Genomic DNA, 142,500 nt, shown 5'->3' with positions numbered 1-142,500 from the left:
TAGAAAATGTTGGATAAACTGAACATATGACATTAAGAAATTGACACTCTGTCTCAGGAATATTTAAAGTAGCATTGGTTGAAGGTTTCATGATATTTAAACACACTTTTCAAGTCAAGCTTTTCAAAGCAAAACTTCTGCCATGTGATAGTTTACTTTCATTTTTACCTTTATGTTTTGATGTCTATGGAAGCAAGCACTTTCTCTACTTCTTTTTCAAAAGTTCCACTCTAGAGCTGACATGAGCACAAAGACCTTGTGCTCTGTGTTGGGAAATATTTTGTGTCTTAAGAATAAAAACTTTCATTAGCGGTTAGTCAATGCATCATGTATATTACCCTCTCTGACAACAGGAACACAAAAGCACAGCGCTGTGCTGGGATATGGTTCTCCATGGAAAAATAAAGCTTTACAAAATGTTAGTCATTGCTATGGTGGATGTTTCTTTAAGTCATTTTTACAACCTGCTTTGATGGATTCTAAGAATCTGTGCTACATTATTTTTTCTATAGCTTACTGTTAAAATCATATTCATAATGTTAACTATCAGACATTGTGTACTGCATATAAACACCATGAACCAGAAAGTAATTTATATTTAACACTCAAAACAATTCTGTAAAGAACAAATTATTAGCCCATATTGGAGAGGAAATACACACTTGGAAAGGTTTTAAATTGCTGGCATCACAAAGTTAATAAGTGGTGAGACCAGAATGCAAATCAACGAGATCCTCATCACCACAAAGTTAGGGATGTTTCCTTTGCTAGTTAGCTTATAAACTTTTCCGTCTTCAGGAGGAAGGCATTGAACTTCACATTAAAAAATACCTGTAAGAAAGGCCATAAAACATGCGGATATGGCTTGAGAATGTGGTCACAACTAAAAAATATATGTTTTACTTTAGTGCTTTGCAAAGAAGACAACCCAGTGACCCAGTCTCATGGACACAGTGGGTTTGTCCAACTTTTAGTAAATGTTCTGATTTGCATATGTTTTTTTTGATAATTGAGGTTGTATACTGGTGGTGAAGTTTTTCTTGCAATATGTAACTCTGAATGGTAGAAAGTCTTCAAGCAAAGCTGTAAGATGCTAGTTAGTAAGCACAGATGATATCTTTACATAGTGGCCCAATATCCATCCAACCTCTGATGACAATTCTTCATGGGAAGTTACTGAACCATCACAACTCCATGATGGATATATGATCATTGTCCCTATTTTATTGAAGTTACATTGAAAAGACTAAAACGCAGACAAGTCAAATACATAACTCAAGTTCACATTGCTAGGGAGGAGTCTGAGCTCATGCAGGTGTTCTGTCCTGCTGTCTGTATCTTGACCCAGTGTTTCAGCATGCTGTGTGCACCCTCTGTATGATTTACCACCTGCCCTTCTCTTTGCTTTATGTCGCCTATCTAGGAAACCTGGATCTCTTCTTAAATATCTCTTTGTTTTTATTTTTATTTTATTTTCAAAAGACTTTTCTCGACTGCAGAATTAACTGTTCTTTGTTCTCTCTTTTCTCCTTATCACACTAAAACAATAGTTATACCAAAGTTAAAGAAAGTCTGGCTTCGCTTCAGAAAGATTTCCCAGAGTTCCAAAGGTGAGTTGAGGAATATCATCTCCCATTTACAAGAATCAGCAATGGTCTTGATTTATTGAAGAATAAGTGTAATATAGATTTCTTGTGCCATGATCTGAGTCCGCTGATCTTCTAGATTCTCAAGTACCCAGAACAGTTGTATTGAATCAGACACAATCTGCTTCAAGATATTTACGTGAGGTCTGAAACCTGAATTAAAAATGAAGAGAGTTCTTAAGATTTGAATTCATATTCCTTTTTTTTTCCTGGAAGGATATGATGATTAAGTTGATTGCCAGTAAGTGGCTTAGGTATTAGGGAGAATAATCCTTATGATAATAGCTAATATTTCCTGGCATAGACAAGTCTCTGAGTTTTCTCTTAAGAGGAGAGAATTAATTATCTCATTAATTATTATGACAACCCGAAAAAGCAGTTGCCTACTCTTTTCTGGTTTTACTAAAGGTGACAGGGGCAAGACAAGAGCTGATTGAGGGGATATAACTGCTCTGGCTTCATATCTATAACTAGCTACACGTCCTCCTGTAACCATGGTTACCTTAAACCCCAAGAGCATACCAAAGAGACAAAATAGAAGCAACAATCTCTCAGAAGTAACCTGTTTACTTTATAATGTAATATAAAGTACAATAATACCCAAAAGCACATGAATGAATGAAGGGAAGAGAAAGTCAACCAAGTACCTTGTATGTCTTCATTTCATTTTCTAAAGACTTTGTAAATAGTACTGTCTTCAAGTTTTGTGGTATTAGTCAGTTATAACTTTGTTAATACTCCAGAATTATCAAATATGTATTATATGGATAGGCATTACAATCTATTTTAAATTACAATGAAGAGAAGGTATTAGAAATAGGAAAGTTCACATCTTCTTGTTGTTCCTATTTGAAATGTTAGCAGTGACGGTCAACATAAAATATGTATGTTGACACCAACTTTATTTTCTACTTAAATCATTTATTTCTGTCTGCATAAATCAGGCAGTAATGTGTTGATCAAATTGCTTGAAATACCATAGTTAAGATTTTTCTTATAAAAATCGGCCTTATTTCTTTAATAATATTCACCTGGAGTACCTTATAGCACAAGCATATCATGACTTCGATTTGATCTACTCTATCGTCTTGTATTTCTACCTGTCCCCACTGAGTGAGAGAGGACAACTTAAACAGAATGAGAGCACATATGAAAGCAGCTTACAGACACAACTTGAGGCTTATAAGTCTGTGGGGTCTAGAGTAGCTTGTGGACTTCTTGTTACAGGGTATGTAACTATGAAGAAATAGAGGGTAGTTTTGCCCTTGGGCTTAGCTCTGGATAACCCATCAGACATAAATAAATATTCAAATGTTTTCTGACAAGTAGCACACCAGCAGGAGTGGCAGAATTTCTTGGTGTTTTTTTAGGGGCAGGAAGAGTGGTTTCAAAGTATCTGTCTTATTTTGGTTTGATGTCTGTGATAAAAGCCATGACCATAAGCAACTTGAGAGACAAGTTTATTTCAGCTTAAAATTATGATACATCATGTATGAAAGGAAGTTATGGCAGGAACATAAGGCGGGAATCTGGAAGTAGAAACTGGAGCAGTGACCATGGAGAAATGCTGCTTATTGGCTTGTTCTTCAGTCTGATGCGCCTGATTTCTTACAGATCCTGTGACTACAAGCTCAGGGGTGGCAGCATCACAGTAGGATAGGCCCTCTCATGTCAGTCATTAATCAAGAAAATGCCCCACAGATTTGCCTTTGGGTTAAACTGGAGTTGGCATTTTTCTCAGTTAAGGTTCCTTCCTCCCAGACAGCTGTCACTTGTCTTAAGATGACCAAAGAAAATGGAAAGGAAGAAGAATAAAAACTTAACTAGCACAACCTACAATGACTAACCTCTGTCAAGGTCAATGAGGATTACAAAGACCTAAGGCAATGTACTTTCACATGTCTACAGTCATTTAGATTTAACATATTAATGATGTACAAAGACCCACAGTCTCTTTGAGTACCCACTAGGTATGCTAAGTGCCAGGGTAGACCAAGCACATCGGTGTGAACTCTTTCCTACAACATTTATTTCATACCTCTGAGCTGAGTGCTTGTTTCAAACAAATGAAGTCCAGAGGGCAAATTCAGACATGGCATACATTTTTTACATGTCTAGGACAGGCAGCTTTTCAATGTACAGACAAATGTGAACCTGGATGTGAGGGAATGAGTTTCCTACTAATTTCATGAGCAAACATTCATGATCAACTCAGAGATATGTGTTAATCCTGCCATCTTTTATAGTAATAATGCAAAATTATTATTGGGTAAATTTTTGGTGTATTTCAATATGAAATTTGTGGAATGAAATTCTGGTTCTTATTGAACAAAATACTGACTATGGAGGATGATCCAGTGGTGTCTGAGTTTTGATGACCTCATGGTAAGGAGAACTTTAATGAGGGCACTTATTTTGCTTCAGGAACCATTCCCATTCCCTATGCCAATCAATTCTTCCACAGCTGATGGGATAATGTGAGGGCAAGTAACAGGTGACTCGTCTCAGACCTGGATTTACATGGCCTGTGAGTTGGGGGGGTTAGGTTTTGATCCCTGTCATTTAGGACAGTGTCTGTTCCTGTGAAGGCTGCAGATGGAGCCTTGCTACAGAGGGTTGCACACAATCAGAGAATGCATCCTACCCAACATCAACCTGAGTCCTATTTTAGGAGTTGGTAGTACAATAATCTGAAAAGTACAAAAAGCCCCAGGGAAAAGAGAAAAAAATTCCCAAATAGGCTTATGTGGCTTCCAGATGAATGTGTGTGCAGATTCTAAGCATAGGCAGAGATGGTGTGAGCAGAAATGAGTTTAAATTAAGGAGACACAAAGGGGGGCTGAGCATCTCCTGTCTGCTGCAGAGGCTTCCTGTCATTTGTTAGTGCAGTAAAACTTTGTAAGGCTGCTCTGAGTGTCTTTGAAATTTATTTATAACAATGAGACTAGATACTTTACCATCTGGTATGCATGTTTCCTAGGAGATTTACTTACTCAGATTTCCTACTTTCTGTAGTTTATTTCCATTCTAGGACTGTTCATCTTTAGAAATAATTTCAACATTCCAATCAGTTTAATTTGTATTGTTCTGAGGGAACATTAGCTCTATGACAAGTCTAACAATTTAATCTACCAGGGCTTGTGTGGTATGTCTTAATATATAACTTAGGGAGTAAAATAAAAACTGATTCTAGTTATTAGATTAAAAAAGAAACGGGTGACATCTCAATAGCTATCTTGGTATTGTGGAGTTTAGCAACAAGCACATCAACACATTCAGCAGCCAGAGAGGAAAGAATTGTTCACTTATTCCTTCACATGGTGAGAGAAGGACAAATACTTCCTCCTATAATGAACAAGTGGATGAGTAAGCAGGTGAGTGTGTGAGTGAGTGAGTGTGTGTGATTGAGTGTATGTGTGTGAGTGATTGTGTCAATGAATAAGTGAATGTATAAGTAATGAGTGAGTGAGTGAATAAATGAATTAGTGAGCAAGCAAATGAGAGACTGAGGGGAGAGAGTAAATGAATGAATGAGTAAATGAGTAAGTGAATAAATGGATAAGTAAATGAGTGAGTGAATAAGTGGAAGAGTGGATGAGCGAGTAAATGAATGAGTGAGTGAATACATGAGAGTGAATAAGTGAATGAGTGAATAGATGTATGAAGGAGTGAGTGAGCAAGCAAATGAGTGAATGTAAAAGTGAATGAGTACCCGAATGAGTGAATAACAGAGAGTAAATGAGTGAGAGTAAGTGAGTGAGTGAATGAGTGAGTGAGTGAGTGAATTAATGAAGGACTACCTGTGTGTATACACTAGACACCCACAGCGGGAAATCTGCTCATAACTCATTCTACCCCTTTAAGCAGGGTCCATTTACTGCCCAGTTTGTTAAGCTCCCCTTTCAGCCTCCACTGAAGGCTGAATTCTTGTGAAGAGCTTCACCGCCACAGAAGACCACACTTCTGATGGACACTTGTGTAAGTTAGTTGTGATAGTAATACTGGCAACTATAGGTGTCCAGCTCATTCTAACACGCTGTATGTGAGCTTTAATTTGTATCAATTACAACTCAGAAGAGTTTTTTTAAGAAAAACATAAAACAAAAACCGACAGCAACAACAACAAATACACCAGCAAAGCCCTGAACACTAGCACAGAAGACAATAGTAACACATACTGGTTAAAATGCAGGTACTTCATGCAGGACAAGGCCTTCGTGCAGCAATTGTTCTGTGGATGGATGCACTTGGGAAAGGAATGGATGCTTTCCTGGACTGTTTATTCATGTTACCAACAGTTTGTGTCAGGCATGGAAGCAATCATCCACAGTTACCCTCAGCACACATACGTGTGTACGTCCTATAGAAACATACTGAATAAAAGCAAGCCAGGTGATTATACAGCTGTTAGAGTTCACTGGCACTGTGCCACCCCTGTGACCAGTGTCCATAACTACACCACTGGTTATATCTGCACGTCAGGGTCATAAAACCCTGATCAGTGGTTATGAAAAATCTGAAGAAGAAAAGGAAATAAAGGTCATATTTTGTTGCGAGTTAACTCTAATAAACTGTTCCCTACAGATGGCCCCCGAGCATTCATGGCTCCAGAAGAACACTGACATTGCACCTTCATTATTTTTGCTTCCTGGCATAACAGGCATGAACTCTCTTCCTCCCATTAAGTGGCTTCCCTCACACAGCTGAACCTAGACCCCTCTACTTCTTCCTGCCTCTTTGATGCCTGAAGCAGCAGCGAAGGATGGCGGGAAGTTCTCAAGGAAGGCACAGTTCCACTTGAGTTTATGTAATATAAGTTATAACAAGGTCAGACCTGAAGAAAGTGCTCAATTCCGTTGCTTTTTTTCATATTCTCTGTTGAGTGCTACTTCAGAAATAACACATTTCTGTAAGCCACTAATCTCAAGTAGAGAGATTTTGCTCCTCAGCTTGGTTTTGATATTAGCTAATGGCTTTTTATCACTATTTTCTTTAAGACCACATATGTTGTGTTTTTTCTTGATCCTGCTCAATTATTGGCAAAAATGCACTCTTTTCTCTTTTAAATTTTTGGAATAGAAGGACAAGATAAACTTGTTTTCTTAAAGTTTGTGAGAGTAAAATTCATTTGGGATCAAAAGTAAGTTTGAACAGCATCTAGCCAGTGGCAATTCATTCCCTCCAATTTTTAAGCTAAAATAAAGATGCACAGCACTTCTAGGGTCCCAGTTGCTGTTAGAAATACAAGAAACAGGGGAAAAGCCCCAAGGCATATGTAATGTGAGTGCCTCTGGCTGTGGCTGTGCTGTTACACTAAGGACCTATGTTCAGTCCGGGAATATGAGTCATTAGGGGACTCTGATTCACATCCCAAAGCAAGAGTGGATTCCAATGGATACTGTGACCTTTCCATCAACAGCAATAATCATAAATGTATTATTGTTCTAAAATAAGGGACATACCCAGGTATGAAATATGGAGACGTTCCTTAGTGCAAGGGCTTTCTAATCAGAGCTCTGTAGGAATGGCTTCCAACTACCCTGCACACTTATGTGCCTGATGGATCACACTGAGTGTTTTTCTCTTCCTCCATTGTTGCCAAAGAAAGAGAAAGCCTAATGATATTAAGCACGGGTAGGAAAACACAGTGCACATACAAAAGCTTAAAAATTGATAAATAAGTTTATAGGTAGACACATGCATTTATAGATGATATAGAAGAGATGACAAATATAAATTACAGAGTGATGGAAAATTAATATATGGCAGATTACAGATGATATAGATAGACTGCTTAATGATTAAATCACTTCTGAATAGATAATATGAAAATATATATAATTAGAATAAGTCTATGGTTGAAACCCCAGTTCTATCAGAAATATCGAGTTACAATCACTACTGAAGATTGCTTAGATTTCTAAATTTCTAGTGATAAAAGTCGTATTTCTCAAAGGTTAGCTTTCAAGTATTCTTTTTCTCCCCCATTTCTGTGGCCTATGTTATTGGTTATAGATCAACAACACTGTGAGGCAACTATACAAACACATACTAGGTAGTAGTACTAATTGAGACTCATGTTAGAGACCAGAGACTACAATTTTAATTCTGGCTTCTGATGGTTCATACCCCAAGGGCTGTACAGCATCCTTTAACATGACCTACCACCACCAAGTTCCTGGTGCACTCTGTCACTAGCATGTAGTTGGTAAAGCATAATAACCATAACTCCACAAACAGAGCTCCCTGTTTCCTTATATGTATGAAAATAACAACACAAGATATCTGCCTCTTGGCGAGCAGAAACCTGACATGGCTCACCCTGTCATGGATTGGTGAGAGAATGGTAGAGCCAAGAGCAAGGGAATCACACAGATATGCTAAATTCCAACAGGGGGAATATTGACAACTTTAAATGTGGAGTAGCTATACTCGGGTCCATTGACAACATCCTGTATTTCTTGATTTTCCTTTCTGCATTCTTGGTTCTTTCCATTATACCATTATTTTATTTTCATAACACTTAGCAGCCAGTTACACTTGAGCAATGTGCTGAACTTGCTACACACATGAAGAAATTCAGGGATCTAGTTAAAACTGCTCATTTCTTTGGCACAAATTAATAATATTTTACATAATTATCATGGTTTGTATGACCAATGTCCCCATAGGCTCCTGTGTTAGATTTTTTATTGCTGTGAAAAGACACCATGACCACAGCAACTCTTATAAAGAAAAACATTTAATTGGGTGGCTTGCTTACAGTTTCAGAGGTTCAGTCCATTATCATCATGGTGGAGAGCATGGTGGAATGCAGGCAGACATAGCTCAGAGTCCTATATCATTCAACTAACAGGAAGTTGACTGAGGTACTGGGAGGTACCCTGGCTATAGAAAACCTCAAAGTCTGTCCCCACAGTGATACACTTCCTTCAGCAAGTCCAGACCCCTCAATAAAGCCACGTGTAATAATGCCACTCCCTGAAATTAGGGGGGCCAATTACATTCAATCTAATACAGCTCATATATTTGAACCCTTGGTGCCCAGTTGGTGGTGCTGTTTGGGGAAGTTATGGGACCTTTAGGAGGTGGAGCTTTGCTAGAGGAATTATATAACTAGGCCATTTTATTGGGAATCCTACAGATGCACCAACTGGGAGAACACTGCCATCTTTAAGTGGAAAGCTAGCTCTACTCAGGTCCACTGATAATACCTCTGTTACTCTGTACCTATGCTGTCTGTCTGCTTTCTGTGCGTGCATGGATAAGGATGTAATCAGACAACTTCTTGCCATTATGCGTTCCCTGCCTTTTGCTACGCCTTTCCACCTGGATGCAATCTACCCTCTGGAGCTATAAGCCAAAAGACATCCTTTCTTCCTTAAGTTGCTTTTTGTTTGGCTATTCTCTCACATCATGAGAAAATTAGCTAATACAATAGCCAGTGATCTTTAACATCATATTGGTTTCGCTCTGCTAAATAAAAGCCAAGAGACCACATATTTCATAAAGATCTTCTCTACCTTGGTGCTATGGACAGTCTCCCTGAGCTATTCTGGGTAGTTGACTACGTCTTCTTGTAGGACTTTCTGTCACTCAATCTTTATGAAGCTCAGTCAAATAATTTACAAATACATATTTGCCTTCTTCTTTGAACAGTAGTTTGCTGGCAGTGATTTTGATTAATCTTGGATTGAAAGCCATCTTTTAGTTTCCCCATCATTTGCCATGTGGGATGTCTCAGTATGCATAAAATCACTGGGTTCCTTATTTGGAAGTTACTTCATTTTCCTATACAAGGCCAGCACATGCAAGTTGGCAATAGGATGAATATTTTGTAATGTACAAAGTATGTCCATCAAAATTATTTCAGGGGCTTCAATGTGCCTTCTACAGTTTACATGTTACACTGTTACACTCAGTTCTGAAGGCAACAATTGGGAGATGGTGCTAAAGAAAAGGGTGTCTTTCTCTGATGACTCTTTCTGTTCCTATTCATTCCAAGAGCTGTGGTGTAAGGTGTAAGGATTTTCTCCTCTTCCCAAGTGTGAGTGCATTCTTCTTAAATGACATGCCATTCTGACTGGTCAGGCTACTCGTCTTATGCCACACTGGCTTTACCAACTTGCTCATTGTGTTTTTTGACTAATGAGATAAAGCAGGAGATCATTTTCTACTTCCTGGAGCTGTAGGATTCAATGCAACATCCCTGTTTCTTGGTGCACATCAACAAGCTAAAGCTTATCCAACTGTGTCCCTTCTATTTTCCCACACTTAGAAAAAGTCAGTTACCATACACATTCCTCAGAATATGTCTGTATAAATTAGAAATCCTTGAGAGAGTCACGTGCTTCCTCTTGAATTTCGATTTGTATCTCACTATTAGGGGACTGCTATGACCTCGGTTAGAGTGCAGGTTAATATTGTCAACTTGACAGCATCAAGGATCACTTAGGACATAACCTCTGAAAGTTTCCTTGAAGAACTTCTAGATCAGGTTAATTGAGGTGGAGAGCTCACTGTGTGATTTCAGAAATAGTTATAATAATAAATACATTTTTCAAAAGGAGAAAGCAAACTGAGATCTACCACCTCCTTTATCTGACAATGGACACTATGTGACCAACTGCCTCATACCCTTCTCTCTCAAGGCCTTCCTAGATACACTGGAGTGTGCTGTCCTACTGTGAGATAAAATTGACCCTTCAGTCCACAAGTTTCTCTCATTGAGTATTTTATCACAGCAATAAGAAATGTGACTACCTTATATTAAAAAAAGTTCTCCTTGTACTTTTTCATTTTAAGGCAAGGTTTCTTTAAGTTACCCAGATCTTCCTTATACTCATGATCCTCACATCTCAGCCTTCTGAGTGCCAGGTGTCATTACTCTACACTGTCATACACAGCCTGCTACACACACACACACACACCACCACCACCACCACCAACAACAACAACAACAAAAACAACAACTGGGATTTCTTTCAAATCACATGTTAGTGAGCAGATGGTTGTTCATATTTTTTGTATTTTCAATATATGTTATTTATTTATTAATGTAACAATAAACATCCTTAATACATTATGAACAAAAAACACATTAATGTCAATTACCAAACCCATAAAAATTAACAACCAAACATAAAATATTAAAAATGTTATTTCTAAATTGTTCATGATATTCTCCTAAGCATAAGTATATTTAAGGGTGACTGTATATTTGCAGATAGATCTGGCAGTAATCAAAATGAGTCAATCTTATCAGAAAATATAAAGATGGCTTTTCTATCACAAATAATATTGTTACTTCCACACAATGAAAAACATAACACACTAGAACCAAAATATGAAAAAAACATGATTGTGTATTTCACTTATTTAAAAAGGGCAATAAAAGAGATACTTGTAGAATTTCAATAAAAAGAAAGAAAAATTAAGCAAATATTTGCATTTTCAAGTATCTGACATTGTATCACTATTCTCCCAGAAGTGCATCTCAAGAAAACCTTTTTTATGACAGTTAATAATGGAAAAATTTTGATCTCCCTTCTCTGGAGAAAAAGTGAGAAATGGCATATTCAAAAATTTACATTGATCTCTCATCCAAATATATTGTGACTGATAAAATTGATTTCCTTCTCTCTATAAACGCAGTATTCAGCTGAATGAGATTTGCTGGCAAGTTAATAGTGAATTTCTTCAGCTTGACTGAATTATGCAAACATCAGTTTGTTATTAGCAAACATCACATGTATTTTTGTATTTTCTTTTGATAAATAGCCCAGTAATTTTGGTGCAGTTTAAATAGGAAATAAAGGTGTCTCCTCTATGCTCCATTGTGAAAACAGGAATTACTCTTACAGATGGGAGTGGTAGTCTAGAGTTTGTGGTGTTAAAGCTGTACACATATGTCTTATTAGTCGGACCTCCTTTCCAACCAAAAATATGTGGAATCCTATTCACTAGTATATTATTTGCTTTCCTGGTGCTGTTATAAACCACCATGACCAAAGGAATGCATAGAAGGAAGGGTGCATTTATCTGTGGCTCCAGATGGAACATCCACAGTGGTAAGGATGGCATGGCAGCTGGCTGGGGCAGGGCTGAAGCTGACTGATAGCATTTTGTAGGCACTCTGGGAAACAGAATGACACAGAAGTGGGTCAAGCTATAAACTCTCAAGCTGCATTCCCTGTTACATACTTTCTCCAGCAAGCTTCTACCTCTTTTAAAAGTTCAGTAACTTCTCCAGAAGAGCCACTCATTGTGGACCAAGTGAGCAAACACCTGAACATATGGGGCATGTATTAGGACCACCACAGCCAATTAACATGTAATCGATAGTGGCTATACACACACTATTTGCTCATGAACTTGGACAGGTGCTTCTGAACCATATCATTTGACTTAGTAGTTGATGTTGATAAGCAAGGTTCTATTGGTGGGTATCCATTTAATAAAAATTCTTTATAGAATCTGCTAATGAAATCAAGTCTGGCCAAGTGACTGGATAGAAATGGAAAACACCTTAGGGACAGGTTTCCTGGACAATGCATAAAATTCAGGCAGGACTGCCCTTAGACAAAATGACTTCTGTGAAAGGGACACCTGGAGGTTTCAGGTGACACATACCAAGGGATGTAGAGACAGGACTTGTGGCCTGGAAACACCCAGAAATTCTACAAAACCTCCTTTGATTCAGGGTGATAAAAGCATTCTAAAGAAGAGACAGCTCTCTGTGTCCCCTCCCTTCTAGAGTGCTGTACTTCCACCGGGTGAGGAGAATGCCAGATCCTCCAGACTTCAGGCAGTTTGTCAGCCATGTCTTCTCAGTTGTACCTTCTGAGGGGCTTCTTCAGAGCCTCCTCCATACGCTCTACCAAGTGTCACATCTGTTGATCGGATCTTAACAATTTTCTAAAACATCTGTCTATTGTGCCACTTCATTCTCACAAGACATCACAGCTTTGATGACCTATGGATTGTGAACTTGCTAGCATGAACTACTTCACACAGCAATCTGTCATGCCCACTTCCCTGTACTTCCCATAATCCTCAATGGCCTTCTCTCTCTGACTTGATAATGGTAAGTATTTGACATATTCTAGAAAGCTAACATTTCAGTTAGTCATTCAGTTTCTTAGACATCCTCACTGTACATGTGACAAAGACATTTTCAACCTCTGTTATTGGGGAGCTGAGTCTTCAACATGCATTTATATCCCAATTTCCTATGTCTTGCTTCTCTTCAGAATGCAGTGAATATCCTGTTTTTGTCTCCTAATACTTCAATGAACCAAAGCTCTGTCAGAGCTGTGTCTATGGTGTTCACATCTTCTTTTACCAGATATTACCGGAGCATAAACACACTGCAAATGTAGTTAACATGTAAATCTCAATGTGCATATGAAGTTTCGCAAGGAGGATATGAAGGAAGATGGGAAGGTATCACATATCACTGGAACTGACAGAGCAGAGATGATTGTTCAGACAAAACATTAAGGTTAGGAAACACTTCAGTTAAATTAGGGAAACGGAGTTTAATAGAGCAATATAGAAGAATCTATAAAAGGAAGGTGACTTTTCATATCTAAATAAACCTTGAGCAAACATCAACCAAGAGGATGTGCGTGAACACCTAGGAGAGCTAGCAGCAGCCCATGTCAGATGGGTAAAAGACTGGCAGATATTCAGAGGTAGCAACAGGAAAGACTATACCAGTGAGTACAAAGAGTCTTGGATTTCATGCCTGGGGAAATATTGGGACATTTGCAGGCCAAAGCCATTGAGCTTGTACAGGGATAGGGGAAAATGGCATTAAGATTGCAGAGAGAAGGAAAGAGTAGCAAGAAATGGAAAATAAGAAAGGTGGTGATAGGGAGACACCCAATTCAAGGTCATGGACTGATGTAGGATCAAATGACTTGGATAACTGGTGGATCTGGGCTTCTGAAGGAGAGTTCATTGGAAGCATCTAAAGGAAAAACTGTCATCCACCCACATTTTCTTGTGGTTGGCTCTTCATATGTATAATCTCTATACTATAACCAAAGAAGAAGGGTGAAATAAATGGTCTCTGTAGGCAAGGAAAGACATTCTAGATTTAAGGGAAACAACATCTGAACAGCTAAAAGAATGCATTTCCAAGACATCAACAGGGAAAACAAAAGAGAGAAGAGGGTTGCCAAAATGTAATGACTATTAAATAATAGTAGAAATAGTATGAAATCTTGTAGCTCTTAGCTTCAGAATGTCCAAAAGATATTATAAGAATGGATCATGGACTCTCACCCCAAGTGTAATACCCACATTTTCAAACACATGATCAGCAATGATAAGATGCTACATGGGATTACAAAGGTACTTTAAAACAACTTTCATTCCCATATGAGGCAAGTGGATATTATTGTCACTCACTGTGTGTCTAAGACATGATACCTGAAGCTGTGTAACTGTGAAGACAGACTCACCACTCTTATATTTGGAGAGTGCACAGTCCATGCTCCTGCATCATTTTAAAAAACTCTCACTGAGAAGCAGCTTGGTTGAGAATGGAGACTGCGGTATGCTGAAGTGGCTACCCACAGGGCATATTCACTAGGGAATATGACCTTCTCAAGCACAATACACCCATTTCAAACTTCTGAAGTGGAGGCCCTCTGGCCCAAATACCATGCATCAGGTCCTATATTCTGGTACTTCTAATAGTTCAATATTGTTCCAGTGGCAACCAAGCTTGAAGCTCATGAACCACTGTGGGGAGCTAATATTGAATGTTACTTAATTGGATCTGGAATCAACTAAGACAGCCGCTAGGGATAGGACTGTGAAGGTATTTCCAGGAAGCTGTGAATGGGGAGGTAAGATTTTCCTCCAGAGCTGGTGGCACTTTCTGGCCGCAGCACATATGGAAAGAGGTCAGAGGGGAAAGAATACTGCTTCCTCTTAACTTCTAATTGGTGAGTAAAACTGTCCTGGCACTGGTGTCACCCTTTGCTGACATCTGAAATCAGAACCCAGCTACTTTGACCTTCCACTGGGGACTCATGCCTAGTGACTGTCCTGGAATCACCTGGGCCCTTGGCAGTAGACTGAGACTATACCCGCTTTACGGGCTGAGCGCTACAGCGTTCTCAGCCCCTCCAGTGTAGAGACAACCATTTGGACTCTGTAAATGCTGTCCTGTAAAGGGATTAAAAGCTCCCTTTTGTAATGTACATTCATTATATTGTTCCAGTCCTCTAGAGAAACCCGGCATCTAAATAGCAGTTCCAAATGAGGAAAATCTGTCAAGGCATCAAAAGATGGATGTGACCTTGTTTTCCTTGTTATTAAATGGAGATCTATGACAAAATGCTGGGGGTGGGGAATACCACTGAATCTGAGCCTATGGTGTCTTGTAGAGAGAATGCAAGCAGAGTTTGAGACTAATAGCTAGTGAGGACAGTAAATACTGTTGATGGGAGCAGGACTAAGGAACATATCCAGCCTCATGACAGCAATACAAGAAAACTCCAAAGGACAGGGCAAGTGTCGTAATACGAGAAGTGGAGTACTTCCCAAGGAGGGAAAACTATTTTTTTCTCAAGTAAATGACTGCAACAAATTTAGTGTCTTAACATGCTGCCTTTTATATTTACCTACCATTCTTGACCCATTCCCGGGACGCTGACATTTGATGTGACTAGGCATGCTGAAAAAAAAATACACAGTGTCATTTATGCCCACAACTTGGGGATCATTCTCCTTGAAAAACAACTTCTGTTCTGACAATCAGCTTTGGGTTTTTGTCGGTTGGGAGCGCATTATCACATTAAAAACCAAAGGTCAGACATCTGTGAAACATTGTGTTAAAAGCCAAGAAGCTGAGGCAGAAAAAATTCTTTCTGCTTCAACTCAATATAAATTGCAGATCAAACAGAGATCCAGACTGACAATAGCTGTCCAGTCTGAACAGAATTGTATTCCATTTAACATCTAAAATGTCATACTGGGTGTTGCATGGAGCTTTAATTTTCAACTGCCCAGTCTTGTTCCTGATATTTGTTCCTTCCAAATGTGCATTCTGACCTTCAGATAGGATTTTTTCCAGGATAAACAAGTAAAATCTTTGTTACATTTGCTATAATACAACATTACTTCTTTACAGAGTCATTTATTTTTTTAGCATATATTTCCTTTGTACATAAACAATAAAACATAATTATACAGGAATATCTTAACAGATGGCAGAATATAAACTAATTTTTATATTCTGTACAATAAAATGTTTGAATATTGGTATTTTTGAAAAAGACATTTTGCACTAGGGACATGACTCAGGTGGTAAAGCATTTGCCTTGAAAGCATCAGGACCTGAGTTCAAGTATAGCGAACAAGTGAAAACACTAGGTGTAGTGACATATGCTTGTACTATCAGGGTTGGAGCTTTGCAGGCAGATGTATTCCTAGAGCTTTCTGGTCAACCTGCAGGGTCTCCTTGATGAGATTCAGGCCAATTAGAGACTTTGTAAACACTACTGAGGGAAGGTACTAGAGGATATGTTTTGGTCTTACCATGCATGTGCACACATAACTTATGTAACCTGTACAAACAAATGAACCTACATACATGTTCATGCACACACATCAAAGTAAACAAAAACAGACACATATTCTCAGTAGATACAAAAAGTCACAGCTATTACTAAGCATAGTAGTATATGCTTTAAGTTTACTCTGTGATGTATAGCTCATAGTGAAGATAGCTAAGCATCATAAGCAGTTTTAAGAGTTGCTCTCAGATTTTTTGTTCTCTGCAAAATGCAGGTTTCTTTGATGAATATTTTTAAAGGGCTGTACCCAGTAAAGAGAAAGCATGGTCAAATGAGTCAGCAGCATTACAAAAACAAGGATGAAATGTGGAGGCCATTAATGTGAAATCATGTTTGGCAAATTACCATGTTTTGATAACTTGGGAAGTCACTTTGATCTGTTCTGGTTTCCTCAACTACAAGATGGGTTTGATGATGTTTACTTCAAGGAAGATTTCTAAGAACTTTATCTCATTCCTAAAAGTATATGATACAACAAATAACATTTTTTTAAAAATGAGACACATGCTTGCTATGTAACACAGGTTAACTCAAAGTTATGATCCTCCTGCCTCAGCTTCTTGAGTGCTTAAAGTACAAGTGATGTCACTCTGTTGGTGAGAAATTAAAAATAAGATATAGTTATTTTCAATGTGAATCTCATTATTACCATACCAGGCAATTACATATATTTCATGGGTATATTTACAGACTGGATAACCTTCAACTGTTTAATACGTGAACTAATCAGTAAGAACCAGTTTGCACTGTAATTCTGGAGAACTCTAAGCAGGCCCTGAATCAAGAATCATTAAAGACTGAATAAAACGTCCAGAGTACCACAGAGATGGTCTATATATGGCTGGGAAAATGAAGAACTCTTCACCCAGCATGGAAAAATCCGAGAGAGAGAGAGAGAGAGAGAGAGAGGGGGGGGGGGAGATGCTATAATTCAAAATCCAGCTGCATACCATCCTGCCTTCAGGGCTCTAAAATCAGCCCTTTTTGTGGGCCTTTTAGGAAGCCTAAGATTATATTACTAATGGCGGGTTCACTGAGTGTGGCTCATAAAATACCTGCAGGAGCCGCTTCTCTGACAATCACCCTCACCTCTGTCTTGCCTGCTTTGCCTCTGGCTCCTTCATCTTTGAACAAGTGAAAAGGGAAAACCAAGTATGAAATGGGCCTGAGGGACTCTGGCTTCACATCATTTTCCTACAACTACATTATGTACTTTGACCGTATTCATTCCTTCTTTTGCCCTGCCTCTCTGTCATTCCCATTCATCCCCTTAGTCTCTCTTCTAAATACATGTCGTGTGTACACACGTGATTTTATGTTTCTAACATTTAGAAAACACAAATGAGAGAAAACCTATCACATTTGTTTCTCTCAGTCTGGCTTTTTTCTTTAAAGTGATAAGACTCCAATTGAAGCCTCTTCTGGAAAGGGCATTTCACTTGTCTTTTGTGGCTGAATAACACTCCACTGTGTACACAGACCTCGTTTTCGTTATTTAATTAATCTGTTGATAGCTACATAGGTACATTCTATACCTGAGCTTGTCATTCATTAGGTCGTCCCCATGCCCTCTCAATGGACAAGTTGACTAGCACTTAGCTTCCCCCCTCAGGTCCTGTATCATATCCCCTCAAACCTCCTCTATTTGGAGGCATGATGTCCTCGAGACCCTGACCTGAGAAGGAGTAACATTGACCTTAACTCCATCCTGAGGTCAGTCTGAAGAATTCTTTGTGTCTAGTCCTAAACTGTAGATGGTGTTCTTGCTGGTCTTTGAAGGCACAGGGCTTCCCTTCCAAGCCCCCCACTAGAAGCAGCTCCTGTCAATCCAGGACCTTTGATTTTCAAGGGAGAGTTTAACACCAGCCTGTCAGTGCCACAAACTCCAGAAGACACATGTTAAACTTCCAGTCAATGCTCCTGATGACTATCTCTTAGCTGGAGACAACCATCTTTTTAATTCTGTCCAGCTCCCCTTGCTTCAAGGATGCAAGAATGCGTGCTATTTCCTATTTTTAATTCCTTTGCAAGTACTCATTGCAAAGCCAGACACTCTTTAGACCACATGAGCATGCTTTTAGCTTTGGGCTCTAAACAAAACAAAAATCCAAATGGGAGAAAATTCCAGTTACTGTTATATTTTTTGAATCAAAAACAGTTTTCTCTTTTCCCCTTGGCTACAAGAAAATCACTCTCCTCAAATTTCCACTCACACACTATCATACCTGACACAGCTGAACTAGTGAGTCTACATTCCAGGAAGCAAATTAGATCCCAGTGGTCTTAGACAACCTTTTATTTTTGTGGTGATTAGAGGCAAAATAGCTGGCTGAAGCACCAGGTTTTGGGAAGCTAGTTGTTTAGGAAGCTATTCATTTGCGTCTTTCAAATTTCCATCATTCTAGCTGTTTAGAGTGCTGCTCTGACCTCCCCTCGTATTCTCTGCTTTCACCTCTTCTGTAAGGAAATCATCCTGGCAGGTCACAAACAACAGTGTTGGGGCAGGACTGAGGATGTCCCTCTTGGCAGAGTGCTAGCCCACCATGCAAGGAGCTTGAGATTTGACCCCAGCACCATGGAAAACAAGAGGTAGAAAATGGTGAATGCTGGTACTCCTTCTTCTCCAGCAGTTACAGTGGGTTTTCCCCACCTCGACTAGACTAACAGAAAATTCCTCTATCTAGGAACTATATATCAACAAGTTGATTCTAGATCTTAACTGAATCCTTTGGACAACTCTTACTCCAATGACAGCCACTTCTGAAAGTAGCCTCTCTTGAACCTTCTCATGGCCTTCACCATGTGGAAAACAGTAGTAAGATCTCATAGCTGGCCCAGCCACAGCTATGCCCAGAGATCTTTAATGGTCATATTCTTTAGGCATGCATCTGGAGCAGGACCCATGTTTGGGTTTTATGTTATTTGACCATCATATTTACATACAAGATCCACACATATCTAGAATCTAGTCTGTGCTTACTAAAACACTGTTGAATACTTGATGAGTGTTTTTCTACCCTTTTATTGTCATGTTAGTTACTAGTTATTTTGATGGCAGGTAGGGGTGTAAGTCAGAGAGTTAATAGTTGATAACTCAGGTATTATGGCTTTCTGGGTGACTATTAAATTCTGACTACTGCTTGGTTTTACAATGTTTTTGTTCTCTGAAACATACACACTGAGACTTCAGCACCACTGGGACTTTGTTTTTTTGTTTGTTTGTTTGGTTGGTTGGTTTTTGGTTTTTTGAGACAGGGTTTCTCTGTATTATTTTGGAGGCTGTCCTGGAACTTGCTCTCTAGACTAGGCTGGTCTCGAACTCACAGAGACCCGCCTGCCTCTGCCTCCCGAGTGCTGGGATTAAAGGTGTGTGCCACCAAAGCCTGGCAATTGGGACTTTGTTACTAAGTGGAGGCCTTTCAAAGATGATTGGGTTTTGAGAGAGGAGAGCCTCTTGACTCTATAAAAGCACAGGAAGTTGCCTTTTGAGGACCTTTCAGATTGTCATCCTTAATCATATCTGAAAATTCCCCTTTCCATGAGGATAAAACATCCAAAGATTGTAAGCAATAGGTTATGCAAATCCATGGAACCCACTATTTTATTATATCTGAAGCACATTTATCTTAAAACAAATAATGAAACTTCAAATCTTTTTGAGAGAGAATTATGAAAGTATCTGCGTCAGAGTTGCTTGCCAGCATGCTATCTTCTTAATAATATAATGCTGATGGTTCAAATGTCACCCTATAGTTAAGATTATTTTCTCTCAAGTATGCACCAAATGGCTCTGCATTGCATAGAAAATAAAGCAGAGGCACTGTCTGTGAAATTATGCTGTGTACCTGAGCAAACTGGATATACAACATAGGTACACACATATGTGCCTTGACATGGAGCCACAGACTTTCACTATGTTACTATCTTCCCATCACTAATATTTAAGGAAGTTGCAATTCTGTTGCAGAAGTTTTTGATGCACTTTCTTGACTGTATTAAAGATGGGCTTATTTTAAAATGTTTATCAGTGCAGCAGAGTCCACCTGTGGCTTTTGTTGAATATGAGCCCAGGAAAACAATCTTAGTTGCACTCACAAATAATTTTCTAAGAGACAGAAAACAAAATGTGCTTTCTTTGGGTTATTCTTTTAGGCAGGTAAATATTGGCAGAACAAATCCGTGGAACATAGCTGAGAGCAGAATGCTGTCATTTAGACGTAATATTTTACTGAAATGTCTTACATCTGCAGTTGAGACATGCCATTTCTGAAAGCATACTGCAAGTCTTTACAAATTGCCAATGAACCACCCAAAAAAGCTCAAAAGAACAGCAGAGAAAGGAGATGATCCCCCTGCCTCCATCTACCCAATGCTGGAATTACAGATTTTCATTAGTGTCGAGAACCAAAAGCCTTGTGCACACAGATAAGCACTGGAAAAGCCAGGAAAGTTTAACACACAGCTAACCCATTCAACAAAATGAGGTGTGAAGCTGCTATTCCTAGAACACTAGGAATGATGTCGTTTTACAACTTGGTGATCCTTACCTCCCAGAATTTATGGTTTTACTTATCCAATACTTTTTCCCCTAAATCTTGAGCATTGCTTTCAGACCATAAAGCCTACTTTTATGAGTTAAGTCACATTACTTTGCAACAGCTTAGGTGACTTCTGTGTTATCTTAGGACCAGGCCAAGCCTAATACCCACAGTTGTTAGGTTTACCTCACTCAGATTCCCTAGATCTAAATCCTGGGCACTATCTCTGAAGTCAACAGTACCCATTCTTGTAAAAGAAGCCAGATGTATTTTGTAAGGTATCTCAATGTAAACATGTATTAAACTGTGACTGACTTCATTGTATTCTGAATACTTTTTTAAAAAATTGTTCTTGCCGGGCGTTGGTGGCGCATGCCTTTAATCCCAGCACTTAGGAGGCAGGCGGATCTCTGTGAGTTCGAGGCCAGGCTGGACTGACAGCCTCTAAAACAGAGAAACCCTGTCTCGTAAAACCAAAAAAAAAATTGTTCTGTGACTAAAGTAAGATGATCTGGGACAGACTCTAGAAGTTCTGGTCCAGCACTGGTTACAATAAAATCTGGGTGAGCTGAGTTTCATTCTTGTCTCTTCATGGATCATTTTTTCCCTGCCTGCTGTAAAGCCTGCAGGGGAATCACCCCACATTACCACACAAGCTTTAGAATTACTTCTAAAGTATCTTCTATTCAGCTACCTATAACTCCAAAAGAACCTGACACACTCACACACATGGTACTGTCACACACACACAATAATAAATCTTTAAAATATTTTCTACCAATACTGGAAAGGTATCAACGAACCAACCATCTTGTTGTAGGTCTCTTATGTTATGTATTATTATGTTATGCGTTATGTGCTGGTTACCATGGTCCAGTGCTACCAATAACATTGTATGTGTGTTAATATACAGAAACAGGAATGAAGGGTCCCTTCACAACTCTGTCTTAATTTTCACTTCCTCAGTATGTTTACCATGGAGCTTTACATAAATGTTGAAAGTATAATTAGGAAAGACCAAAAAAAAAAAAAAGGAAAAAAGAAACACAGAATGCCTATGAGGATATGGCAACTCAAGAAACTGACTCTAGGAATTTCTACCCCAGTCTTACTTTGCTATTGTTTCTTAAAGAGTGTATTCCACATTAGTGAAAATTGTTAGACTTCTTATAAACCTACTTTTAGACATGTGTGAGAGCTTTGGTATTGCAAAGCTCTTTCACTTACTATATAGCAGTTTCCCTCTTGAGTAAAGACAAAAATACTTTGTAAGAAAATGAGAGAAAAGGAACAAATGACAAGAATCTCTCCAGAGAGAGAGACAGACAGACAGACAGACAGACAGACAGACAGAGCATTGAGCAATCAACATATCTACAAGCGTTTGGTTTTAAAGAGAGTTGTAACCTGTGGCCAAAGGAGGGGAGAGCCATTTGTTGGCATGATTATCCACTTGCAGGAGGCTTCATCTCCAGTTGAAATTTGAGGCAAGTTGATGAAATCATGACCACAGCAGCATTTTCGACACCACAGAGATCAACTTTATGATTTGGAATTCTGGTATGGAAAATCTACAGTGATTAACATCATGGTGACGAATATTGGGATAAAGTTGCTCGTCACAACCACTTAATGGTTCTTCCCCATACACTCTAGTCTGGTGAATACAAAACAGATTTGACTGGCTCCACAGTAAAAGCCTCATCCAGCACTGACTATCAGAACTCAGAAAAAAATGCTGAGCAAAGCCCGACTGCCATGCACAAGTTCTCCTAACACAAACACACAGGGTTGTGTTGGAAGGGTCTTGGCTTGTCCCTCTGCCTCTAGGTAGTGTGTATGGTTTACTTCACATTTGTTTAGATGTATTTTGTCATCTGAAAAAAATCTTTACTCATTCTTTGGGAATCACATTTAGCGTTTATCTATAATTCTGTAATTTATATGCTACTGGCATTTGAAAGAAGTGTCACTGTATTAATTTGCAGTGGTGTTTTGGATAAAGTGATGTGTAAATTGGTGGCCTTTGATCTCCATGGTTTGAGTGAGTCTAGTGTAGTCTGTATGTTTGATTAGGACAGGAAGATGGGCCAGTCAGACCTGCTCAGGCTTCATCTACTGAACGGTTCTCTTTGGTTTGAAGTCTACCCACTAATACTTGAGATTTTATATAACAAATCTCCCTCGTCCCCATCTCCCATTTTTAGTTGAAGTCATTATTATCTCTTTTACCACTCTCATAAGTAAGGATGGCATTCTAACTCACAGCTACTATCTCTCTCCACAATGAAATCTGAGGCTAATTTTAACTTTAAAGAGTTTAGAAACGTTCCATTTTTGATGAACCCATCTCTCCTATGGCCTCCTATCTCCAATTGACTGAGATCTTGACTTTAGCTCTTCTCACATTACCCCCTCTGCATATGTTCAAACAACACTGGGAATATGTCAGAACTTCTTTTCAATATTATTCTACTGGTGGGTTTCACAATGGCTGTGCTCTGGCCCTCAAATGTACTTCCTTCTCATCATTCACCTGTCTGGCATTTTCTTATCCTCAAGAATCTACCCTTAAATTCTACTACAAAGAAACCTTCCCTGACTGCCTGATATAAAGGAGATTCCCTAGACACTTACTTGTATAGAACCTGCACTTCTGCATGTATTTACCAATTTACTTATCTCAAATCTAGTACTATATCCTAAACCTACACAGGCCAGGCTAGTGCTTACATCTACTTTGGCAGAAACATCTAACTCACTGTTGGGTAGTAGGCACCTCATAAATATTTGTTTATTGGCAGCATATTAATTTTCAACTTATATATTCTTACAGGGAATAAGGCAAAAATAACATCATACTCTTTATAAATATCTTGGGATAACAAGACAGAGTGAAGCATCTTTAAATATATTATTATTATAGTAGTATAATATTAAAGTAGATGGTGCCTTTTTATGATGATTTCAGGGAAATTTCATGTTAATGTTAATAAGTTTTAATGTATTTCTTTGTAGTTATCATATAACTAAGAATTTGTGTTCATGTAAACAGAGAGCTGAGAAAATCTTGTAAAAGGCTAATCCAGCATTTATTACCAGAGAGAATATATAAAGTCAGTTGGATACATTTTTAACACACACACAGTAAATCTTTCCAAACATACAACATTCTTAATATGAGCCTAGCATTTAGACTTTATGCATTAGGGATTAAGGTTCATTGTGAATAGTAAAGTTCTGGAAAAGTGGTATCTTTGAACAAAATGATAATTATGTCTTCTGTAAGAATTGCCCCACACAAAGGTATACGGGTGGAGAGGTGCCTTAGTCCTGCCTCAATGAGATGATGGAACAGACTTAGTAGACTTCCTAGGGGAGGCCTTACCCTCTCTGAGGAACAGATTGGAGATGGGGGGGGAGTGGAGAGAGCAAGAGGAGAGGAGGTAGGGGGAACTGGAATTGGACTGTAAAAAAATAAATTATTAATAAAATGTTTGGGGAAAAAAAACAATTGCCTCCCAAAATACTCATCACATATTTTCAGTACTCAATTTTTTTTTTGCCTCACAGTCTATAGCATCAAAAAGAGATGCGCATATTGACATGGTGAGTCACCATTAGTTTACAACTCTTTTGGATTCCATTTCAGAGATAGGACAGTGACTGACATCAGTGTACTTCTAACACATCATCCCTTAGACCCTAGGACATTTAGTTCCTTTTTAACATTACTGTTTATCTGGTGAATTTAGATCTGTGCCACATCAATGTGGAGTGATCACATCAATGTGGAGGGATGATGTCAAAGCAGTGTGATCACATCAATATAAAGAGATTACATCGGTATAGACTGATAACATCAGTGTAGACTGAGGACATTTGGGTAGAGTGAAATACTTAATTTTGAGTATGTCTTCAATGCCCCCTCAAAAGGAATAAAGGCATTACTTTTTAACTTTACCCAAGAGACATGTTCAGTTATTTATTAGTGATAACTCGTAAAAATATAGGAGAAAACTAACTTCCTATTCCTAAATGCAATATTATTACAATCAACAAAGATGTTGTGTTGGCTGTAGGTCCTCTAGAGACAATTCCAACAGCCCAAAGTATGGGAAAATGAAAACAATGAAAGCTTCACAAAGTTTCATATTGTACCTCACTGATCTCAGTAATGTCTGGGGGCAGGTAACTATTGATGTAAACTCAATGCTAGGCTACAACTTGAGAAAACTAGAGGTGAAGCAGGATTGAAAATCCCTTTTAACTCGGACTCTAGTTTCCCTTTGAGGAAATTCAGGAGAAGGTGGGTGGGGAGGGAATGGAAAGGGAAGAGAGGGGAAGAAAAAGGAGGGGAGGAAAGGTAAAAGGAGAAGAAACATCATCCCCATTACACATTACTTTTTATCTTTGGTCCTTTGAGTGATTATACAGGCAGTTGACTGCCAATTGCTAGCTTTTCCCGAGCTTTGATATGATGGAAGTAAATATTTCAGCATAAAGAGCAAAAAAATAAGCAGTGCATTGTGCCTAGAGAGCTTGGTCCCATGGCTAGTGGGAAGCTTGTAGCAGACACCTCTACTGTCTGCTTCAAGTTCTGCAGTCATGTCCCAGAATTTCAGAGCATGCGTCTCACTAGGTTGCACTCTGATATTTGGAGGAGAAAATGCTAGCAATACATAAAAAAGTTCAGACACTATCAGTTCTTAGAGCTGAGGGTGCTGTAAAGGTCAGTGAGATTGTTTCCTTTATCTTACACTTAAAACATTTCAGCCTGTGTAAGTAATACATCTGAAACTGGGCAGCTGGGCGTAGCACATGAGAAGCTAGGTGCCAGTGCCTTGGTAATGCATTGTGCTCTTTCCCTCAATCTCAGTATTGGCTTCTTACAGTGTCAGGGCCAAGGTTAATCTAGCAGAGCCCTAAGTAATCAAAGGCATCACTGCAAATCCCGGCCTCCACCTCTTCTTCCTTACCCCTAAGGCTTGAGGACTCCCAAGAGCTTTGCTCATGTCTTTCCTTCCTCCTGCTCTTATTTTCATCCTATTTCTATTAATCTGGAAACCTACAAATGTGATGGCTAAAAATGGGATTGCCAAATATGAGACCACAAAAGCTTCAGTTTCATCAGTGCAAAGAAATGACTCCTTATGTTCTAGTTTGGATTTATTTCTCTTAGGAGAAATACATGCATTTCGTATTGCCCTTTGTTATTCATTTAGGGACTGTGATGTTCATTTTTTGTAGCTCTTTCATAAAAGCACAGAATAGTTTAGTAATGAATGTTCCATTACGTACTATGACATGGAAAATATAAATATGGTCAACATTTCTTTATATTTTATTCTAGTTAACTACATATCCCACTTACAGAAATGCAGCATGTACTGGTCTTCCGTCCTTCTCATTGAGAAGTTGCTTGAGTATATGCATTTTTCCTCATTAATATACATGAGCATTTGGACTTTAGTCTTAAGCACAAAATATTTTTGGCCCCTGTATTAGTGTTTAATTTTAATGTGCTTCAATAATGCATTTTCATGGTAAAATAAAATAAATGAGATAATCAAATTGTACTTCCTACAAAACAAGAAATGTAATTTAATTCTCTAAGAACAAGAAGAGCACAATAGCAAAGCGATTTTAAGTAGCATAGCCTAATCAAGTGCCACCCCGGGAGAGATGTGACTTTCAGGACAAGGAGGGAATCCTACTTCTGACATGGAATAAACTGGTCACAGGAAAAAATATTTCAAGATTCTATTTACATGAGTATGTCAAAGAGTCAAACTTTTAGAAATAGGGATTTGGTAGTTGCTAGGGACTGAAGGAGTAGGGAAAGAGAATCTGCTTTCTAGTGCCTATAGCACTTCAGTTACAAAAATTGAGACAATTCAAGACTTATGCCATGCAACCACGAACATGGAGTTAACAAAAACTTATCTCAGACATTTGCTGAGAGTAAGGTTTCATTTTCTATGTCCTCACTACAATTTAAAACAGAAAATTGCTGTAAAATATGGCTTGAGTCATGCAGGTTATGAATCATGATCATATGCTATTGTTTCAAAATGTAAGGAGACAGTATGTGGAGGCTAATACAGGAGCATCTAGCTAAACACCAGAGCTCCTATAGGAAATGGCTTTCAACACTTATGTCAAAGAGGGGAATAAAATAAACTTCTCTTTTCAATGGACAGAGACCACTACAACCACAACCGATCAAAATACAGAAAATAAGTGATCTTTTGTTCCCATTCCCTGCACCTAAGATTCAGGGAATATCTCAAAACAGGTAACAGAAGGACTGTAAGAAACAGTGGACAGGATGTCTGCTGTGAGGTTGTATCTCTTGGAAATGTCAGGGAAGTTACACCCATGAAGCCACAATAATATGGCTGCATAAACAACAAGGAAATTACCAGCAAACATGTTAACATGCAAAGGGGGAAAGCTCTTGGGGTCCCACCCTTAGACAAAGAACTATAAGTACCTAAGGAATGTTGAGTGTGAAAATATAGTGTGCCCAGCTAAGAACAGCGCACTAATTGGTTATCTAACCTCAAGTGGTCATCCCTGAAAAATCATTCATTCACACACACACACACACACACACACACACACACACACACATATATATTGACTAAGATTGTGTGTGTGTGTGTGTGTGTGTGTTAATAATTAGAGGAAAACAGGCCAGAAGGGTAATGAATTGGAGAATGAGTGAGGTTTGGAGAGTTACATGGGAAGAGTTAGAGGGAGGAAATGCAAAAAACTAATATAATTACTGTATATGCTGACTAGTTTTATGTCATCTTGACCTAATCCAGAGTCACTGGAGAGGATAAAGCCTCAATTGAGAAAATGCCTCTATAATATCAGGCTGTAGGCAAGCCTGTAGGGCATTTTCTTAGTGACTGATGTGGGACAGCCCAACCCATTGTGAGTCACACCATTCCCAGGCTGGTGGTCTATAAGAAAGTAGGCTAAGCAAACCATTGGGAACAAGGCAGTAAGCAGCACCCCTCCCCTACTTCAGCTCCTGCCTCCAGGTTTCTGTCCTGCTTGACTAAGTTCCTGTCCTGACTTCATTTAGTTATGAACATTGGTGTGAAAGCATAAGTCAGACAAACCCTTTCCTTCCCAAGTTGCTTTGGTCATGGAGTTTCATCACAGCAACAGTAACACTAAGACAATTATATTTTAATTTCAATTTGTTTTAATAAAGGGAACGTTGCACATAACTGTTAAGGCTCAGAATATGAGAGTATTTCAGTTAGGATTGAGTGGAAGGAAGGTTAAGGACAAGAGGGAACCGTTTACTTTAGGATAGTGAATTAAAATTGGGGAAAGGTGAGGAGTTAAGAGGAAAAACTTGATATGAGAGCCTATATCTGAATGGATCAATAAATCATTCACAGCGTTAGGAGCCTCAGCTCACCAAACAGATTGAATCCTTCATATTAACTTCATCTACATTCTACATCATGATCTCCACGTGACATGCAGTGTGCTGAATGCATTTGTGCAAAATAAGCATTGAAAGAAAAGCAGCAGAAGATGCTTCAGTGTCTGGTCTTAGGAAAAAAAAAGATAAGATGTGAAACCTCAGCATTTCCTCAGTGACTTAACATATAAAAAAGGCTTCAGTGCTCATGACACCTGGAGTTATCTGCTCTGCAAGTCATCAAGGCAGAGGGTAACCATAGAGACACAAGGAGGCATCTTGGACTAGGAACAGAAGTCCCAACAAGGGCACAGACTGCACAAACAGTGGGATGGGCATTAGCCATGGCATGTTTGTCCTTGGTGCTCAAAGGTAACAGCCACTGAGTGGCTTTCCCTCAAAGTATAAGTATATTTTGAAAGCCAAAGTGTGTGGCCATCTGCTCACAGCTATCCTTCAGCTTTGGAAAAACTCCTGTCCCTCCTGGCTTGGGGGAACCAGGGAATCCTGTTGTTCCATGCCACTTCCGACTCTTGCTTCACCTCTGATTGCTGTGCAGTTGTGTTTAAGTCTGTATGCAGTCTCCAGAGCTGTGGCTGTAAGTTTACCCATAACCACATGTATGAAGTGCATCATTATAGTATTGTTTAAGATGCAGCGTGTACCCAGCTAGTAAGGATCATATATTATAAGCAAAGTCTTTTCTCTAAATAATAAGAAAATACAGTGATGAAATTAACATTGCTTGTTGAAAAATCTGTATTAGCTTTCAGACAAGTTGTATTCCTTTGGGCACACAAGGTTGATGTACTCCATTGACTTCCCTCATTTCCTTCCCCACGTCGCTCTCTTCCTTACCTTCCTTTCCTTCTCTCCTCCCTCCCTCCTTCCTTCTTTCCCTCCCATGTAGTCACTGCTTCATTAATTTTTTTTCGTTTTTAGAGACAGGGTTTCTCCGTTGATTTTTTTAAATATACTGTTTTCCAAAGCCCAGCATGTTTTCCAATCACTGCCAATACTTCATAAAATAAAAATATTTTGGTCAGGTGTGGTAATGCCTATAACCAATAGCAGAGGGACCATGAGCTCAAGTCCACTTTGGGATATACAGCAATACTGTTTTGAAAACTTTATCAGAACCACAGTTATAAAATCAATAGCTGAGCATTTGGAGACAAGATGAAAGCAATCCCCTTCTTTACATGACTCCTCTTTAGGCATCATTCCATACTGGAAATTATTTAACAGCCAGCAACCTCTGAGACCTGGAAAGAAGGCCGACAGCCCTGAGAATGCAGGATACAAAACCAACCTGATGATTTTTCTGGGTTTCCTTTTTACTCCTCAGATAGCACAGGTGATGAAGGGTCCTAGAGCAATGAACTGCCAACAGAGGTGGAAGAAAAAGGAAAACAAAAACCAAGTCAAAATAATAGCAACCTGTCTTCCCAGCCCTGGAGATTTTGTGGCGCTTCAGGAACTTCACGGAAGAGGTTATGGTCCACCTGTGTAACAACGTCTGCCCAGCCTGTCCTCCTCCATGCCAGCTCTACTCCACACCCTTGTCTGCAGTAGAAACAAAGCCACGGAGATACTCTACCCCTTGTAGAACTGGACCAGAAGTGACTCAGCTGCACACAGTGGCAGGGAGCAAAGCCTTGTCTCCTGGCTTCCACCTGAAGGCTAAAAGAGACTAAGGTCTAATTCTTTCTTCCCTTTTCAGAAGGTTGCCCTGTGGCCCCACAGATGGTACCTATCGAGCTAAACAGGAGCCCTGGGCAGACAGGATTAGCACTGTGAAAGTTCATGGGAATGAGAGTTACACTGTACAGAAGGAGACTGGAAATCACAGATTACAGTTGGTATTATAGTTGCTGCTTAAGTATAAGTCTTATAAAAAAAAGCCTAAGAAAATAATGAAAGTGTAAGAAAAACAACTAAAATTACTATGCTGAAACCCAGAGGGACTTCAACTTAGAAAAGCCAATCATCAAGTGTCAATGTAGAAATTAATTTCATACTGTAGTTTTTTGAAGTATTGTAATAATGCTTTAGAAATCATGTAGAAAATATCTCAAAATCAAAATATAGAAAGTTGCTGCAAATAAATAGAAATTACACAAAACAACTAAATGGCATTTCATATCTAAGAACTAAAATAGCTGAAATTATTACATTTTACTCCTGTAAGCTGACATATACCTACAGCATACAGTTAATCATTTTAAGTGTTAAAATTTCAAGACACACAAATTTATGACAGATTTAGCAAAGTAGCTTAAAACATATGGTAAACTATATGTTCTTTTTAAGATGTCTTTTTAAGAAGCAAAAAAATGTGGAAAATGATGGCCTATATACCTTAATAACAACTGGCACACTGTCCATGTTAATCTATTTAAATTAAAACTGGAACTAAGTCAAGATGGTGCCTACCTATACACTTTACCTTATTGATTAGTATTCCTGGTACTGGAAGGTAGTCTGCATGCTACCAGAGGAGATAAGTAATCATTAACCCAACTACAAACCCTTTAGTCTACAATGATGACCTGCTTGAAAGATTCATTGGAGCAATAGTGGCACAAAGTGTATGGGAGAAACCACCATCTCTTTAATAGAGTTAAGGTTGACGCTTGAGATGCAACATATGCCAGACACTGCTTTGGCAGCCAAGAATCTGAGACTAGATAGGCCATGGACCTAGGAAAAAAACCAATTACTATTGATGTACTAAAGTAACATAGCAATAAAATGACTCCTACCAACATTCCACTATACTCATAAATCAGTGTCTTGCTCAGCCATCATCAGAGAAACTTCTCCTTGCAGTAGATAAAAACAAATACAGAGATCCATAGCCAGACAATGTTCAGAGAATTAAAGGACTTGGAACACTCAGTCCTAAATAGGATGTCTCAACCAAATACTACCCCTCGGGGCTCAGGGAACTCTACAGAAGTGGAGGCAGAATTATTTTAAGAGCCAGTAGGGATGGCAGACACCAAGGAGACAAGGTCTTCTATATAAAACAGGGCTGACACACATATGGACAGACAAAGACTGTAGCAGCATGCACTGGGCCTGCACCAGTCCAAGGTAGATGAGGTTCCAGCACCAAGAGGGGAAGTAGACCCAAGCCCACATCCCTAACCCAGAAGCTATCTCCAAATGACAATCACTTGCAAAGGGAAAATTATTTTTCTCCAGTGCAGTCTCGCTGGCTATATTAACTACACTTAGGGGCAGGCCCTGTGCCAAGCAGTAGATGGCCAACACAAAATAGTCTCAGCTATCTTTTTTCTTTCTATTCAGGTCTTTTGTTTATACATTATAATTTCTGATTTTGTGTTTTTCATGGGATTTCTGTTTGTGAAAGTGTATATGAACCTACGTCTGTATTTGTATTTTATGTTTTTCCTTTGGCTCTTTTTACTGTTTGTTTTGTTATATTCTGCTTTGTTTGTTAAACTGGCTGTCTTTAATGAGAGGGAGAATAAAGGTATGAATATGAGAGGGTGGGGAGGATCTAGGAGGAGTTGGGGGAGGGAAATCCTTTCTTAGAATATAGTGTATGAAAAATCTCTATTTTCAATACAGACACTGGAACAGAAAAAATTTCTAAGAACAAATATGGAGGTTGTATTGTAATAAATATTATTATAAATAAATTATATAATTATACATTATTATAGATAAATTATAACAAAAAATGATTCCATTTAGAAGATAGAACAATTTCAAACAACCATGCAATATATCACAGGGCTTAAAATTCACAAGATAAAAACTCAGAATAAAAAGGAAACAAAAAAATCCACAAATCTTCCTACTAGCTTCATTGCCAGGCTTCCAGCAGAAAACTAGCAAGCAAGAGAGACTGAGTAGCATCAGGACCAAGAGGGGCTCCATTTGTTATGTACAGAACAGTCTAGGATTGTGTCCATTCAAAATGTAATGTATCCTTTCACTGACAAGAATGTGGTTAAAAGATTAACAGAAAAAAATGGGTTGTCTAGAACAAAGGAAGGGGATAAAGGGTGCCGGTGAGAGTGATTATAATACATTATATACATGTGTGAAATTTCAGAGAACACATTAAAATTATATAACATAAGTTGCCAAATAGAGAATTTTCAATAGGGGAGTCTAAAATGGCTGAGAGACACTTCAGAAAGTACTCAACATCCTTACTTGTTAGGGAAATGCAAATCAAAATAACTCTTAGATACCATCTTACTCCTGTCAGAATGGCTAAAATCAAAAACACCGAAGACAATTTATGCTGGAGAGGATGTGGAGAGAGGGGACCACTTGTACACCCACTTTGGAAATCAGTATGGAGATTCCTCAGGAAAATGGGAATCAATCTACCACAGGACCCAGCAATTCCACTCTTAGGCATATATCCAAAGGAGGCAAATTCATACAACAAGGACATCTGTTCTACTATGTTCATAGTAGCATCGTGTGTAATAGCCAGAACCTGGAAGCAACCTAGATGCCCTTCAACTTAAGAGTGGATAGAGAAAATATGGTACATTTACACAATGGAGTACTACTCAGCAGAAAAAAAAAACTATGGAATCTTGAAATTCGCAGGCAAATGGATGGCATTAGAAGAAACCATCCTGAGCGAGGAAACCCCCAGTCACAAAAAGACAAACATGGTACGTACTCACTCATATATGGATTTTAGATATGGATCAGGATAGTTCCAGTCTGCAATGCCAATGACAGAGAGTCTGGGAAACAGGAAAGGACCTAAGAGAGATATGCAGGGTACCCTGGAAAAGAGGAATGAGGCAAGATCTCCTGAACATATTGAGAACATGGCAGGAGGTGTGTGGGGGGGAGTGGGAGCTGGGAAGAAGAGAGGGGGAGAAAAGGAGAGAGTAGGTCATGAGGTAACAGGAAGGTTGAGTGGGGGAGAGAATAGGGGAAGAACAGGATGAGAAATACTATAATAGAGGGAGGGAATCATAGGTTTGAAGAGAGAACTGACACCAGTGAGACCTCTAAATGCCCGTTGCTGATAATGAACTTGACGTGTACTTTATATGCCATCCTAGAACCTTCTTCCAGTGACTGATGGAAGCAGAGGCCAACACCACAGTTAAACACTGAACTGAACCCACAGAACCCAGTGACAGAGAGAGAGGAGCAATGAGCAAATTGGCAAAGAATGGGCAGGTGAAACCAGCAGACATAGCTGATCTGAACAAGGCGGAGTTCTTGGACCCCAGACCGGCATCTGGGAGGCCAGCATGGGACTGATCCAGACCTCCTGAGTATGAGAGTCAGTGAGGAGGCTTGGGCAACCTATGGGGTCCTGGGCAATAGATCAGTATTTATCCCTGGCATACAAACGAACTTTGTGTGTCCATAACATAAAGAGGGATGATCTCTCAGCCTGGACTCTTAGGGGAGTGCTTGGACCCTGCCCTGAGTGAAATGACAGACTCTAGATATCCCCTATATGGAAGGAAGTGGGGATAGGGTGGGAGGCTGGGGGGGGGATGGTGGGGGATTTGGGAGGAGGGAGAGAGAACTGAGATTGACATGTGAAGCAAGCTATTTAAAAATTAAAGTAATAAAAAAAGAACAACAACATCTACAGCTACTATTATTCCTAAGGATAAGAACACAGATTTGTAATAACAGAGATGTAGGGCAAACAACCCAACAGAACCAACATGCTGAAAAAACGATATCTACAAATGGTTAAGAACTCTAGCTAGAATAATTGGGAGGATGAGAGGAAGAGACGCTAACAGACATAAGGAAAGGGCAGAGACCAAGACCACAATAGACTGACTCTAAAGAATAAAAGTGAAGATATACCTATGAATCATCCAGACTTTAAAAAATAGTTACTTGAAAATGCAAATAATTCCATTCCAGTAATTTTGACATTTAAAAGATAACCAGAGGATTTTTAAGTATTTGATTTCACCAAACTGAAACCATGCTAATTCTAAACAGTATAAATACATTTGCAAAATGTTATGAAATACAGCAAAAATAACAGATTCACATTTGGGAGATTTTTTTCATGTTCCTAAGTCAATCCCATGGTTCATTATAGCTGAGAAGGCTATTCCCTCAATTTCATTTGCTGTCTTGATAAAAGCTAGTCCATGTTTGAGGAAGAATTCTCAAAAAATCAACTGTATCATTGAACAGAATTGCAGGAAAATAAATGAATCTCAAAAATATACACTGATCTCATTCAACTATCAGTGCAAATATATGACAACTAAGGCAATAAAATAGTAATTAAAATGCTATCTGCATAAAATGGGCATACTGATAACCACAAAGTCCAAGACTAGATTGATGTAAATATCTTCCATTTTATTTTGCATTAAAATTCCAAAGCAACTCAAAGGTAAAAGGCAAAATTTTTCAATAAATGGTAATGGACCACTTTAAAAGCATGTGCAAGACTGAACCTCAATACTTACCTCACATTGGTAAATGAAAATCAGCCAGATATACTGCAGTGGGGACATCTGAGAAGTCAAAGCAGGATGACTGCTTGAGCTCAGAAAATTTGGGTAAACTTAAACACCGTGAGGCACAGTTTCAAATGTTATGTAAAATTAAAACTACCCAAATAACTAGTAGGAATACCTAGTACATCATTTATAGTACCCCAGTATATTATTATAATGAAATAATGAGCATCAGTATCCTCACCATGTTTTTTCTTTGAGTTAGAGTTGGAAAACTATCACAACTGTCCAAACCAAATTGCTTTGGGACACTTAGTGAGAAGCAGAGACAAAGGGGGAAAGCCCAAAAGAATCACATTGCATTTTTATAAACTTTAAAAATAAATGGAACTATTAACTCACCCCCAAGAACTCGTGGTGTATTTCTCTTGTGATTGAATAAAAATTCCCAGTGGTCTTGGATACCTCTGCAGGAATAGCGCAATGCCATAGTGTAGATAGACATGGATAAGATAGGCAAGGGAACTGTGGATGTTCTCCTTCTCTCTGTCTTTCCCAGGACACCCTGTTTATGGGTTACTCTTGATGGCTGTTGACTGGTGACGCCAAATCAACAAACATTTGCTTTAACTATGGAGAGTAAAATGGTTCTTTTCAATGTGAAGGTGAAGATCTGTGGTGATAAATCAGTACAATACCCCTTTAAAATTAGGTGGAAAGCAACCAATGTTATAATATGCATAACATACATTACACTGAGTTTGGGACTTACAAATCATTCCTTTGACTTTCAAGCTCTCCTAATGGTGTTTTGGCCAGAAAACAAAGAGGAAGTAGCTTGAGGGCTAGACTCATTGGGAGGGATTCAGTAGATTTGAAGAAAGGATGTGTTTTTGGTAAGGTATCATTTCTCACAGGGGCTTGCAATTCAGGTCAGGTGGTCCATGTCCAAATCACACAGATGCTGAGCACTGCACTAGGAGTGACAGACTAAATAGGGAATTGAACAGTGTGGGAGGCCATATCTATCCATCTGGAACTAGCAGCCCAAGACAAGAATTGCCTCAGGATCTGCAATTTAGATGTTAAACATGAAGATCCCTCCTAAAACACAATGGAATATCTTGATTCGGAAATTCCAGAGGAGCATAGTTGTAGCTAACGTTACACTAACAGTGACTTTCTGAGTAGTGGTTCATGCAAGAGCAGAGATTAGATAAATATTAAGCATATGGACATCTATTTCTTAACTATGGTTTCAGTGAAACTCAAAATTAGAGTTTTAAGCATATTGATCAAATTGACAATGGCAAACCAGTGGTAACAGACTTTGAAAGGGAAACGTTATGAGTCATAGTAAACGTTACTGCAACTGCGAAAGACACCTTTATTGGAATATTAGTCTAATTCATGTTTTAGTCCCTGAAACATTTCCTAAGCTACTTTGTAAAAGATTTTTTCCAAGAAATTTCGGGAGGTTTTTGTTTTCTGCTTTCAGGTACACAAGACTCCTACAGGGAACTGACCAGCACAGAAGCCAAAGTGTTAACACTCTATGCCACTACTCTGTCAAACAGAGGTGGGAGATACTTTTAAAAATATCTTTTATGGTTTTCCAAAAGAAATGTTCTCATAATTATTATAAGAAACATTCCTATCCTTATTCTCCTTAATAAGTGACAAAGTCAAATTCTCGATTAAATAATTTATTCAAGGTCATCTATGTACTAGGAGGCTGAACTCAGACTATATTTGAATTTCTTTTATTCCAGAGTGTGTTCTTTGTATTGCCATGAATTGTGCGTCAAGAAAGCTAATTAAAATCTTCTGTAATAGCAGGACCACACTCTCTGATAAGATATGCCACTCTTAGTTAATATTGGGCTTTGACTATGGGACATACATAGGGAATGTTAAGCTCTGAAGTACTGGTCATTTGAGTGTTATGATCAGAGCATATTTCAAAAACCTGTGTGTATGATGACATCCATTCTTTGAAAGTATAAATAACATTTTATAAATATTTAAATATTAAGACAAGACATATTTCCTCATGTAGTTACCATACTTGTTGCTTTCTACTCTTCTGTACATACTCACGTTTATATATTTATATGTCACTTTCCTATATAATTAATGCATTTTATCTTTCTTACATAGTGTGGGTCTAAAAAAAATCACTTCCACTTCCACACAAAAAATGCCTTTAGTTACCCATCATTTTGAAGACCGTTTGTTGCTCACAGAAATCAAGGTAGACTTGCCTTTTTAAAAAGTATTTTACAGTTGTTCTCCCACTACTTTTTAATTGCATTATACCTAACCAAAAAAACCTATAGTCATTATTTTTTCTACATGTAACATTCTTCCTTTTCTTGTCAATTGTTTACGGTATTTTCTTTTTATTAGCAGTCTTGGATGAAATGAAGTAATTAGGGTATGCAGTGGTGGTTTCATTCGTGTTTCTTCTGTTAGGGCAGTGGTTCTTAACCTATAGGTTGCAACACTTTGGGGGGTTCCAATGATCCTTTCACAGGTGTTGCCTAAGGACATTGGAAAACACAGATATTTACATTATCATTCATAACAGTAGCAAAATTGCAGTTATGAAGTAGCAACACAAATAATGTTCTGGCTGAGCATCAACCATTGATTGAGGACATGGTTACAGCATTACAAAGGTTGAGAACCACTATGTTAGGGGCTTTGGAAATTTTGGGATTTATAATGAGATTTCAATTCAGAGTTTTCTTGTTAGTATTCATTTGTTTCTTTTTTCCTTATTTCATCATCTCTCATTCAGAAACCCTAGTTACAAGTATATCAAGTTTTAAGATCTCGTGTCTCAACTAGCTGTTGTTTAATTTTCTAATATGATACTCTGTGGCTCATTTTGGATCGTTTCTATGTTTTAAAGCTTATTGACTTAATTTTCATGCTCAATCTGCCATTGAGGCCATCTAATTTCACACAGTACAATGTAGTATGTCCATATCTTCATAAGGGTGGCTACACTTAATTTTGCTTCACATCTCCAAATAATGTTTTTTTCTTATATGTTGTTGCTCAACATTCACCATAGCCTAATGTTAGAACTTTTTTAATTAACCCCACCTAAAAGCTCTTTATTCCTTTTCAGTTCTTCTAATTAATTTGTCTGTACCCTACTTCCTGTCCCCTCACATCCCTTGGTTAAGTATTAATCTACTTTCTTCTTTCACAATTTGCCTTGTATGGATATGTCATGAAAAAGAAATAATACAATCTGCTATGATTTTTATGATACCTGATTTCTTTCCCTTCATTTTTTCAACGTTCTTTGCTAGTTTACCATATATAGGGACTCCATTCTTTGTTATTGCCAATTTGGATTGTGTTGACAATATGGGCATTTAGTTCTTTTCACTTCCTGCATCATGATGCCTTTTTCCTACTTTTGGTTCTTACAGCCTTTGTGTATTGTATGCATTTCATGTCTATATTTATTTTGTAGTTATACTTGGGAAATTATGGCTTATTCCCTAATTCCATGTTTAGCACTCTGAGGAAATGTTTGTTTACAAAACACCAGTCGTTTTACTTTACCAACAGCAACAACGCTGAAGGCCCTTGTTCTCCCATGTATGCCACATCCTGCTTTCTGCTACTTCTACTCGTTCTTTGGAACATAAAGATAGATTTGCTTACAGCTGCTTGTCTGCTGCCTTAATAGCACCCATCCCCATTCTCATATGAAGTATTTTTCTAGCAGTGAACTTTCTTTCAGTCGTGCTTGGTGATAAGCAAGTGAAGATAAGATAGTGTCAAATGAACATACTGCTTGGTGACTTGCAACTTCATAGTCAATACTGAAGTTTAGTTCGTCACATATTTAGGTGACTGTTGAAACTCCTTCTTTTAATCTACTAGGTGGCACTATAACCGTACTCAGTTTAGGGTCAACTATTATCGTTACTCGCAGGGCAACACTTCCTAGGCGTCTATCTGATAATGCATTAAATAAAAAAAAACCCAAAACTTATTTTACTTACCAATCCCAGTTCCCTCTCCCTCCCGTTCTGTCTCCCACTCCAGTACCCTTATCCACTCCTCAGAGGGTGAGACCTCCCATGGGGCATCAACAAAGTCTACCAATCCCAATTCATGTGGCAACGATACAGACTCTGCTTTATCTCCAAGCACCTCGAACAACCCCTTCAGAAATTTCCTTAGATGTTGCTCAGTACTCGGCTGAACATTTCAGAACCTGCTGGCCCTGGGTTCCCTAGAAGGAGCCTTCTCTCTCTCCCTCCTGTACTCTGTGTACTGCACCCCCTCAATTTCATCCGTGTCTCCTCAACACAGGAGACCCAGCTCATTCTGCGGGCGTCTGTGCTAACGTGTTTCGAACTCTCAGGGTTTACTTATGAGATCAATATTCCCCAGCCCTACCTCCTTTCTTTGGCAGTAGTCAATTTTAAAAAGAAAGCGTGAAAATGTAAAAACGTAAAAATAAACAAATAAACTATTTCTGTATCTCGCAACGTCCTACACTTCTGGCCTTTTAGCAACCCCGGATTTCCTATCGCGCAGGCGCAGGAACTCCCGCCCGCCCACAGACTCCAGACACATTTGCGCGTGCGTGCGTCAGGGGCGGGCCGGAGTCGGCACTTGGCCAATGAGAAGAAGCTTGCGTTCCTTAGACTCCCGCCCACTGACTCAGCGGCCAATCGCTCGCGTCGGCGCGCAGTGGAGGAGAATCCAAACGCGCCGGGAACTGCTGCCGAGCCATGGAGGCTGCTGAGAGCCGGGCAGAGGCGACCGAAGAGTGAGTGCGGGATGCGGGCGGCTGGGGCCCTAGTTCAGGAGTGCGCGACCTCTGACAGAGGGATTAGCTTTTAGTTCAGGGGTTTAGCCCCTGAGGGGCGGTGTCACCTCGATTCGGGAGTGCACATTCTGAGGGACTGTGACAACCTCTCTCTGGAGTTGCGGTCAGCCAGGGCCTTTGTGTCACTCTGCTCCAGGAGTGCAGCTTCTGGGGCACTTCCTCCTTCTCTGAGGAGTGATACCTCTGGGTGGCTGTTGTAGGTCACCTTGTGTCAGGTGCTGCCCTTGAGGAACTGACTGTCCCTTTGCTCACGCAGGGCCCTGTGGTGTATTCTAAAAGAGTCAGTCCCATTACATTTTGCCCTAACCTACCCTTTGTCGTTCTAGAAACTTGGTTAGTTTTAGTCGCCACCTCTTTCTTTCTCTCCCTCTTTTTTTTTTTTTTTGTTTTGTTTTGTTTTGTTTGTTTGTTTGCTTTTCAAGGCAGGGTTTCTCAGTATTGCTATGGAACCTGTCCTGGAACTCGCTGTGTAGACCAGGCGGTCCTTGAACTCACAGAGATCTGCCCAGTCTGGAGTCCCTTTAGGTCCTTGTGTAGACTTTAGTCAAGCTGGGACTCTGAGCAGTGTCACAGTCTCCTGTTGTACAATATTATTTTAACTAGTCAAAGATGTGTTACATTTGTTTATACTATGAATATTACTTTAACTGGGTAGAGGTGTGTTGTATTTGTTTATGCTGCATTTGTTTAATTTATGTAAACACGTGTTCTGTTTTGCCTTGCCTGTCTTGAGGCACCTGATTGGTCTAATAAAGAGCGTAACGACCAATAGCTAGGCAAGGAAAGAATAGGTGGGGGCAGTGGACAGAGAGACTAAGTAGGAGGAGAAATCTAGAGAACAGAAGAGAAGAACAGAGGAGAAAATTAGGGCAAAAGAGAGGGAGATGCCCAGGGTCAGAGTAAGACAGAAAGAAAGGAAGTAAAAAGCCTTGAGGCAAAACATGGATGAAGAGAAACAGGTTAATTTATGTTAAAGAAAAGAAAAGCTAGTCAGAAACAAGCATAAGGTAAGGTAGAGCATTTGTAACTAATAATAAGTCTGTGTGTCACGATTTGGGGACCAGTTGGTGGCCAAAAAGAAAGTCTGGTACAGTCTCTGAAATATGTGCATGTGTGTGTATCCTTTAGAGCTAGTGTGCTGTGATAGCACTGTCTCACTTGTTTTCCACAGGGTCCTAGCTGAGGTAGCAAGCATTTTAGAACCTATAGGCCTGCAGGAAGAAGCAGAGCTGCCGGCCCGGATCCTCGAGGAGTTTGTGAGGGTATGTACAGGGTGGGACCCAACTTTTCAGGCAGTAGAGGCTGGTCCTAGGATTGACTATTGGGCAAGCATGCAGCACTGGTGAAGAACAAAATGGAAGATAATCTTGGCATATAGTGCCCAAAGGTAAGGGAGGTTCCTGCTTCTGTCCCCACTCTGAACAGAACTCTCGGAAGAAAGACAAGCTGCTTTGTAGCCAGCTTCAGGTAGTGAACTTCCTACAGAATTTTCTGGCTCAGGAAGATACTGCCCAGAGCCCAGACACTTTGGTTTCTGAAGACACAAGTCGTGAGTAGGCTTGGGTTTGTGGTAGGTTTTGGTCTGAATGATTGAAGAAGGAAATTGTGAGGTAGATCTGCGTCTGGCCCATTGTTTTTGAAGGCTAGCTTCAGGCCAGCCTCACTCACGCTCTCATTCTGTGTGGCCCGTCTTAGGACGGAAGGCATCCGAAGCTAAAGAGCAATGGAAGGAACTGAAGGCCACGTACCAGCATCACGTGGAAGCCATAAAATGTGCTCTGACCCAGGCCATACCCCAGGTAGAAGAGGCCCAGAGGAAGTACACGGAGCTCCAGGAGGCTTATGAGCATCTCCAGGCTAAGGTACACCTAGAAGACTTAAAACAATAAAGGACAGGAGGAGGGAAGGGTAAGATGGGTAGGATTTAAGCACAGTCTCCAAAATCAAACCTAAGAAGTTATCATTTTCTTTCCTCAGAAGCAAGTAGTTGTGAAGAAACGGGAAGCAGCCCAGAAGAAGTGGCAGCTGCACCAGGTGGGCTCTTTTCTCTAGGCTCTCCTCTGCCTCAGAGTGATATGGTACCTCTTTCTGTCAGTGAGTCTGAGCCCTGAGCTCTGTCTAAGCAGGGGATGTTGGGGGTGTGGCTCCAAGATAGCAGCATTTGATGAGTCATGTCTGCACTCTTGCCCCCCTCAGAAGCATCTCCAGTGTCTGGCAGAGCTATCTGCAGAGGTAAAGGAACTTCAGGTGAGAACCCAGCAGAAGCTTGACCAATCGAGTCAGGAACTCGAAACCTTGAAGCAACAGGCAGGAAAGGAACAAGATAAGCTGCAGAGGTGAGGCTGGAATCCTGGGTTGAACAGTCAGGCAGACTGTGTGATATGATACTCTTGTCACTTCACTCAAACTCTGTCCTTTCAGGAACCAGGCCTACCTCCAGCTACTGTACACCCTGCAGAATAAGCCACTGGTCCCAGAGGCCACGGTTCAGGACAGAGATATCACGGGAAATGCCCTTCCACCTGAATCTCTCTCAGGTAAGCTCCATCAGCTGACCGAGGAACAGAGCAGGGTAGGGAAACCATGGAGAGACAGTGGTGTGCCCTTTAAAGTGAAGTAGAGTTGACTTGGCAGGTGGAAGAGGGAGCTGGGACTTTGATCTGACTCATTGCTCAGACTATACATCACCAGGCCAAAGGCCCATACCCTCAATTGATGCCTTTTTGAGTGATAGCAGTGTGCACAAAGATCCTTCATTAAACAGACTCCAAATCAGAATTTGGTGTCCTTTAGCCACAAAGTTGAATGGAAATCCTCTATATCTATACTCTAAATCTGGTGGGGGAAGGGTCAGGAAGTCGATTGGTAGGAAGAACCTGATTGTAAGATCTTCTGTTGTGTTTAAGAGCCTGGGACCACAGCCCACTCCCAGTGACACATCTCCAAAAGGCCATACCTCCTAATCCTTCTGCAAACAGATCTACCAACTAGGTTTCAAGCATTCCAATAACAGAGCCTATGGGGTCCTTGCTCATTCAAAGAACCACAGAGTTTAAAGGCTATATGACTTAAATCATGTTGTTTCATCCTCAACGTATTTCCTCATACTTATCAGATCCTTACTGTTTCCTTTGAGAATTCAGTTGTACATTCGTTTCAAAACTGTTTCTATGCTGTACTCTTCTGTATTCTTTTTAACTTTATTAAGGTAAAATAGAAAACCAACATATAGTATTAAGGTGTACAATGTGTTTTGATGTATGTATATGTTGTGAAATGATGAAATTAAACCCAATATTTATTACTTGACACACTTTTCTGCATTGAGACCACCCAAGATCCATTGTCATAGCAGTTCTTAAGAGTGCAGTAGATCAGCTGGCTACTCTGTTATTCACAGTAGACCACCAGAATTCATTCATTGCTTCTCATTCCTGCTGGCTGCTTGCAGCCACAGAATCCTGTGTCATTTTATTATATTGTGAGTAGTTTGGGATTTACTTTTACTTGCAATTAATTGAGCAAGTACCAACCTTTCAACAGTTCTAGAATATTCTCAGCCTTGTCTCTTTAAAATGTACTCTTGTATTATTCTAAAGGAGCATCTAGTTTGTTTTGTTTAAATGTCATTGTAATTGTATGTTGTTATAATTAGTCATACATTTTTTTTAACTTTTAAGTTTCATTTTAAGGTGTTATATTAGAGCCCAGTATACTGTATTATTTTTCTGTCTTAGAATGATGCATCATTGTTGACTAGATTACTAGTTTATACCTTTGGTACACTACCAATATTACATGTTCTCATTTGTTTATGTTTGAGTAATCTTACCGTGAGCCCTCCGTTTCCTGTCCTTTGTTTTTGGCAACACTTTGTACCTCATACACAGTTGAAAAGATTCTGCCAGTGGCTCCAGGGTACTTCCAGTATTAACTTGTAAAACTTTTAGAGGACATACTTTTCCTCTTCTTTACATTTATTTGCATGCTACCCTAGTTTACCTTCTTGCTGTCTAAATGGTTTTCCCCTTTCTCATTAGTATTTCCCAAAGGACTTTTATTTCTAATATTTGTCTTTCCAAACTCTAGCTTTAGACTGATGGTACAGATAATAGTAGAACACTTGCTTGGTGTGTACAAGGCTCTACATTTAATCCATAGCTTCATAAAACAAGGGAAATGACAGGTCACTTCAAACCTTGGCCTTTTTACTGCATTTTTTTAAAATTCTTTTAACTCTATCTTTTTTTTTTAATTCCTTTCTTGTGGCATATGTTTTTAATCTTCGTATAATTTAGACAATTTTTAGTAGATGAAACCCAAATGTTCTTTCTTCCCTGATTAGGGTTTCATATTTTATTGAGGCATTATTATTTTATACATTTGTTCTTCCAAACTGAGAAACCCAAAAGTATATTAAACTGTCAGTCATAACATTAGAAACTGCTGCTAACTCTGAAAATGGACAATCTTGTTTCATACCCTGTTGGTCTTCTCTCGTCTTATGGCCTTCTGAGATGAATACATTCCATCCCTATCTTACAGATTCTGTGTAACTTGCATTAAAATGTCTCATTCTTTGAGTTTCTTTGTGTCCTTTTTATGCATAAGTTTTGAAATACTAGTGGAGTGTGAAATCGAGTACATTGATTTGATCATTATTCCTAGCCCAGTCTAAGTAACCCATCTGACACACAGATTGTTGGGCTCTGAAAAGCTTGCTGTTTGGATTCATAGTCTATTAACTAACAAACATGCTTTATTAAAACACTTTGCACTAGAATCAGCATCTCTCATGTCTTTTTGAAGCCTTTTCCAAATTTCTTTTGAAAAACATAAATTATCCTCCTATGGCTGAATTATTAACAACTTTCTAAAAGAGATTTTTTTCTTAGCAATCCATCATCTCTCACTTTGTAGTCCAAAATGTCCTTGAATTAATATCCTCTTGCATCAGTCTTCTCATGGCTGGGATTATAACTGTTTGCCAACACATCTTGCTAAAAAAACTTCTTCATGGAATCTACTATATATGAAGATTGCTACCATATTTTTGTACATATATCAAATTATGACAGAATTTAACTAGGCCAAAAAGGTTTTTTTTTTTTTTTTTTTTTTGGTTTTTCGAGACAGGGTTTCTCTGTGTTGTTTTGGAGCCTGTCTTGGAACCTTCTCTGTAGACCAGGGTGGTCTCAAACTCACAGAGACCCGCCTGCCTTTGCCTCCCTAGTGTTGGGATTAAAGGTGTGCGTTACCAACGCCTGGTGCAAAAAATTTTTATACTAACTTTTTTGTTTTGTTGTGTATCTCAGCGCTAGTTTTTATTCTACATGTATGCAGAAAGAAAATAGCATCTTGAGACAGAGCCTAGTCTTAATAAATGTGAATCCTGGATTAACCTGATCAGATTCTGTAGAATTAAAGGGGTAATTTACAACAACCTAGTTAATGAAGCATAGTATTATATCTTAGTTTTGTTGTAGTAGCTCCACAATTGTTAGAAATGTGCTGTTTCTAATTCAGAAACCTCTCTAACAATAGCTGCATTGCCTATTTCAGTGTGCCATGTACAACTTGAGAGGAAATAAGAGTAGGAAGAAACATAAGCTGATGCTGTGTGTGTGATCATTGTAGAAGAGTAAAGGGAAGAGAGAGTACCTCACCTCATAGCAACCAGGAGAGGAGGGTGCATGTAAGCCTGTGTGTGCATGCTAAGTAAAAACTGAGAACTATACCCTTTAAGGCACCTACTCCAGTGACCTACATTATCCAGTTAGGACGCATGTCCCAATGCATCCAGTTGGATTGATCCATTGGTCTTAAAAGTAAAGGCTCATGATTCAGTCACCTCTCCACCACCAAATCAGGATCTAGGTTTTAGCATGTGAGCTCTTTTGTGGTCATATCTAATGTATAGCAATAACTATAGATTGTGTATCTTTTGAGGAAAGTTAAACAGGTTTCACATGTCTAAAGCATAACTTGTTTTTCATCTAATTAAGTTATTTAAATCAAATTTATCTTTGGAAATTGATATTCCCAAAAGTAGAATGTGATTTAAGGTAAATATTGGTTTCAAATTACTTTTCTAGAAAATACAAACATGTTTAACATGTTTTTGTATTTAATTTGACTTTGTAAAGTTAGTTATGAAGCTGGTGCATTTTTTTTCTCTAGGTATCTAGTCTAATAAAGAAGAATGTTATGAGTGTATAAAATTATGTCTTGTACCATGCATTCTTCCCACCAGCATTCAATGCTGTGGTGTATTTCAAGTTGCTTCTTTGAAGTTTTTCTCAGGTTAACACCATTAAAGTTTTATAAGAATATGTATTTTATTCAGTTGAAGTATATATGATGTTTCGTACATGGCTAATGGATAGTACAAGCAAAAGCATTAAATAGAATGCATTTTCTTAAAGTATAACTATCTTCACAGGAAGCAAGTGTGGATGTGGATAAAGTGTCTTCATTCTTATGGCAAATCCCCCAGAGCTTTCAATAATGTTTCATGATGTCCTCAGTCCCATCATTTGTAATTTCTCTCACTCTTAATGCGTTCTATACTATATAAACAGATTTCCTAACAGTTTGGCTGAAGTCTTTCTTGGTTTCACTTTTTTTGTATATTGAGTAAGAAACCAAATCTAGATCTCTCTCAGCACTTTTGAACACTGGCTTTCTTAGTTAATAGACAGCCTATATCTGGAAACACTGACAAGACTTGCTTAATTGTTTAACCTATGTTATCCTGCTTATATCTGCCATGAAAATCATTCTTTGAAGGTAACCAGGGGCTCTGAACTTTACATTTCCCATAATTCAGTGGTCCTTGGGAAACTTTACAGTTCATGTACTAAGGCAGTGAAGAGGTGAGGCAATTTCTAATGTGATCATGGGAAAAAATTCATATAACCATGAGTACAATGATCTTTGACTGTCTACAGTAAAATTTTATAGTTTAGATTAAAGGTTGCCACAATAGTATGCTGTGTGCCATTTTTTTTTCCAGTTTGATCCCGTGGTGGGAACTGTTCCATGTATAGGGGGTTATCTCTCATGACCAGTGTCAGCTCCTATTCCTGTAGTGATAGGGACCTTGGTAGTCAAGTAGTCCAGCCTTTTCCTAATGGCACAAGTGAAAAACCATCTCTTTCCTACTACATCAACAATGTAGCCAGTATTGATTAGCAGACATTTTCCATAGGAAGTGATTTTGCCTTATTAAAAATGCTGTGATCAGTATAAAATACATATTCTCAGGAAATATGAGAGTACTCCCTGGAAGTTGAATAGATCAAGAAAATATCTTAGAAATGGTGAGGTGTGAAACATATCTTTGTAGAAGTAATGTTTTATCAAGGAAGCATTAAAGTATATTTTAAGGACAATAGACAGTTGGATTCCAGGCACAAGAGAGATGGCATAAATATTTTGATGAACAGTAAGAAGTGTGGCTGGGGAGGATGTAATAAATGGGCTTGTGCAGCCAGGAGAGAACATTGCTTGACTCAGAGCAATTGTTCAACAGCGAGGCAAAGGATACCCTGAGAGGTTTGAAGACTTGGGACAAAATAAATAGATGTTAAAACTTAAATTTAGCTCTTACCTGTCTCTTTAACATTAATTTATTTATTATCTTTAAAATGAAAATAATTTCTTCTGAAATTCTACCGTTTTTGGGCAAAGATGGCTATTATATAATTTTTGACTTCCAGACCTTGAATAAATATGAAAGCTTTTGCTCATATGGAATTAGCTCAGGAAATAGAAATTGTTATCTGAGAAGAGATAGTTCCCAACTCGTGGTTTAACCAAATTCTTAAAAATGGAGCCATGTAACCAAGAAGGACTGAGCGGTAAGGACACAAACCACTGCAAAGTCTGGCTCACAGTATTCCTTCCTTCTTCTCTGTGCTTAGATACTGGATACTGGAGACCAAGGAGGGGCCTTGAATGGAGGGAGTCTAAGAACAGTTGTGTTAGACGGCCTAGGAAAGGGAAGAGGCAGCTTTGTACATCGTGTGCTACCCCTAGAAGAGTTCTGTCACATACACATATTCTGATGTCTCTAAGCAAATAATTTGGGAAAATCCCATTTACTATTGGTATTTTTTTTAATATGAGAAGCTACTTCAAGGATTATTCATGTCCAGATTTAAAATAATATAGATTCAATAATATATGATTCTGTGTGCATTAAATTCTGTCCTCCCAAAAATAATATGAAGCTATACTACCACATAGTCTACTGTTTCTTCAAGTAGCCTTTATGCAAAACACGAAGCCCCATAGGAAGTGTTTGCTTAAGTTTGCTATGAGTGTTTGCTTGCATATATGTATGTGCTCCTTTGTATGCTCCTGACTCATGAGAAATCCAGAAGAGATCATTGAATGTCTTGGAACTAGAGTCAGAGATACTTATGATCTCCAAATGGATGCTGAGAACTAACCATACCCGGGTATTCTGTAAGGAAGCAAATACTCCTGACCCATCTGTCACTCCAGCCCCTTAGTGTTAGCTTTGTGATGATTCTGTGATTCAGCCCCTCTGTCATCTCTCTTCCTCCTGCTTACCTCCTCCTGAAAGAGAAATGTGTTAGGTGATGTTTACAGAGTTTTCTTTGCTTTTGACCCTAAACTAATTGATCCAGAAGATTTTATTCACCTGTAAACATCCAAAATGTAATGCCTGTGATTAATAATTGTAGATGTTGGTAGTTTTTCCGTATCATTTTATATCTCAAAATAATTGAGTTGCCATAAAATACCTTAGAAGTGTCAATGCAGAGAGATCTTTTAGTAAGCGATGTCTTTACTGCACCTGTTCCTGTGTGTGTGTGTGTGTGTGCACGTGTGCGTGTGCGTATGTGTGTGAGTAATTACAGGAAACGAGATCAAATGTGGTGGAAACTCAAGTTTTTGGTGCCAGAATAGCTTCTAGAAAGGTGGAGGAAATATGAAAGCAATAGCATTGAGGAGAGTATTTCATGTTTTGGGGAATGGCTAGAAGACCCAGAGTGAGACAAGAATAAGGAGCATGACATGATCCCCGAAAAACTCAGAGCCAGGTCATATTGGGGCTTTGTGGGCTGTGGTTGGCACTGTAGGTTTTATTCTAAGTTAAGAAGCTAGCAAGAACATTGAACAGATAGCTATGTATATTTATTTAGCTGCTATGTGGATAAATGTAGGATGAGGCAAAAGGCGATAGTTGATTGAATCATGGTGCCTTTGGAGGAAGTGATGAACCGTGAGATATGGATAAATCTAAGAAAATAGGTAACAATTTTGCACCTTCTGGATTTCTGATGAAAGACAGTGATATTCATACTGTATGGCAAATTGAAAGCTGACAATGGCCTTGTCTTATTTGAGAGAATTTATCTAGGCAGGGTCTTGATAGCCTCTCACTCTTCTTTAGACACCAGTTAGTATTTCCAAAGAGAAACTATGATAGAATAATAAAAGCTAACAGCAGGGACCAGCATAGAGTCTCCTAAATAAGATGTTGCTGTAGCCCAGCCAGGACAATCTCAGGCTGCTGCTGTCAAGCTGCCTTTCTTCCTTTTCTAGAAATCTGCTTGTCTTGGTTACCAACACAGGACTTTGGTGGAGTTGGTGATACTGCATGTCTTTGCTTGACCTTGGCGTTCAAGTTTGCTATGGAAAGTTAGTGGGAAATGCAAGCAGACAAGCATGTAGATGGGGCTCTGTTGGGGAGAGGCCCTGCTGAACCTCCAGATGGAGGTCATCTCCCCACATCTGCACTCCTCATTATGGAGGCAGCTGCTCTCCCTGAATGTTAGCCTCCTCAAGGGATGTTTGTCCTTGATACTCAGTGGCTCTGTTGCTTAGAATCCAAAAGTTCTATGATTTAGGTGTAGATAGCTTAAAGATAATTTTATTTATTAAAAAAATTGTACGTAAATATCAAAGATAGTTCTTTGCAGTCACTAAGCAGAAGCACCTGGCACCCATTCACACCTTCAGAGCAGTTGATGACCTATTGTCTCAAGATCTAATTGAAGCATAATTTTAAATAAAGAACCTTGAACACTGAATTCCATCTTTTTAAATTTTTTTTCAAGTGTGTGTGTGTGTGTGTGTGTGTGTGTGTGTGTGTGTGTGTGTGTGTATGCATGCATCTGTCTTTCTGTGGATCTGTGCACATGAGTTGCAGGTGTCTGCAGGTCCTGGAAGAATGTACTGCATTCCTTGGATCTGGAGTTAAAGAACGTAAGCCAGGATGTTTTTTGAGTCCATTTTTTGTTAGCCTATTCTTCGAAGTGAAAGGAATAATTACAGAAGTATAATTTCTCCAAACTCTATGAAACACATTTACATCCTGGCTGTGATTCCTAAGTTCTAATATGAAGACCCCAGAGTCTGAGTTTTAAAGTGAGTTTGCCAGAGAAGCACTGTGCTGAGGTTTCTTCATCATCTCCACATCGTATTTACTGTTTACTCGCTGAGTTGCTGTGCAGCTTCGTGGTGTCCTGTCATGATAATTCAAGTGAGACTTTCAGTTGTGCAATCAATATAGTACTTTTTTTCTTGTTTTTTATTTGAAATTAGACTTTTGGGGAAATTAATAGCAAAAGTTTCTTACAAGTAATACAAACAACTAGTCCTTTGGTAAAAGGGACTTGGAAATGCTGATCCAGATGCTGGAAAACCAGGGGATTAAGGTTGTGGTAGCTTGCTGTTCCTCCTTATCCTAAGACACTGATCCATAAAAAGCATGACTCTCTGCTGCGTAGTGTTTTGGTCTTGACACAAGCTATAGAGAGACTCTTTAGTGTCACTAATGTATACAGTGGCTTTCTCTGATAACTATTTCTATGAAATAGTATACCTTCATATTACATTCATTTTTACCTATGAATAAGTCAAAACTTAAGGTAGTTTATAGTGAAGATAGCTGAACTCAGGTATTGAACAATCTCTTCAAAATGGCTAGGTGAGTAATGATGCCAGAATTCAGATGCAAAATTCTGACTCCAACTTCCTGTGTAAACTGACTCCAGTGAAGCAGGATAGTATTGTAAAGTTGAATTTTTGTCAGTTATATAATTTAGTAAGCTGCTAAGAGTAATAGGATGACTTTCCCAAAGCTCTCATTGTAACTTATTTTGTGAGGTATATTTTTTTCCTCTTCTCATAGTAACCTCAGCACTCATCATTTGTGTTAGGAGAAACAAGTGCCCACTCTTGAGTGTGCCTTGACTTCTCTTTTTGAAAATAGTAGATGTGATGGTGTATACCCATAAGCTTTAGCCTTGGAAGGCTGAGACAGGAGACTCTATTAGTTTAAGGTTTCCCTGAACTGTGTAGTAAGTACCAGGTTAGCCTGGGATACAGAGTGTATACAGAGAGGAGTGTATACAAATATATGCATACGTACATGTGTGCGTGCGCACACACACACATATACTAAAACCAAAAAGCTTCTGTGACACTCTCTACAATAAAGGCTGGCTCAGAAAGGTTGGCTTGACTACAGGTAGTTGCCTGAATTGCTCCCATAGTTCTGAAAATAGGAAGTCTGTAAGGTCTGATAAGACAGAGCCTGAAATAGTTCCCCTCTGGTGTATGATCTGTGAGGGAATTTACTGTCACAATTTAAAATATTTTTCTCTATAATGTGGAAAATACTAACTTGGGTGAAGTTTGACCTTTTACACTGTATTAATAGATCACCTGAAAAAAGAAATCAATGCTGCCAAGCCACTCAGTGATGAAGGAGATGAGGCTATAAAGCCCAAAGTTAAATCCACCCACCGTGTAACTTTCCTGTTACTTACTTGGCCAGCCACATTCTGCTGGGGAGAATCGAGCTTATTAACAACAGCCAGGAGTGTGGGATTTTGAGGTCTTCCAACACTTTTGTCTGTACTGTTCTGCATGAAGGAAGGCCACCTCTGCTCATTCATATCAAACTTGCGTGTTAGTACAGTCTGGGATGTGTTTGCTTGCCAGTCACATACAGAATGACAACAGCAAATGTTTTTACAATTAGCAATTTGTAAAAAAAATGATACAAGTGAAAATATAGTTTCTGAAGTGTTACTCAAGTCATAAGAAAATATTTTCTCTTCTCCAAACTCATTTTCTTTTTATAATACTGGAAAGCCTCCTACAAAATACATACTGAGAAATGGAGTTGAATCCGTTAAACTCTTCAGTATTAGCACAAGGCAGTTTTTAGGCTCTTTTCCAACTTTTGTATGTAATTTATAGCTTAAAAATGAATTCAAGTAGACAAATCTTAGCCAAAATAGTATTACAAACTATGTTTTTCCCCTTTATTGCTATGCTCTCTGTCCCCATTTCCTCCTATTTCATCTCCTAATACTAGGAGCTCATTAAGCACAACTTCTAAGTGGTAATCAAGCATGCCAAAGTTTTCACCTTCTTCAGCATCACACCATTAATACTCTGGCACAGATAGTGAACTGAATATAGCAACAAAAGTACTGAGTGAAAATACATCAGGGAAGGAACAGTATTCCAGGCTCATGGGGGAATTTCCATGGGATGGTGTTTGTTACTAAAGAACATTAATAATTAGAGGAAGATAATTCTTCACTATGAAAAATGAAAACAAAATGCCACAGAATGAGGACTGAGCTATATGAGTTACATGAGATCTGTCTGACTAGCTTCTGTAAAGGAGTCTGTGAAAGGGGTTTATTAAAGAAACAATACAACCATCATCATATGTGAAAAAGGAAATATAGACAGAGGTAATAGATGGACCTTGATGACGAAGCTTATAGGACACTGTGAGAAACATGTGCATGAAAAGCTTTGAATATATAATCTGATTTGTATTTACAAGGATTCTTTGTCTTTTCTCTACAGATTAGACTAGAGATAATATGTTTCAAATACAGTAGAATTTTTGAATGTATTTAACACAGCTGAAAGATGACTAAGATTTATGCCAGATATTTTTGGCAGAAAGGTGTTAAATCATGTGATTATGGGTAGTTTGAGGGTCTGCTTTACCCCACTGATTGGACATGAAATCTTTGAACTATATGTCAGGTGAACTCCAAGGTGTTTTTATTCTGATTTAGTGGAATCTAGTTCTATGCTGAGATGAAGAATACATGGGGCTGGACCATGGCCAGGAAACAGAGCTTAATGGTAGTTTTAGTGGGTACAGTGCCCACCCACTCAAATGACACACTTAGACCCTTGCATTCATGTGTCAGGGGACCATAATCACACTGGAATTCTGTAGCTATCGTGCTTCTTTGTATGTCTCTTATAAGGCTAGAGTGACTTAAGAATCCAAAAGAAGTATGGCAACAACTAAAGGTAGGGTTGACATCATCAGTTGTTTAACCTTGTTGTATCACGCATGTTTGTATTTTACAAGGATAAAAGAAAAATATTGATTTGGCATGGAACACCACTGAGAATCAGAAGTCCTGTGATAATGTTGTGGCTTGAGAAGTGACATGGAATAATGATATCTTTGAGAGCTAAAGAGTATGTATTGAAGGAAATCTAATTAAGATGAAAGCTGGTTGCAAAGCCTGTTAACAGAGCTTCAGGATGGACATAATGAAATGCAACAAATCTGAACTGCTGCTAAGAATTCCCAACAAGACTCAGTGGCCTGGAATGTTGACCCACTACACGGAGATAGACTTCCTGGGAAATATTAGATTGTTGGATACATTTATAGGACAGGAATCACTCTTCAGTAAATCTCTTTTTGTCACAGTGCAATCCACCTTACTCTGCCTGGTTTAAAATAAGAAACTACATACAGACAATGTTTGAGATAAGAAGAACATGAACATAAGAAAGAATAAGTTAGAGATATTTTATCATATGAGGGTTAAATTGCCAAGAATTGTGTGGAATACATGGAGAAGATGGAATTGAGCCAGGAGACACACAATGATCACAAAATAGGTGACATAAATTGTGTAGATAATTGCTGAAATATTGCAGGTTTTTTTCGTCATTGTTGTTGTTGTTTTAGAAAAATACAAGCTTTGGTTTCATTTCTGTCTGATATTTACTTGAGCCCCAAAACTTCTCAAATAGTCTATTTTAAAAAATATAATTTTTCTGAAGGCATGTGCACTACAATTTGAAAATCTGCATTGTACATCTTGGGATAAGTTAATTCTGTTTGCTAAAACCTTGTGATTAATTAGTCACATGTCTGATGTGTGGTACAGTCATGAACAGAGATGGAGAGAGCCTGGTTTGCATTCACCTACCTGTTCTGCTTGTATGGGTCCCTTATGAAGAGCTTTTGCAGGTTTAAGTAGAATCAGTATGTGTGTTCAAGCTTTTGAGGTATTTACCTTTTTTATTTGTTTTTGTTTTTTATATTTACTCTTAGGTTTGAGTATTTTTGTTTATTTGTTTGTTTTTTCTGTACAATTCTGACAATGTATACAAGCCCATGTTGTCCAAAAAGAGGTGATACCTTGGGAGGAGAGGTAAGGAAAGAGTCGGGATGAGGAGTCACAGGACGTAATGAATGCTTTCAATATCTTCATGGTGGTTTCTGACAGGCCACACTGATCCATTTTCCTTTATTTTCTCTGTGTCTCCATCATCATCTGGTCTCAGTGTGATAATATATTTATCTAATTTTTTGTCTAAGGACACCAGTGATTTTTTTTTTTTGGGTTTTACAAGACAGGGTTTGTCTGTATTGTTTTCGAGGCTGTTAGTCCAGCCCAGCCTCGAACTCACAGAGATCCGCCTCCCGAGTGCTGGGATTAAAGGCATGCGCCACCACCGCCCGGCGACACCAGTGATTCTTAATTTTGACTCACCCTAATGATCTCAATTTGATTGCTGCTATAAAGCCCCATTTGCAAAGAACGTCATAGAGTCACTGAAGGCTACATTTTAACAAATTCTCTTTTTATAGATCAAAACTAGTAAACAGAAAAAGTATACTACATGTTCAACAGATAGTGTAGATACTTATTAAGAAAAGTTATATAAGAATGTTCTGAAACAACTTGTTTAGTTACTGTTCAGTTGCTATGAGTAAGCACCATGACCAAGGCAACTTACAAAGAAAGCATTTCATGGGGGCTTCCTAACAGTTTCAGAGGGTTAGTCCATGATTTTGGCAGGAAGCAGGCAGGCATGGTGCTGGAGCCATAGTTAACAACTTGATATACTGCTGCACAGGCAGCAGGCAGAGAGGCTGGACCTAGCATGGTCTTCTGAAACCTAAAAACCCACCCCAGTGAAACACCTCCTCTGACAAGGCCACACACCTCCTAATACTTCCCAAGCAGTTCCACAAACTGGGGTGCAAACATTCAAACATGAACCTATGGGGACCATTCTGACTCAAACAACTACTCTTACCATCTGACATTGCCCAGAGAATACTGTGGATTAACTGTGTGTGCCACTGATATAACAACAATGTCAATGTAACTTTCAGATCGATTTGCATGGCCAGAATCCATTAATTGGTGTGACACATCATGATGCAATTAGGAAATTTCACATTAATGTCAAAAATCGTGCTGTAGCAAATAAATATAATTACATTGCTATAGATTACAGGTGCCCTGTATATCTCAATAGCAGAGTGGATTTGTGAACAGGCTTCAGCGTAGGTGATGCACATCAGTCACTAGAGCCTTGAATCCATTATATGTTGACCCTGGCTCATAAGGTAGTTGAATTTTAATATGATCTTGCTTAGTGCTATAGGTAAATGATTCCCTGCCTTTCAAGGTTTTAATTTGAGACATAACTGTGGGGGGAAAAGACATGTGAAAATATACATTAGACAGTTGCTTTCCTCACTATAATACCTCTGGGTTTAAACTGTGTTACTGTTTTTATTCTCTGCCTGTAACCCTAGATTGATAACCTAATTAGTGTACCAGAAACACAGTCATGGAAACATCTTCTCCAGGAGGAACAAACGAACTCCTCTGCATTTAGTTTCAAATTCTTTCCTGTCAGTACAGCTCGGTTTTCGAAGAGCACCTGACACCATATGATCAATGATCCTGATCAAGTATCCTGTCAAAGAGAGGCACAAAATTGATTATAGGATGTCCCACTTCTTTCAGAACCCAAACACTTGTGGGGAAAAGGCTAAAATAATATGAAGGTGGATGTTGTAGAATTCACTGACTAGATATCCCAAAGCTTTTGGGTAATTTAAACTTAAAATAATGTGTAGCTTCAGGATGACACCAATAGACAAGCTAAATCGGACAGGGGAAAGCTTAGGACACCTCAGCCCTAGACAGTGGGAAAATTGTAAGTTAGAGAAATATCATCTTTCCCAGGGAAGAGCACACAGATTGGATATCCAAAACCAAATCGTCAGTCCTGAGATCATACATACAAGTCACATAGACAAAGCAGGTTGCATTTATTTATGTACATATATAGACACATACACAAACACAATTAAATTTTAAAAAGCCATGAATGTGGAAGAAAGCAAGGGCAGTGAAATACATGCAGATGTTGAAGCAAGGAAAAGAAAAGGGGAAATGATGTAACTGTAATCTCAAAAACTGAAAAGAAACTATTTAGAATGTGAGGTCAGTTTGTTTTAGGACCTGATGCAGGCTTTCGAATTCTGGGATTTTAATGCATTCAGATCACTCTAAGCCTGCTGTGCATCCTGTGAATCATCTATTGTGCCACTGGAATTGCAGCCTGCTCCTGAATGTGCAGGTGCATGGCTTAATTGAGATAAATGACTGTGGGGTGTTCTGGAAGTTCTGCAAGTAAGTATGAGTAAAATGGAGTAAGATGTAAGACTCAGTACAGTAATAGCCCAAGGAAAACTAGTCATGGTTGCTGAGGTATACTAGGGCTCAAGGATAGTAGGAATATAAGGAGCCTGAACTTAATTTAGGGATTGTCCAATATTCATGTAATAACATATATATATACATATTCATATATATGTAATAATTTTACACTCAGTATCTGATAGGCATTGTTGTAAAGGTGTGGACAGTAGATCTTTAATTAAAACAACCCATTGGATTTGAGTGTTTTTTGTGTTCAAATGAAGAAAAATAAAACTGATTCTTTAAGTTGTCAAAGCTGAGAAGTTTCATTTTAATACTGTGATGGGATTGGTGGGTGTGGTCTTGGTATGTTGTTCACACTGTAGTAATATATAAGATTGTGGGGTATATGGGGACTAGAATTCAGCTAGCCACACAATTAGTGTGAGAGGAAAGTGAAGAGAAGATGACAACTCATTATTGTGGTGCTGTTACAGGCAGGGATTGTGTCCATACAAACTGAGTTGTGTAACCTCAGTGTGGGTAGAGTTTTGAATGCATGCCAGAAGCAGCTGTACACATACATAGCCTGCTGCCCAGGGTGTTCTGACCCTGACAAACTTCTCTAGTTACACATGTACTGAGTGTCTCAACTGGGATTCCCCCAAATTGACTTCCAAGACTATTGTATGTGTGCTATGGATTTTAAATCGCTGTAGACACAACAGCAGCAGAGAGGTACAAAGCCACCCACAGCTCTCCCACATTCTGACTGAAAGAAAATCAGGAAGCTCAGTCAGCCTGGGTATTTCCTCATGAAGCACTCCTCAGAGGGAAAAGGAAGGACATCACTGCTCTGAGAATAAATAATCCCAACAGAAAATTGAATCTTAAATAAAATACATAAAGTAAGTAAATGTATTCTGATTTAGTTGACTGTCATTTTCAAATGTAAATTTTTCTTGAGACAGCACCTCATAAATCCCAGACTGAAACTCTAAGGCATGTGACTAGTGCTGAACTAGAAGTCCTAATCCTCCTACTTCCCAGCCTGACTGACATGTACTAGGGTTTAGCTGTGCATCACTGTGCCAGCTTGCCATGCCCATTTTTTTAATTCAGGAATTTGGTGAAATACATGAACATGTTAACATTTTATTTTCCCTTTTGGTATCATGAGTACACCAGAGTTAGCATTGTTCCTTAGATTTTAATGTAGGAGAAAGAACAGTAAGTATGAGATACAGCCAGTTATAGTGGATAAGACCCAAACTCTCTAGCATGTATTTTATCAGTTATTTGATAATGGCTATTAATGTTACTATAAATTAAGTTTTGATTTCATAATTTGGTTAATTTCTTTCTAATTTACCCATTTCAAGATGTGAAGTGACTTGTATTTTCTTCTGGATCACAATTTATAGCAAATGTCCAGCTCACTTCAAATATAATTTCTGATGCCTCCAAAGCTCACTGAGGAACCTGCTTATGAGACAGGGAAGGATTAAATTTATCACATAGTAACTCTTGACATGTTTGTAGTTAATCACTTTTTGGGCAGCCTCCTCAGAGTACCAAGGTCAGCATCCCCATTTTCCATTGTTATCCTGTGATCACAGGATCTGGTGGCAGCCTGGGGCTCGTATGTTGGAACATAGGGACATACGCTGATCCACACCCTGTGTTTTTGTTCAGAGGGCCAAGGCAAGAGGATCTCTGAGTTCCAAGTCATCTTGGGGTATAGAACAAGATCCTATCTCATACAGAACAAAGCACAAGACAACAAAAGATTTTTAAGATTATATTGTGATTGCAAACCTTGACAAAGGAGGGTGGGTAGAAAGTTAACCGATGATTGAATTCTAGGTGATGGGACGTTCAGATTAATATTGACTGCAGTTTTGAGTGACACCATTGGTACTTTGATAAGAACTAGAATTAAGATGTTATACAAAAGAAAGTTAAAACAGACAGCCCAACTTTTGTTATTGAGATCTCTTCAAATACAAACTACCCATTGTAAATTACCAATCCAAAATGGCAAAGGTTAGGCTGTTTTACTGTTATTGATGTTTTCCAAACACATAGTCAATGATAAAAAGAAAAAAAAATCACCATCAGAATTATTTTGTAACACTTTAAAAACTCTCTTCTGAAATCACTGTAATTTGACATTGGATTAGAAAACTTGGCCAGTAGGTTATAATGCATCAAGACCTTTATAAAACAATTCCTGCTTAATTGATAAGTACCATCCCCAAAGCAATCCTCTCATCTATGTTCTTACTAACATGAGCACTTCTATGCCTTCATCACTATGGTGGGTTGAAATCCATCTGAAATGATGAGTCAAAGTAGATCCTTCCCCAACACTCAGGCAGAGGCACGAACATCTCCACCAATTTCAGATCAGTCTACTCTAGTTAGGTATTTCAGAGCCAGCCAGTACTTCATAGCAAGACCCATCTGAAAAACAGTTCACAACAGCAAGGGAAAGCAGAACCAAAGTTAGTCTTTCCTCCTTGACGATGTTTCATCACAGGGATGAGAGAGTTAGTATCCACAGCATTTTTACCTGCAGAAACTGACCATGGAGTTTAGTGTCTTCATTAATAATCACTGAATTCACAATTTGAATCCACATCTTTCTATTAACTATTGTCTATTCTATTAACTATTGTGTAATAAAGTTTTAGGAACTCAGTGTAAATGCTCATTGATAGAATAGGAAAAATGCTGTATTTCAACTTGAAAAAACACACGTGGCTATCAGATCACGCAATGTCCTTGTAGCACGCTGGATTCTTTATAGTGTATTTAAAATTCTGTCCCGTCTCTCCACTTCAACCAGTGACCTCTACTGGAAAGGGTCGGTCTACAGTCTGGTTAGTGATGTGGAAGTTCAGCAATTAAAGGTGTGTCCTTATAACTGCAAACCTTTGGAAAGTGAAAAGGTTCAGAAGAATCTACAAACAGCTAGAGTAATTCTTTTAGTTTGAACATTTGTGGAGCTAAGTTTCAAAATCAATATTGCGTGATGATTTAGCATTTTGCAGGAACACAAGTTGTAACCAAGATCAATATGTAAAGGGAGAGGGAGTGAAGGGAACGAGGTTGGGTGAACTCGCGGCCACAGACACTGATACATGGTTTTCTTTCATTGTTTTTATGGAATTATATTTTAGAGCATATGTTAATATATTATCATGCTTTTACCCAAATGGTTAGTAAAAAGTGCAGTTTATAAGTAGTAAGATCTAGTCTTTGAAAACCTTAAGGATCACAGTAATATATTCTCCATTCAGAGCACTTAAAGGTGTTATATTTGAGATTAAATATGTAAATTAAGTAAACCTACAACTGCTAATGAAGTCATTACCCCCCAAAAGGAAAGACTGTGACTACAGCTATTATTTAATGCTATATTTTTGCTGGACATTGAACACAGACTCGTTCACATATTAAGCAGATACCTACTACTGAGCTTCATCTTAGTTCCCAGATACCTACTTTTTGGTAGGCATATTTAAATAGTCTCTATTTAAACTCCAATACATCTTCTGTAGGACTAAATGCAAATGAATTATGTTACAGAGCAATGATTCAAAGTGAAACCTAGGGATCCACACATGTGTATACACATACATAGAAAATATTCATATAAACATAAAGTCATCAGCTTTTATGAAACACTGCCTCAGCTAAAGTCAAATGGATTCATGTCCCTTCTAAGTGGATATGATATATGTATGTAAAAACCTTAAGAAATCTGGTGTCCAGATGCAAGCTTCCTGTGGTTAGATGCAAAACCCTTCCTTGGCAGCTGGAGACACAAATGAGGTTAGGAAGCAGATGATGGTAATATATTAACTCAGCACAGAACTTCCTAACAGCCAGCTACTATAGCTCTTCCCATCACCCTGTCACCTACTGGGTTTCTGAATATGATAGAAACCTTTCTTCAAGAAGTTTCATTTCATTAAGTATAAAGGAAATGGCACAGAGACTCCCACACTTCTCATAAGCATGCCATTATGGCTGCCAGATGACCAGGGCACCTTTGGACAAGAGACCCACATTTCACATACTTCACATAGTCCACATACTGTGCTGCTTTTGTCAGTAGCCTTTTAGTCACAAAGGCACGCTGGCTAGTTTTAGGTCAACCTGACCCATTAGAATCATTTTGGAAGGGATTGGAGATGGCAAAAGCTCCCTCTAACTTCCTAACTTGGCCTGTGGACATGCCTCTAGTGCATTTTTGGGGGGGAGATTGATTGATGTAATGGAGTACCACTCACAGTGGTCAATACCACCACATGGTTCTGGGTATTGAACAGCTAGACGGAACAAGCTAGTGAGCAGCACTCTTCTGTGGCCTCTACGTCAGGTCCTGCTTTTACTCACCAAGATGCTGATCCACAAGCTCTAAGTTGAGATAAACATTTTCCTTCCAAGGTATTTTATTACTGCAATAGAAATCCTAACTAAGACAAGAAGTGGTACCAGAGATTATAGTGTTTTTCTGACAGTCCTGAGTGTGTTTTTGGTAGGTCTGTGGAAGGGTTTTGGAGCATTGGACTGGATAAGCAAGTGGCTACTCAGAGATCAGTGGATTATTCAGTGGGAGTTTGGAAGGTAAGAATGTTGAGAGTGATTCATTCAGACTTGGGGTATGAAGCTTCAGAAGGAAATTTTTAGAGTTTTCTTCAAGACTCTCCTGGAGCATTTATGTGAAGTTTCGTATCAAGACCCTGTGGTGTCTCATCAGTTGGAGATGAAGCATCAGCTGTGATGAAGAAGCCCCCAGTACTACTGAAGTAAATCTTTTGCTTTGCTGGGACAATGGATGCTATTCAGCTGGGACTAGAGAATTAGCTGTGATTAGGAAGAGACCAGCATCACTGAGGAAGAATCTTCTGGGAAGTGTTTCTTCAGGGTTAGCACATGGAGTATGTGATCCAAAAGTGGGGTAGGTGTGCATTGTGCTGGAAGCCAAACTTGGTAGTTTAAGAGTCCCTGATGTGGTACTGGTTTTTGAAGGCATGAAGGTTTCATAGAAAGAAACTGAGGTTTGGCACTGTGTGGATGGACCGAAGACCCTAAAGAGAGACTGGGACAGACTGTTGGTGACTATGCAGCCTCAGTTATAGTAAAAGGCCCAGGACTAAAGGGGTCTTGGAGAGAGGCTGAGCCTTTGCGTTCTGTGGCATGATTCAAGGCCCTGAAGAGAGCCCAGGAGAGACCATTGTTAAGTACCATCTGATTTCAGTGGAGACCAGAGCATGTTGGAGATACCAGTGTAATGGGCTACTGCCAAGGTCTACAGCACATATGGAATAGAGCTGGCCTGAGCCTAGGATACTGTACTATGTGTGCTTAGGAGGGTGGGGTCAGGGAAGTGGCTCCATGCTGTTGGGAGGAGCCCAGAATATGTGAAGGAATCCCAGAAGTCTGACCCTGATCGTCATGCTGTTGGATTTTTTTCTTTGATTTGATTGTGATCATGCCCTGATTGCCCACTGAAATAAGAAATCTAACTAATTCTGATTTTGCAGATGCCCAAAATTAAGACACCTTGAACTCTGAAAGAGATTTTTGCATTTTTAGAGAGACTAGGATATTTAGAGACTGGATATTTTGAAGAGACTGGACTTTTAAATTGAATTTATAAAGATTGTAGGACTTTCAAGTTTATAATATGTTTTATGTTGTGATATTTATTAATATGATATCTTGAAAATAACAAGAAAGAAAAGGTCATATGTAGGAGTCAATGCCACAAAGCTACCCGCCCAACAGGGCGGGGTCAAGGTAGAGATAAAAGGAAGTGAAAGGAAAAGGACCTTCCCTTTTTTTCTGCTGGAAGCCAGCCACGCTTCTGACTCCCAGCTTGTGCGACTCTCTCTCTCTCTGGTAAATAAATATATTGTTTTCCCTATATAGTATCGAGTATCGTTATAGTCATAGTTTAGTAATGATACATTTGTTTATAAAATTGACAAGGGCCAATTTCAGCTGGTTAGTTTCATGTCAACAAGCTAGAGTCGTTTTGGAAGAGGGAACCTCAGGGGAGAAAATGCTCCTAATAGATTGACTACTGAGCAAGCCTATAGTGCATTTTCTTGATTGAAGGTTGGTATGGGAAGGCACAACTCACTTTTGGAGGTGGCATGCCATGTTCAGGTAGCCCTATATGTTATAAGAAAGACTGAACAAGCCATGAAGAAAAAGTCAATGAGTAGCTCTCCTCCCTGGTGCTGCATCAGTTCCTGCTTCCAGGTTCCTGCTTTGCCTTCTTCCCTGACTTCTCTAGGCAATAGACTACAATCTGTAAGGTGAAATAAACACGTGGCATCTCAAGTTTGTTTGACTCATGGTGTTTTTTCACAGTGATAAAACCTTTAAGGCACAAGTTGACTTGGATGTTCCTGGAGTTCTTTGATTATGAGAGGGATGAATGTATTTGTGTCCTTTTAGCCTTAGCCCTCCTCATCTCCAATATATTCTGTCTGAGCACATTGTGCTTGCGGGCATTCGGTGCCCTTTGATTTCTTCTTAGCTCACATTTAGTAGACATAGCATATGGAAAGACAGCAGAGATCTAGACTCTAGGCAGCTAGTTTAATATCTAAGTAGCCTGTGCTTAGCTGTTAGCTAAACTCCCATTTCCCTCCCTCTCTTCTGAGAGTGTTTTATTTTCTATCAAATGGACATACTGGGTCAAAAGGCACACAGCTGAAGTCAGTAATGCTTTAACTCAAGTAAGAGTTCTGTTCTAGTTCCAAAGAGGAAGGAGTAAAAGTCAGATTGAGTGCAGACACCTGGAGGGCAAGAATGACTTTATCTGCTTTTATTGCATTCTCCCTGGCCTGGTTATTTCTATGCATATCATATGTCCTTAGATTGCTTAATGCAGTGCTGAAGAATATATGGATAATAGACATAGTAATGCAATGTCTGCTAGGGGGCTTTCTTCTCTACTTAATATCTATAAGAACTTATATTGAGTTCTCAGATATCCAGGCTTTCATCATAGAAAATGTGAAGATGGAAAACAAACAAAAGACAAACAAACTAACAAAAAATTTATAAACAGATTATTCATCATTTGAAAATGGTATTCAGTTATAATAGCAGTAGGAATATCTGCATTTTTAATTTATTTTTCTAAACTGCCCAGGAATGCATTTTATACTGTAAAAGTGCTCAAGAAATTTTTGTTTTTATAAATTTAATTAGGTGCTAACAGCACTTATGTTAATGAAGAAAGTTGATGAGGCAGCACTTGGGCAATTACATTCAAGTACATAATCTTTCTCAGTGTTTTAGATTTAGGCTTTATTTGAAGTATCAAGTGGATACATTTGACCTGATTGTGCATAGATGTTTCTTGTGCTCTTATTCTTGTATCACATAGAACAAAAATTTTGGAAAAGTAGCAATGATGAATGACTTAGTGTATAAAGCAGAAACAGCAGCTTGCCTGCACTGTTTTCATTCATGAACTTCTTCTTCTGACCTATAACAGTATCTGCTCCCAAAGGTAGATGTGCACAAAAAAATATCTGCAGGGGTTAGAGAAATCTGCAGTGTTGGAATGATTTCCTAAATAACATGCAAATTGACACATCTAATAGGAAACACTTGGGACTGTTTAGTAAATTCATGAATGTACAAAAGAGTCATAAGTGGTTTGAAAGTGCAATACAATGGGGGTATCAGAATGGGGATATGCAGTAAGCCGAGGCTAGAATCTCAGTTGTGCCGGGCACACATTTGTTAGCACTGTATGTACCAAGAAGTGACATGAAAATTGGACTCAAGATTATAAAATCTGGACGACTGACTGCTATAATAGTTACCCAAAAGACTACAAGACCTGAAGGAACTTAGTAAAGCTTAAAGGAGGAGAGGGCCTCAAAATAATGAGTTATTTTCAGAGTGAGGTGAGCTCTGCTGAATCCAGAGTCTACTTAGTATTGTTAACACTTACTGGCTAGAGTCTCTAAGAAACCATTCTAGGTGATTTGGGACAAAAGTAATAACTTATTAATGAGGCTAACAGGACACATGAAGTTTTTTAATTTGCATGATATACAATTTGAAATACTCTTACTGGAAGGTACATTTGGAAGGTTAGATATTGTAAACTCTAATTTTTGGGTGCTGAAAAAAATCATGTTCCTAAACAGAGATTTAATTAGACCTCAAGAATATGCAAAGTAATTTTCCCTGACTCCTTACTTCTCTCAGAATTAATTATAGATTTCCCTACTTTTTTCAAAAAGCATTATATATCATGACCCAAATTCACCTAATTTCTACTCTTATCTCCCAAGACTGCCTGTGTACATGCCTAATAAAACAAAATTTACACTTCTATTGCCTATACAAAAATATCATTAACTTTACTAGACTTTTGTCTCTTTCAAAGTGTGAGTCAATGCCTCCAACCTTCATGGATTCTCACTTATCTTTGAGAATTTTGATTGCTTTCCTTGACTCCTCATTGTAATGTACAAGTTGTTCAAGGGGAAAATGTTTAGAGCAATATAAAAACCTTCCTTCCTTCTCTCTGTCTCTCTCTCTCTTTCTTCCTTTTTCTTATTTATCACATGGACCCCAATTTCTTTTGTTTTGTTTGTTTATTTGTTTGTTTGATTGTTTTGATAGTAGATGTCCTCATGTCTGGTTTGGAAATCACATTATGTAAAGCAATTTCATGGATACTGAAGGTCAAGGATAAAGAAGAAACTGATATGTTCCACTAAGACTTCAAGTAATTCAGCTGGGTATCTTTACGAAGCAGTTAAATATAGAAGCCTGAAATAAAGGTATTCAGTGAAGTTTCCTGGAGATAGATGAAGGCCTAGACTTGACTCCAGCTCTAAATCTAAGCTACTTGTGCCAGTTGAAGGTGATCTAAACAAAGATTGAACTGTTTCCTCTTTGTTTCTTATTTTCTCCCTATTTCAATTACAAAAAGTTGTGACTCAAAATTTAAGAATATTTAATAGTCATCATCCAATCCTAGTTTACCACTCTTGGCTAAGTCTTATACACTAAAAGGAAACTATTTTTTGAATCTATATATTTTATGTGTATTCATAGAAGGTATTTTTAAATAAAATCAGGAAGACCTTAGTTTCACTGGAAAATGAAGCAACCTTTAAAGCTTTTAATTTCTTACAGGGAAATAAAACAAGTTAACCCTCACATAGATGATGGAGATGTCCTTCTGTATGCTGTGAATATGTTTCTCTTATTGGTTGTTGAATAAATGCTTATTGTCCAGTGGCCAAGCAGGAAGTATAGGTGGAGCTGCCAGACTAGGAATGCTGGGAAGAGGGACACAGAGAGAAGTCGAGAGGGAGTAGCCACCAAAGAAGTAACATGCCAGAGCATTATAGGTAAGCCAGAGCTCCAGGCAATATATATTTTAATAGAAATGGGTTAATAATTAAGAGAGAGCTAGTGAATAGAAGCTTGAGCCATTGGCCAATCAGTTTATAATTAATATAAGCCTCTATGTGTTTTTTGGGGGGGTGCTAAATGGCTGCAGTACCAGGCAGGACAGAAACCCAGTCTTCACATAGCACTCTTGAGAATGAAAGGGCATACTTGGGGCACATGTGTGGCAGGCTATATAGACTCAACTCCCCCAGTTTATAGAACTGTGTGTTTTTGGAGAAACTTCTTGCCCTCTCTAAACATAATTTCCCCCATCTACTGAAATGTGTATTATGGAACTGCTTATAGTACTGAACGTTATATCTGACATAATGTTTAATGTGGGATGACCATCCTGGAAAAGAATCACTGTTTTTTAGGTTGTCAAACTTGCTTGCACACATGGTGAGCTGACTCTATCTATCTTTTGGACTATCTATCCAAAAGGAAGATAGTCCATACCAGATAAAGATTGTCATAGCTTCAAATTAATACTATATTTCCCATTTCCTCAACATTAAGGTTGCTGTCAAATGTTCAGTCACACACTCTCTTATTTAGAAATGACCACCATACTTAAACTCTGATTCCACTGATATGGGTTCAGATAGAGCCCACCTTTCTAATTTTCAGACAGATAATACCACTAGAGATGGAAGGCCTGAAGTGTGGAAAGGTTAACCATTCCTATGTAGAATCCTGGGTTTTCTACATCACACTTTTACTTTCTTTGCAAACGTGTTTGTGTTGAAGTGATTCATTCTGATCTTAACATCTTTAGTGTATTTTTGCTTTCAAAAATTCTCTTAGTCTTCATCTCTGTTTTGTAGGAAGATTTTGCTTATCCTTACTCCATTTCAGACATAAGTAACATCAATACAAAGAACAGTATGTGGCTTTGCCCTATTCACAATCAGAATGATAGGTTTGAAAGAAGTTGATGTATAGATCTTTAAATAAAAGCTCAACTGCTTCAGATGGATGATTTGTTCATAAGGCAACCCTGCTGTCGCAAGCAACAAAAACACAATGCCCTGGATATTTAAGGCCTCACTGCATGCAAAGCTATCACTATGGAAACCGAGTTAAGAGTTACTCCATGTTGAGTGCTAGTCTGCTCAAGTGAGCCCTGGTGACCAATAGATTTAAAACCAACTGTAAAGTAGACTTTCCAATTGAAAATTTGACAGGCTTAGTAAGTAAGATAATTTTGTCTGTCATTTGTAACAGCACTACATCAAAGATTTAAATTTAGCTCAAAACTTTCCTTCTTGAAGAGGATGGAAATTCATTTCCTGGCATCCACAGGGCAGTTCACAAGCATCTGTTACTCCAGTTGTAGGAGAGCCAGTGGCATCTTCTGACTCTGCAGGTTCTCGCCATGCATACATGTTGTGCCCAAATTCTGAACCTCAAAATCACCAAGAGGCCCATTTGAATTGAAAAGCAAAGAGTCTTTTATTGTAAATGTTTAACGAGCTAACCCCATTAACTCGGGCCCTTCACCCTGCCACCATGGCGAATGGCTGGAGAAAGACCCCAAGCAACCTGGAGGCAGGGACCTTAAAGGGCAGCATAAGGGGAGTGTCTGGGGGTATGAAACAGTCTCAGGATTGATGTGCTTCCAGGTTTGGGTGACCTGCCCTGTGTTGATTGGTCAACTGATTGTTATGGTCCATAGGGCCATATGGTGCAGGGCAGGTTCTATGCTCTGCAGGTCACTGTTGTGCACTGTCCCTAAGGCACACCCAGAGCTGTAACCCGCCAGCTAACTTCTGATTGGTTCCTTGCCATGAGGAGGGTATCTGACCTCCTAGTGACCAGGACAGGATCGGCAAGGTCATGCAAGCACATGTTAGCCAGTAATGGCTGCTAAAATGGGGGACTGGTCACTACATGAATACATACATCACAAATAAATGGTCAAATGGTATTGACAACTAAAAAATTAACCTTGAAGATAGACTTCAGTTCAGCTTATAAAAAAGTCATCAGTGTTGAGCATGGCAAAGAATAAAGGAATGAAGTAACACAGGAACCACATCTCCCTTAATCCACTAGGTGATGCAATTATTATCAAAAGTCATATGAGGAAAATACAGCAAAGCTGGCTTCAACATTCACATTGGATCACATGGCAAATATCACTGGAATAGGTGTGGATTCCAAATATCAGACTCTAGAGTTTAATATTTAAAAACAAATCACTGAAGTTTATAATATCTGCCCCCATGCTATGCAGTTACAATTGTCAAGAATGAGGGGTCATATAAAAATATTCATCATTAATCATCAATTTTACCTAATTTCTCAGTCTTAGGGTCTTAACTTTGTCCCCATTACAAAATCAGTTACTTAGTAACTGATATTTATTTCCATTAAAGTTAATATATTGTTTTTATTAAAAAGATTTCATTTATTTTATTTCATCTGTATGAGCCATTTGCATGCATATAAGTGCACTATATATATGTTGATCAAAACAATTTATATTATTTTCTTGTTATTGGTCCATGTGCTGTCTGTAGTGACTTTTCCTTTTGGGAACTTCTCTGCTTCTATATTCTAAGACTATCTCCACTACACAAAGTGCCAGGAAAGTCCATTTTCTTCCAGACTCTTCACTAACTGGGAGACAATCAGCAGATAATTCTGTTTAGAGGTGGTATGATGCCCAGAGTTAAAGATAGAAATGCATGCAGTAGAGCTCCATTCTGGCTGGGATACTACAGAAAGGAATCTCTAAAAGTTTATAGTGATATTCCTGGAACTTCATGCAAATATTTACTGATAATTATTTTAATTATCTGTTTAACTCTAATTAACCTTATATAACTTTTAACTAACTTTATATAACTGCTGTTATGTAAAGTTATTTTGTTTCTCTGTGACAGAATGTTGAGAAGGGTAACATGAAGAAGAGAAGACTTATTTTGGAACTTGTTTTCTGGGCCTTCAGTCCATCTTGGTGAGAAAGGGTATGGGGGCATGAGACAGAGGCACCTCACATTACCACAGCTGACTACTGAGATGCAAGTCCAGACTTGGTTTGTTTTTCTGCCTCTGCCCAGCTCATCAAAGACTTCCCAGAAACACAGCAAACCGAAGAACATTGACTTGAGAAGGTGCATCCCACCTGATGGGGTTACAAGCGCATCCCTAAGGGCATCAGACCTTAGATAAAGAACTCCCTGGAGCTCTTAAAGGAATCCCAGAGATTGCCCAGTCTGTGGGCTGCAGTACTGGGGGTGACACTTCATAGATGGAATCAGAAGTACTAAGGTGGAATGCCAATGTAACCATGAAATGCTGATGAAAAGGCCCATTTGATATTTCCTGTTTGCCTGCCAGAAACATTTCATTGAAACATTCCCAGCATTTAGAAGCATTACAAGCATGCCCATCCTTTGGATAAAGGAGCCATCACTGTATACTTACAGAGAAGTATTCTGGCATTGCCATTTTATCCTGGCACCATGTACTGCTCAGCTGCTGTGATAAGGCACCATGACCAAAGCAGCTTAGAAAAAAAAAAACATTTCATTGGGCTTCCAGTTCCAGAGGGATGATGTCCATCAGGGTGAAGTGAAGCCATAGTGACAGGGACAGCCGAAAGCTGACATCATGAACTCTAAGCAGGAGGCAGAATAATACTGGAAATTCTAAGTCTTTTGAAATCTCAAATTCAGCCCTCAGAGTGACACACATCATTTAAAAACAACCAAATGGAGAACGAGTATGCAGATTATCTTGGCTTCTAGTGGACATCTCATTCAAACCACCACATTCCTGCCTTCATAACTGCTCAGCCATATAGCATGAGCCAGCCAAAATCACTGGACTATGGTTATAAGCTTATATGATAGGAGATTTACTGCCTTCAACTCTTAGTGATAAGAGATGTTACTTACATTTAATATTGATGGTTATAAGAGTCTGTAGTCATAAATTTTATCATGTTAAGTATGAGATTGGTTGGCAATTGTTGTATCTAAATCTTAGAGCATTTGCATAGCATGCATGAAGCCATATGTTTGGTCCCCTGCACTGCTATAAAACACAACACAATGAATTAAAAATGTGGGATGTATTAGTAATAAGGTACCAAGTGTTATCATGTGCTCGTATGCCATTTTTAGTATGCCATCACTAGTGTGTGATATTTTGGTAAAGTAGCAATAAGCCATTTTCCACCAAAAAATAGATTATGGATAGGTTGAAGCTCAGGGGTTTACCTAGCTTAAGGAACACTCTTTGTTAGGTTTCCAGCACAGAAACAAGTGAAAGCATATAACTATGAAACTGAGACATATTTGTGCAAGATGAAATGGTTCCAGCAAGCAAATATCAAAGAAATAATGTGCACAACCAAATCACATCCGTTTAAACTTATTGTAGGTGACTTGGAAGCCACCAGAAGGCAATCCCCAGCCTTTGGGATTATGGAAGAACAACAGACATGGCCTCCTGCCCTCAACTATCAGACCCCCTGAAAAAAAAATGCAGTCACAGCTTTCTGGCATTTGGCAACATGAAAGGAAAGTCACCAATCCATGACAGAATGGAAATGTGAGAACTGCTTGTATTCAAGCACACCAGCTTACCAATGGGGAGGACTTACAATTCCAGTGGATTATGGCAGCTTCACTGCATTAGAGAAGCAGAAGTGTGGGTTTCAGAAGCAGGAAGCTAGAACTTTCAGAAATGGTAAACCAACAAACAAATAAACACAGAGCCAAATGGCTATTTGTCAAAAGATTCTGTTGGGGCCATAACTAAGTGCTGGTCCTGCCAAGTCTGTGAGTGAAGTGCCAGTGTCAGGCAAAGAACACGGAGGGAAATAAGTAGAACAATGCACAGAACTGCCTGCAGAATAGTGCCCACAGCACCTAGACCCTGCTGGTCATTCAGTGGCCACATCAGACCACCCGCTCATGGAGCAACTGTAATGTGGGAAGTATTATGTGCTTTGCAAATACATGTTCAGGCCAGCTCCTTTTGTACTTGTATATGTGACACTTTCAGGGAATTGAGACTCCTTAGAAGTACTTGAGTTATACTTCTAAGGTTTGAAAAAGGACAAGGATTTGTCACATTGATGGAAAAGCCTGACTATTATCAAGGGGATGGCCATGTGACAGCTGCTTTTTTTTCCCCTTTTATTCTCCACAACTAAGAGAGAATGGATTTTCTGTTGGGAACCTTTCAGGGTGTGCTGTTTGTTATGTTGACATGGTTGGAACCGACACAAACTAATAGAGTCTTCAGGAAAGGGAGACAATTACCCATAGATTAAAGGCCGTCTGAGGCTCACGGTGATCACATTAAAAGTGTTTTTGAAAAATGGAATCAAATTAATTCTATGCATGATTTGTTAACTGGAAAATAGCCAAAAGCAAATTAAAACAGATCAAAAAATCAAGAAAGAACCTTAAAATTCAAAATATCTGTTATAGTACTAAATATTTCCAAAGCCAAAAAAAAAAAATGGCCTCAAAAACCAAGAAGAATGGGGACTACAGATGATAGAAATCATTGTACAACTAGTTCATCAAAAGTATATAGATTGCTAGGTGGTGGTGGCACATGCCTTTAATCCCAGCACTCGGGAGACAGAGGCAGGCGAATCTCTGTGAGTTCGAGGCCGGGCTGGACTGACAGCCTCCAAAACAATACAGAGAAACTCTGTCTCGTAAAAAACAAAAAAAGTATATAGATTCATTACTAGTGTTCAAGAAGCTAGGAACAATAGGAACATGAGGAGTAAATGGTAAGTATGGTGATCTATTGTTTGTGATTTAATAAAGCTTCCTGAAGATCAGAAAATCAAAGCAGCCAGTATCTCTTACCTCTACCAAGGCTGAAATGAAGACCCTGTCTTCCCTGTGACTGGAAATTAAATCCCACATGAGACCCTTTGCTTCTTCATTATGTACTCTCTAGTGCTGGAATTAAAGGTGCTAGCTGTGTTAGTCTTTTAGACCGATTACTCTCATGTAGCCCTTGGTGGTCTTGAACTCATAGAGCTTCATTTGTCTCTGTCTCCTGACTCCTGTGATTAAAGGTAGGTGCCACCACTTCCCAGATTCTATGGCTAACTACTGTGGCTGGCTTTGCATTGTGATTACAAGGCAAGCTTTATTAAGTCACGAACAATATATCCCCACAATTTCCCCCTTTTTGTCTAATACAAAAAGGAAGGCTATGACTAACATAAGAAAACTATGTACAATAAGTATATACAATATATACAGGCAAAACTGTACATCAGCAATGTCTTGTCCATTTGCATTTAACAAATTCAGAGAAGATACTCCATTATCTATCTGATCTTCAGTGCCTTTATTAGATCATAAACACAGGGTGGAAGGATAAAACAATGAAATTCAAAATGAAGAAATCACTACTTTTACGAGCATACATTGATTTCTAAAGTGACTGTACAACTTTTCACTCCCATCAGTAATGGAGGAATGTTCCCCTTGTTCCACATCTTCTCTAGCTATGGCCATACCACCCTGAATGCACCAGACCTATTATTATGTACTTACTGCTTTTGTTTCTTGTCATTTGGAAGCCATATAAAATACATATTTTATTTTGCACAGCTTGATGTCAAGCATCTCCCCCCCCCCACACACTTCTTTTACTTTGTCTGGTTGTTGTAAACTTTCAGATCTTCAATTGAAGTCTACAGTTTCATTCCAAGTTTACTTTTGTATGGGAAAAAAAGGACTGCAGTTCTTTCTCCTAGACTTGGACAAGTTGTTCTACTGTCAGTTACTTGGGGCATATCCATTTCCTATTTTCTTTTTCATAGCCCTGTTGAAGGTCACAAATTTTACTCTCTATTTTGTTCTCTTGCCTGCATGTCTGCCTTTGTATCAAATCCATGCTTGCCTTGTGGTGATGGTGTTGAAAATCTGGATATCAAATATGTCTCCAGTTTGGTGTTTTTGCTACACATTAAATTCCTCAGCTGCCTGAGGTTTCTTGTGATCCATTTGAGTCTTAGGCTTGTTTTTCCTATCTCTTTGGGAAAAATGGTCTTGGAAGCTTGATAAACATGACACTGAATGCAGATATTGCTTTTGGCAGGACTGGTGTTTTAACATTAATTCATGAACAATAAGATTTCTTGTATTTGTTTGTGTTCTCTTTATTTCATAAATGTTTAGTAACTTTTGGTGACATGAAAATAATCGTCTGAAACACTGATCATAAGGGAAATGCAACTAAGATCACAATGACGTATCAACTCAAATGTGTTGGAAAAGGTACTTTCAATGAGTCAAGATGTAACAAAGGTTGCTGATAGGGAGCAAGGGGACCTCTTTGTACCACTGTGAAGTAATGCATACCCATCGTGGAAATAGCATGCAGATTCATCAAGGAGTTTAAATGGTTCCAATGCACAATCTGCCGATATATTCTGTGAACATATCCAGTGGAAGTGGAATCAGTATAGCAAACAGAAATCTGTTCATTATCTATTGTGGGAGTTCTCATGGTGTCTAATGCTTGGATAGTGAATTAGTTACTTGTCTTGTTGCCATAACAAAATATTGATAGAAACAACATTAGGAAGAAAGGGTTTATTTTTGTTTATGGTTTGAGGGTATAGTCCATCATAGCTAGAAGGTGTGGAAGCCAGGACTTTAGCAACTGGCAGTCTTAGAGCAGATAGAAGTGGGTACACCCCCACCCCCTGGAATGGCAGTGACGATTAGCCTAATCTAGAATCTAGATAACCCTCACAACAGTACCCAGAGACCTGTCTCCTAGGTGATTCTAGATCCCATGATATTGAGTTCCACAGATCCTAATCTACCTTCCTGTCACTGGATGAATGGATAAAGTATTGGCAGCCCCTACAACTTTTAGTGTCCAGCTTCTTCCTGATGTCTAGTATACAGTCTGACTTAGGAGACTGGTGTTTCCCAGGCATGTGCAAAGTGAGAAGCATACCATGCCCTTGAGTAAAGGAAGCTGTCTCTTACTGTTTGTGGAAGGGCTTCTTGTGGTGTGAACTTAAAGAAATAACCCAAATGTTTTCAATTATTCTGTCACCAAAGATGTTGCATCCATCTTTGGCACTCTGACAAGGAAGAAAGAACCCATAACAGTTTTTTTTTAGCAAGAAACTATAAAATTTCATTCCAGGGCAGATGCTGATGTCACACCTAATTAAATAACTTCTTTAGAGCTCTGCCATGGCCATTTGATGTGCTGGTATCTGACAGAGAGGGGCACTATAACAATCTAATACTGTAAACAAATTCCTTAGTCATATTGAAAATGGAAAAGGGTAACCCATATTATAGATAAGAATATAGAACTGCTGTGAGTTAGATAAAAGCTTTCACATAGTTAAGTGTCCACAAACACTAACCACTTGTATAATTATTGTATTATGGCCAGATGGGAAAAGCATGTGAATGTTTTCTGTGGTTCTTTCTAGGCCATGAACTGTGTCGAGATGAAGCCAAGTATGTTCTTCCTGTCCTCCACTGTCAGAAACTTATTGAAGTGTATGATAAACAGGAACCTTGTACTTTCTATGGGAAACTCACGGCTATAGAAGTAGCTGCTGATGCTCCTTGTAAAGAGTGCAAGGGTTACATGGTCCAAGTCACTGGTGTGAATGACCAATAGGGTTTTCTCATGGAGCAAGGTGTCTTGACACATGATGACAAAGTTTGCCTGCTGCTGAGTGAGGGACATTCTTTTTATAGACTAACCAGAGAAAAGAAATACAAGTCTGTTTGCAGCTGTAATGTGGATGCTAATTTGAGTATTCTCAACTTGTTTATTGTTGAGGACAGATGGAAACACACACAGATAGATAGAAAGAAAGATAGATAGATAGATAGATAGATAGATAGATAGATAGATAGATAGATAGATAGATAGATACTACTGTGCCTTGCTGGAGGGGACCCCAAAGAGCTACCAAAATCCAGAAGGTTTTCAATCTATGTAGAAGGTGATGTCTCCAGTATGTTGTCAGAAAGACCTTACACAAAGATGGTAAGAAGCCCAGGACCCAAAACATTCAAGATTCAGTGTCTTCTACCATACATGCCCTTAACATAAACGCTGGCATATTTCTCTGAAGAAACAATGCACTAAGACAATTGAAAAGGACATTGTAATCTATGATTCCCTCTTCCCCCATCCTACCCCCCCACTAAACCTTCCTGTTCCCCCATGACCTACTCTCTCTTTCTCTTCTCCCCCTCTATTTCCCAGCCCCCCTGCCCCCCAACCCCTCGCTGTGTTCCCCATCTGTTCAGAGGATCTTGCCTCATTTCTCTTCTCTTGGGTACCATGCATATCTTTTAGGTTCTTTCCTGTTTACCAGACTCTCTGTCAGTGGAAGTGCAGACTGGCACTATCCTGATCCATGACTAAAAATCCATATATGAGTCAGTACATACCATGTTTGTCTTTTTGTGACTGGATTACTTCACTCAGGATGGCTTCTTCCAGTGCTATCCATTTACCTGTGAATTTCAAGATTTCTTTGTTTTTTTTCTGCTGTGTAAATGTACCACATTTTCTCTATCCACTCTTCAGTTGAGGGGCATCTAGGTTGCTTCCAGGTTCTGGCTATTACAAATAATGCTGCTATGAACATAGTGGAGCAGATGCCCTTGTTGTATGAATTTGCCTAAGAGTGGAATTGCTGGGTCTTGTGGTAGATTGACTCCCATTTTCCTGAGGAATTTCCATACTGCTTTCCAAAGTGGCTGTAAGAGTTGGCACTCCCACCAGCAATGGAGGAGTGTTCTCCTCTCTCCACATCCTCTCCAGCATAAATTGTGTTCCGTGTTTTTGATTTTAGCCATTCTTACAGGAGTAAGATGGTATCTCAGCATTGTTTTGATTTGCATTTCCCTGATGGCAAAGATGTTGAGCACTTTCTTAAGTCTCTCTTGGCCATTTTAGCCTCCTCTATTGAGAATTCTCTATTTAGATCTGTACCCCACCTTTTAATTGGATCCTTTGGTGTTTTGGAGACTTGCTTCTTGAGTTCTTTGTAAATTTTGGAGATTAGCCCTGTCAGATGTGGGGTTAGTGAATATCTTTTTCCATTCTATGGACTGTCTTTTTGTCTTGTTGACTGTGTCCTTTGCCTTACAGAAGCTTTTTGGTTTCAGGAGGGTTAGGCACCATTGTGATCTCTAGTGATCTAAAGGGATGACACCAATTGGCAAGCTAAGCAATAGTGTAGAGACCACCTCGAATGCCCATTCCTGATAATGAACTTGATGTCTATAACCATCCTGGAGCCTTCATCCAGTGACTGATGGAAGCATAGGCAAACACCCACAGTTAAACACTGAACTGAACCCAAGGAACCCAGCGACAGAGAGAGAGGAGCGATGAGCAAATTGGCAAAGAATGGGCTGGTGAAAGCAGCAGAGACAGCTGATCCAAACAGGGGAGTGCTCTTGGACCCCAGACCGACAGCTGGGAGGTCAGCATGGGACTGATCCAGTCAGTGAGGAGGCCTGGGCAACCTATGGGGCCCTGAGCAGTGGATCAGTGTTTATCCCTGGAATACTAACAGACATCATGTGTCCATAACACAAAGAGGGATTCTCTCTCAGCCTGGACTATTAGGGGAGTGCCTAGACCCTACCCTGAGTGAAATGGCAGACTCTAGATATCCCCAATGTGGAAGGAATTGGCAATAGGGGGGATGGTGGGGCGGGTGTAGGAGGAGGGGAGGGAGAGCGAACTGGGATTGACACGTAAAACAAGCTATTTAAAATTAAAATAATAAAAAAAGAAAAAAGGACATTGTAAAGTATGTTAGAGTTTGGCCAAGAGAAAGTAGGAAGCCAAAGAAAAGTGCCAGGAACACTTTGCTGAGAGACGCCAGTTGTCTTTGCTAAGATCTACTCCAAAGTCTGAACCCACTTAAAAATAAATGATCAGACCTTGCAGTGGGGCACAGGGAGAAAAGAATAGCATGTGCGTTGTAGTATTAGGAGTAAAATGCTTTTAGCCTTCAGCAGCCTGGATCTCATACACCAGGTCTTCAGTGCTTTAATATGACAAAAATACAATACACATTACCACCCAAAAACCAATTGTTAGAATAAAGTCATTAAGACAAACCATGTGAAAATCTAGGAGTGGAAGATTTGCAGAACTCAAGTATTGTCAAGTAATAATCCAAAGCAAGAAAAATATTCATAACACTACTAAAAAGTGAAGCTTACTATTAAGCTTAAAACGTTAGGAGAATTGATGAGTTAACTATTTTCCAGATGGGCTAGAGTCTTTTGAAAAAGATAAATGTCCCAACCTTTATTACAGGAGGCAACAAGTTCAATTTCTTCCCATTAGTGTTCTTGTAGTTTAGTTCTCTCTGACTTTTTGTTCCAATCTTCCTTAACATTCCTTTCATACTTTGAGTAAAATAAATAGGAAAAACCCTAATTTTTTTGAACAAGTGAGGACATTCAAGAAAACAATGATTCTAAAAACTGAAAGAACTAAATAATATGATTGATGTTAGTATTTCAAGGACACCATGTGTAGCCTGTATCTTGGAAGCAGAGTTGGGAGAAAAGGTAACTGCATAGGGCTCATGCCTCATTTGCTGAGGTTTTTGATACATACATTTTAGTGGTAAGTGACAGGATTATATATGGTGAAGAATTCTTGGGAATAAGCATACATTTTAGTGCTTATTTAATTTTAGTTGACATATAATGATACAATTACAAGAAATATTTTATGTTGGTCACCAGGAAGACTGTCATGAGATGAGAAAGGAAATCTATAAACTCAATTACTGTAATATAGCACTATTGTTAACACCGGATAAACTGAAAATCTCTAAAGACACAAGAAACCGAGAGAAACCCTTTTATGTCTTGTGCTAGATGGCTGCTTCTCTTCTGCCTTGAAGGTCATATAATGGAGAAGCTTTTCTTTTCTGAAAATAAAACACGATTTAATAGCTCCAGTGATGAGAAGTTGCCATATGAATCAATTGTGCTCTACAGATTGCATTCTGCCTTCTTACCAGAATGTCCATTTCCACAGAAAACTAAAATGACACTTTGACCCTTAAGTCATAACCTAAATGAATATGGAAAACTTTTGCCACCCTCATATAAGATTCTGCATTACTTTTCTAGGGATGCTAAAATTAAGTATTCCAAACTGGGCACGGCAAAATGTGAGGCACTTACTTTCTCATGGTTTCATAAGTACTTGAACTCTGAAGTCCAGATGTCAGCCATGCCTGGGCCATCTGAAGCCCTCCTGTCTCTTTTCAGGCCTGCCTCTGCTGCCCTGCTGGAGGCCTTGCGTTTCGCATATCCAGGTGCAGCAGTTGAGCTTCTTCATCTTTGACATGTGCTGTTTTCCTGTGGGCCACAGTCTGGTGTTTCTTGGTCCCGTGAGAACACAGACCATGTTGGATTGCCCCTCTTCCTAACTTGGTCACATCTACGTATATCCTATTCCCAGCTAAGCTCCCATTGTGAGCTTCACAGTTTTGAGTATCCACTTCTATTGTGAGGGATTCAGAGAAGATTCTGTCCAACCTGTGATCTTGGTTGTCTATTGTCATAGCGAGCTTTTTAATGGATATCCTCAGCAACTTCTGCAGTAACCTGGCTTTAGTTTGTCACAACCAGCTGGAATTATTTGTTCTTTTTTCTGTCATTAGTGTGCACCGTCTTGAAAGCTAAAGAATTCAGGATGGTTTGCAAGTGTGAGACCTGCACTGGAAGATACTCAGGCATCTAAATAGAGTGGCAGTTTGATCCTGTGATTATAGTTCTCCTTATTTTATACCAGGTACATTTTTATTTGTGCATATTACATCTTTTGCAGGATGCACTACACATAGTAAACTTCCAGTGTCCCAATTTTATGTTAGATGCATGATCCATGCTGGTTTATACTTCAGTACCTAACTTATAACACCAATTTTTCCTACTTTAGCTGCTCAGACTTAGCTTGGATTCTATTGGCAGTGATCACATCTCAGAATCTAGGACTGACAGGAGGTGAGACTAAGATGTGTAGGCAAGGCAAAGGAAATGCTTTCCCAACATAACTGATAAAAATAAATAACACAAAACAAAACAAAATCCCAACAAAGTCTCACCCTGGATGTCTTTTCAAGAAACCATGTTTCTCATAAAATCAAAATTTTTGTTTCCTGTACTCATAATGTTCTAAGGGAACACACCCCTGTGGTAATGTGATAGCAATCGGTATAAAAATTAAAAGGGTATATTAGACAAATAAAATAATTAAAAAGGAGGAATAAAAACTAAGGTTTCACAGGGTAACATCTCTCAGTGAACATTTAAGTTCCAGGAGATAGGAGAGTTGCTCCAGTACAGAATCATGAATATATCAGGATCAATCTCACAGCTAGGAAATCATAGAGGAACACAGGACAGTGATAATTCTAGGAAAGGTCAAAGAGGATGTGGACATGCTACTGCTGCTTTTGCTGCTTGGGGCTGTGTTTTGGTGATGCCAAATGCTATACAGAGAGTTCTAGCAGGCTTCCAAGTCTCCTGGATGGAATCTGAGTTTATATCGATAGAGTGATTTCAGTATGAGCTTTGGTGACAGCTCAGCAGAAATATAAATAGGGTGCGATGACATAGTGATAGTGTAAATGGACCACAATCAACAGGCTGTGAAGCAAAATTCCAGGTGGTGCCATTAGAAGACAGTAGGCACATACAGGTATGAATGCATGAGAGTCTGACTCCTTCAAGAAGAAAGGAAAATCATGAGTTGGTTCTGTCCATCATCTCTCATTTTTGTTGTAGTTACAAGGCCTTGTAAGTATGGTGTGTGTGTGTGTGTGTGTGTAAGTGAGTGAGTGTGTGTGTGATAGTTTACTGTGTATAGTTTACTGTGAACATATTCTGAGTTGACAACAAAATAAAAAAGTGTAATTTGATTCTATTAGCTGAGACTACACAGAATTTAAACTAGTATGATTAAACAAAGTAACAACACTGTAAATGTACATTTGTCTTTGGAAACATTTCAACCTTAAAGTAAAGTAACACATTTGAAAATATTTGTCAACTACAACATCAAAATTAATTGCCTAATGCTTCTGTAAAAATATCAAATCATGTAGCTAGCATACTCAAGGATCACTGTGGAAAATAACATAGCATCTTCAAGTAAATCGAGACCTACTTTAAGTAATACAAACTCTTTCCCCATACAGTGTACTTTAATAATGTTTATAGGCATTTTTCCTGTAAAGTGATAATTCCCCAAGAATTCTCTGCCTGAAATTCAAACTATTTTAAATGTGTGTATTATTGATTTTGATAAATTAGCTGTCATGTTGTAATGGCAGCTTAATACTTAGCTACCCTGTATGGTTTTAACTAGTTACAGTGATGACATTCAAGAGATATGCCAGAAAACTGCAGTGGTTTGAAGGATAGATGTCCCCCTAGATCTCTGACATTTGAATTCTAGGTTCCCAGTTGGTGGCCCTTGTGGGAGGTTTTTGATGTGTTCCCTTGAAAGTTTGAAGACTTTTGCTGTTTTCTGTTTTTTCTTTTTTCTTCCTGCTTGAAGATTAAGATGTGATCTCCTAGTTTCCAGGTTCAGCTATAATGTTTTCTGTCTTCTTCCATGCTGTCCCTGCTATTATGGATTATCCCTCTAGAATCATGAGCCCAAATAAACTCTTGCTTCTATAGATTGCCTTGGCCATTGTGTTTTACCCAGCAACAGTAATTAGCATAGAAACTCTACTCCACAAAGAAACAAAAGGAAACAAAACCACTCAGAATTGGTACTTTTGAAAATCTCTACTGACACATCGTTCTTTTTGTGTCTGGAAGTATCCCTTATTCTTTTTTTATATAATAATTTTTTATTTAACTTTTTACACATGTTACTCTCAGTTCCCTCTCCCTCCCCTCCTCCCCGGCCCCCCATTCCTTCCAATCCCCCAACCTGCTCTATCTCCCCTCTGCTCCCCAGGGAGGGTAAGGCCTTCCATGAGGGATTTTTCAGTCAGTCATATAATCAAGGGCAGGGCCTAGGTCATCCCCCATGTGTCCAGGCTGAGAGAGCAACCCTCCATGTGGAATGGGCTCCCAGAGTCTATTTGTATGCCAGGAATAAATACTGATGTACTCTTCAAGGTCCCATAGATTGCCGAGGCCTCCTCTCTGACACCTAGGTTGTGTGGGGGGATGTCTGGATCAGTCCCATGGTGGTCTCTCAGTCATCAATCTAGGGTCCATGCATTACCTCTTGTTTACATCAGCTGCCTCTCTGGGTTTCACCAACCAGCAATACAGAGATACCCTGTCTCAGGAAAAAAAATTCTATCCCTTATTCTTTACCATCTGACTGACTCAGATTATAGGGCTGTGTACAAAGCTGAAGTGTGCTCTAACAAAGCTTGCCTAAAGATCAGAGGGTGGAGCTAGACACTAGTTAACCATAGGGGCCAGGCAATGGTAGCTCACACCTTTAATCCTAGTGTTTAGAATTTCATGCCTTTGATCCCAGTACTTGGGAGGCACATGCCTTAATCCCAGTGCCAGGGAGGGAGAGGGAGGTGAAGACAGGAAGTGACATAGCTGGGCAGAGAGAGGAATATAAGGCAGACAGAGATTGGAGCTCACCACTTTTCAGGCTGAGGAGTTGGCTAGGTAAATAATGACTGTGGCTTGCTTCTTTGTCTTTCTGATCTTTCAGCATTTACCCTTCTATCTGACTCCAGGCTTTTATTATTAATACCAATTAGAATTTCAGCTACACTGAAGCTTACTCAGATTTCCATAGTGCTACTCAAAGTTGACTGCAGCACAAGGTAAGGTACACTGCATTTGTTTTTATACACGTGGCCATCCTGGCACAGGCTTGGTTGGCTACTTTGCCTGCCCTGATCCCTTTCAAAAGTTACATATTATTTGTTCTCTTTTTGAAATTCTCTAGGAATTCTGCATTCCTAGTCATTTGGAAGTGAAATCTGCAGTCTCTTGCTTTATAATATATGTGAATAACCAGTAGCTAAAGTAATTTTATTGGGCCTATGGAACAAATTCATCAGAAGATAGGATGTTCATCATAGACTATTCTGTGTCTGTTCACAGTTAGGAATCATCTAAAACACCATCTTTGCTTCACCCTCTACTGTTCCTTTGTCTCCAAGTTCCTCCCTTCCTTTTCTGGGCACCACTACCTGTTTTGTAACACAATAAAACAGTACTACAAAGCCCTTTGTGAATAGAAAATTGTAGTGCAAACCTGAAATTTCAAAGAATTGTAAGCTTTTGTGTAGTGGTTTCTGCTCCAGAAACTGCACATCTTAAAATGCTAGAGGAGCTACAACAAATTGCCAGGAATGGGTAAATTTATACACATTTTATTTTCTCATGCTTTTTGAAGATTAGGAATGTTAAGACCAAAGTATTAGAAATTCTGGTTTCTTCAACACATTAATTTTATTAATTTATTGTCTTATTCTTCTAACATTTTTATTGTTTTTGAAGATTTTATATATGTAAACATTGTATTTTGATCTTATTGACCCACAGACCTTCCCCTAACTCCTTCTATCTACTCTTACTCAGCATCTCCTCCCAAATTCATGTTTCTTCTTCTTTTCTTTCTTTCTCTCTTTCTTTCCTTCTTTCTTTCTTCCACCTGTCATGTCCAATTTGTACTACCTGCATGTGGGATCATCCATTGAAGTGTGTCAAAGTTACCTATATTCAGGCTGTATATATGCATAACTATAATTCCTCTTGAAGGACTGTTTACTTGATGTGTACAAAGCAACCATTTCAGTCTCTTCTCATGAGATGTAAGTTGAAGTCTATTTTGACAGACACTAGAAGAACATGCCTGTTTGCTTCCTGTTTCCATAGCTTGGAGTTCTTTTTCTTTTCTTTCACCCTTTGATAGTGTTTCTCTTTGACAGGAAGCTGTGTCACTTAGAGACATCAAAGAGCAGGGTCTGTCTCCCCCGCCTCCTGCCATTTCGTTGATTTCTTTTCCTTTCCTTTCTTTCTGAGCAGTTTTCTCTGTATAGCCCTGACTATTCTGGAACTCACTCTGTAGACCAGACTGGTATTGAACTCAGAAATCTGCCTGTCTCTGCCTCCTGAGCGCTGTGATTAAATGTGTGCACCACTACTCCCTTGCTTTTGTTGAAATTTTATTTTTTTTAATTTTTTATTTTAATTTTAAATAGCTTGTTTTACATGTCAATCCCAGTTCCCTCTCCCTCCCCGCCTCCCGCACCACCATCCCCCCCAACCTCCCACCCTATTGCCAATTCCTTCCACATAGGGGATATCTAGAGTCTGTCATTTCACTCAGGGTAGGGTCCAGGCACTCCCCTAAGAGTCCAGGCTGAGAGAGCATCCCTCTTTGTGCTATGGACACACGATGTCTGTTAGTAATCAAGGGATAAACACTGATCTACTGCTCAGGACCCCATAGGTTGCCCAGGCCTTCTCGCTGACACTCACATTTGGGGGCTCCGGATCAGTCCCATTCTGGCCTCCCAGCTGTCGGTCTGGGGTCCAAGAGCTCTCCCCTGTTCAGATCAGCTGTCTCTGCTGGTTTTGCCAGCCCATTCTTTGCCAATTTTCTCATCGCCCCTCTCTCTCTGTCACTGGGTTCCTTGGGTTCAGTTCAGTGTTTAACTGTGGGTATTTGCCTCTGCTTCCATCAGTCACTGGATGAAGGCAAATATCTGGGGATAATGTTAACCAAGGAAGTGAAAGACCTGTTTATCAAGAACTTTGAGTCTTCAAAGAAAGAAATCAAAGAGGATACCAGAAAATGGAAAGATCTCCCATGCTCTTGGATTGGTAGGATCAACATAATAAAATGGCAATCTTGTCAAAAGCAGTCTACAGATTCAATTTAATCTCTATCAAAATTCCATCACAATTCTTCAAGGACCTGGAAAGAATAATAATCAACTTTATATGGAAAAAAAGGCCCAGCATAGCCAAAACAACCCTATACAATAAAGGAACTTCAGGAGGCATCACCATACCTGACTTCAAGCTCTATTATAGAGTTATAGTCCTGAAAACAGCTTGGTATTGGCACAAAAATAGGCAGGTAGACCAATGGAACCTAATTGAAAACCCTGATTTTTAACCCACACACCTATGAACACTTGATTTTTGACAAAGAAGCTAAAACTATACAATGGAAAAAATAAAGCATCTTCAACAAATGGTGCTGGCATAACCGGGTACTGGTATGCAGAAGACTGCAGATAGATGCATCTTTATTGCCTTGTACAAAACTTAAGTCCAAATGGATAAAAGATCTCAACATAAATCCAGCCACACTGAAACTTTTAGAAGAGAAAGTGGGAGATACTCTTCAACAAGTTGGTACAGGAGACCACTTCCTGAACATAACACCAGTGGCACAAACACCGAGATTGACAATTAACAAATGGGATCTCCTGAAACTAAAAAGCTTCTGTAAGGCAAAGGACACAGTCAACAAGACAAAAAGGGAATGGGAAAAGATATTCACTAACCCCGCATCTGACAGAGGGCTAATCTCCAAAATACAAAGAACTCAAGAAGCAAGTCTTCAAAACACCAAAGGATCCAATTAAAAGGTGGGCTACAGATCTAAATGAGACTTCTCAATAGAGGAGGCTGAAATGGCCAAGAGACACTTAAGAAAGTGCTCAACATCCTTAGCCATCAGGGAAATGCAAATCAAAACAATGCTGAGATACCATCTTACTCCTGTCAGAATGGCTAAAATCAAAAATACTGAAGACAATTTATGCTGGAGAGGATGTGGAGAGAGGGGAACACTCCTCCATTGCTGGTAGGAGTGCCAACTCATATAGCCACTTTGGAAAGCAGTATGGAAATTCCTCAGGAAAATGGGGATCAATCTACCACAAGACCCAGCAATTCCACTCTTAGGCATATATCCAAAGGAGGCGAATTCATACAACAAGGGCATCTGCTCCACTATGTTCATAGCAGCATTATTTGTAATAGCCAGAACCTGGAAGTAACCTAGATGCCCCTCAACTGAACAGTGGATAGAGAAAATGTGGTACATTTACACAATGGAGTATTACTCAGCAGAAAAAAACAATGGAATCTTGAAATTCACAGGTAAATGGATAGCACTGGAAGAAACCATCCTGAGTGAGGTAACCCAGTCGCAAAAAGACAAACATGGTATATACTCACTCATATATGGATTTTAGACATGGATTAGGATAGTGCCAGTCTGAATTTCTACTGATAGAGAGTCTGGGAAACAGGAAAGAACCTAAAAGATATGCATAGTACCCAAGAGAAGAGTAATGAGGCAAGATCCTCTGAACAGATGGGGAACACGGTGAGGGGTGGGGCAGGAGTGGGAGCTGGGAAGAAGAGAGGGGGGCGAGGGGAAGAGAGAGTAGGTCATGGGGGAGCAGGAAGGTTGAGTGGGGGGGGTAGAATAGGGGGAAGAGGGAATCATAGGTTAGAAGACAGATCAGGCACCAATGTGACCTCTAGTGATCTAAAGGGATGACACCAATTGGCAAGCTAAGCAATAGTGGAGAGACCACCTCGAATGCCCATTCCTGATAATGAACTTGATGTCTATAACCATCCTGGAGCCTTCATCCAGAGACTGATGGAAGCTTTTGTTGAAATTTTAATGTTTAGGAATTTCTTAATACTTTTGTCTGTTTAATGGTTGTCTTACCATCATTTATTTTTCTCTCTGTATTCTTTTGTGTACGTTTATCTTTTTCTACAGATCTAAGCATTTCTTCCAGTATTGTTTGTAGGAGTAGCTTGATGATCATTCATTTTTTAGCCTGATTTTATCATGGAAATTTTTTCTTTCACATACAGTTCTATGACAAATAGTTTTGTTAGCCATATTATACTGTGTTGGAAATCATGGCCTTATAGTGTTTGAAAGATGTTGGACAACACAGCAAGTACAGACTCTTATGGTAGAGAAACTTCCTGAATAGAAAAGGTTTGTTTTATGTATCAAGTTAATTTAAGAACTGGAGAGGTAGCTGATGGAAAAGTAGTAGAAGAAATAATAAATCACTTCTTTTTCATTTGTTTCCAAAACTGTATTCAATGACATGTTCTGACATGGCCTCTAGTTCTCATTCATTTATGCTTCTATGGACACATACACATGTACATGCTCACATGAAATACATTCACACACAGACACACATGCATACACTCATGCACACACACACATGTGTATACACAGACATACTTGCAGTAGCAAACATGATTGATCAGAACCCACCTACTGTCCTGTCTCATCTACCCTACCCCCTCACTTACCCACCTAATTCCTTCTTCACAAATTCCCTCATACTTTCATGTTTTTTTTCTAGTCTTGTTATGCATAGCAGTTTTTTGTTTTAGTGCAGCATTATACCAATGGCACACCACTGGAGAATGGCACCCCACTCACTGACATGTTGGACTGTGGATGGAGTAGAGTCTGGACCCATCAGATTCCAACATACGAGATTATATATTTTATCATACTGACATTGATATTGTCTTAGGGTTTCTGTTGTGCAATGAAACACCATAGCCAAAAGGAAAGTTGGGGAGGAAAGAATTTATTTGGCTTACATACATATTAGCATTGCCGTTCATCACTGAAGGAAGTCATGGTAGAAACTCAAACAGGGCAAGATCCTGGAGTCAGGAACTGATGCCAAGGCCATGGAAATGAGATGCTTACTGACTGGCTTACAGTTTCAGAGATTCAGTTCATTATCTTCATGACAGGAAGCAAGACAGTGTACAGGCAGACATGGTGGGAAAGCTGAGTGGGCTACATCTTGCAGGAAGCAGACTGATGGCCAAAACTGAGGGTAGCTTGATGAAGGGGTCTGAAAGCCTGCCCCAAGAGTTATGTGTTCCAAGTAGTGCCACTCTATTGGGTGCCATTTTCTTTCAAACCAGCACGGAAATATTCAAAGAACTTGGATAAATTTTATGTAAATCGAATATACTATAATATTATTTATTTATTTATTTTTTGGTTTTATGAAACAGGGTTTCTCTGTATTGTTTTAGAGGCTATCAGTCCAGCCCGGCCTCGAACTCACAGAGATCCGTCTGCCTCTGCCTCCCGAGTGCTGGGATTAAAGGCGTGCGCCACCACTGCCCGGCACTATAATATTATTTTAAGGAAGAACCTTAAGAACACATTAGTTAGAAATAGATGGTATTTATAAAAATTATGTAACCGCAATTAACATTAAATAAATTTCCAACTTGTATCATATAAACAAATGGGGAAATACATAATATGTCATTTAGGATTTTAACTTTCAGTTGAGATATTTATTTACAAATTTTCTTGCATTTTAAGTAGTACTATTTAAAATATTAAGTTTAAAGCTAGACCTTAACTCTCTTTAAGTTCTCATTAAGTACTAATGAAAAGATCAGAAAGTTGTATCCTAATATAGAAACTACATATTTTCAGAAACTATGTCAAGCAAACACATATAATATTCAGATGTTCAAAATTAATGACGTTTACTCATTTCCAAGAAGAAATTAGTATAACTCAATAGGAAGAATTATATCGCATCTGAAACCTTTAAGCAAAATTAAAATTTTCAAAACTTGGTTGTGTGGTAATTTTGCCTGTCAACATGAGGTTGAAGTTGACGATCTTACAGGAAGAATGGATTGTCATCTAAAGACTGTTCTATTCTCAACTCAGTCTTTTGGTATAAAGCATCATAGTTTATAGGTTCCTTAAGAGAGGAAGAAAGTGGGTGTAAGGACACTGGTCAACACCTTCAAGTTCTTGGAGACAGAACTATAAGAATCAGTGAGTCATGGGACTTCATTCAGTTAAATGTTTGCCTCACAAACAGGTGATTGTGAGTTTGAGCTCAGAATCAGGTTTAAAAAAGAAAGTGGGGACAGTAAGTGTATAGTCGTATTCAATTAAAATCCCCATGTTGGGGGGATAGAGACTGAATCCTTGAGGCTTCTGACCAGACAGTCTAGTCTACTTGGTCTGCTAGTGGGAGATCATTATCCTAACCCTATGCCTATCCAAGGAGAAGGATGAAAGGAAAGACGAGGACTTGGAAAAGGAGGAGAAACCCAATGGCCCTTCATCTGGAAAATTCCCGATGAACAACACCAGAGCTATCACAAAAGCTCATGCCCACAAATCACCCCAATCTCACAGGACAGGTTAGTTTCAAAGAAATGTAAGCTGTGATTCTGCTTTGTGAAAGCAATTGCAGTTCAGGCCAGAGGACTGCAGCTCTTCTTCACATAAAGATTTCAGAACTAGTCCCAATTTAAACTGTAAATTTAAAAAAAATGAGTTTTTTCTTTCATACTCAAATCTCATTGTGACTACTGGTGGAGAGAAGGGAAAAACATGGGTTGGGAAACTCCCTTAAATGTGGGAGTTGTATTTACAATTTAAGTTCGCTTACTTGCCTCTGGACTTATAGTAATGATCTCCAAATTGAATACTACTGTCTGAGTCAGAAATATATAGAGTGGATATAACACAGATTATCTTCTTTTATTTTTTATAGAAGTTTTCTGGGCTATGATTCCTAGACATACCTTTTCCTGTGTTAATGGACTCATTGTAGCAGCGTTCTTATAAAAATAAACCAACCTCCTGTGCAATGGGAAGGAAAAAAATCAATACATTGCATCATCGGGACAGGGGCTTAAAATCAAAGCCCTCCTGTTGAAAGATGTGAGGTTCCATAAATGCCTTAGAAACATCAGCATGGCACTGGTTGATATTGCTATTGATTTTCTAAAAAAGGCCTTGGAAGCCCAGTTTTCTGCAAGCATATTTCTCCAATTTCCGTAAGCTTATGAAAGATTCTTTGTGTCTCCTTTAAACAAAACTTAGAATTATTACTTATTGACCTCCTATATTTGTAGAGTCTATACCTGAGACAGCTCTCTTGTTAAGGAGACTCAACTTCTTTGTCCAAAGCAAGAACTAGAGACAATTTAACAATACCCTCTAGTGTTTTCTGATTCTTTGATGATTTGCACCAGCCAATAATTTCTGCATTCATCATACCATATTCCTTTCTACATATTAAGACAGATACAGAAATTAATGGACAAACAAACAATGGAGTGACCCACACCATTGTTTGTTTTCATTTTGCATTGTTATCATAGTAAAACTAGTAGCACACTTTTATTGCAAACAAGGTCTAAAGAAAGAGGGCTAGAACGGTTTTGTTTAGATATATATTCATCCCTTATAATTGCATTTCTTATTTCAATTTTCTCTCAGACTTTTCTCTAAACTTTTAATGAAAAATATGCTTCTTTGTGTTCTAGAGCTTTCAGCTGTGATGTTAATTCTCTGGTATAACTGTTCTCCTGTTTCTTCATGTGAGCACTTAGTGCTATGAACTTCCCCCGTAGCACTGCTTTCAAAGTGTCCCATAGGTTTGGGTATGTTGTGTCTTCATTCTTATTGAATTCGAGGAAGTCTTTAATTTCTTTTTTTATTTCCTCTTTGACCCAGGGATGGTGCAGTTGAGCATTAATCAATTTCCATGAGTTTGTAGGTTTTCTGCAATTTGTGCTGTTGTTGAATTCTAATTTTAAAGCATGGTGGTCTGATAAGATGCATGGAGTTATTCCAATTTTTTGTAGCTGTTGAGGTTTGATATGTTGCCAAGTATGTGGTCGATTTTTGAGAAGGTTCCATGTGGTGGTGAGAAGAAGGTATATTCTTTTTTATGTGGATGAAATGTTCTATAGATATCTGTTAATCCCAGTTGGGTCATTACTTCTATTAGATCCTTTGCTTCTTTGTTGAGTTTCTGTCTGGTATTCCTGTCTAGTGGTGAGAGTGGTGTGTTGAAATCTCCCACTATAACTGTGTGGGGCTTTAGATGAGATTTAAGTTCTAATAATGTTTCTTTAACGAATGTGGATGCCTTTGTATTTGGGGCATAGATGTTCAGGATAGACACTTCATCTTGGTGGGTTTCACCTGTGATGAGTATGTAATGACCTCCTTCATCTCTTTTGATTGATTTTATTTTAAAGTCTAGTTTGTTAGATATTAGGATCGCTACCCCTGCTTGTTTCTTGGGTCCATTTGATTGAAAAAATTTTTCCCAACCGTTGACTCTCAGGTAATGTCTGTCTTTGAGGGTGAGGTGTGTTTCTTGTATGCAGCAGAAGGAAGGGTTCTGTCTTCGAATCCATTCTGCTAGTCTGTGTCTTTTTATGGGTGAGTTAAGGCCATTAATATTGAGGGATATTAATGACCATTGATTGCTCATCCTTCTTCGATTTGTGATGGTTGTTGTTGTTGGAATTATGTGTGGAATTTCACCCCTTTGTTCTTTTGGCTGTTGGTAGAGAGGGATTCTCTAATGCTTATGTTTTTCTGGTTGTAGTTAGCTTCCTTGGGTTGGAGTTTTCCTTCCAAAATTTTCTGTAGGGCTGGGTTAGTGGACACATATTGCTTGAATCTAGTTTTGTCATGGAATATCTTGTTTTCTCCGTCTATAGTGATTGAGAACTTTGCCGGGTATAGTAGTCTGGGCTGGCATCCATGGTCTCTTAGTGTAGGTAGAATATGTATCCAGGACCTTCTGGCTTTCAGAGTTTCCATGGAGAAATCAGGTGTAATTCTGATAGGTCTGCCTTTATATGTTACTTGACATTTTTCCTTAGCTGCTCTTAATATTCTTTCTTTATTCTGTATGTTTGGGGTCTTGATTATTATGTGGCGAGGGGATTATTTTATGTGGTCCATTCTATTTGGTGTTCTGTAGGCTTCTTGTACCTTCATTGGCATGTCTTTCTTAAGGTTGGGAAAGTTTTCTTCTATGATTTTGTTGAATATGCCTTCTGCCCCTTTGAGGTGGATTTCTTCTCCTTCTTCTATACCTATCATTCTTAGTTTTGGTATTTTCATGGTGTGCCATATTTCCTGGATGTTTTGTGTTAAGGATTTGTTGGATTTAAGGTTTTCTTTGGTTGATAAATCCATTTCTCCTAGTGTATCTTCAACACTTGAGATTCTCTCTTCCATCTCTTCTATTCTGTTGGTAATGCTTGTATTGGTAGTACCTGACTGTTTGCCCAGCTTTTCTATTTTCTGCCTTTCTTCAGATTGTGTTTTTTTCATTGTCTCTATTTCAGTTTTCAACCCTTGATGCCCTCAAGCTCTATTACAGAGCTACAGTCCTGAAAACAGCTTGGTATTGGCACAACAATAGACAGGTAGACCAATGGAATCGAATTGAAAACCCGGGTATTAACCCACACACGTACGAAAATCTGATCTTTGACAAAGAAGCTAAAAATATACAATGGAGTAAAGAAAGCATCTTCAACAAATGGTGCTGGCATAATTGGAGCCTGGCATGTAGAAGAATGCGGATCGATCCATGTTTATCGCAATGCACAAAACTTAAGTCCAAATGGATCAAAGACCTCAACATAAATCCAGCCACACTGAACCTCTTAGAAGAGAAAGTGGGTAGTACCCTTGAACGAATTGGTACAGGAGACAGCTTCCTGAACCTAACACCAGTAGCACAGACAGTGAGATCAACAATTAATAAATGGGACCTACTGAAACTGAGAAGCTTCTGTAAGGCAAAGGACACAGTCAGCAAGACAAAAGGCAGCCCACAGAATGGGAAAAAATATTCATTAATCCCACATCTGACAGACGGTTGATCTCCAAAATTTACAAATAACTCAAGAAGCAAGTCTCCAAAACACCAAAGGACCCTATTAAAAAGTGGGCTGCAGAACTAAATAGAGAGTTTTCAATAGAGGAGTCTAAAATGGCTGAGAGGCACTTGATAAAGTGCTCAACATCCTTAGCCATCCGGGAAATGCAAATCAAAACAACTCTGAGATACCATCTCACTTCTGTCAGAATGGCTAAAATCAAAAACACCAATGACAATTTATGCTGGAGAGGATGTGGTGAAAGGGGGACACTCCTCCATTGCTGGTGGGAGTGCCAACTGGTTCAGCCCCTTTGGAAATCAGTATGGAGATTCCTCAGAAAAATGGGAATAAACCTACCACAAGACCCAGCAACTCCACTCTTAGGCATATATCCAAAAGACGCCCATTCATAAAACAAAGATGTCTGTTCCACTATGTTCATAGCAGCTTTATTTGTAATAGCCAGAATTTGGAAGCAACCTAGATGTCCCTCACCCGAAGAGTGGATAGAGAAAATGTGGTACATCTACACAATGAAGTACTATTCAGCAGAAAAAAATAATGGAATCATGAGATTCGCAGGCAAATGGATGACACTAGAAGAAACCATCCTGAGTGAGGTAACCCAGTCACAAAAAGAGAAACATGGCATGTACTCTCTCATATATGGATTTTAGACATAGTTCTGGGGAGTGCCAGCCTACAATCCTATGGCCAGAGAGTCTGGGAAACAGAAACTTCATTTAGTGGCTTATCGAAGAAGAGGCAGACTCCCTTGGTTAAGTACTGAGCTGAACTCAAGAAAGCCAGTAACAGAGAGGGAGGACTGATGATCAAAGGGATTAAGACTGTGCTGGTTTAACCCCCAGAAACAGCTGACCAGACAAAGGTTAACTCTTGAATCCCAGGCATCAGCCTGGGAATCCTGCATGGGACTGATCAAGACCCCCTGAATCTTGGTGTCAGTGAGGAGGCCTAGGGAATCTATTGAGCCTTGGGCAGCAGATCAGTACCCATCCCAAGTATACACAAGGACTTTGGACTCCCATAGAACAATGTGAGGTGCACTCTCACCCTTAACTCTTGGGGAAGGGTCTAGGCCCTGCCCTATATGAAATGACAGACTATGGGCACCCCCATGGAGGGCCTCACCCTCCCTGGGGGAAAGAGGGAATAACGGGGGGGGGTTGGCGGAAGGCACGGGAGGAGGGGAGGGAATGGGAGAGGGACCTGGAACTGACTTGTGAAGCAACCTCGTTTCTTATCTAAATTTAAACTGGAAAATAAAATATAAAAAAAAGAAAAATATGCTGGCCAATGAGTTCAAGTGTTCTCTTCTATAATATTCATGATATCTAGTCTTATGTTTAGTCCTTGATCCACTTAGTATTGAATTTTGAGCAGGATGATACATGTGGATATGTTTGCATTCTTCTCGATGCGTTATCCAGTTTCAGCAGCACCATTTGTTGAAGATTCTGTCTTTTGTTTGCTTTCATTGTGTATTTTTTGGCCCCTTTGTAAAATATTAGGTGTCTATAGGTGTGTGGAGTTATGTCCAGGTAAGTCTACTCCATTGATCAATATGTTTTTTTTATGCCAATACTATGCTGTTTTTATTCGTATAAGTCTGTAATATAACTTGAAATCTGATGGTAATACCTCAAGTAGTTCTTTTTTGTTTGTTTTGTGTTGTTGTTGTTTTGAGACAGGATTTCTCTGTATGCTTTGTAGACAAGGCTGGTCTTGAACTCACACAGGTCCACCTGCCTCTGCCTACAAGTGCTGGGATTAAAGGCATGTGCAACCACTGACCAAGTAGTACTTTTATTCATGGTTGTTTTATCTGAATGTGTGTGCGTGTGTGTGTGTGTGTGTGTGTGTGTGTGGTGTTCTCATATTAAATTTAAGATTGTTTTACTTTTGTGAAGAATTATGAAAGAATTTTGATGAAGATTTTATTGAATCTCTCAATTAGTAATGGTAGAATGGTCATTTTCAACATATTTGTCTGACTGCTCCACGAGCATGGGAAATCTGTCCATCTTCTGTTGTATTTCTCCTTTTTTCCTTGTCTTAATTTTTTTATTATACGTGTCTTTTATTTTCTTGGTTAGAAATATTCAAGGGTATTTTATCTTTTGAGTCTATTGAGAAAAGTACTCTTTCTCTGATTTCTTTTTCAGCATGATGGTCATTTATATATAGGAAGGGTATTGATTTTTGTTTGTTAATGTTCTATCATGCTACTTTGTTGAAAGTGTTTATCTGCTGTGAAATTTTCCTTGTGCAGCCTTTAGGGTCTTTGGTGTGTAGAGTTGTCTCATTCTTATAGGACCAAGCTTTTATCTACTTGTCACAATAACAGAGAAATATACTTGTGGGCTATGATTCTGTTCCCACTGTGTTACTTCCATCCCATCACTATGTTTTAACCATTGAGTGTAAAATCCTCAAACGTTAAATCCCATCTTGTGAGAACAATTTTATTGATTAGAGGACCTGGGCAGTCATCCTTGAAACCTCAGGCCTTCATCTCTGAATAGGTATAGAAACTGTTTAAAAGTGAAGTAAAGTAAGTTTCCTAAGCCAGGGCTATTAAAGACCTCCTGGACCAAGAGCTTTTGGATCTGGAAAAGAAAGTGTGAAATTATGTCTGGTGGTCTTTTTTTTAATATCTAAGTCTTGGTTTTATCTAATAACCTTATGATTCCATGATGTGTGGGGCACATAAAGTATATGTCTATATATGAAGTATTTCTCTGTATTGTACAAAAGACAGCAAAGTCTTGTTTAATAAACTTATTCTACAATGACAAGCAAAACCACTTTTCTTCATAGTGTTTTTGCCAGTTGATTTCTGCAGGGTAGATTCAAACACTAGGATCTACTTTCCATACTGTTGATCTTTCTACTCTCTGACTTTAATTGCAGGTCTCCTAAGAATGTCATTTTGTTTGAAGTACAACACAATGGATTCCATAAGTCTCAATAATGTACAGATTATGCCTCAGTATGATAAAATCAATCTGAAAATGACTTCCAACACTCTGGTGTAATAGGGAAAGTGACAGTGCTATATTCCATAGACTTGGAGGTATCCCTCTGGAGGACTAATTAAAAGTATTGATGATTGCTTAGCCAAAATGATAGCTAGCAGTTTAGTGAAAGTTCTACACAGATACCTAAATAGAAATTATTAAATCCTTTGCATGATGTAGCTTGCTTGCAAGGTTATAATCTTACAAGGCAGCTGGGATTCATGTTCAGAATATTTCTGTATTTTAAATTCTGCTCACCCTATGAATTGTCTTATCAGAAGTGAACATTTCAGAGCTCACATTGTTAGTGCTGAGGCACTTTGACAATCTGATATTAGTATATCCATATATCTTCCAGTATCTTTTGTAAGTATTGCTATATGTGTATTTATCACATGGATCTTTTGTTTACTTTCTGAAAAAAATGTCACAGACATGAATCAAACAAAGCAATTTCTCCTACACTACATAACATCTCGTTATATCTCCCTTCACTCTTAAAACAGTATGAGTTATCATTACACACATCTTATATTTTGCTGTATTTATGCTCCAAGGTCCTAATATACCAAAGTTCCTCAAGAGCTCAGTGTCTGGTGGTGGAGAGCAAAGACAGGAAAGAGAACAGTTGTAATATGCATAACTTATCCTGAAAATTAAGAGGCTTTTGGCAAATATTTAGTGTGAAAACCAAAACTGATTGAGAATCTGACATAAGGAATAGGAAATAACAACCGAAGAGTAAAGTCTGAATTTTATTAAGCACATCAGTTGCTGTCTAAAATAATACTGCTGTCCTGAAATTCTCACTGCTAGGCCACAGTATCTATGTTACAGAAAGTGGTTTACCTGCAGTCCTGAATAACGATGACCCATCAAACTGCTTGAAAGCATCCTGAGCCAGGGCTGGTGCAGGAAGCACCCTCGCTTCCTCCTCCCTCCCTCCCTCAAATGTGTGTATGTGTGTGTTTGCATGCGTGTATATATTCATTGTCTGTCTGTTTTTTTGTGTATTCATTTACATGTGTATATTTGTGTGTGTTTGTATATGTGTTTGCATGTGTGTGTAGTATTCGTGTGTGTGTGTGTGTGTGTGTGCGCACACGCGTGCGTTTGTATTCATTTGTGTGCTTAAGACTGCACATTTAACTGAAAGTTCATTCCACGGCCTACGTTTTTTTTCTGGTCAAAGCATGAGGCTTGTCCTTGAGAACAAAAACTGTCCTTATCTTTAACGTAAGATGCTGAAGAGACTTAAAACGCCCCTAAGATTGGTTTAGAAATACCCCCGGTCTTTCTTTGAGGTTTATGGATGGCATATGTCAAGTTTCAGAAGGATAAAGTAAAGGTTCATGTTGCTAGTGATAGATTTATAGAAAGAACTGTTGTGGGTAAAATATGTATGAAAATCCCATATAGAATACCATTCCTTCCTAAGCTAATTTACAAATAAAATAAAATGTCCGGTCGTGCTGATTTAGGCCAGTTCCCGCAGTGAATTTTGAAGAGAGACTTGATTGAAGATGAAATCCCAGTGCTGGAAATGTCAGGGAACTTAAATGGAAAACAACCTTAATCCCCAAGTTAGAATGTGAGATCCCCATTCCCCTTTGTCTCTCTTACATTAGAACATGGCTTTTGCATTCATTCTTGCATGCATATTTGCATGTTTTGGCTCAAATTATTTTCACAGGACATGAAGATGCAGTTTGTAAAATGTATTAGAGACTTAAACAACAAAACTTACATGTAGTTGTCTCCCATGAGTACCTCACAGGATTGTATCCTAGGTTTTGAGAGTTGACCTCCAGTCTCCAGTTATTGCAAAACCAGCATTTCCTAAGTATGTGTTTCTTCCTCTCTTAGTAAGGCAGGTATCACTGTTTTTCTAGGTTGCAATCTCTGCATTTTCTTTCTGCAGCCCTTTTCTGCCACCTAAGTGCTATTTTAATGACACTTACATTAAAACTCTCTCCTCTCCTATTACTGCTTGGCTTTCTCCAAGTGAGTGCAGGAATAAATAAGGTGCGAAGAGATGAGCTTCCTTTGCTTCTTGGTCAGAAAAGAAAGAGCAGAATTGCCATCCTGGCTCAGGTACTTTAATAGCTGGAGGCACTCCCCTCAGTTCTTCTCAGTGCTTTCCTCTGGAGTCTTCTTAGATGAACTTGCCCAAGCTCACCACTTCAGGAAGCATTCTTGTTATGCTGGAGAAGTTCTCACTCCACCTGGAAGAAACAGCCTCCAGCAACAGACAGTGCATTCCAGACTTAACCCTGCCTCTCCTGTGAAAGGTCTCTTCCTTGCATCCTCTCTGCCTTCTTTCAGGCTAAGAGCTGTCAAAGCAGGCTGTTCTTGGCAGAGGAACTGATTATAGCCCTATTCTTTAAAGGAGTCATTCCTGCTCCGTGTGTTACATACATGTGTGTGATACATTAGGCTTATAAACTAAGTAGACATTAATTTGTTTACTCAGCTCCCATCACTGTTAAAATTGGAAATATCCAGGAGAATGGATCAGAGAATTGAAGTTATGTGGGCTCAAGGAACAGTAGCTTGAAAACGGACTAAAAGATCATGGAATTGCAAAATAACCCTGGGCAAAACCTGCAGACCGGAGCCAAGGAAATAGAATATTCATTTTCTGTCTCACCATGCTAAACATATAAACATAAATGATGAGGGACTTCCACACTGTTATTTTCTTGATTTTCCTTAGTAAAACTACATTCACTCTGCTCACTAATTGCAGAAGACATGGAGAAAATCATAACACTTGTGAGAAACTGTCACCCAGCTGTGGACACAGCTATGACCACTGGCCACTTTCTTAAAGGTTACTACACAAAGGACCTGGCATTCTTGCTGGACGTGTGCATTCCAGCTGCTTTTCCATGCTAGACAGACAAATACACAGATATGCATGTTCTCCACAAATAATCTTGACGTGGCACGATGCACATTTTGAATGTGAGAAGACTGAACAAGCATAGCATGGTGTTGAGGAACTACAAGAGTTGTTGTGCCTTTTAACCATGCACTTTCTTTTTACCACTGGTGCTCAAGATTGCAAAGCTATTCTGAGCTCGAAAATGGTGACAAATAAATAGAGATTCATGGTGGAGTCCAGATGAAAATGATAGCATGGGCATGATGAGAGCTCATGGTTTACCAACTCAGTCTCTAGTTTTCTACACTCATGTTTGACCCACTGCTGCCAAGTCCCTCTGTTAAATCACTGGCTGAGATTCACTATGCCATATTAATTAAAGGCATATTTAAATTTCACCTGTAAATGAAGCTGTATTTTCATCACTCGTGAGAAAAAATTAAAAATGTTTTAATAATGTAGGTAGTTCTTTCCATTCAGTCAGAGTTGTATCCCCTAGTGGGTAACTCTAATTTTTCATCTGTAATAACTTTTAATTATAAGTCAAATGCTTTTTGTGCTGGTGCTTGAAGATTCATTGTACAAATGCTGGAGAAAGGAAAAGAAAGTTGCATGAGAATTGGTGAAAATGATACTGAGTATGGATCTGTGGAATGATTATCCCAAGTATGTCAAGAATTATTTTAACATGCAAATTTTGCCTTTTGAAAATAAATTAGAACTTGACCTCCCCCCAAATATGATATTATAACTATGTTATTGTCCTGGTCAGCTTCAGGCAACTTAGAATTTAATGTTTGGATTACCCTGGACTTACAGTTTCTCCAAAGACTCTGAAGATAGATTAAAGCATCCTCTTCTCATATTACTGCCCACAGCCATGTGAACGTGTAAGGGTGGAGGAGAGGGCTTCCTACATGACTCTCATCTCACATCCAATGAAGAACTTTTAGAGAGCTGGCTCTCAGCTCCTTCTGTTTAACCACTGTGAAAATATCTAGAACCTGATGAGTATAGCAGTGGTCTCAAAAAAGAGGTTTGGTGCAGTGAACACTGGAATCCAGTGAGTAAGGTCCTAGGATACCTAACTATCTGACCTACAGGATCAGTAGTGTTGAGGTTGATAGCATTGACATACTCCAGCAAGTCATGTGCTTAAATTTAAATATTATGTTCTTCAGACATCTTTATACAATGCTTATATTACAACGATAATTTCTGTTTGGGCTGCCCAAAAATCCCAGGTATGATGTGGTAACAGTGTTCCTCAAGAGATATATGTTATGATAACTCTTCCCACCAGCCTGGTCCCAGTGTCACATCAACCCCAAATAACACAGAGGCTCTATTAGTTACAATGCTGTTGACCAATGGCCAGGGCTTCTCATTGACTAGTTCTGTCTTAAGTATTAACCCATAACTACTAATATGCATATTTTTACAAGGATTTATCTTTCCGAGGATGCCAGCCTCATGTGTCCTCTCTTCCAGGGATCACATGGCAACTCTCTCGATTAATACATTTCCCAGAATCCTCCTCGACTCCTAGTCCTACCTATTTTGCATACCTATTGGCCAATAGTGCCTTATTTATCAATCAATAAGACAAACATATACACAGAAGGACTTCCCCAATCAGATATATTATTTTGTGTTTTTGTCTGTCTGTTTTTTGAAACAGAGGCCAGGCTGCTCTTACTCATGATTCTCCTGCCTTTCCCTACTGTTTGACTGCTGGACCTGCAGAGAACCATCAGCTCACCTAGCAAAGAAATCGGCAGTTAAAAAGAGCTGATGGCTTTAATTGGACTCATGTGTTTGTCCCACCAAGTGAATGTGTGACAGTGTACACTGGGTACTGCTTACTCTCTGGGGAAGACCTGTCAAGGTATGCTGGTTGGGCATGTAAGGAGGCAGTGTCCCTGCCATTTCTCATGTGTGGACTCTCCCTAAACCTGTCCCCATCCTCAGCTTGCACTGTCTTCAGTTCTTTGCAATAGCTCCCATTGTCCACTCTTTGCCACTTATCTGTATTTACCCCCTCTTGTTTTTGCTTCTGTTTCTTCCTAGTGTTATATAAGTCAGTGAAGCCTTCTCTCATATAGTAAATGTGCTGTATGTAATGCCATCATAGTTGGGTTGATTTTTCAGCATTAATCATGTCTTCAGGGCCATAGTCTGTCCTTGAGAGCAACTCTGAAGATCTACTGACCCAGAACAAAATACATGTTCTGGAAATGGCTCTGAGTGATTAAACTGAGGAACAAATAGGAAAAGGCACAAAGTCATTACTAATCCTCTGGTGGGGCCCTGGGAATTAATGAGTGCTTAAAGAGAGAATTCCACTCTTTTTTTAAGACACTGAGACTGTGTCGCAGGTGTCATTCCTGGTTCTGACACAACTAGTGCAAGAAGGGAACAGACAATTGGATACATGAAGTAAAATGTGAAAAAAATCTGTAAGATGCCAAAATAAAACTTTATCAAAACCCATACAAAATCAGATACGTTGTCATTATTATCAGACACTGTCTAATAGTAAACTTATAATAATATATTCTTAAGCTTGAAAATGACCATTTGTATGGATAACGATTGGTATGGTATGTTCTTCCCTGGAGAAGACATTTTTCCCACTCTCAGCAGTCCTTAGTTGTCTATGTAGGATTGAGGCATCGTGGACTTTTCCCCATCCATGTTAACATGTCTGTTGTTGTTGTTCTTTCTCAGCTCATGTTTAGGCAGTCATATTGATGAGACTTATAAGTACAGTTTCTGACATTACTGGGATATATAATCTTACAGCAAACACCCTGATCCTTTGACTCTTAGAATCTTTCCAGTCCCTCTTCAATGGTCCCTAAGGGCTTGTGATCAGCCCTGAAACACACATATGAGTACCATTATACAGACTGAGTGGACTTATATTTTTGTATTTATGAATGTGTGTGTGTGTGTGTGAGAGAGAGAGAGAGAGAGAGAGAGAGAGAGAGAGAGAGAGAGAGAGAGAGAGAGAGAGAGTAATGGCCAGAGCCCATGGAGTTTATAGATAGCAAGGAGAGATATATGTGAGGGTTTGGTGGCAGAAAAAGGAAGGGAGAAATGATATAATTCTATTAAAATCTCAAAGAATAAATAATTAAAACTTTTAGAAAAGCAATTACATAAGGAGCTGTGTCCTGCTGAGAATTCATAAGTGGTAAAGGTTAACTGTTGCTTTTAGACTGTCTTGGGTGGAGTGGACCCTTCAGATCATAATCCTGTTCCTCAAAAATGCACACAATCTATAGCTAAAATAAACCATGCCAAAACTTGTGGTCCAATGTCTCATTTCTTGGAGACGAGGCTGGGTCACAGTGTTGCCTATGGCCCTTGCTGCAGGTCCAAGAAGAGCTGGCCCGTATACAGACTGGAGGCCTTTAGCCTCCTGATGCTTTGGATAGAAGCATCAGCTGAGATCATGAGTAAGCATAGTCTGCACCTCCATCCCCCTAAGAGTACAGCATCATCCGGGGAAGACCTGCTTCCTCTAGCCACTTTTCTGGTTTGTTCCAGTTCATACCTGGTCTGTGGAAGTCCTCAGGTGCCTGAAAGTTAATCACTTAGCTTATGTGAAAACTAATTAGTCATCATGTATGGATAACATTTATGCTGAAATTATACTAGTCATTGTGTTCTGAGAGCCCAATGAGACAGTTTTTAAAAATGAACTGTATTTTAATTTCACTTGTGAAACAATGGTGATTGCTGTCACGTTAAATGCTTTGCACACTAAGGTCATTTCCAAAGTTAGGTATCTTTTTTTGCTTGCAGAGAAACTGGCCTCTTGCTATCAATTTATTTGTTGTTAATTAACTCATTTGCTTAATGTAGAAGATACACATTTTAAGTGGAATATTCCTGATGTTAGCCTTATTGATCTACATATGCTACTACATGTCTGCATGAGGTAGCAGTGTTTGGTTTTCTTGGCTTACCACATTTACACCCTCCTGTGGGAAGCCTTGGCTGTTTGCATTGGAAAATAATTATGAAATGTGATTATTTTGCTAAGACGGATGGAATTGATCCTTTTTATATATTTTGCTAAGAATGTTAGAGAATAAATGTTACTGAAAGAAAATTGAAATGAAGAAACCTGATACAAACAAGACAAGGGAAAATGTGTGTGTGTGTGGGTATGTGTGTGTGTGTGTGTGTGTGTGTGTGTGTGTGTGTGTACCTTAACCAAAAGTATTACTACAACTATGCGGAAATATAAAGCAACCTCTCTTATGGGAATATTTACAAAATAATTTTCAAGGCTTACTTTCTCGCAGTGTATTGTGTATTTCAAGAAAAATGAATCACATCCATGGTATGAATTGAGAAAAGTTAATGAGACTTCCCCTCTAGAGACTCTGATTCTTTGTGCCTATGTTACACTGTACACTGTAACACAAATAAATAAAAGACACAGAGACTGATATTTGGTTTCAAACTTCAAGCCGAATATCAGAAAAGCAAAGCAGCTAGCCCTTAGCTTCTTCCCTCTACCTCAGGCTGAATGGATTGATCCTGTCCCCACAAACTGTCACCCAGTCTCAGAGTGTAACGTCTCCTCAGCATGGCTGGAGAATGCATGTTCCTATCTTCAGAGTTGCTGGAGTACGAATGCCTCCCTGAGACCTTGCTTCTGTCTTACATACTTCCCTAATGTTGGGATTAAAAGGTGTGAGCTGAAATTCTAATTTGGACTGATTCACTCTTGTGTAGATCTGGTGGCCTTGGATTCACAGAGATCTGTCTACCTCTTAATCCTGAGTCCTAAGATTAAAAGTGTGTACCACCACCTCCTAGCTTCTGGCTTCTGGAATTAAAGGGTGTAACAACTGCCTGATCTCTATAGCTTGAGGCTGACTTTGCCTCTCTGAATCCTCCATCAAGCTTTAATAAATCATAAATAGTATATCACTACAGTATACATCATGTTATTATTCACTGGTGTACTAATGAAATCTTCGGTTCTAGTGACTCATTATGGAAGTTTCTCTCAGTTAATGTAGAATGTTAACCTGTCAAATACCTTGATTGTAAGACTCAGTTGTATATAATTTTATTTGGTGCAGTGACATTCACAGAAATAACTAATTTTGGTAACAAAGTGAAAACAATTATTTTCAAATCAGAACTTTATGTTCATCACAAGAACCTCATGTTCACAGTGAAATTTAATGGGGGTTCTATAGTTACAAAACTGATTCTTGTGAACATCTGCAGGCATCTGGGCTTTGAGAAGGATTTTTACAGGTACTGGCACATAAGATGAACTATGGTACTTCATCGTCTCTGGTCATGACAACGGCAGAAGTGAGAATAGGTCAGGAGTAGGTGGGAATCCACACTGAGCCTCATCTGTCAGAATTTCTTAGAAATACCAAGAGATATTGTTGATGTAAACCTGGGTCAACCATTTGAACCGGTTCATCTGTCAGTTGCTTGCACTCTCCCTGCGGGTCTTTGTTCCATGTCTCTTCCAAAGCTGTATTTCAGCAGCTGGATTTGTGTGATACCCTAATGAGGATAAGCACCTCTGTGTAGCCTTTCCCTTACCTGTCACTCACTGTGCTAAAAATAGGTTCGCACTTTGCTGCTATGTACATAGAGACCATCGTAGTGGTATTGAGAAATATGTAAGTAATATGAAATAATAAACTTTGATTCAGCAATTTAGTATTAACTCTGCTGATTTAATCAAATAGTGTAAAGCCAAATGAGATTGAGAACGATTTTAGTATCTGTAGCTGGTTCAAGATTTCTAAATTGGAATTGGGATGTTGCATTACACGAGTGTTTTCCCCCACGGGTTCCTCATTAATCACTTTCATTCTGATATGTAGTGTGTTTAATCATAGAGAATTACCACAACTCTGTGTGGCTCCATTCAGGAAATGTACACAGTAGTAAGTTAACAATGGATTCTGTTTGAAAGGCTACAGAAATACATAATTGTATCAGTCTTTGTGAACTTCAGCTATTAGCATAGGGCTCATATATTTTATATATCTTGGGGATTTTTAGGGGGAGGTTGTGCATTCAAGTCCTGCTTTGTCCTGGTATGAGTATGGTCAGAGTAGCCCTATGGGGAGTGAGGAGCAGTACTGCAGGTGCCAAAGGAGGATCCTTAGTAGCAGTGAGTGCAATGGGAAATGACACCTAGGAGACAGCTAAAGGACAGCTTGTTTATTAGGAGGGGGCGGGGGATAGTTATACCCTGAAAGAATGACCAGTTGGATCCATGTGGTAGTAGTTATCGGTTGGGGCAAGAACATGTGAGGGTGCTTCATTTGCGTATTGCTAGCAGCAAGGGTCCAGGGGAAGGAACCTATATAAGGTCATATAGAAAAGAAAGGTAGTTCAACCCTTGGTGTTTCAGTGGTCAGACAAACAGCAACCTTTCCTCATTCTTGGAGACAAATGAGCTTATCAGTTGCTACATGGCCAGGGCACATGTGCTTGTAGTGAAGTCTCTCTGCTGGGGTCTGTTGATGCCCTAACAAGGTGGGGTGGAGGGTAGAGAGTGAGAGGGATGTAGGGTGTAAGGAGGGGTTCGCAGCATAACTCCTCCACCTTTCAGACCAGCCTCTCAGTATTTAATATTAAACAAAGACACTTTGTATGAATCAAGGACACAGGCATATTCATTACCCTTGTGGTCACTGTGACAATGCACCTGAGAGAGTATAATGGAGGCAGGATTTATTCTGTGTCTTATTTAGCTTACTGCATATATCCTGTAATAGTGAAGAGGGCATGTTGGTAGAAAAGCCTCATAGTTATGACAGCGGGAAGCAGATGGTCATATTCTGTCCACAGTGAGGAAGCAGACGAGAAGGGGACAGAGGCTATATATAGTCTGCCCTCAGTGGCACACTTCATCAAATTAGGCTCCACCTATTAAGTACCACAGAATCAAAACAGCACCACCACCTGGGGATCAAATAAATGTTCAAACATGACAACCTGTGGGGGATATTTCATATTTACAACATAATGCATCCATAACTCCCCTAACAGAAATTATGATTAAATTTAAGAATAAATGTTGGGTTTGGATGCAGATTAATATAGACTTAAATTATAATCCTATAAATCTTATGGATGAATCATATTATGAATCAATTAATCATGTGGATTAATCAGCCATTGTGATTAATGAAGAACAGGTATAATAATTTCTAATATCTTCCATTTTGGGGTTTCCAATCATTAATGACTTTGATAACACTGCATGCAATAAATATTTCCTACTAGAGATTCATAGAAGTTGAGAAATTAAAACTATGCATGACTGTTCTAATTTGTGTCTTTTAAAGCCATTTTTAATATGCAAAACCTCATAACTGTTTAACTGTTGCCTGTTCATATATGAAATTAGAGGCAAGGCAGCTGTGTTCACATTTATGAACTTTATGATATCATCAAATGTCTGCACTGATCCACTAATTTCACAGCCAGACTATGTTGTAAAAATCATGTCCAGAGCAAAGATGTTAATATGTAATTTTAACACAAGTACTTTTAAAAGTATGAATATTGCGAATGGTACCCACTCATATATCTCCAATAGCAATAAAAGCAATAAACAAAAGCAGTTAAGTATCAGCAGATTTCTAATAAAATGAATCAGGAATTTTTAGTCCGGTTGGGAAACTTTAATTCCAGGGCAGCGTAGCAACAAGGAATGTTGGCTTGTGGCACAGGATGGTTAGCCAGAACAAGGGAACTGTCAGAGATTATTCATAAAAGGTACCGACAGCCTCCAAAACAATACAGAGAAACCCTGTCTCATAAAACAAACAAAAAAAAGTTGGTATCATATCAACACCAGAGAACCCATCTTTATAATGCTCCCTGTAGCAAAGTCCAGCATTTACATATGCATCAGTCACACCCTTCCTACACTCTTTCTTACATACAGGGTTAGATCCTTAAGATAAAACTTATTATTCAGTCTAATAAAATATTTGATAACCTTTTCATGTGGGTATTGCTTACAAGAATTATCATTTTCAGACCTTTTCTCAAATGCTGAATCCTCTTTAGCTCCATGAAATATATCTTACATTGTCTGATTTAATGTTGAGCAACTGTATTAGAAAAGTATGACAACTTTCAGAAAAGAGCAAAGGCATGACAATGTGTAGTATGTTGCTGGGTCACATAAATAACCTGACAGACAAGGACACTAGGCTTAGCTTGTCTCTACCCCACTTGTTCTCACAGACATTTACACATCAGTTTATAAATGATAGATGTGACTGCATATGTGTGTGTGCACTTAATTCATTTTGTGCAGTTTTTACTATCCTAGGAAATATAGGACATATATTTTTGTAAAATAAGGATCAAAATGTTTGCCCTCATGGAACTTTCATTCTTGTCTCAGATAGGAGCGATGAAACACCAATTAAGTAACAGCAGGTCTAAGATGTGTATGCATTTCCCAGGAAACTGAATATGTCTCCGTATTTTTCCATGGTATTGGAGCATATACTTTGAATGCATTCTGTAGGGTTTTGCATAAGCAGCATAGTTAGACATCTCTCTGATTGTCATGCTTACAGACTTCAGCATGTGTTTGGGAGATCTGTCAATAAGATCCTAAAGTAGTGGTGCCCAAAAGGCCACACATAGTTTCCATGCTTGCAAGCAAGTATGAGCTACAGCAAAACAAGAGAGGGGAGACACACCTCACAGCATGCTTGGAGAGAAGGTTGATGGCATCTGAAAAACACACGTGCTGAACAGTTGGAGCATGTGTGAATATCTGGCCTTCCTTTAGGACTGGTGAATAAGAACAAGAAGAGAGAAACTACAACATGACAGAGAAATAACCTCACTTTGGAAAACACACACACCACATTATTGTAGAGTTCAATTTGACATGGTTAAGAGGATAGACATTTTGACTCTGGCTCTGCCTTAGTTTTGGATTGTTATCTGTAACAGATTTATTCAGTTTCCTACATCCATTATTCACCTTACATTTATAATTGTATGAGTTGAAACGTCTATGGGTACTAGAGACTTAATTCCCACATTCCATCTTCAGTATGATATAGGTGTTTCTTGTTACCAGTTCCTTTCTCTGGAATGTTTCATGTATTGACCTCTGTGTTCCATATTTATTAAATTTGTTAGGTGTGTACAATGGGTAGAACTACAATGGCATATATTACTGCAATCTTGTGGTTACATAGAATCATGTTTTATTCTCACGGATCTGTTTGTCATCTGTGTGTGCTGAGACTCATCTCCGGATCCTGAAGAAGTCATTAACTTTTTTCCTGTTATAGGCACCCCTCAGTAGCTTACTGCAGTATATTTCTGTCTCCCCACTTCTGTTACCCAAGGGAAGTGAACACAACCGTGAAGTTTACAAGTGGAGTCTGTAAAAGATGTATTGGAGTGTACTACCATACCATGATACAGGTAGTCATGGGCACAGTCATTGTATATTTCTTGGTTAAGATTTTCTATAGTTTTCCCAAGCACTCAAAAAATATCAAACCAACATTGATTGAAGGATCAGCTGAAAAACATGGAGCCCTGAGCTAAACATGTGTACTGCTTGTATTAATATTTGTTATCTGATTTTCACATGGCTATTCAAAGTTGGCTCTTAGCACACAAACCCTTGAATGGCAAAATTGCCCCCATTTGAGCTTTGACCCAGTGATTCATCAACAGTGATCAAATCTGGAGTGGTTTTGGCAAGATTGGTACAGAGTGCACCTCTGTGATTTTCATGGCTAAGAGTAATACATGCTCCACTTCACACTTGACTATAACGTTATGCGGTCAGTTCATGATTTAGAATCTCTAGGTCTTCCCCATCTTAGAAACTGAAGACATGATGAGTAATGAAGCATTTACCTTGTGGGTCTTCTATATTGCCTCAAACAGAAATTTTTCTCCAGTGTCTACATGTTCAAAGAGTCTTGAGAGGTGACATATTTGGAATAGTCCAACTGTGGGGACCAAGGCAAACACAAGACGTGGATTAGATCTGCAGTAGGTACATAGAAGCTGAGCTTGGTGTTCTGCTCTGATTATCCTAGTGCTGTTAGAGTACAGAGACAGACAGATCCTTCCTGACCATTCAGTTTACCTAAAAGATGAACACCAGGCACAGTGAGGGAGCCTCTGTAAAAGTATAGGTTGTTGAGTAATACAGGAAGATGCCTAATAGTCATCTATTGCATCCACTAGTATAATGGGCTAGTGCAGCTGCATATACATTTGAGTATGTACCTGCACAGTGTAAACACACACACATATGAATAGGAACAAAGAAAGACAGAAATACAGGCACATGCACACACACACACACACACAGAGAGAGAGAGAGAGAGAGAGAGAGAGAGAGAGAGAGAGAGAGAGAGAGAGAGAGAGAGGTTGAAGACATGGGAAAGAGAAAAGAAATGCAGTGTCATATAGTCAGTTGTACATTAATGATTACAAGCTGGACAGGTGCAGAGCTGGCTTTTCCTCCCACACTTATTATGGTTATGTTTGTGGCTATTCCATCATGGTCTTCTTGAGGTGGAACCTTCAGGGAAGTCTTGACTAGGGTGGGTTTATTTACCTGTACAGAGTAAACCCTCAGTTACCCAGTCATTTGGACTTTTTCCAGTTGGCCTTTCTCATGCCCCAGTTAACCTTCCTTCCTGAGAAGAACAACCTGATGTCCAGTCTTCCCTTTTCGCCCCCAGCTGGACTCACTAGTTTTGAGTGTTACTCTGTGTCCCTCTGTTTTCCTCAGTGGCTACTCACATTGCAATGATATTTTTCTTCTGTGCAAGCCCTTGCTATTACTTTTATTTTTCTTCTGATTCTCTAGAGCTACCTACATCATTTGAGTACACAAGTATGCTTTTGATTTCCAAAGCTTAGATAGGCTTTATACTGTCTCCATCTTAGAAATAACTCATCCTGTGTCATCGCTCCAATTTCTGTTCTCCTCACATGAACTATTTGGGGATGAGGTTCTTTACTAACCACACTGACTATGTTTTAGGGGCTTCCACTAAAGAGGCTGGGCCCTGTGGTGCAATACATGCAAGTCAGTTAATGTAAACCTCGTAAATGGACTTAATGACAAAAATTACATGATAATCTCAATAGGCACAGAAACGAGTTTGACTAAATCCAGCATGCTTTCATGATAAAATTCTTAGAGATAATATGACTAAGGGAACATATCTCAACATAATAAAAGTCATATATAGCCAACATAATCCTAAATGGAGAAAACCTTGAAAAAATTCCCAGTGAAGTCAGAGTGATATATAGATGTTCACGATCCTCACTCATTTTCAATATTGTTCCCAAATAACTGGCTTGAGTAATAAAAGAAGGAAATCAAACTATTCCTATTTACATATGACATGATAGTATACATTAGGGATCCAAAAATTATACCAGAGAACTCCTAGAAAGAAATAATAACAAAATTCAGCAGTGGGGCATGATACAGAATCAACTTGCATAAATCAGTAACCTTTCTGCACATCACCAACAGACATAAAGAAAAAGAGATCATGGACATACTCCTGGACACACAATTGACAGACCCTTGGCCCAACTAGCCAAAAGAAAGAAAGAGAAGACTCAGCTCCTCCAAGACCCCAACCCAGCGAGCCCAGCTTCAGGTGAGATTGGGTCCCTGGCTGGGACCACCCGCCCATCACCCATCCCCCTCCATCTTCGGGGCCGCTCCGGGCTTCCAGAAGAGCCGCCCACACAGGAAAGAGATCAGCTCCTCCAAGACCCCAACCCAGCGAGCCCAGCTTCAGGTGAGATTGGGTCTCTGGCTGGGACCACCCGCCCATCACCCATCCCCCTCCATCTTCGGGGCCGCTCCTGGCTTCCAGAAGAGCCGCCCACACAGGAAAGAGATCAGCTCCCCAAGACCCCAACCCAGCAAGCCCAGCTTCAGGTGAGATTGGGTCCCCTGCTGGGACCACCCGCCCATCACCCATCCCCTCCATCTTCGGGGCCGCTCCGGGCTTCCAGAAGAGCCGCCCACACAGGAAAGAGATCAGCTCCCCAAGACCCCAACCCAGCGAGTCCAGCTTCAGGTGAGATTGGGTCCCCGGCTGGGACCACCCGCCCACCACCCATCCCCTCCATCTTCGGGGCCGCTCCCGGCTTCCAGAAGAGCCGCCCACACAGGAAAGAGATCAGCTCCTCCAAGACCCCAACCCAGCGAGCCCAGCTTCAGGTGAGATTGGGTCTCTGGCTGGGACCACCCGCCCATCACCCATCCCCCTCCATCTTCGGGGCCGCTCCTGGCTTCCAGAAGAGCCGCCCACACAGGAAAAAGATCAGCTCCTCCAAGACCCCAACCCATCGAGCCCAGCTTCAGGTGAGATTGGGTCCCCGGCTGGGACCACCCGCCCATCACCCATCCCCCTCCATCTTCGGGCCGCTCCCGGCTTCCAGAAGAGCCGCCCACACAGGAAAGAGATCAGCTCCTCCAAGACCCCAACCCAGCGAGCCCAGCTTCAGGTGAGATTGGGTCTCTGGCTGGGACCACCCGCCCATCACCCATCCCCTCCATCTTCGGGCCGCTCCCGGCTTCCAGAAGAGCCGCCCACACAGGAAAGAGATCAGCTCCTCCAAGACCCCAACCCAGCGAGCCCAGCTTCAGGTGAGATTGGGTCTCTGGCTGGGACCACCCGCCCATCACCCATCCCCCTCCATCTTCGGGGCCGCTCCCGGCTTCCAGAAGAGCCGCCCACACAGGAAAGAGATCAGCTCCTCCAAGACCCCAACCCAGCGAGCCCAACTTCAGAAGAGCCGCCCACACAGGAAAGAGATCAGCCCCTCCAAGACCCCAACCCCAGCGAGGCCAGCTTCAGCTTCAGCTGCAGTAAAGAAGGAGACCAGTGGAGACAGAAAGCCCCCACCAGCACCCACTGGAAGAAGAGATGGGAAGAAGACAGAATAAGAGATCACTCAGCAATAGAAACACCAACACGACCCCACCAGAATCCAGGGATCCAACACCAGCAAGACCTGAAAAGCACTACATAGATGAAGAAGAGGAGACAGACCTTAAAAATTATTTCATGAAGATGATGGAGAGCCTCAAGGAAGAAACGAGGAAATCCCTTAAAGAAATAGAAGAAAAAACAAACAAAAAAATCCATGAAATGGGGGAAAAATTCAAGAAATAAACAAATCTCTCAAAGAATCTAAAGAGCACCAAGAAAAAACAACCAAGAAAATTAAGGAAACAGCTCAAACAGTTGAAGGATTGAAAGCTGAAATAGAAACGATAAAGAAAACACAGAATGAAGGGATGCTGGAAATAGAAAAGCTCGGTAAACGGTCTGGAATCACAGATGCAAGCATCACCAATAGAATACAAGAGATAGAAGAGAGAATCTCAGGTGTTGAAGACTCATTAGAGGACATAGCATCGTCAACCAAAGAAAATCTCAAAACCAACAAATCCTTAACACAAAATATCCAGGAAATATGGGACACCGTGAAGAAGCCAAACCTGAGAATAATAGGTATAGAAGAAGGTGAAGAACTTCAACTTAAAGGTACAGAAAACATATTCAACAAAATCATAGAAGAAAACTTCCCTAACCTAAAGAAAGATATGCCTATGAAAGTACAAGAATCTTACAGAACACCAAATAGGCTTGACCAGAAGAAGAAGTCACCTCGCCATATAATAATCAAAACATCAAACCTACAGAGCAAAGAGAAAATATTAAGAGCAGCTAAAGAAAAAGGCCAAGTAACATACAAAGGCAGACCTATCCGAATTACACCTGACTTCTCAATGGAAACGATGAAAGCCAGAAGATCCTGGTCAGATGTCCTACAAACGCTAAGGGAACAAGGATGCCAGCCCAGACTACTATATCCAGCAAAGCTCTCAATTACCATAGATGGAGAAAACAAAATATTCCATGACAAAGCCAGATTTAAACAATACGTATCCATGAATCCAGCTCTACAGAAAATGCTAGAAGGAAAACCTAGAGCCAAGGAAGATAACTACATTCACAAAGACACAGGCAATATAGAATCATACTTTACAAAACACTAAAAGAAAAAGGGAGGAGAAACTACACAAAATAACTTCACTAACAATAAATCAAGCGCAAACAAGGATCACCAATCAATGGTCATTAATATCCCTCAATGTCAATGGCCTCAACTTACCTATAAAAAGACACAGACTAGCAGAATGGATACGAAGACAGAACCCTTCCTTCTGCTGCATACAAGAAACACATCTCAACACCAAAGACAGACGTTATCTCAGAGTAAAGGGCTGGGAAAAGATCTTCCAATCAAACGGCCCCAAGAAACAAGCGGGCGTAGCAATCCTAATATCTAACAAATTAGACTTCAAATTAAAATCAATCAAAAGAGATGAAGAAGGGCACTTCATATTCATCAAAGGAAAAATACATCAAGACGAAGTCTCGATTTTAAATATCTACGCCCAAATACAAAGGCACCTACATTCGTGAAAGAAACATTACTAAAGCTCAAAATGCACATAAAATCTCACACACTAATAGTAGGAGACTTCAACACTCCGCTCTCACCGCTAGATAGGACCTCCAGACAGAAACTTAACAAAGAAACAAAAGAATTAATAGAAGTTATGACCCAACTGGGTTTAACAGACATCTATAGAACATTCCACCCAAATACAAAGGGATATACCTTCTTCTCGGCACCACATGGAACCTTCTCTAAAATTGACCACATAATAGGAAACATAGCAAATCTCCACAGATACAAAAAAATTGGAATAACCCCCTGCATCTTATCAGACCACCATGCATTAACATTAGAATTCAACAATAACACAAATCGCAGAAACCCTACAAACTCATGGAGATTGAACAATGCACAATTGCACCATCCCTGGGTAAAGGAACAAATAAAAAAAGAAATTAAAGACTTCCTCGATTTCAATGAGAATGAAGACACAACATACACAAACTTATGGGACACTTTGAAAGCAGTGCTGAGAGGAAAGTTTATAGCACTAAGTGCCCACATGAAAAAACTGGAGAACAGTCATACTAGAGAATTAATAGCACAGCTGAATGTTCTAGAACAAAAAGAAGCAAACTCCCCCAGGAGGAGCAGACGCCAGGAAATAATCAAATTGAGGGCTGAAATCAATCAAGTAGAAACCAGGAAAACATTGAGAAGAATCAATGAAACAAAGAGTTGGTTCTTTGAGAAAATCAACAAAATAGACAAACCTCTGTCCAAACTAACCAAAAGACAGAGAGAGAACATGCTAATTAACAAAATCAGGGATGAGAAAGGGGACATAACAACGGACTCTGAGGAAATCAAGAGAATCATCAGGGCATACTTTGAAAATCTGTACTCCACAAAATTTGAAAATTTAAAGGAAATGGACAATTTCCTGGATAGATATCACTTGCCAAAACTAAATCAAGAACAGATAAATAATCTAAACAGACCTATAACCCCTAATGAAATAGAAGCAGTCATCAAAAGTCTCCCAAACAAAAAAAGCCCAGGCCCAGATGGCTTCAGTGCAGAATTCTACCAGAAATTCAAAGAAGAGCTCATTCCAATACTCGTCAAAGTATTCCACACTATAGAAGCAGGAGGCTCACTGCCAAACTCTTTCTACGAGGCTACAATTACCTTGATACCCAAGCCACACAAAGACACAACTAAGAAAGAGAACTATAGACCAATTTCCCTCATGAACATTGATGCAAAAATACTCAATAAAATACTTGCAAACCGGATTCAAGAACACATCAGAAAAATCATCCACCATGATCAAGTAGGCTTCATTCCAGGAATGCAGGGATGGTTCAACATTAGAAAATCTATCAATGTAATCCACCATATTAACAATCTGCGAAAGAAAAACCACATGATCATCTCACTAGATGCTGAAAAAGCCTTTGACAAAATCCAGCACCCCTTCATGATAAAGGTCCTAGAGAGATCAGGGATAACAGGAACGTACCTGAACATAATAAAAGCAATATACAGTAAACCAACAGCTAACATCAAACTAAATGGAGAGAAACTCAAAGCAATTCCTCTAAAATCAGGAACAAGACAAGGCTGTCCACTCTCTCCATATCTCTTCAATATTGTACTTGAAGTTCTAGCTACAGCAATAAGACAACAAAAGGAGATAAAGGGGATACAAATAGGAAAAGAAGAAGTCAAACTTTCATTATTTGCAGATGATATGATAGTTTACATAAGTGACCCAAAAAACTCCGCAAGGTTACTCCTAGAGCTGATAAACAGCTTCAGCAAAGTGGCAGGATACAAGGTAAACTCAAAAAAATCAGTGGCCCTATTATATACAGATGATAAAGTGACTGAGAAAGAAATCAGAGAAACATCACCTTTTACAATAGCCAAAAACAGCATCAAATATCTGGGGATAATGTTAACCAAGGAAGTGAAAGACCTGTATATCAAAAACTTTGTGTCTTTGAAGAAAGAAATCAAAGAAGATACCAGAAAATGGAAAGATCTCCCATGCTCTTGGATTGGTAGGATCAACATAATAAAAATGGCAATCTTGCCAAAAGCAGTCTATAGATTCAATGCAATCCCTATCAAAATTCCATCACAATTCTTCAAGGACCTGGAAAGATCATTAATCAACTTTATATGGAAAAACAAAAGGCCCAGGATAGCCAAAACATCCCTATACAATAAAGGAACTTCAGGAGGCATCACCATACCTGATTTCAAGCTCTATTATAGAGCTATAGTCCTGAAAACAGCTTGGTATTGGCACAAAAATAGGCAGGTAGACCAATGGAACCGAATCGAAAGCCCTAATTTTAACCCACACACCTATGAACACCTGATTTTTGACAAAGAAGCTAAAACTGTACAGTGGAAAAAAGAAAGCATCTTCAACAAATGGTGCTGGCATAACTGGGTAATGGTATGCAGAAGACTGCAGATAGATCCATGTTTATCGCCTTGTACAAAACTTAAGTCCAAATGGATCAAAGATCTCAACATACATCCAGCCACACTGAAACTTTTAGAAGAGAAAGTGGGAGATACTCTTCAACGAGTTGGTACAGGAGACCACTTCCTAAACATAACACCAGTGGCACAGGCACTGAGATCAACAATTAACAAATGGGACCTTCTGAAACTAAAAAGCTTTTGTAAGGCAAAGGACACAATCAAAAAGACAAAAAGGCAGGCCACAGAATGGGAAAAGATATTCACTAACCCTACATCTGACAGAGGGCTAATCTCCAAAATTTACAAAGAACTCAAGAAACAAGTCTCCAAAACACCAAAGGATCCACTTGAAAGGTGGGGTACAGAGCTAAATAGAGAATTCTCAGTAGAGGAGGCTAAAATGGCCAAGAGACACTTAAGAAAGTGCTCAACATCCTTAGCCATCAGGGAAATGCAAATCAAAACAACTCTGAGATACCATCTTACTCCTGTCAGAATGGCTAGAATCAAAAACACCGAAGACAATTTATGCTGGAGAGGATGTGGAGAGAGAGGATCACTCCTCCATTGCTGGTGGGAATGCCGACTCATACAGCCTCTTTGGAAATCAGTATGGAGATTCCTCAGGAAAATGGGAATTAATCTACCACTAGACCCAGCAATTCCACTCTTAGGCATTTATCCAAATGAGGCAGGTTCATACAACAAGGGCATCTGCTCCACTATGTTCATAGCAGCATTGTTTGTAATAGCCAGAACCTGGAAGCAACCTAGATGCCCCTCAACTGAAGAGTGGATAGAGAAAATGTGGTACATTTACACAATGGAGTATTACTCAGCAGAAAAAAACAATGGAATCTTGAAATTCGCAGGGAAATGGATAGCACTGGAAGAAACCATCCTGAGTGAGGTAACCCAGTCGCAAAAAGACAAACATGGTATGTACTCACTCATATATGGATTTTAAATATGGATCAGGATAGTGCCAGTCTGCACTTCCACAGATAGAGAGTCTGGGAAACAGGAAAGAACCTAAAAGATATGCATATATGCATAGTACCCAAGAGAAGAGGATGGAGACAAGATCCTCTGAATGGATGGGGAACAGGGCGAGGGGGGTAGTGGGACCTGGGAAGAGTAGAGGGGGTAAAGAGGAAGGGAGTTGGTCATGGGGGAACAGGAAGTTGAGGGGGTGGGGGTAAAATAGGGGGAAGAGGGAATCATAGGATCGAAGACAGATCAGGCACCAGAGTGACCTCGAGTGATCTAAAGGTATAACATCAATTGGCAAGCTAAGCAATAGTGGAAGGACCACCTCGAATGCCCATTCCTGATAATGAACTTGATGTCTATAACTATCCGGGAGCCTTCATCCTGGGACTGATGGAAGCAGAGGCAAACACACAACTAAGCACTGAACTGAACCCAAGGAACCCAGTGACAGAGAGAGAGGAGTGATGAGCAAATTGGCAAGGAATGGGCTGGCAAAACCAGCAGAGACAGCTGATCTGAACAGGGGAGTGCTCTTGGACCCCAGACCGACAGTGGGGAGGCCAGAATGGGACTGATCTGGACCCCCCAAATGTGAGTGTCAGTGAGAAGGCCTGGGCAACCTATGGGGCTCTGAGCTGTGGATCAGTGTCTATCCCTGGTATACAATCTGTCTTCATGTGCCTATGGCACAAAGAGAGATGCTCTCTCAGCCTGGACTCTTAGGGGAGTGCCTTGACCCTACCAAGAGTGAAATGATAGACTTTAGACATCCCCTATGTGGAGGGATTTGGCAATAGGGTGGGAGGGAGGGTGGAAGGGGAGTGCGGGAGGAGGGGAGGGAGAGGGAACTGGGATTGACATGTGAAACAAGCTATTTAAAATTAAAATAAAAAATGATAAAAAAAAAAAAAACCAAAAAAAAAAAAAAAAAGAAAGAGAAGACTCAAATTAAGAGAACCAAAAATGAACAGAGAAACATTACAACAGAGACAAAAGAAATTCAGAATATCATAAGGGAATGCTTTTAAAATTGTAATCCATTAATCTGGAAATTTAGAGAAATTTCTAGATTCATTCCAACCAATAAAATTAAATCAAGAGTCAATAACTTAGCAAGAACCATTACAAATGTAAAGATTGAAATAGTAATTTTAAAAAAGCCTTCCATGCTAGGCATAGTGGTGCTCACATTTAATGCTGGTACTCAGGACACAGAAGCAGGCAGACCTTTGTGAGATTGAGGCCAGTCTGGTCTATAGAGTGAGTACCCTAATATCCAAGACTATGTAGAGAGATAATGTTTTTTTTAAAAAGAAAGTAAATAGCTTACCAAAAAACAAAACAAAAAAAAACCACTTTCCATCTCAAAGAATTCCAGGCTAAGATGGATTCACAAAAGAATTCTACCAAACATTCACAGAAAATCTAAAGCCAGTAATTCTTAAAATATTCAACAAATGGAAAAAGAGGGAGCACTCCCAAACTCCTTCTACACTCTAATACCCTAACCCTATAAAGACATAACACAAAAAGAGAACTACAAGCTAATATCCCTGATGAACACAGACTCAAAATTACTCAATTAAAAACTTGCAAATGGAATATAGGCAGATATAAAACAGATTATCCACCATGAACAAGTTATCTTTATTTCAACAAATAGAGAAAATGAGGGAAAAGATCCAAGAACCATGCATTAAGGATGCTTTCTTTTCCCCAACTTACCTTTTTGGCATCTTTGTCAAATATTAAGAAGTTATGTGTGCAAAATTTTTGGTCTTCAATCTTGTTCCATAGCCTACGTCTATTTTTTGCCAGTGCCATATTGTTTTTATTATCATGTCTCTGTAATATACCTTAAGATCTGGAGTGGTAATTCTTCCAGTATTATTCTTTTTGCTTGGGATTGTGTCAGCTATCTGGAGGTCTTTTGTGATTCCAATGAATTTTTGAATAGTTTCTCTATTTCTGTGAAGAATGAGATTGGGGTTTTGAATGGTATTGCATTAAATTTGTAAATAGCTTTTGTTGGTAATTCTACTAATCCGTGAGCATAGGATGTCTTTCCCTTTTCTACTTCTTTCTCTGTGTCTTTCTTCAGAGTTTTTAACTGTAGCAATTGTTCACTTCCTTGGTTAGTTTTATTCCTAGATACCTTATTTTCTTTGAGGATACTGGAACTAGAAGTGTGCCCATGATCTCTTTTGCTTTATGTCTGTTGGTGGTGTACAAAAAGGCTATTGATTTGTGCAAGTTGTTTATATTAAGGAAGTTTTTTATTTCTCCTTCAATTATGATAGATAGCTTTGCTGAGGATATTAGACAAGACTGGCTATTGTCTTTTAGAATTTGGAATACATTGCTCCAGAGTCTTTTGGCTTTCTCCTCCTTCTGAGTTACCATGTCTATTGATACTGTCTTTGTTAAAGTCTTGCTTAGGCAGCCATTTCTAAGAGACACAATCTCAGAAGATTTCCCAGTCTTCTGCCTCTTACAGTCTTTCTTTTCCCTCTTTTACAATGTTTCCTGAATTTTAGTACAGGGATTGTGTTTTAGATGTATCCATTGTTGTTGGAATCCCCAGGATATGCTTTCTGCATTGTGTCCAGTTGTGATTTTTCTGCAATGGTTTCCATTTGCTGTAAAGAGAAACTTCTTTGATGAGTGGAGTTATATTTATCTGTTTTCCTCAGGATAAGTTGCAGAGTTTGCTTAGGAATTACCCTTGTCTACCAAAGTGGAAGTAGAAGGTTTTCTTCTAAATCTCATGATCTCACCAATCTTGTTAGTTCATAAGGTTTCTAATAGGAGACATGATTTCCCTCCTATTGAGTGTACCTCCAGTCTAATTACACAGCCATTAGTTACTGAAAATATATGGGTGCCACTATTGTATTTCAAGGATATTTTCCATGCTTGTCAATTCTGTGACTCACAGGAATTTCCTGCTTCTTAATTTTTTAATCTTCATGTTTGGAATGCATATTTGATGGAAATTTTAAAATAGCAAGAATTCAGAAAGAACAAGATGAACTATATACTAAGCTTACAAGGTATATATAGCTCTATGTAGTATCCCATGTTGTGGGGAAATCTGTTGGGTCCAGTCAACCTGAGAGGGGGAGTGTGGATTGAGGAAAGTAATAGACTAGAGACAAGAGATAGAGTCGTGAGGGTACCTGGTGAATACCAGGATTACACCAAGTTTGTTGTTCAAAGTCTTTTTATACCCCGTCAAAAGATAGGAAGAAGGCAAAAAACTTCCTTACCAAGATACAAAGCAAGGGCAATTACCTTCTCAATACCCAAAACATCCAGTAACCATATCCTGAGTTCAGCATTATGTTTAAGAAGGACATGCAGCGACTACATCCTAGGCCAAACATCCTGTTGTCAAGGTAAGACACACAATAGCCGTACCCCAGGCCAAGCATCTGTTGTTTCAGCTTGGAAGATCAAGGGCAGATAAAAAACTCTTATGATTTTAAGTCAAAATGAAGCAGAGTCATTTCTATGGGCCCTGACAGCTCTAGTAAATGGTAATTAAGTAATGAATTTCTATTTTGAAACTCTACTCTTAAATAATGTATATAATGTGACTTTAACAGTAAGAATTTGAACTAATTATGGAGTGGGTAAACAGCATGAGTCTTAAGTAGGAAACTCATTAGATAGTGTGAATTAATACTTTGCAAAGATCCCTGCTGTCAAAGATACCTATTAAGAGAGTGGACTTTAATGGTATAGCGAAAGTCAATTTCTGCTTTCAAATTTACTCTGTGTAATGCTGAGCACTATTTGGTTGACACATCTTTTCTCTGAAGAAATACTTTAGGAGTGGAACATAGGACTATGTGTATAGAAGACCAAATTCTGTAAGACTAATAAGTGAAGCAATTGAGGAGAACAGAGTTTTTTGTCTTTGATGTTAAGAGACCTGAGTGACAATCTGACAGTCTCAGAGTGGTAATGGACAGAGTGGGTCCCCAGACATCATTTCCCAAGTGTGCACATGAGTAAGGTTTGTTGTCTAGAACTCCAGTCAGTTATTGACATAATTTCTGTGCCTTGCCTTGCCTACCATGAGCTTCCCACATGGAGACATTTGAGCTAGAAAAGCTTACAAAATGTCTTAAAGTCCAGGAACTAATCAGGTGACTCCTCAGCTCACTAAGCCCTAGAAGCTAAGCCCTTTGCTCATCAGTCCTCCCTCTCTGTCAATGGATTTCTTGAGTTCAACTCACTGTTTAGCTGTGGGAGTCTGCCTCTGCTTCCATCAGCCATTGAATGAAGGTTCTGTTTCCCAGACTCTGTGACCATGGGATTGTAGGCTGGCACTCCCCAGATCTATGTCTAAAATTCATATATGAGAGAGTACATGCATGCCATGTTTCTCTTTTTTGTGACTGGGTTACCTCACTCAGGATGGTTTCTTCTAGTGCCATCCATTTGCCTGCAAATTTCAGGATTCCATTGTTTTTTTTCTGCTTAATAGTATTCCATTGTGTAAATGCCCCACATTTTCTCTATCCACTCTTCGGTTGAGGGGCATCTAGGTTGCTTCCAAGTTCTGGCTATTACAAATAATGCTGCTATGAACATAGTGGAACAGTCATCCTTGTTGTATGAATGGGCATCTTTTGAACATATGCCTAAGAGTGGAGTTGCTGGGTCTTGTGGTAGGTTTATTCACATTTTTCTGAGGAATCTCCATACTGAGGATTTCCAAAGTGGCTGTAAGAGTTGGCACTCCCACCATCAGTGGAGGAGTGTTCCCCTTTCACCGCAACCTCTCCAGCATAAATTGGTGTTTTTGATTTTAGCCATTCTGACAGGAGTGAGATGGTATCTCAGAGTTGTTTTGATTTGCATATCCCGGGTAGCTAAGGATGTTGAGCACTTTCTCAAGTGCCTCTCAGCCATTTTAGACTCCTCTATTGATAATTCTCTATTTAGTTCTGTAGCCCACTTTTGAATTGGATCCTTTGGTGTTTTGGAGACTTGCTTCTTGAGTTCTTTATAAATTTTGGAGACAGCCCTCTGTCAGATGTGGGGTTAGTGAATATCTTTTCCCATTCTGTGGACTGCCTTTTTGTCTTGCTGACTGTGTCCTTTGCCTTACAGAAGCTTCTCATTTTCAGAAGGTCCCATTTATTAATTGTTGATCTCACTGTCTGTGCTAGTGGTTTTATGTTCAGGAAGCTGTCTCCTGTACCAATTCATTCAAGGGTACCACCCACTTTCTCTTCTAAGACGTTCAGTGTGGCTGGATTTATGTTGAGTTCTTTGATCCATTTGGACTTAAGTTTTGCGCACAGCGATAAACATGGATCGATCCGCATTCTTCTACATGCCAGCATCCAGTTATGCCAGCACCATTTGTTAAAGATGCTTTCTTCTTTCCATTGTATATTTTTAAATTCTTTGTCGAAGATCAGATGTTCATACATATATGGGTTAATATCAGGGTGTTCAGTTCGATTCCATTGGTCTACCTGCCTATTTTTGGGCCAATACCAAACTCTTTTCAGGACTGCAGCCCTGTAATAGAGCTTGAGGTCAGGGATGGTGATGCCTCCAGATGTTGCTTTGTTGAGTAAGGTTGTTATGCCTATCGTGGGTCTTTTGTTTTTCCATACAAAATTGATTATTGTTCGTTCAAGGTCTGTGAAGAATTGTTCTGGTATTTTAATGGGGATTGTATTGAATCTGTAGATTTCTTTTGACAGGATTGTCATTTTTCCTACATTGTTCCTACCTATCCAAGGGCATGGGAGATCTTTCCATTTTCTGAGGGTTTCTTTAATTTCTTTCTTTAAAGACTCAAAGTTCTTGCGATACAGTTCTTTCACTTGTTTGGTTAGCATTAGCCCACGGTATTTTATGTTGTTTCTGGCAATTGTAAAGGTTGATGTTTCTCTGATTTCTTTCTCAGCCCTTTTATCATCTGTATATAGTAGGGCTACTGATTTTCTTGAGTTGATCTTGTAGTCTGCCACTTTGCTGAAGGTGTTAATCAGCTGTAAGAGTTCCCTGGTACAGTCTTTGGGTCATTGATGAAAACTATCATATCATCTGCAAATAGTGAATGTTTGACATCTTCCTTTCCAATTTGTATTCCCTTGATCTCCTTTTGTTGTCGTATGGCTCTAGCTAGAACTTCAAGTAAAATATTGAAAAGTTATGGAGAGAGTGGACAGCCTTATCTTGTTCCTGATTTTAGAGGAATTGCGTTGAGTTTCTGTCCATTTAGTTTGATGTTGGCTGTTGGTTTGCTGTATATAGCTTTTATTATGTTTAGGTATGTTCCTGTTATCTCAGATCACTCCAAGATCTTTATCATGAAGGGGTATTGGATTTTGTCAAAGGCTTTTTCAGCATCTATTGAGATGATCATGTGATTTTTGTTTTTCAGCTTGTTTATATGGTGGATTACATTGATGGATTTTAGTATGTTGAAACATCCCTGCATCCCTGGGATGAAACCTACTTGATCGTGGTGAATGATTGTTTTGATGTGTTCTTGGATCCGATGTGCCAGTATTTTATTGAGTATTTTTGCATCAATGTTCATGAGGGATATTGGTCTGAAGTTCTCTTTCTTAGTTGTGTCTTTGTGTGGCTTGGCTATCAAGGTTATTGAAGCTTCGTAGAAAGAGTTTGGCAAAAACCCTTCTGTTTCTATTGCATGGAATATTTTGAGAAGAATTGGTATAAGCTATTCTTTGAATTTCTGGTAGAATTCTGCACTGAGGAAATCTGGACTTGGGCTTTATTTGGTTGGGAGTCATTTGATGACTGCTTCTATTTCCATAGGGGTTATAGGTCTATTTAAATTGCTTATCTGTTCTTGATTTAATTTTGGCAAGTGATATCTATCCAGAAAATTGTCCCTTTCCTTTAAATTTCGAATTTTGTGTAGTACAGGTGTTCAAAGTATGACCTGATGATTCTCTGAATTTTCTCAGAGTCTGTTGTTATGTCCCCCTTTTCATTTCTGATTTTGTTAATTTACATGTTCACACTCAGCTATTTGGTAAGTTTAGACAAAGGTTTGTCTATCTTGTTGATTTTCTCAAAGAACCAACTCTTCATTGCATTGATTCTTTGTATTGTTTTTCTAGTTTCTACTTTACTGATTTCTGCCCTGTGTGATTTTAGGGTTCCAGATGCCAGCCTCCATGCTCAGTATTTTTTATGGGTGCTGGGGATCCAAATTCGAGTCCTCATGCTTGCAGCTCAAGAGCTTTCCTAAGGAGTCAATCTCTAGCCCAATTTTTCAGTTTTTACTCACTGGTGACTAAACTGGATGTTCCTCTAAGAGAAGCAATGTTACTGAAATGTTAATCCAGAACGCTGTGCACCTTGACCGTCCTCTGTCCTAGAATATCAGTGTCAGGAGAAAACTAAGACACATGAGAGACTCTCCTGAAAACAGCTCTGCTTAAGAGTATAGTGGGGAATTGTTGGGGATGTCCTGTTTATATGTCAATAAAGCACTGCTGGCCAATAGGAATCTAGATAGGTGGGACTAGGAGTCCAGGAGGACTCTGGGAAGGAGAAACACAGGGAGTCAAGATGTAACGCCATGGGGTAGGAAGCCCTGAAAGTTCTCTGGTAAGAGAGATACTTAGATTAACAATTATGGGGTAATTACTTAAGTCAGAGCTAGTCAGTAAGAAACAAGCAAGGCCAACAGCTTCATAATTAATACAGTGTCTTGTGTGTTATTTGGGGACTATAACGCGGCACAGCCCAGGTGACTGGCAGGTGATAAACCAAAGCAGCTAGCAAGGAAAAGGCTTCTCTTTACAGGGAATGAAGCCACAATGCATAAGGTCAGAGAGCTAATATGAGTTGTGGACTTGGCATGCAAAGTTGGACAAATCGAGATCTCTTCTTTTATGTGGCTTGGGTCAACCTCTCCAGCTTCAGGGTTTCCCGAGACAGAATTTGGATAAGAAAGTAATTCAGAAAGTAATCTTCATTGTATGCTGATGTGTGAAAATAACAGAGACTACTCTATGTGCCAAGGAAAAATTCTGCAAAACTTTAGTAGCATGGCATCTTGACATTTCTCATACCCTGTCACTCTGAGATCCCTCTGGCATCATCTGGTCCTAGAGGTTCTCAAATATTTCATTTTGCTGAAAATTTACCTTATTATGAAATTCTAGGTCTGCAACATCTTATCTGAAACTGTTTCTCTGGATTTCCGGTGCTGAAGTGATTGTTAATCTCTGGTAGATATCACTAGCGACAAGAAGAGCGTTGATTATTCTGTACTTAAGTCTCTCATTTAATATGAGCATCATACTAATTACATTACACTACTAAAAAGGTCATCCCCAAAGACACTAGCTGCACACTGATATGGGAAGGAGCTAATATTTACCGTTTAAGTTCTTAAATCCCAGGCGGCATCTGAGAAGGCATCAATGTGTAAAATAAACAAGATCCTATGATGCACACTGAAGAAACGCCTGGAGTACAGTAAAGCAAATGCCACAGGCATCCCTGTAACTAACACATTGCTCTGATCTCTTGGAAGCACATCCCTTCTACTCCTTTTCTACCACTGTGATTTTCCACAAACTGAACGATTATCAAATGGCCAACTGCCATGTATTAACTGAATGTAAAGAAATAACCTGTTTGTTTTCAGTGACTATCTGCTTTCAGTCCTACCATTCAAAAATGAAGTTCTCACATTGACTGGGAAACAGATCCAGCATTATTTCCACAATACCTTGTGTCAGATGGGTGAACCCTATTCAGCTACAGGTGTTTGTTTTACAAAATTTTATTTATACTGTTAACTAAAATTAAAATCCCCCCTAAATCTGTCTAGGAATGAGTATTATTATTTTAAATTACATATAATAAAATAGCCACCATTCCCAAGGTATCAAGAGCCTTCTAAAGCCATAATGGATAAACTAATGAAACCAGGTTATATGTTTTCCTGATTTATTAAATTCCACCTTGGCTAATTATCATGCACATTGTAATTAATCCTTCTGGGATATTTCTTCCATTTGTGAGATTAAATGAAACCATTGAATTCTAGATGCAAAGCAAATGTTGCCGATTTTAAGCCCTTGTTTAACCTGACATATCACAGAACCAGGCCCGCCATGTAGCACTTACAATCTCTTCATGCTAATGCCCCCCCAGTGACCCAGAATGAATGCAAATGATAGTTACCTCAAGTTCAAATTTAAGATGACTTATATGGATTTCAAAATCACTAAAACCTTTAGTACCTTTAATTTGTGCTCGAACTCCCACAGTACATCCTTCTTGCATGAGATAAAAATCTAAAGGCATAATAGGTATTAATTACCATTTCCTTTGCTGATCCCACGCTTGAAAGCAATTTATCATTCCATATCAAGGCTTTCTCATTTGTTCACAATATAAATAAAAGATAAAGGCCTTTAGTTCATTTTCATTTCATGATGTTTCTATGGCTTCTTTTCAGACCCTTTTGATTTCTCTGTATGAAGCTTTGCTCACAACCCATTTTATTTGGCCTTTGTTCTTGAGCGCTTTTTGAATGAAAATAATTTTATAAGTAATGCTTAAGTCACCTTGGCCTGGGAAGCGTTGGAATGAGCAGAGTGTTAGCATTTCCAGTGTTGTTTAGAAAATGACACTTTTGAACCTAAACATTAAAGGAGAATTTCACTCCCATAGTCCTTCTTTGTTCATGTTGTTCTTTCCAATTTTTCAATTGGTAAATTCAGAAGTATTTTTTTACGAACTTCAGGGAAATTAATTATGTAGGAGCTATATATGTTTGCTATATTATATGACTAGATGGATAGATATTTACTATATCATTTTATATTTTATTATATTACTTTCTCTTTTATTAATTCTTAAATTATTTAACTTTTTACACATGTTTCTCCCCTCTTTCCCTGCTCCCTCAGGCCCTCCTCAAGGCCCCACTCCATACCCTCTTTGCCAGGGATAAATACTAATCCACTATCTGAGGTCCCACAAATTCCTGAGGCCTCTTCTCTGACACCCAGGCTCAGGGGATAGGGGTGTCTAGATCAGTCCCATGCTGGCCTCTCAGTCACCAGTCTGGGGTCCATGCGTTCCACCTTGTTCAGGTCAGCTGCCTCTGTGGGCTTCACCAACTCGGTCTTGATTCCTTTGCATGTCACTTTTCTTTGCAGCTGGATTCTAGGAGTTCAGTTCAGTGTTTAGCTGTGGGTATCTGCCTCTGCTTCCATCAGTCATTGGATGAGGGCATTTAAGGCAGCCTTAATGCCAGTTGGTGTCATTCTTGTAGATCTCTGAAAATCTCACTAGTGCCAGATCTGTCCTCGAACCCGCAATGGCTGATCTCCAAAATTTACAAAGAACTCAAGAAGCTAGTTTCCAAAACACCAAATAATCCAATTAAAAAGTGGGGTACAAAAATGGGGTACAGAACTAAATAGAGAATTCTTAATAGAGGAGTCTAAAATAGCTGATAGACACTTGAGAAAGTGGTCAACATTCTTAGTCATCAGGGAAATGCAAATCAAAACAACTCTGAGATACCATCTCACTCCCATCAGAATGGCTAAAATCAAAAACACTAATGACAATGTATGTTGGAGAGGATGTGGAGAAAGGGGAACACTCCTCCATTGCTTGTGGGAGTACAAACTTGTACAGCCACTTTGGAAATCACTATGGAGATTCCTCAGGAAAGTGGGAATTGGTCTACCACAAGACCCAGCAATTCCATGCTTAGGCATCTACCCAAAAGAGGCCCATGCATACAATAAGGACATTTGTTCAACTATGTTCATAGCAGCATTATTTGTAATAGCCAGAACCTGGAAGCAACCTAGATGCCCCTCAACTGAAGAGTGGATAGAAAAATTGTGGTGCATTTACACAATAGAGTGCTACTTAGTGGGAAAAAAACAATGGAATCGAAATTTGCAGACAAATGGATGGCACTACCATCCTGAGTGAGGTAACCCAGTCACAAAAAGACAAACCTGGTATGTACTCACTCATACATGGATTTTAGACATGGAACATAGGATTGCCAGCCTACAATTCCACTGCCATAGAGTCTGAGGTGCAGGGAGAACCCTAAGAGAGATATACATGATAACCCGGAGAAGGGGGATGGAATGAAATCTCCTAAGGGGTTTGGGAGCATGAGGGGAGGGGAGGAGAGAGGGAGATGGGAGAAAGAAAGGAGGTGAAGAAGAGGGGAGAGGAGGACATGGGGGAGCAGGTGGGTTGAGTCAAGGTAAGAATGGAGGAGAGCAGGGTGAGAGATATTATATTACTTTCTTTTTATTTTTTTATTTCATTTTACATTCACACCACAGTACTACCCCCACCCCTCCTCATGCCCCCCTCACCTCCCCCTTTGTCCACCCCAATCCATTCCTCCCAATGGGTAAGGCCTCTCATGGGGAGTCAGCAGAGCCTAGTACATTAAATTGAGGCAGGACCAAGCCCCTCCCCCCTACATCAAGGCTGAGCAAGGTATCCCTCCATAGGAAATGGGCTCCTCACTGAGGATGGTAGCGCCATTTGCCTGCAAGCTAGCTCATACACCAGGGATTCAGTCTTGCTAGTACAACTGTTGCCTTTATCCACGACCGAGATTGCCTCTTCGGTAGAGTAGAACTGAAAGCCTGTGCCGGCTCTCTGTCTTGTGCCTGGAATGGCTTTCAATTCTAAAAAAAAAAATGTGAAAGAAGGATTTTGGGAAATCCCCTGTCTATCTAATATAATCTGTTCTTTTCTTCTGATATTTGCCTTGACTCTGATATCAGCACATAAAGGATAATTCCTATTAAGGAGCTCTCTGTATAGTCCCATGTTAATCACGTCCTGTTTCTGGATGTGAAGAACATCAAATGGAGGCACTTCAGCTATGGCGAAGGGCACAGAGAAGAAAAGGGTTGCTCTGTCACCTCCAAATGGTATAATTGAAGCAATTAACATCTTTAACTGCTTAGAGTCTCAGCTCTGTATTTTCAGATAAGGTTTTATTCTAACCACTTGAAGACAAAATTACATAGTGACCAAGGCAGACTAATATTGTTAAAGCATTTAAACACTGGGGCCAAGTGCTTTTTTTTTTTTTTTTTTTGGTCTGGAATGGGGACTTTCTTTATCTTTGAATGCTATTGCTGGGACTCAGCAGAGATGGTTTCTCCAAACATTTCTTCCAGCTTCGAATCTTCCTGATACTCAGAACCCATTATTAGTTACAATAGCCTGCATCCATTGTTTTTGACATTACAAAAAACAGGATGCCAAACATGTGAGAGTTGAACCTAAATATTTGCAATACATTATGTGAAGAGTTTGGCTAAAATCCAGAGCATACCTGATTCTAGAAAAATAAAAATCATGTTTGTTCAAGAAAACATTTAGTGCATAATAAAACACGATCCTGAAAATGAATTCAGAAAGTGTCCTGCATCCTGGGGAAGGACAGATAGGATGATGTCTGTTTCAAAAACACATCCTTCAGGACTGGGGAAATAATCTCAGTTGTTAGTATAAGTTTGGTCTGCATATTCTACACAAAGAAAAGTAGATTATGGGGAAATCTGCTTGTCACAACACACTGTTTTAAAGCAAAAAAGGACAGTACCTGAGACTGTCCTCTGTATACACACATGCATGTACACAAGTACATATACAAGCATCCACATGCAAAATGCCATATTACTTAACTGTTGTTTGAGGGCAAATGTGAATATCTGATTTGCAAATCTTGATCTAATTATTCATTACCAGGCCTGATTTTGAAACTGCTTTTGGAATAGCACATTTCAAAATGTTTTTCACTTATTTTATCCATTTTTATTTTTGTTTATGAAAAACATAATATCTAGAAGATGGGATAATACAAAAATGTTGCATTGTTTATAAGACCTGGGATTTTAATATGTTTTTGTATCTTTCCATATATTTTGAGACACTGAGTTAATATTTATGTTCACATATTAAGCACTTTTTCTGAAATAGGCAATTGTGAACATTCATAAATATGGCTGTAAACAAACATAATTCCTAAAGTTAATTTTAGATAGAATTAAATTTTCTGTTAATCTTGCCTTATACCCATATAACATATAGGGAAATTGTATTAGTTTGTTCATAGCAGCATTATTTGTAATTATTTGTAATAGCCAGAACCTGGAAGCAACCTAGATGCCCCTCAACTGAAGAGTGGATAGAGAAAATGTGGTACATTTACACAACGGAGTATTACTCAGCAGAAAAAAACAATGGAATCTTGAAATTCGCAGGGAAATGGATAGCACTGGAAGAAACCATCCTGAGTGAGGTAACCCAGTCGCAAAAAGACAAACATGGTATGCACTCACTCATATATGGATTTTAGACATGGATCAGGATAGTGCCAGTCTGCACTTCCACTGATAGAGAGTCTGGGAAACAGGAAAGCACCTAAAATATATGCATATATGCATAGTACCCAAGAGAAGAGGATTGAGACAAAATCCTCTGAATGGATGGGGAACACAGTGAGGGGTGGGGAGGGGGAGTGGGAGCTGGGAAGAAGAGAGGGAGAGAAGAGGAAGAGAGAATAGGTCATGGGGGAACAGGAAGTTGAGTGGGTGGGAGTAGAATAGGGGGAAGAGGGAATCATAGGATAGAAGACAGATCAGACACCAGAGTGACCTCTAGTGATCTAAAGGGATAACACCAATTGGCAAGCTAAGCAATAGTGGAGAGACCACCTCGAATGCCCATTCCTGATAATGAACTTGATGTCTATAACCATCCGGGAGCCTTCATCCAGTGATTAATGGAAGCAGAGGCAAACACACAATTAAGCACTGAACTGAACCCAAGGAACCCAGTGACAGAGAGAGAGGAGTGATGAGCAAATTGGCAAAGAGTGGGCTGGCAAAACCAGCAGAGACAGCTGATCTGAACAGGGGAGAGCTCTTGGACCCCAGACCGACAGCAGGGAGGCCAGCATGGGACTGATCTGGACTCCCCAAATGTGAGTGTCAACGAGAAGGCCTGGGCAACCTATGGGGCCTTGAGCAGTGGATCAGTGTCTATCCCTGGAATACAAACAGTCATCGTATGCCCATAGCACAAAGAGGGATACTCTCTCAGCCTGGACTCTTAGAGGAGTGCCTGGAATCTACCCTGAGTGAAATGACAGACTCTAGATATCCCCTATGTGGAAGGAATTGGCAACAGGGTGGGAGGCTGGGGGGGAAGGGGAGTGCGGGAGGAGGGGAGGGAGAGGGAACTGGGATTGACATGTAAAACAAGCTATTTAAAATTAAAATAAAAAAATGATAAAAGAAAAAAAAAACTTTAGGAAATCTTCCACAGCATCCATGATCTCCTGCCTGTAAAATTCCTATGTACCATGTGCCAAATTCTGCTGTTAGCTCAAGATGTATCCTGCCTTGGTGGGATCAGAGTTGGTTTGGCTCATCTGTGCCTAGCTGATCTTGGAATAACAACTATGGGCATTGGTGGCACACAATTTTTATCCCAGCACTCGGGAGGCAGAGGCAGGTGATCTCTCTGATTTCCAGGCCAGCCTGGTCTACAGAGCGAGTTCCAGGACAAAAAAAAAACTCTTTAGATTGTTTTTCAGCAGGGGAACTCCTTCAGTGATATTATCAGTCTGGGTTCTCTCTGTTTGAATGGAGTTTTGTTTACATACTAGAGCCTTTGATGGGCAGGGCCCTGGCATAGAATAGCCTCTGAGACACTATGCACTCCTTAGTTTCCTCTGAAACCTCATGAGCTGGGTATTCACTGTCAACATTGCCCTTAGCACTGAGTCTTCCAACTCCCATGCTCTGCACAAGTGGCCCATTCCAATTTGCTTTAGCTCAAATCTCTTTCCTAAATTCCCTGTAAACTTGCTTGAAAGGCATGAGAATCACATGGTCAGGTCTATCACAGTAGCATCCCCATTCCTCAACATTAAATTAAATTAAATTAAATTAAAATTCTTGAGGCAATCAACTTAAGGAATAGGTGTGGGGGGTTGTGGCTCTCATATTAAAAGAAAACTTACCTGATGCGGCTACTGGTTTTCCTTCACTCTATTTTTTTCTCTTATCAGTGGTGCTTATCCTATTTTAGAACAAAGATCCACAGTCAGTAAAGTGTGGAGTTGGTAAGGAAGCCCATTGTTGCAGAACTACAAGAAGTTATTACTGTCTAAGTCCAATGGTTTTGCTCTGGGACCAGCTGCTTTTCTATGCTACCTCACCTTCTGAGCACAAAGCATTCTAATCCATCCACCATTTGCACCCTCTCCAGACACTTCAGAGAATGTTACTTTTATCCAACAGTGGTTTTTTTTCAGTGTATCCCCTTATGTGTTAAAAATATTCCTTAGCTTAGAGATTTTATTATAATCTTACCTGATTATACACTAAATGAATTTTAGTTGGTTTTTACTGTTGGCATTCGTGTATGTTGTATGTGGCTGTGGTATGTACTCCTGTTTAGCAGGGTGGGGTCGTACATATGATTGTACATACACAAAAGTGGACATGGAGGGCCAGTCTCCTTCACTGCCCACCTTATCCCTTGAGATAGAGACTTCACGGAAACTGGGGCCAAGCTGGAAACCAGCAAGTCTCAGCAGTCCTTGTCTCTGACCTGCACAGCACTGGACTTGCTTGTGTACATAGCTACACCCAGGATTCTCTTTGGGTGCTGGGGACCCATTTTCACACCTGAATGAAAATGAGGACACAACCACTCCTAAGTAGGGTTGACAAGAAGGTTTTCGTTGTAGATATGAGGTAGAGAACAGTCAGAGGCTTCTAGAACTGTTCAGACTGAATATGGCTGACAGAATGGGCCGTGGTGAGCAGGTAGTGAGAGGAGGACAGAGGGCAAATGGACTAAGAAAGGACTCAAGGACCAAGAGGATAACCAACAGAGTGCGTGGCCAAAATGCCTGGATTATATAGGAAAGAGAAGCTGGGAGAAGGGAAGAGAAACTCAGGGACTGGGAATGTTTAGGGTCGAAGGGCAGGAGTGAGAAATGCTATCGTGCCAGGATTTTCTAGTAGGTACTTGCTGGAGAACCTGGCTGTCAGCACTTCAGTGAGCTGTTTGTCCAGGGTTGTTCTGAGACCTAACAAGGTCCTAATGTTTGTAGCCTAGGACTCAGATCCACTGAGCCAACCTTTTAGCCCTCCACCACACTTTTCCCACAATTTGGTTCTTCCGTTAGATCCCTAATAGACTTCTTGGATCTATCTTTAGTGTTAAAATTGTTATTTCTTTTTCTTCAATTTTTCCTAATAATTTTGGGCATTTCAAATGTTGCCCACTGCTGCCTGAGCTATTGTAAGCAATGGAGTTTGCTGGGATAATGTCTTTACCTAATGCTTAGCAGATGGCTTGAACAGTCTAGTAGATATATTGAAAATGGCTGTGTACTTTTTACATCATTGCCAGTAATACATGAGAATTCTTTTTATTCCCTAGTGGGACATAAATTTCAGGAAAAAAATAAAATGCACTTTCTTTTCACTTGCTGTGAATTTAAATCCTAGCTTCTTGCAACTTTCTGAATTATATTGATCTTAATGTGATTATTTTCAAGACCAAATGCACAAAGATGACTTCAAAATGTAAGCCATAATATCAAAGTGTAATTTCCATGAAATAACAGTCATCTATTTTAATGGTACAGTTTTAAGAGCTTCAGATATATACTTATACATTTTCATGAATATATTAAATTTGGATTAAATGTATAAATCTATGTACTCTGACCTCATAAAATAGTTGGAATGTTTTCCAATCTTGTATGTTTTGTAAGAGAGCTTATATAGAAATAGTTTTCTTCTTAAATGTTTGATAGGATTCATCATATAAACAAAGTCATCTTGGTGGGATTTTAAAAGTAACCAATACACTAAAATTATACCTAGTTTTTGTTGTGGAACATTAGTTTGGGATATATGTTACATTTGTTTATGCTGTGGAAGATTTGTTTAATGATGCAAAGATGTGGTGCATTCTTTTATGTTGCATTTGTTTAACTCTGTGAAGCTGATTGGTCTAATAAACAGCTGAATGGCCAATAACAAGGCCAGAGAAATGGCAGGTGGGGCTGCCATGCAGAGAAAATAAATAGGAGGAGAAACTTGAAGACAAAAGATCGAGGAGCAGGACAAGGGAGAGAATTCCATGGACCAGCCACCCAGCTACACAGCTAGGCACAGAATAAGAAGTAAAGAAAGGTATAAAAAAATAGAGAAAGGTAACAGCCCAGAGGCAAAAGGTAGTTGGGATAATCTAGGTTAGGAAAAGCTGGCTAGAAACAAGCCAAGCTAAGGCCGGGCATTGATAAATAAGAATAAGTCTTGGCATGTGTATTTATTTGGGAGTTGGATGGCAGCCCCCCCCAAATAAAAGCCAAAAGAGTAAAGGGAACAATAAAAAGCAACAACAAGTTTGGGATAGGATAGGTGGCTCACGGTTAGTATTAAGAATGTAAGATGCTTTCTCTGCCTGGACTCTTGGGGGAGGGCCTAGGCCCTGCCCTGGATGAAATGACAGACTATGGACACCCCCATGGAGAGCCTCACCCTCCCTGTGGAAAGGAGTAGGGATTGGGGGGATGGAGGGTTGGTGGGAGGGCATGGGAGGAGGAGAGTGAGCTGGGATTGGCATGTGAAGCAGCCTTGTTTCTAATTTAAATTTAAAAATAAAATTAAAAAAAGACCTAAAAATCCGAATGTATAATGCTCTTGCAGAGGACCTCAGTTTGTTTCTCAGCACCCAAATGAGGTGATTCATAATTGCAACTCCATTTTTAGTGAATCCATCTGTCTTCTGCACTCACACATATACACTGATTAAAATATAAAAATAAATCTAAAAGAGGAAAACAATAGCTTGTTATGGCTTACCATATACCATTGCTTTATGTAGAGATACAATTATCCATTACTATGCAATTGTTGTACCATATAAGCAATTATATCCATCTGCTCAAACATTCTTCATAACTCTTTCACAATTATTCCTTCCAGCTTCCCAAAACATGTTCTGTTACCATAATCATATTGACATTCTATGCAGCAGAAACTCAGAAAATATTTTTCTGCACCCACCAAGTCATCCTCATGAATGTTCCCATTCTTACTTATTTTTAAGTTATTCTACTTTTATTTGTGCAAACATAAATCAATTAAACATTTTAATGAGGGCACAGTGATATTCTGACACACGAATACTGTACTTATTGCGTTTTGTCAACTTGACTAAGACTTAGATATTTCTGAGCAAAGGGAATCATAACTGAGTACTGTTTATAAGACTGCCTGTTGGCAGTTCTGTGGGGTTATTGCCTTGATCAATGATTGATGTGGCTGTGCCACCCATGGGCAGCAGGCTCTGGGTGTAGGAAAGCAGGCTAAGCAAGCCATAGAGAGCATTAGCAGCATTCTTCCCTGGCTGCTTAAGATTCCTGCTTTGGGGTCATTCTCTGACTCACTTTGATGGTGGAGTATGACCTGGGAGTTGGAAGCTGAAATAAACACTTTCCTCCCCAAGTTGCTTTGGCCGTGAAGTTTTATCACAGCAATAGCAACCCTATGACATGTACACATACATACAAGGTGATGCTGTCAATTCAGAGTCATTAGCATTTTGTTTGTTTGTTTTTCAAGACAGGGATTCTCTGAGGTTTTGGAGGCTGTTCTAGAAATAGCTCTTGCAGAGTCATTAGCATTTTAATCCTAATTAATTATTTGTGGTGGAGGTTTTCAGCATCTTTATTCCAGATCTTCACCAATATAAGACAAGTGCTGGAGAATGACAGCCATCCCACTGTGCCAGACTTTATTTCTATTTAACTATGCTTTAGTATCTACTATCCATGATGTTTTTTTTAAATCACTCTCAAACACTTCTAGGTTCTATTATTGCCTATTCTATATAAAGACTGTTTTTTTTTAGCTTCTCCACATGAGAAAAAGACATAGTATTCATTCATGCATCCATGTTTTTGCATATTACCCTCCAGTTCCATCTGTTTTGATTCTAGTGTCTTCATTTCTTATTTGGTATGACTGAGTATTTTCCATTATATATAAAAGCTAAGAATTGCATTTTCTGGAGACATTTAATAATTGATGGACAATTAAGCTGTTTTTATTTCTTGACAGTTGTGGATACCATGGTAACCAAATTACAAATACAAACATTTCTTAATGTACTGACTGCATTTCTGCATCTTTATATCCAGTGGTAAGAATCCTCAGTCTTATAGCAGCTACATTTTTAATACTGTGGGGACTCCTGTATTGTTCTACATTAAGGCTATACTTTTTTTAAAATTTTTTTGTCCTGTCAGTAATCACTAAGGAACATATTATCTCTTCATACTTAGAATCACTTGTTTGCTTTATATTTTAATAGTTGTTCTAATGACAATAGAGTTATAACCTGCTGGAATTCTGGCTTACATTTCTTTGGTGGCTGGTATATCTTTTGATATACCTCTTAGTCACTTTTATTACTTATTTGATAAATATCTATGTAAAAGTCAGATAGTCATTTTAACTGGATTACTGAGGGGCTTTTTGTTGTATATATTTTTTTCTTTTGAGCTGTAAGATAAATTACCTGTGAATGCTCTCTCTCATTCTGCAGAATCTTTATTCACCCTGTTATTTGTTTTTCTCACTCTCACAAGCTTTGTATAAGTGTGTGTGTGTGTGTGTGTTGTGTGTGTGTGTGCCCTCCCCTCCATACATTCCATAAGCAAATGTAATTTTAAGCATTTTTGAAAAAGTAGATTCTTTCTTTGCTAATAAATGAAGTACAGAGTACAACAATGAATTGCTGGATCTCAGCTAAGAGGAATACACTGAGCTTTTTCAATAGAAGTAAATGGCATTTAACCCACATATTAAATGGAATTCAAGAGCAATTGTGTGTTCTAAAGGCCACTCATAGATGAACCTGTGAACATGCAGAGAGGGGAGCTGGTGTTAGGGATGGAAGTGTCAGAGAGGAGCCAGACTGCCCCAGGGTACTAGAGAAGAATCCTCATTCTCAGTGACTGAGAATAAGTCCTTAAGTCCTTCTCCAGGGGGAGAGTGATGATAGATCCAATCCCAAACAGAAGAATTTCAGTCTCTATTTTTTTAATCAGGCAGCTTCAGCAAAATGACAGACTCTGAAAATCCCTCATAGAAGCCCTTACTCTCCCTGGGGAGCAGAGAGGGGATGGAGTGGGTTGTGGGATTGGGAGGGCTGGGGAGGCCAGGGGAGGAAGGGAGGGAGAGGGAACTGAGAGTAACATGTGTAAAAAGTTAAATAATAAAAATATTTAAAAAATAAATAAAATTCACACATCATGTAATTTACTCATTTGAAGTGAGTAACTCAATGGTTTATCCATGGAGCCACTGACATGGTCTGTTGTAGAACATTTTCATCACTCCTAAGAGAAAGCTGAATGCCTTCACCATCACTGTTTTCCACACATTTTCCCCCTGAATTCCTGGCAGCCTGTGACTTGTCACTGTAAATGTACCTGTTTTGATCATTCTCAGGAATGGAATCACACAATCTGTGGACTTTTGAGCCTACCACTTTTCTTTTATGTAAATAGATTTTTCATATAACATATTACCCTCAACTCCTTCCAGATATTCCCCACTCACCAAAATCCACAATCTTTCTATTCACTCTCATTGAAACACAGATAGAAATCTCAAAATAATGATAATAAAGCAAAAGACAGACACACTGCAATAGGACAAAACAAACAAGAAAAAAAGGCAATGAAAAAAATCACAAGAAACACATATAAACTTAGAGACACACATGTTGGCACATAAAGAAATTCCATAAAAAATATAAAACCAGAAACCACAATATATACACAAAAGAAGTTAGGGGGAAAAAGTTATGACAAAGCATTGTAAGACTAAGAACTTCCCAAAATTCCGTTGAGCTTGTTTTGTGTTAGCCGTCTAATGTTGGCCTGAGCCTGGCCTTGAGTGTGATTTATATACCCAGTGAGACTCTACTAGAGAAAACTAGTTATTCATTTGTGAGTGTCTATCAGTTGGAGCGTGCTTCTTGGTTAGTGATGTGGGCTTGTGTCCACTTCCCTGCTCATCTCTAGGACCCCATCTGGCTTAGACTTATGAGGGCCCTGCGCTTGATGCCACTGTCTGTGTGTTCATATGTGCATCAGTACTGCTGTTTATAAAGCCTTGTTTCCTTGGTGTCCTCCATACCCTCTGCCCCTTCTTCCACAGAGCTCCCTGAGGCCTAAGGGGAGGAATTAAATGGAGACATCTCATTTAGGGCTGAGTATTGCAATGTCTCCCACTTTCTGCATATTGTCTGCCTGTGGATCTCTGTATTTGCTCTTGTCCGGTGCAGGAGGAAGCTACTATGATGACAGCTGAGCACACCACTGCTCTGTGCGTGTAGAAGACTGTCATTAGAAGTCATTTATTGCTCTATTCCGTTAGCAGTGCAGCAGTATTTGACTTCCCCCTAGGTTCCTGGACTGTCTAGTTTTAGCTTCTTGGTCACCCAGTCAGTGTTGGGGGTAGGTGTCAAAAACGAATTTCATTTATCTATTTTGGTTGATTGATGTTTCTTTGCTTTTGACAATTACCCAAACAGTTCCTTGCCCATTCCAATATCCTATATATTTCCCCATGTTTGCCCTTAGGAGCTTCGGTTTCTGGTTTTACATGTCAATTTTTAATGCATATTGAGTTTGATTTTCGTGATAGGTGAGGAAAGCTCACCTAGTTTTCTTTTTTGGCAGGCTGATTTCTTTTTCCTCAGCTAGAGAGGTGGCATTCTTATCAGCTTCCTAAGACTACCTTCCTCCCCCCAGTGTGTATTAAGGTTCCTTATAAGATCCCACAAACTTAATGCATAGGGTTTTCATTTTTATCCTACTTGATAATTTTTCTAGTTTATTTACATATTCCTTGACATATTTCTTCATGTTAAATTTAAAATATTTAGGATTTAGTAGGTCTGAGTTTATTGATCTGTAATTTAATGCCAGTATGGTTATAGGACACATGATTCATCATCTTATTCGATTTCCATTTATGAAAACTTATTTTACAGCACCGCATATTGTCTGTGAAGTTATGAGTATACTTCAAAGATATGTACATTTTATATGAAATATTCTACAAATGAAAATGAAGTGAAATTGGCTGAAAGCATTACTCAGGTCCTCACACTGAATTTTCTGTCTGCCTTATATGTACATTCCTGGAAATCTCCAGGGGAAACTATGGGTTGTCGTGCATCTCCCTTAATTTTCTCTTTATATTTGATTGCCTTAGAACATTTTATGACAACATAATATCAAATATATATTTAAAATTTATTTCTCACTCTGAAGTTTCACTGTGTTCTATTAGCTTCCCATTAGTTTGTAAGGAACATGTATTCTTCTATTACTTTTGTTTTAACTGGTGTATGTATTAACTTAATATACATGCTTAAATAGCGTATGGCTTGATCATACTGTTGACTGCTCTGAAAATCACTACCTTTGAGTTGCAATAGATTTACTATTAACAGTCAATACAATTATTGACCCATTCAATTTTAAGTGTTACTAAATCCTTTTATCTTCTAATTTACATGCTTCCTGACATATTTAAGTATATCATTTATTCTTTGTTTTCTCTGCGTGTTTGTCATCGTTTATTTTATGATGTGGCAGTGTACTGAAAATTTTACTGTTTGACTTTTGATAGTAGTCTCATCATCTCCATGTTATTTATACATCATCATACTAACCTTTACACCATGCTTCTTTAATATGCCAGCCTAAAGTCTAGTACACTACCACTTTGCTTCCACTTTAACTGTCCACATGACACAATCTAGAATTAACTGGGAAGAAAGTCTTAATGAGGCCTGTGGCATGACTGTGAGGGATCTTCTTAATTGGGTTCATTGACGTGGGAAGAATTGTTTCTCCTTTATGCTGCTGTTGTCACCACCAGCTTTCCCGCCAGCAACAGGAAATAAAGCTGACACACAGGTGTTGTGAAATGGTTATATTTACATTTACCCTCGACTCCTCCTGCATGTTTGTGGTAAGTTGTGCTTCTGTCCATAACACCATAGGATTCATTATCACTTAGTTTTTACATCTTGTGTTTGTTTTATCAAAGTAACTGCAAAGCATGCATTTTATATATTTACCCTCTTCCCGTGTCTTCAGTTATTTTTGACAGATCCAGCATTACTCACAATGCATTTTCTCTTAATTGAATGTATTATATTCAATATTTACTTCATGGACAATGTGTTGCTCCTTCACTTTATGCGTTTGTCTAGATTTTGGACCTTTGAACCCTTCACTGCATTGATGCGATTTTTCTCCCAGTGTGTAGTTAGATTTCCAGTGAGAACTCCGTTATTGTTCCTGTGATGCTCTGATGTTTGAGCATGTCGACTGTCAGGATTGCCAGCATGTAATCCCAGTGCCAGAGAGTCTGGGAAACAGGACATTCATCCAGTGACTGATGGAAGCAAAGGCAGACACCCACAGCTAAACACTGAACTGAACTGGAATCCAGTGACAGAGAGGAAGAACTGATGAGCAAAAGAGTTAAGACTGGGCTGGTTTAACCACAGAAACAGTTGACCTGAACAAGGGGGAGTTCTTGGACCCCAGATTGGTGGCTGTGTGGAAAGCACAGGACTGACCTAGACCCCCTGAATGTGGGTATCAGTGAGGAGGCCTAGGTAATCTGTTGGAACTTGGGTAGTATTTATCCCTGGTGTATCAATAGACTTTGAGTGCCCATCCTACAATGAGGGATGCTCTCTCAGCCTGGACTCTTGGGGGAGGGCCTAGGTCCTGCCCTGGTTGAAATGACAGATTCTGGAGATCCACCATGAAGGGCCTCATCCTCCCTGGAGATCGAAGTGTAGATTGGGTGGGGGACTGGGGGGCCTAGTGTGGAGGGCTGTGGAGGAGAGGAGGGAGAGGGAACTGGGATTGACATGTGAAGCAAGCTTGTTCCTACCTTAAGTAAAAAAGTTATTTAAAAAATCTCTTGAACAACACTGTCTACTGTAGCTTTCTTTCTGTGTATTTGACCTTAACCCAGAGCTCTGTTATTATTGGGACTTAGAGTTTTCAATACACTTGATAAAAGCTTAGTCTTATAACTCCAGTTGCATTTGTTTTAAGTCATTTAAATTCCTCTGGGTGTAGTTTTCTCTCTATTGTTGAGTTTGGATAGCTTTTTCCTTCACATTTAATTTTACTGATCTCATCTTCTAGGGTATCATTATAGTTAATCCCATGCATTTCATCTTAAACTTTAGATATTGTTTTCCAAGTTTATTATTTGGTAGCTTTGTCAACTTCTCTCTTATATATCATACTGGGTTTTTTCAATATCTAGGTGAATTTAATAGAATTCTTTAAAAATGCTTATTTTTCTGTCTCATTTATTAGTAACTTTGCTTTTTTTGGTTTTTTGAGACATTACATGTTTATTCAGCATCATTCCATGGAGATTCATAAAGCCTTTACATACTAGTTTTCTTTTACTTTATCTTTAAATCATGTTCTATGTTTAGGTAGCTCACAGTTTGTTTAACAGTTCACTCATTGATGGATAGTTAAGAATATTCTAGTTTAAGGCTATTAAAATAAAACTTTATGAACATTAATGGTTAAGGTTTAGGCTGAAATGTAAATTTTCATTTTTAAGCATACAAGTCATAGGCTTCATGATGAGTGTATGTTCACTTACATAAGAAACTGCCAGAGCTAGAGAGATGGCTCAGAATCTGAGAGTACTTGTTGCTCTTCCAGAGGACCTGTCTTAAATTCCTAGTACCCATACACTGGCTCACAACTGCCTGTAACTCCAATCTCAGGTAATCTGACAGTTTGTTTTGACCTCTGCAGGCATCAGGCATATGTGAAATACACATTACCACAACAATTAAAGCACTATTTGGTAGGTGTTTGTTGGAATCCAAGTGTAATCTTTCTTCATTTCAATGCATTTTAGCAATTGATGATTTTGAATAGCTTTTTACAAGTGTAGTTACTTCTAGTGGGCACATGGTATGTATAGTCACATATCACTAGTGTAAAACACGCTTAAGGTGATGGTCTGTATCTACATTTCACAATGAAATGACATAGTTAAGTTGAGGCTGAATACAAATCTCTGTCTCTAGGTTTCATCTTCCTCTTTTGGGGGATGGCAAGAAGCCAAGTGAAGCTGCCTCAGGAGAGCAGCAGTGTTAGCTATTATGCATCTCAATTCAGTAAGGCCATGGTTAACCTACTTATATTTTCTCTTTATGTCCTTTGATTTACCAGGTGTGTCCTTTCCTCTAAGAGGCAGATTCTGCCTCCTTATCAGCAATTCAGTATCTAAACAAGTCCCTGAGAACAACTGTAAGCATTCCCTGAAACATGAGAGGTAGCTGCTGTGTTTCCTGTAAACATTGGGAGCAAATTCTATCTTCCCTGCATCTGTCACACCACACCTGTTTTCAAAGCTGTTTCCAACTCTTTCTCTTGAATCCTTTGTGCATATATATAGAGTCCCCAAATCATATCTTTATGAAAACATTGTGACTTCTTAATTGTACAATCCTTGTCATCTCTAGTAGCATAGCACTGCCCAAGAGATGCTTACCCACTCAGAAAAACAGAGTGTTGGTGTTTAGGGGTAATATTCAGGAAGTATTCATTTTATTTTGTGTTTTAGGTTTTGTCACCTTTGCTGGGCAGTATATGCTTACTTTAAATCTTACTGCTCTATGCCTCAGTTCATAAGATAGAAGAAGAATTGAGGTCCCCAACACCATTTGATACACTAGACAGTAAGGTGCATATTTTCAATGTAGAAGAAGTCAAGTTATAGTCCTTTGTTTTGAGACACTCACTAAGCTAGTCTTATATCCTTCCATTGTGACTACATTCCAGTGTCCCTCCTTGATGAAATGCTTCAGTTTTAGGCACATGAGAATAAACAAAGATTTCTTCCAGTCATTAGTGCTTTGGCTGATCTACACAAAGATAAAATAGTCAAGCCAAGAAATACAAGTGCAGGAATTGCTGAGCCTCGGAACCTGTGCTATAAAATGCGCCTGTGTAGAGCTAATCCTGGAGTCAATCTCCTTGAAACTGTGCAGTGACACAGTCCTGAGATGGCATGAATATTCATCCAAGTTTATAAAACACAGGCTTAGAACCCAAGCTGATGACAACTCTCTAAACTATGTATTTAAAGGATACCAAACAGCCAAGGAAGGGCCATCAAAATTACATGCAGCAGTCTGCCGCACATGGCATTGCAACTGTGGTGTGTTCTAAATTCCTGATTTATCATGATCAGTCCTTATGTGTCTCATAGGGTATTGCTTTGTTCCCCTGAAATGCATGCACTTTCCAGAGGTGATTCTTCTTGAGGTAAAAGTTAATTTTCTGTGTTTACAGTGCAGATTTCATATGGGAGTAAATGAATCCTCTTTGGTTATGACAGTAAATGAGTCTCATGTACTGGGAATGGTCTCTCGGCAACTTGCCTCTGTTTGGCCAAAGATGAGTGAAAGAGGCTTGGGAAGCAAATGACAACCTCAGCTAAGCCTGGCTTTCACTGCTCTAACCGCTGCCAGACAGAGGTGGACTTTGCCCAAGCTGTTAGATGGTGGGCCCACAACTCTATGCTTTGCTTTTGAAATACAAAAGGGTTTAAGGGTTTATTTTTATTTTTGTTTTTATAGATGTATATGTATGTGTCTGTGTGTAACACATTTGTGTGGGTGTTCATGCAGGTTAGAAGGGTATCCAGATTCCCTGGATCTGAAGTTAATGGAGGTTGTGAGCCACTCAGCCTGAGGGCTGGGAAGCAAACTTGAATCCTCTGTAATAGTAGTATATATTGTGAGCCATCTCTCTAGCCCCTGCTCACCTCTCCTTTCTTCCTCTTCCTCTTTAGTCTCCCTCATCTTCCTACTC

The 142,500-nt window shown here is 39.2% G+C and overlaps 1 protein-coding gene and 1 pseudogene across 2 annotated transcripts; both read left to right on the top strand.

The window, feature by feature from the left end:
• The first annotated feature begins 39,400 nt into the window (after positions 1-39,400).
• Zwint (ZW10 interacting kinetochore protein) lies at positions 39,401-56,640 on the top strand. Of its 2 annotated transcripts, none has more exons than XM_013113909.3 (8): positions 39,401-39,493; positions 40,725-40,815; positions 40,979-41,102; positions 41,249-41,415; positions 41,531-41,587; positions 41,750-41,889; positions 41,975-42,090; positions 52,947-56,640. In XM_013113909.3, exons 1-8 carry the CDS (start codon positions 39,456-39,458, stop codon positions 52,949-52,951), a joined length of 738 nt encoding a protein of 245 aa, XP_012969363.1. In that variant the 5' UTR covers positions 39,401-39,455; the 3' UTR covers positions 52,952-56,640. The 2 variants fall into 2 exon arrangements, with proteins under 2 accessions (XP_012969363.1, XP_040588336.1); XM_040732402.1 differs by lacking the exon at positions 52,947-56,640 and adding an exon at positions 45,996-46,152.
• A 16,384-nt stretch (positions 56,641-73,024) lies between these two features.
• LOC106021188 lies at positions 73,025-74,894 on the top strand (annotated as a pseudogene).
• The last annotated feature ends 67,606 nt before the right edge of the window (positions 74,895-142,500 follow it).

This window comes from Mesocricetus auratus, unplaced genomic scaffold, assembly GCF_017639785.1.
Source record: "Mesocricetus auratus isolate SY011 unplaced genomic scaffold, BCM_Maur_2.0 Super-Scaffold_100027, whole genome shotgun sequence".
NCBI classification, from domain to species: Eukaryota; Metazoa; Chordata; class Mammalia; order Rodentia; family Cricetidae; genus Mesocricetus; species Mesocricetus auratus.
Note: the sequence above shows the minus strand (reverse complement) of the source record. Positions and strands in the feature narration are given on the sequence as shown.

What these genes read in the sequence shown, in the direction of transcription:
- Zwint (XM_040732402.1), top strand. Translation starts at nt 39,456, where the DNA reads ATGGAGGCTGCTGAGAGCCGGGCAGAGGCGACCGAAGA. An exon ending in GGTTTCTGAAGACACAAGTC is followed by an intron (nt 41,103 to 41,248) that starts GTGAGTAGGCTT and finishes GGCCCGTCTTAG; the next exon opens with GACGGAAGGCATCCGAAGCT. An exon ending in ATGAGCATCTCCAGGCTAAG is followed by an intron (nt 41,416 to 41,530) that starts GTACACCTAGAA and finishes TTCTTTCCTCAG; the next exon opens with AAGCAAGTAGTTGTGAAGAA.